The sequence below is a fragment of the Aulonocara sp. 'chitande type north' Nkhata Bay genome, linkage group LG23, assembly GCF_057382095.1.
Source record: "Aulonocara sp. 'chitande type north' Nkhata Bay isolate Kocher_YH1m ecotype deep benthic linkage group LG23, A_spYH_male_GT1.1, whole genome shotgun sequence".
NCBI classification, from domain to species: Eukaryota; Metazoa; Chordata; class Actinopteri; order Cichliformes; family Cichlidae; genus Aulonocara; species Aulonocara sp. 'chitande type north' Nkhata Bay.
In genome coordinates this window covers 21,867,318-21,994,127 of record NC_141365.1, presented here as the reverse complement: position 1 = coordinate 21,994,127, position 126,810 = coordinate 21,867,318, and the positions used below count along the sequence as shown (strand labels likewise).

At 40.6% G+C, this 126,810-nt stretch overlaps 5 protein-coding genes and 1 long non-coding RNA gene across 12 annotated transcripts; 2 read left to right on the top strand and 4 right to left on the bottom strand.

Moving 5' to 3' along the window:
* Positions 1-10,056: 10,056 nt before the first annotated feature.
* LOC147301702 (NLR family CARD domain-containing protein 3-like) lies at positions 10,057-23,953 on the bottom strand. Of its 3 annotated transcripts, XM_086284175.1 has the most exons (14): positions 23,754-23,953; positions 22,539-22,676; positions 22,356-22,454; positions 21,548-21,649; positions 19,655-19,736; positions 17,586-17,620; positions 16,255-16,333; positions 15,898-16,111; positions 13,951-15,760; positions 13,695-13,868; positions 13,170-13,343; positions 12,497-12,652; positions 11,097-11,146; positions 10,057-10,921 (listed from the first exon to the last, which is right to left on the bottom strand). In XM_086284175.1, exons 2-14 carry the CDS (start codon positions 22,625-22,627, stop codon positions 10,392-10,394), a joined length of 3,594 nt encoding a protein of 1,197 aa, XP_086140301.1. In that variant the 5' UTR covers positions 22,628-22,676; positions 23,754-23,953; the 3' UTR covers positions 10,057-10,391. The 3 variants fall into 3 exon arrangements, 2 of the variants coding, with proteins under 2 accessions (XP_086140301.1, XP_086140299.1); XM_086284173.1 differs by lacking the exons at positions 17,586-17,620; positions 19,655-19,736; XR_015127302.1 differs by lacking the exons at positions 17,586-17,620; positions 19,655-19,736 and having other exon boundaries at positions 10,823-10,921; positions 11,097-11,226.
* A 6,423-nt stretch (positions 23,954-30,376) lies between these two features.
* LOC147301701 (pro-opiomelanocortin-like) lies at positions 30,377-32,012 on the top strand. Its single transcript, XM_086284240.1, has 3 exons — positions 30,377-30,466; positions 31,083-31,203; positions 31,304-32,012. The coding sequence occupies exons 2-3, from the start codon at positions 31,087-31,089 to the stop codon at positions 31,811-31,813; spliced, it is 627 nt and encodes a 208-aa protein (XP_086140366.1). The 5' UTR covers positions 30,377-30,466; positions 31,083-31,086; the 3' UTR covers positions 31,814-32,012.
* LOC147301700 (protein EFR3 homolog B-like) lies at positions 31,871-48,930 on the bottom strand. Of its 2 annotated transcripts, XM_086284216.1 has the most exons (23): positions 48,789-48,930; positions 47,950-48,279; positions 44,246-44,322; positions 43,959-44,086; positions 43,498-43,648; positions 42,864-42,985; positions 42,353-42,502; positions 41,922-42,017; positions 41,422-41,500; positions 40,534-40,669; positions 40,304-40,456; positions 40,079-40,190; positions 39,907-39,958; positions 38,126-38,298; positions 37,501-37,576; positions 37,148-37,309; positions 36,862-36,993; positions 36,638-36,705; positions 35,784-35,917; positions 34,176-34,267; positions 34,052-34,100; positions 33,676-33,782; positions 31,871-33,485 (listed from the first exon to the last, which is right to left on the bottom strand). In XM_086284216.1, exons 2-23 carry the CDS (start codon positions 48,233-48,235, stop codon positions 33,351-33,353), a joined length of 2,670 nt encoding a protein of 889 aa, XP_086140342.1. In that variant the 5' UTR covers positions 48,236-48,279; positions 48,789-48,930; the 3' UTR covers positions 31,871-33,350. The 2 variants fall into 2 exon arrangements, with proteins under 2 accessions (XP_086140342.1, XP_086140343.1); XM_086284217.1 differs by lacking the exons at positions 47,950-48,279; positions 48,789-48,930 and adding an exon at positions 46,560-47,111 and having other exon boundaries at positions 31,873-33,485.
* A 3,461-nt stretch (positions 48,931-52,391) lies between these two features.
* Positions 52,392-62,240, bottom strand: iqcb1 (IQ motif containing B1). The gene is made up of 15 exons (XM_086284220.1): positions 62,029-62,240; positions 59,714-59,850; positions 59,452-59,620; positions 59,250-59,367; positions 59,091-59,166; positions 58,900-58,999; positions 56,645-56,817; positions 55,526-55,635; positions 54,724-54,842; positions 54,339-54,405; positions 54,121-54,196; positions 53,342-53,493; positions 53,122-53,259; positions 52,866-53,022; positions 52,392-52,753 (listed from the first exon to the last, which is right to left on the bottom strand). The coding sequence occupies exons 2-15, from the start codon at positions 59,835-59,837 to the stop codon at positions 52,479-52,481; spliced, it is 1,854 nt and encodes a 617-aa protein (XP_086140346.1). The 5' UTR covers positions 59,838-59,850; positions 62,029-62,240; the 3' UTR covers positions 52,392-52,478.
* Positions 62,241-64,298: 2,058 nt separating this feature from the next.
* On the top strand, positions 64,299-122,387 carry LOC147301698 (kalirin-like). 4 transcript variants are annotated; one of them, XM_086284160.1, is made up of 57 exons: positions 64,299-64,680; positions 74,617-74,691; positions 74,803-74,917; positions 76,374-76,566; positions 77,413-77,636; positions 77,874-78,198; positions 78,856-78,978; positions 79,068-79,259; positions 79,371-79,502; positions 79,587-79,721; positions 79,815-79,907; positions 80,179-80,301; positions 80,379-80,495; positions 80,585-80,659; positions 80,748-80,870; positions 80,994-81,046; positions 82,918-83,065; positions 83,150-83,346; positions 83,440-83,537; positions 85,552-85,715; positions 85,807-85,926; positions 86,517-86,596; positions 89,329-89,467; positions 89,713-89,847; positions 90,419-90,581; positions 90,734-90,849; positions 91,279-91,401; positions 92,049-92,231; positions 92,600-92,724; positions 92,815-92,881; positions 92,987-93,096; positions 93,296-93,365; positions 93,454-93,543; positions 95,273-95,365; positions 96,553-96,664; positions 97,668-97,858; positions 97,968-98,069; positions 98,160-98,314; positions 99,043-99,145; positions 101,263-101,424; positions 102,474-102,666; positions 108,348-108,404; positions 108,500-108,606; positions 109,700-109,831; positions 109,917-110,030; positions 111,258-111,328; positions 111,412-111,478; positions 111,588-111,691; positions 111,773-111,842; positions 113,039-113,125; positions 113,493-113,585; positions 114,835-114,885; positions 115,415-115,492; positions 115,790-115,975; positions 116,057-116,228; positions 116,812-116,957; positions 117,046-122,387. In XM_086284160.1, exons 1-57 carry the CDS (start codon positions 64,626-64,628, stop codon positions 117,229-117,231), a joined length of 7,113 nt encoding a protein of 2,370 aa, XP_086140286.1. In that variant the 5' UTR covers positions 64,299-64,625; the 3' UTR covers positions 117,232-122,387. The 4 variants fall into 4 exon arrangements, with proteins under 4 accessions (XP_086140286.1, XP_086140285.1, XP_086140284.1 ...); XM_086284159.1 differs by having other exon boundaries at positions 92,588-92,724; positions 109,920-110,030; XM_086284158.1 differs by having other exon boundaries at positions 92,588-92,724.
* Positions 122,388-125,777: 3,390 nt separating this feature from the next.
* LOC147301697 (uncharacterized) lies at positions 125,778-126,466 on the bottom strand. Its single transcript, XR_015127303.1, has 2 exons — positions 126,292-126,466; positions 125,778-126,211 (listed from the first exon to the last, which is right to left on the bottom strand). It is a non-coding gene; the product is annotated as an uncharacterized LOC147301697 (long non-coding RNA).
* Positions 126,467-126,810: the final 344 nt, after the last annotated feature.

Genomic DNA, 126,810 nt, shown 5'->3' with positions numbered 1-126,810 from the left:
TCTGCAAAGCTCTCTCAAAGAGACTGGAGAAAATAACCCCCCTCTTAATTCATCCTGACCAAACTGGTTTCATAAAAGGTAGGCACTCATCAACAAATACACGTAGATTACTTAATTTGATAGACTACTCATACAGTAAAAACCTAGAAACTACAATATTCTCTTTAGACGCAGAAAAAGCATTTGACAGAGTTAACTGGAAATTTCTATTTGCAACTTTACACAAATTTGGTTTTGGATCCTCTTTCATAAACTGGTTAAAAATATTATATAATTCCCCAACAGCTTGTGTTAGAACAAATGACCAGACATCCTCCAGCTTCTGTCTCTTGAGGGGCACCAGGCAGGGATGCCCACTCTCCCCTTCACTATTTGCAATTTTTATTGAACCACTAGCAGCAGCAATTAGACAGAATTCAGTAATTAAGGGCATAAAATGCAAGAACGTGGAACATAAAATCAGCCTTTATGCGGATGATGTGTTACTCTTTCTCCAAAATTCACAAACCAATATCTCTGGGGTGATTGAATTGATAAACTCTTTTGCAAGAATATCAGATTACTCAATTAACTGGTCAAAATCTACAGTCCTACCGATTAATTGCTCCTTCCATAATTCCTCTTCTACACCACTGCAATCGGGAAATATAAAATATTTAGGTATTAATGTTTCTCCCAAGCTTGCAGATCTAACTAAATTAAACCATATCCCACTTTTAAAGAAGGTAGAAGATGATCTGGCTAGATGGAAATGTCTACCCATATCACTCATGGGAAGGGTTGCCGCTATAAAAATGATGGTCTTACCAAAAATAAATTATTTATTCTCAATGATCCCAACTAAACCGCCACAAGATTGGTTCAGATCTCTAGATTCATGTATGTCCAAATTCCTTTGGAAAAATAAACCCCCACGTATAAGCTTAAAAACACTACAAAAGACCAAGGATAAAGGAGGACTAGAACTGCCTAACTTTCAGCACTACTTCTTAGCCAACAGGCTTCAATTTATCTCAGGATGGCTAAAACACACCCTCTTAGATGAACCTTGGCTAGATGTAGAACAAGCACTCTGCACTAATCTAGAGATCTCAGACCTACCATTTATCAGCTCAAACATCCAACAACATGAATGCTTTAAAAGCATCAACATCAGCTCTTCTCTGACAGCATGGTGGGAGTTTCTAAAATTGACGGCGTCTTCATTAATCCCATGCAAACGTACACCTATCTGGAACAACCCTGACATATTACAAAACAATAATATGATAAACTTTTCAGATTGGAGTGATAAAGGAATCAAATATTTAGAACATATACTAGAAGGAACAGAATTTATTTCATTTGACGGACTAGTTACACAATATGGGATCAACAAGAAAAGATTTTTAGAATATCAACAAATTAAATCCATAGTAAAAAAGAAATTTAAACCGGGTCAAGTTGAACTACAAACACCACCAAGTGTGGTTCAATTTCTTACTCTTAAACCCCCCAAATTACTATCCAAAATATACAGAATGCTTTCTAAAACAGATGAATCAATATCACTTCCTATTGCAAAACGGGAAGCGGATTTATCAGTTAACTTAGACCTAAACTTCTGGTCTCAGATTTGCTTAAAAACCTTTCATCTAATTAGAAATCCCAGTCTTCAATTAATTCAATACAAAATATTACATAGAGTGCACTATACAGGTCATCGGATGTTCAAGATGGGCTTTACGTCTACCAACAACTGCTCACACTGCCAAACCAATTCACCGGACAATTATATCCACGCTCTTTGGTTCTGTCCACCAGTTCAGAAGTTTTGGCGCGAGATATGTGAAGACTTATCGAAGTGTCTGAAATGTAACATTCCAAATTCCCCCTTAGTGTGTTTGTTGGGCAGCTTAGATAATGTCACTTCAGAAAAGAATATCGCCCATATGGTTTTCACTGCCCTATGCATAGCCAAGAAAACAGTCCTCATGAACTGGAAAAATAAAAATAATCTTAATTCTAACCAATATAGAAATTATCTATTAGATTACATTAGTCTTGATACAGCCTCTGCCACCACATCAGATCAATTGCTCTGGGCTCCTTTGATCAGCTCCATCACCTAGTGGGGGTGGGGGGTCATAGTTTGGTCCCGCCTTCACTGTTGTGATTGGTGTGGGGGTAGGGACAGGCTTAGGGCGTCGGGGGGTTCCCCGGAGGCATCTTCCTTGGGGGGCTCAACCCGGGGTAGCGGTCATGTCCGGTTAGGGGCTCTGTTGGCTCTCCGGTGACTGTTTCCTCGCGGCTGCGTGCAGCGGGGCTAGGGGAGGGTCTGTGTTGACGGACGTGGGTTACTGACCTGGTAGCCTGGCTGCCCCAGGGTGGGTCCGGGATGGGCGTGAGGTTCTGGGGGCGCTCCGTCTCTGGGCTGGGACTCGGACCGGGCCTCGGGGGCTTGGGTCCTGGTTGGTGTGTTGCCGGGGTTGTGGGCGGGTGGGTGCATGGGGGCCCAGCCCTGGAGCAGGGTGCCGCCGGTGCGTCGAGCCACCTGGGGGGCTCTTCAACTGGTGGGGGAGATTGTCACATCTTGCAGGAGCTTTCCTCTCCTCAGGAGCTCCCTCTGCAGGAGGGGGAGATACAGGAGAGGTGGAGGAAGATCTCAGCCTGGGTGTTTATTGTCTTATGTAGTCTGGATGGTGGGGTGGGTGCAGTTTTCTCTGTGGTGGGGTTTGGTGGACTGTCCCGGGCTCTGTGGGGCCGGGCGGCGCTGCTGCACTGGGCCCGGTCTGGATGGGCCTGGGCCCCCTTTCCCTGGCGGGTCGCGGAGTATGGGGGTGCCTACTGGGGTCAGCGGGGGAGCTGGCCCCAGGGAGGGGTCACTTGCCCCTCCCTTCCTTCCCTCCCCATCTCCAGCTGCCTCCCTCTTCCCGCTCCACCACAACCACCCACACATGCAGGGCCTTGCAGTAGGGGTATGTCACCAGGGTGCAGAGGAGGCTACCCCCCCCCGTCCCCCCCCCCCCCCGTCCCCTTCTGGCTGCCTCTGCCTCAATTTTATCCCACAACTTAGACATTCACATTACTCACACTCTCATTACACATACATATAGGATCTTGGGGGTGGGCACGATACACGGAGTCCAAAGTACCATCAGGGTGTACACCCCACCCCTGGCATCGTTGCCCACCTCTCAATTTTAAATACACGTAGACATTGAGGGCTAGCAGGAGGGACCATGCGCTTACCTGCTGCTCTCTGGCAGGTAGCTCCAAGCCCTCCTGGGTTTTAAATGCACCTTAGAACACACATGCATCAACATTACAATGAGCGGGTGGAGGGAGGTTCGGAGTCTTCTCTCACCCCCTTCTCTGCGACCTGCTGGAGCAGGGGGGCTAGGACTAGGAAGAGGAGTTGGCCGTCCGACTGTGGTCTGGAGTGTGGAGCCTTCCTGCTGCTGCGGAGTCGGGGCGGTCTTCCTCCCCCCACCGCAGGGAAAAGGGAAACACCACCTGGGTCTGGGTGCAGTTCCCCCCTCCAGGGGCGGGGGCACCTAGACCCGGTTTGTAGAGTACGCTTGGGGAGTGTGATCGTGTGTACAACGTCTCTTTATGTCTGTCTCCACGTTGGTTGAGTGTGGAGTAAGTGCATATGAGAGCATGAGGGTGGGAATGGATGTTTGTATCTGTGTGTGCCTGTATGTCTGTGTCTATATGTCAGGTTGGGTGTCAGGCGCCACCTCTCTGGGGACATCTCAGGCCCTCCAAGGTTTGGAGGCCTATCTCCCCCTACCACCACTTCCCCTGCCAGTGGCGGACTCCCTCAGACATCGGTGCGTTGGTGGTTCTTTGTGTCCGGGGATGGGCGTCCAGGTACACACCGGCTCACTCCTTGGCGGCCGCTTATCGGGGCCTGGAGCCTGGGGCTCGCTCGGGCCACTTCGGAGGTGGGGTGCCCCCGGCCTCTCGGCCTGGGGCTCGGTCACTCAGGTGCAGCTGGCTGCCGGCGGAGCTCACGGGCGCGTCACTGCAACTCCCCCTGGCTTCTGCTCCGCGGCTGCTGAGTGAGCCCTCATCTGGGACTCTCCTCAGCTCTTTCCGGGACAGTGGCGCAGCTGCCCCTCTGTTGGTCTTCCTTGATCTCTTGTGTTCTGGGGGCCTCTGGATGTCTGGAGTTTTGATCTCCTCCACACCTGCTTCACGCCCTGGAGGACGGGGCTGTGGCCCCCCCACACCCTCTAGCAGATTATTACATGAAGGAACCTTTTAAAAAAACAAAAAACAAGCGCGTCCATGCTCACAGGTGTACACACGGGTGATCACACCCACAAACTACACCCTTTTTGGCTCCTACCTCAAAGCACACTGTGTTCTGTTGATCTTATGTGCCGCACAATAATGTTTAACATTTAGTATTTACTGTCATATTCCCATATATCATTGTGATGTTGTTTATTCTATTACTCTTGTTCTCTTCTGCTTGCTTTCTTTTTTCTTTCTCAGCAGGTGATCCAGGTGATTGATATATGCATTTTTTTTTTCTCTGCCCGTTCTGTTGGTTTTTGTCTTTTGCCCTTCTCCCCCGTCCCTCTTCTCAGCTGTTTCTCTTTCCCTCTTTCTTTCTCCCCTTCTTTCCCCCAGTCAAAAAAAAAAAAAAGAAAAAAAGAAAAAAAGATGCAAGTACAACTCCTCCGGTTTCATATGCAAAAAAAAATTATTGCGCTAGCTTACGTGGTTGCAGTGCTACCGGGATTTAAAAATAGTTACGCAAAATGGAGCGAGTCCGCTCCGACCGGCTTTAAAGGGTTAATGTGTTCTGATATGAGGCTTGACAACAGCTATATGAATGAGGAAATGAGTAACAGACAGCTGCTTCAGGCTCACATGACAGAGGAGTCAGAGAACAAAATGAGAGTGAGGCAAAGAAAACCTTCAGCAGGTCAGATATGGTATCAATAACAGATCCATGCTTTCTCTTTGTTTAATAGAACACTGGAAGCTTTTTCCCTAAACCTCAGATGTAATTGCCATGGTCTGCGGTGGGTGGGTGGAATTTCCATAAGGCCCCTGAACTTACCTGGGATCTGCCCCTGGGCAGGGCCAACTCCTCCAGCTCCTGCACACCTGGAGCCTATTGCAGGCAATCAAGCCAGAGGGATTTAAGCCACACCTTGATGTTCATTCACTGCCAGTTTGTCATGTTGGTAACAGGCCTTATGCTTCAAGTTCTTGCTGTGATTTAGCTTACTAACGAGACTTTCTTGTGCTGCAGTTGCTGAATTCACTTTGGCTCACACTCTACCTCTGGACTCAGGATACCAAGCAACCATTTTGAAAATCACTCTGTGCCTCACCTTCCTGCCCTCCTGCCATCACACTGCATCTGAAGACCCCGGATCTCAGGTCAGCCTTGTCACGCCACTCAGCTCCCCTGGATTGTCATCACCCCCCTCTCAACACTCTATGTCCCCAACTGCAAGTAAGAATTGCTACTCTTACAACTTACCACTTCAGAGCTGCCTCCACTACCTCCCTAACTCCACTGTCTTCTCTCTTCAGTGTGACTGTTCCCTGCTCAGCTCCACTTTGCATCTCAGGCCCCTTTCCCTCGCCCTAGCCACGTTTCCCAGGCCACGCCATGTCAAACTCCACGTCTTACTGGGGTTTTTTTTGTCCTTACTACGTTTCTTGCACTTAAGCCTAATAAATTATTGTTACATCATCTGCTGTCTCTGCTCTGGGGTTCTGCATCTGAGTCCTGTTCAGTACAGACCACTCGGTCCCGTGACAGTAATGCTTTGTGGTTTCACAGTCACACTGATGTATGTTTGTAGACTTACTGAAATAGCCCAGAGTGTCAGTCTGTTTGTGTCACACTTCCCTGTGCTCAAGTGACTGTCAGTGTCATGCAGTTTGATTAAGCACTGAACAGTCTTCCAGTCTAGAAGGGAAGGTCTCAGGAGTAAAATTTCACAGTTAGGTTACATTTAGGTATTTGCTTTGATTTGTTCCCAAATAATGAAAACTACATTGTGGGCGGTGCTATATGACTGTTTTACTGTACACCCAATGTATAATAAATATTAATGACATTCAGCCTCACATGTTCCTTTAATTTTTTTTTAAAAAAATAGCTTGTTTTTAAAATTGATATAATAAAAGAAACATGAAGTTCCATATTAATCAGATCAGTATGTACAGCACTAACGTCACCAATGTCTCTTTTATCTCTGGCGAGATGTTGAGTTATGTCCCTCTGCCGGTGAGAAGATGAACTGCATGGAGTCAGTTTAATGAACGTAGATGACATGAAGCGTTTTTAAATCAACCTTTGATAATTGTACAGATGACTGCTGATAACCATACTCACACCATGACACAAACAGCGATATCAATTAAAGTCATATGTCAAAGTCATAATATGATCCTGGGTGTACACCCAAACACATTACCACAGGGTAACACACAGAGAAATAATCATTCATACCTGTTTTTCACTTAAAAGAGCACTTTCTCAGCAGTTTTACTTTGTGATACTGTATTTATTTTGACCTAGGTTGAATTCAATGTTTATGAAGGTAGATAGATCTATATATATCAATCATAATAATCTGACAATACTATAATATTGGCCATATTATATTTTCATTACCACAGTGAGAGGACTTTAGTCTCATGAACAACATTAACTAATTGTTATTTACTAACTAATCTTGGAATGACTGTTCAGCACAGAAATGAAGCCCAGCAATCATGTTTTACAGTCCCGTGGTCTCAGCCTCAGATACTCAACTAATCAAAGTGATGTCATGACAAAAATGAATGACCAACAAAACATTTTTCTCTTTCATTTCTGTCAAACAATGCTGTATGTAACGTGTCTCACGGAGTTAAAATGGCTGTGTCCCTGAATTGGGACAATGCCATTGGCTGTATCCCAATTCAGGGTCTGCAGCCTTAAAGGCCGCATTTTAATTACGTCACAGCGACGCGACGAAGGCTGTCCCAATTCAAAGGCTGCTCGAAATGCGGCCCTCAAATGCGTCCTTCATTTCACTGAATTTTAAGGATGTGGCGGTGTAGACTTGGTGGCCCAACATATCCCAGAATGCATAGCGCGGCTGTGGGTGTGGATAATTTTGCCGGGGAAAAAAAACGGCAGAAGAGGGGTGGCCGAAGAGCAAACTTTTAAAAGTAAGAACTGAATATTATGTTACTTATGTGCGAATGCTTAATAACGAAGAACATTAAAACATTACTGTTGGCCACATGTCGGGAAAGTTATGTGACATTAGCGATGTTTGTACTAACTTGGTTTTAAAGCCTTTACTTTAATATATACGCCGTTCAATAGTTGACGTTAATCTTACAGAGAATGTGATGATTTTATGGATATTTAAAGTCAGCACTGAGACAAATTTAGTAATGCCAACATATTAATATGTCATTTTGGCAACCGTGGCTCAGGGGGTTGGGAAGCGTATCTGTAACCGGAAGGTCGCTGGTTCGATCCCCGGGTTCTCTGTCCTGGTCGTTGTGTCCTTGGGCAAGACACTTCACCCTACCGCCTACTGGTTGATTGATTGATTGAATGCTTTATTGGTCATATGCAGGTTGCCCCGCAGAGGAATAGGACCCCCCCCCCCCCCCGGACTTACACACACACAACAAAGACATCACATGGGAATACAGTCGGAGATCGGTGCAGAGAAAACACTGAAAAGTTACACAACAATGGGAAAAAGTACAAGAGGAAAAAAAGAGACCTCTTCTCAGGCTGGGCACCTATGGGAGGACAGCATGAGAACAGGAAACAAAAAAAACCTCCTCTGCACAGAGAGCACATTAATGTCCACATCACAACATTAGAGCACGTGACTAGCCACAGGAGTGGATAGGGGGGTGGGGGGTAATCCGAAGGAAGACAGCAGTCGTCCTATACAGCGCTACCATTTCAGCGCGGCACGCAGACCCGCCGTCTTCCCCCGCAGGAAACAAGCATCGAAGGCGTTTGGAAAGGGAGGGGGATGAGTGCGTGCTTATCAGTGTAAGTGTATGTGTGTGCGTGTCCAGAGTTCAGCTGAGACAGTGTCCTTCGCCCTATCAGGCTAAGTAAACAGTATCCAGCCAACCCAGGTGGCCTTGCATGGGAAGAATAGTCATCACACAGTCGTTATCAGGGAGTTGTTTTGGTGGGCTCCAGCCTTGGGCCTGAGCAGCTGGCGCCGTGATGTCCATATGTTGAATATTGTTGATTTCTCCTTTATGCGAGCAGCGAATTTAGCACTCTGACACTGGTCTCTCGATCTCCCGTTGGAGAGCCGCGAGCCTCCCCATGATGGTGTTGGCCAGAGGGGCTGATGGCACGATATGGCAGCCTCACTTCTGTCAGTCTGCCCCAGGGCAGCTGTGGCTACAACTGTAGCTGCCTCCACCAGTGTGTGAATGCGAGAGTGAATGAATAGTGGCATTGTAAAGCGCTTTGGGTGCCTTGAAAAGCGCTATATAAATTCAATCCATTACTATTATTGTTATTATTAAAAGAAAAATATTTCTCTCATATATATAACACAGTTATATATACAGTGTCAAAGAAACCTGTCTTTGAGTGAAGATTTAAGGTGACAGGAAATATAAATAATATAAATAAATGCAGCTTGAATCTTTACTGAAGCTCAGTATTTGAAACAGACTTCATTCAATGCTGTAATAACTAATAATGATTGAAATTATAACTTTAATATTGCCCATATTATATTTACATTACCAAAGTGATATGACTTTAGTCTCATGAACAACATCAGCTAATTGTTATTTACTAGCTAATCTTAAATGACTGTTCAGTACAGAAGTGAAGCCCAATAATCATGATTTCACAGTCCTGTGGTCTCAGCCTCAGATACTTATCAAATCAAAGCTCATGTAGAAAGAAACAAATAAATGAACAAAACATTTTCTCCTTCATTTCTGTCAAACAAAGCTGTACGAAGTGTTTCCAGCTGTCGGTGTCACGGTTGCTAGGCAACCTGGGCAGCGTGACGGAGGTTAGACCGTCCCATTTCACAAGCCTCTCACTTCCGACCTTAGCGGCCCTTGTGGACCGTTAAGGCTGTGTACTTTAAGGCTGCAGAGCCTGAATTGGGATATAGTGGTTGAGAAGGTAATTTATCCATTTAAATCAGCTGTGATGGATCAAGGACACATCTAAAACCTGCAGGGACACCGGCCCTCGTGGACTGGGATTGGGGACCCCTGCTTTACAGTCACAGGACGCTGTAGGAGGGACAGCAGTCCCAACAACAGAGTGAGGAAGAGATGGAGGAAGGTGAAATTATCGCAGTAAGAAAATTGATGGGGGGACATAATAAGCAAGGGAGAGATTCAAGGGTTCAGGTAAAATGATTGACTACTTTGACCATGAGCCACTGCTACTGTGTGTTGCTTATAATTGCCACATGCAGTGCAACTATCCTAACCCAGTAATTGTACCGACCTGATCAGACCTGTTTCAATATCAATAATTAAACAAAATGACATATACACATGTGTATGTATGTAATGTACACACATCAGGTCCTCAGGGTGGGCAAGTTTCAATAAAATTTGACCAATACTTTAGCAGGAGTAGAGAGTCTTGTGAATAGTGGCAAGATGGACTGACAGAGGATCCTTTACAATGGCATGAGCTCACCAGTGCTGATGATCAGTTCTACTCTCTTGCCAGTGGAGGGCGCTGCTCACTTAATGCATTATTATTGCACCTTTACTTACATTCACTTCTGTTAAACATCAACACTTTGGTTGCTTTTTCTTTTGGTAATGTGTCTCCTTGCATGCTTCACTTGAACCTCATCCTCTCATTTGAGCCTCTCCCAGTTATGATGACAGAGAAATTTGAGGGCCAGGGAGCCAAAAGAAGAGCACAACTTAGATATAATATTCTGTAAAGCTGGACCATGTGACCAGATACATGGTATGGATAAATAGAGCACATCTTCTTATATTATAACACAAGAGGTCATCTGGACAGGTAAATGAATGATTTACAGTCACAGTTACAGTCTTTTTGTCACTGTTTTATTTGAGTCTATACCACAACAGAGTAAAACAATGTTCAGTATTGGTAACTGACTATCTGTATATCTAGGTTCTAAAGGACCATTTAATTCTCCAAATTTGACCACAGACACGTTAAAATCTAGTTATGATTTCATCACACTAACAAAAGTAAAAATAAATATCAAGATGAACCCTGACTGCTCAACAAACTTACAAAGCCAGGAAAGAAGTTTACAAAAATCATTTAGAACAGTTTAAAACATCAGCTGAATCCATAAATCTGAAAACATGTTTCAAAATGAAAGAGACCGACATGTACGGACTAAACTATCTGTTAGGACACTATTATGCTAAACTACACATAGAGTCACTGAGGAACCAGAGGACCAGATTCCAAACCCAGGATAAAGAGGTTCAGTGAATGTGGTGTTGAAGGTGTGGAGGTGGATCAAAGTGTCAGAGGAGACTCTGTAGAAGGACAGAGTGCCAGCAGGACAGTCCACATACACTGCTACTCTGTTAGAGACAGAGGAGGAGGAGGAGGAGATGGATGTTGATTTCTTATTGTGCCAGGCAGAGTAGCGGCCATCATCACAGCAGCTCAGACTCCAGGACTGATCACTCCATCCAAACAAACAGTCATTGTCTCGTCTCCTTGTGATTCCTCTGTAACTCACTGATATCTCAACTTTTCCATTCCACTCGACCTCCCAATAACAACAGCCAGTCAGACCATCTTTACACAGCAGCTGAGGCCGTTCAAATCTGTCTGGATGATCAGGATATGATTGAACTTCCTTTGCTTTTCTCACCTTCATGTTGTCAGAAAGTTTGAGTTTTCTGTGTACTGTGTTTGTGTCGATTGTGAGTTGACAGGAATCTGATGGAGAGAACAAACACAATACAGCTGCAATTATTTATCCATCATCTGTTCATTGATTGACACTTTGATGATGACTCCTGACATCAGAGATGTGAATGAGTGATGTGACAGTTTGAAGATGGTTGAATGTGTGCTGCTTTGTTTTCATGAATCACATTAAAAACACACTTACACTTCCTCAGACTTCCTAGTTTCAGCCATCGGACTCCAGCAGGCTCCACTCTGAAAGGAGGAGGGGGGTCAGACCACCACAGTCTCTTTCAGCATGCACACATGGACATTACATCGCTCTCACACACATGCTGTTAGACAATGATAAAGGAACAGTCCAATATTTTCACAAATACACTTGAAGAAAATGCTTCTGAAGTCTTGTCCAGTGGTTGTCATGATCTAGTTAGTCTGTTTTATTATAGCAGAATTCATAATTTAAATTATGTGGATCATCATTGTAATCTCTTTGTCAAAATGATCATTCATTAACTTAAACATCACTCAGTTATGTAGTTTAAAAAAATTTCTTTTCACAGGAGACTTCCTAATTAAAAAGACAATGAAGCTAAGGTTAAAAGGGGTTCACCGGTGCACTTGTATGCCTCCACAGGTGCGCAGAGAACCAAACCTTACAGCTACATGTAAAAAAAAACCCCAAAAAAAACAGTGTAGTCCAACAAAAAGATTGAAAGCATGCAGACAGGAGCAGCCGGGGATCAAATCACCTACTCTTCTTATCAGTAGTTGGCCTGTGCTACCTCTTGAGCTACAGTCACCTTAAGTCACAGCATATTAAAAGCTATTTCATCAATACTCCCAAATGAGTGAGAATGAAGCATGCATGTTTTTACACAATTTCAATGGAGTTTAATTTTACTAATTACTAAGCAATTAAACTAATTACTTTAGTTATTTTGTTCAGTTTTTTGGTTCTTTTTTCTTTTTCAGTGAGAGAAGTCTAGTTTGTTTGTCCATTAAAGTCAGGTCCAATATCTGAGGTGGAAATGTGAAGGACAGCAGACAGATGATCATCACTGACAGAGAATCTGTACTTGGATTTGTTAAATATCATTCCTGTGTTTGTTTGTTGACATATAAATGTAGATCCATAGAGAACCAACATCTTCTGAGCAGGTCTACCCAGCAGTGATACTAGTTGAATCAGACTGACAGTATTGAATCAGACTGCATATCAATTAGTTCAATCTGAACATCATTGGAGCCTTTCCCTATAATGCAAGTTAAGGGAAATGAAATCATGTGCATTTCATTCTAAACTGTTTTGGAATTGCTCTCATCATGCAGGGCTCAGAACACATACCAGCTCAGGGCATATTATCATGGCAGAACCTACTGAACACTGTGTTAAATTCCCCATCAGAGAATGGCTTACTGTGTTTTTGTGATTATGTTGAAAATCAAAAATCTTGTCTTAACACAGCAATCTGCTCTCCACAAACTAAACACATAACTTTACTTTTTGATTACAATACATAAAAGCTCCTGCATCACATACTCTTTCTTCTGATAAGTCGTCTGTGTTCAAATGTGTGTGATGCTATGAGACGTTCTCTTTACCTGAGATTGTCAAGTCTCAGCTGCTTCAACAGATTCATGCCTGTCTCTCCTGGATGATTGTAGCTCAGGTCCAGCTCTCTGAGACAGGAGGGATTAGACATCAGATCTGAGGCCAGAAGAGTACAACCTTCTTCTGTTATCAGACAGCCCGATAGCCTGCACATAATAATCATTACAGATACTATTAGAGAACAGCAGATAATTAGCACAAAAAAGTACAGGACAAACTACAATAATAATTCATTCTGGTTATAATACGAACCAATTTAATTTCTAGTCTGTGTTGAAATCCAAGGTTGATTCTGTTCATCGTTACATCCAGATCAACAGAATCGACCTTTTGGGATTTAGTTAGCTTGATGACTGAGCCTGAATCACGATATCTGTGTTGAAATATTTCAGTGGAAAGTGACCATTACATTCCATAAACTGTACGTTTGTATGTTATTCGCTTTTTGATCATAAACATTTAGTCCAGATTTAAAACTCAAAGTTCAAAAATCAAACGAAGGAGAAATCTTAATTTTATCAGTGGGCAAGAATTAAAGAAGAAAAAAATGGAAATGTTAAAGAAAACCCCTCAAACTTGCATAAGTAACTAACCCCGGCTTGGGTTACTTATGCAATCCAGATTTCAAAATGTTCATCAACTAAACAATTGATTATTTCTGACCTGAGTGTTTCCAATTTACAGTGTGGACTTCTTAGTCCATCCGACAAAGCTTTTACTCCAGTATCCCTCAGGTTGTTGTTGCTCAGGTCCATCTCTCTCAGACTAGAGAACTGGAGACTGAGAACTGACGACATAGTTCCACAGCTTTTCTCTGAAAGGTTACAAGTGCTCAGCCTGAAGAGACAGTAATTTAGAAGAAAAAAAAACATTTTTAAAATGTCTAATTTAAACTTTTAATCACACGTGATATATATAACATATAATCCCTACACCTGCTAAAGCCTAAAAAAGATTCTTGATACTTATTGAAGATAAACAAATTGTTAAATAAAAACAAAAAAAATTGCTAATTTAGACAATTCCAAAGTTTTCCACAAAGTACTAAATAAATGTGTAAATCTCAATATGAAACTGGAAAACTTTAAATGCTTAAGGAAATTCAGGAGTGCATGTTATTGTTTACATTCAATGAAGGTTCGAATTAGCAAACAGCTCTCACATTAAACCACAAACAATGTATCTGACCTGAGTTTCTCTAATTTACAGTGCATACTCTCCATTCCAGCTATCAAGAGATTTACGCCTGAATCCTGCAGATTGTTATTGCTCAGGTCCAGCGTTCTCAGCTCACAGCCTTCTACTTTGAGAGACAGAGAAAGAGCTTCACAGCTTCTCTCTGTCAAGTTACAGTTATTCAGCCTAAGAGAAAATACACAGAAAGCAGCAAATTCAGTCTTTATCTTCCTTGTGAATAGATCTTAAAAACTTTATGGTAACATACAGAGCTTTCTTAGATGCTTTGAGCACAGGCAGCAGCCTCAGAAGAGCATCCTCTGAAGCAGAATATTTCTTCAGATCAAGAACATCCAGATCTTTTTCTGATGTCAATAAGATGAAGACCAGAGCTGACCACTGAGCAGGAGACAGTTTCTCTGTGGAAAGACTTCCCATACTCAGGGACTGTTGGAGCTCCCCAACTAGAGCACGATCATGTAGTTCATTCAGACAGTGGAACAGGTTGATGCTTTGCTCTACAGACAGATTCTCACTGATCTTTTTCTTGATGTACTGGACTGTCTGTTGATTGGTCTCTGAGCTCATTCCTGTCTGTGTCAGTAGACCTCGTAGAAGGGCTTGATTGGACTGCAGTGAAAGACCCAGGAGGAAACGAAGGAACAAATCCAGGTGTCCATTTGGACTCTCTAAGGCCTTGTCCACAGCACTCTTGTGAAGAAATTGTCCACCACAGTTTTGGAGTTTGAGTTTATTAAATGCTTTAGACCCTGCAGAGGTTTCTCCTTCTAGCAGATTGACACAGAAGTTGAAGAACGTCAGATGGACATGAAGAGCAGCCAGAAACTCCTGAATGCTCAGATGGACAAAGCAGAACACCTTGTCCTGGTACAGTCCTCTCTCCTCTTTAAAGATCTGTGTGAACACTCCTGAGTACACTGATGCTGCTCTGACATCGATGCCACACTCTGTCAGGTCTGTTTCATAGAAGATCAGGTTTCCTTTCTGCAGCTGTTCAAAAGCTAGTTTTCCTAGACACTCAACCATCTTCCTGCTCTCTGGACTCCAGTGTGGATCTGTCTCAGATCCTCCATCATACTTGACCTTCTTCACTTTGGCCTGAACCACCAGGAAGTGGATGTACAACTCAGTCAAGGTTTTGGGCATGTCTCTCTGTTCTTTTGTTTTCAGCACATCCTCCAGAACCGTAGCATTGATCCAGCAGAAGACCGGGATGTGGCACATGATGTGGAGGCTTTGTGATGTTTTGATGTGAGAGATGATCCTAGAAGCCTGCTTCTTGTCTCTGAATCTCTTCCTGAAGTACTCCTCCTTCTGTGGGTCAGTGAACCCTCTGACCTCTGTCACCATGTCAACACACTCAGGAGGGATCTGATTGGCAGCTGCAGGTCGCGTGGTTATCCAGATGTGAGCAGAGGAAAGCAGGTTCCCCCTGATGAGGTTTGTCAGCAGCACATCCACTGAGGTGGATTTTCTGGAGTCAGTTAGTATTTTAGTTTTGTGGAAGTCCAGAGGAAGTCGACATTCATCCAGACCATCAAAGATGAACAAAACCTGGAAGTCTTCAAAGCTGCAGATTCCTGCTTCTTTGGTTTCAGTAAAGAAGTGATGAACAAGTTCCACCAAGCTGAACTTTTCCTCTTTCAGCACATTCAACTCCTTGAAAGTAAATGGAAATATGAACTGGATGTCCTGGTTGGATTTTTCTTCAGCCCAGTCAAGAGTGAACTTCTGTGTTAAGACTGTTTTCCCAATGCCAGCCACTCCCTTTGTCAGCACTGTTCTGATTGGTTCATGTATTCCAGGTAAAGTTTTAAAGATGTCTTCTAGTCTGATTGTTGTGTTTGGTTTGTCTGCTTTCCTGGATGTTGTTTCAATCTGTCTGACCTCATGTTCATCATTGACCTCTGCAGTCCCTCCCTCTGTCATGTAGAGCTCTGTGTAGATCTGATTCAGAAGTGTTGAGTTTCCTGCTTTAGTGATCCCCTCAAACACACACTGGAACTTTTTGTTCAAAGTAGATTTAAGTTTACATTGACAAAGTGGAGCAAACATTTCTGAAAACACAAAAATAAATACATTACATTAATTTGGTTTTCAGAAAATATCCCAAAATTTCAATTCAGTAAGTATTGAGACATTTTTCAATTTTAAATTCATGCTGCAGCTTAAATGTTTTGAGAAATCCCCTTACTGCTCTGCAGACGGTCAGCCAGCTCTTCCTGCTTTATTCTCTTCAAAAAGTGTAACACAATTGTCACAAATGCCTCTCTGCTTTTACTCCTCTGCTTTTTATTGTCATCCTTCGACATATTATCTTCTTCCATCTCTAAATAATCTGGACTCAAAATCTCGTGCATCTTCTTCAGTTCATTCTTTACAAACGTGATGATGTTGTCCTCTAACAGCTGGAACAAAATATTATAAGAACATTATGTCAATGACAAAATAGTGCTGACATCATGTCCTTCCACTGGTCTACAAAGAGCAACATGAAGATGAATGAACATAATAGATGTAAGAGTGGTTGTTATATACTGTATGTACGCACCATGAATATGGAGTCCAGCTGTTTTTGATCCTGCTGGACAAAATGACCACTAGAAACCTCTGAATTTTCCTGGTCCAGTCTGTGGAGGACTCATGAATATTAGTTCATGCACAGGGGAAAGACAATGTAAGTGACATCTGAAGAAAAAAAAACTAAGGTGTTTAGATTATATATGACTCCATGTAGTTGTAAAAGTTTGCCACTCTTGACGATCTCATTGATACTCAGCTACTCAGCTTAGCATTTTTTCAACATTGTACATCTGATAAACAGTTATGTGTTAATTCCATGAAAGATCATTGTGTAAATTCAACCTGACACTTTCTATTATGTTTGTCAAATAACTTTAGCATATGTGTGCAAATTTAATGCAGGCACTTTTTTGTTGTGAGGTTTTTTTTTATTCAGAATGTTTTCTTTCTAAACCCAACCAGCATCTGTATCAATGGATTTTCCATACACTTAATAGACTGCATCGATTTATTGTCTATCAGGGACAATAAGTAAAGTAAAGTGTGCAAGTTAGTCCGCATAGGGAAATAGTTCCTCTGCATTTAACCCATTCACCCAGTGAAGCAGTGGGCAGCCCGGGGAGCAGTGTGTAGGGACGGTACCTTGCTCAGGGGTACCTCAGGGTAGCTGTTCAGTGGAGTCGAACCCCCGACCTTCCGATCATGGGGCCACCACTCTACCTGCTGAGCTATCCCTGCTATCCATGCCAACAGTATTATATTTTCACAGCAGATCCTCCTTTCATTTGATATTTCTTATTTCTTATATTCTAATAATTTCAAAAATATTCACACATTCAGAGGATTCAGTAACTGTTTGAGATTCTTTCAAAATCTCCTTTGATAGTGTTAAGATCCTTCTCTTCTACTATTGTCCTGTTTTCACTGTCAGATTGTGAACACTGGTGATGATGTAATCTTGGTATTTCCAGGTAAAATGAGTGCTTGAGTTCATTGTGTCTGAATGGATACGTACATTCTTCAACATAAAGAGCTGTTGCACAATTATCTGCCATTGTTTTCTGTAAATCTAGATTTGAAAGAATGTGAATCAACTTTAGTTTAAGGTGCAATCAGTGAGGTAAATATGATTTGGATTTAAATGGTAATTAGGTATTTCGTGGTCCTCATGATGTGACCCTCAGCCATTTACACTATGCAGGACTATGGATGGTCCTACAATAAGCTGCAGACGTTTAAATATACATCTGTGTATATATTATATAATAAAGGAATTCCTTAATACCTTAGTATTTCAGTTAATTTAAGTCAAACACCAAACTGATGGCTAAAATAGCATCAGTGTTAGTAACAGCTCACCTTTCTGTAGGAGATAATTTTTGTCCTTTAAAATACAGGGAGTGCAGAATTATTAGGCAAGTTGTATTTTTGAGGAATAATTTTATTATTGAACAACAACCATGTTCTCAATGAACCCAAAAAACTCATTAATATCAAAGCTGAATGTTTTTGGAAGTAGTTTTTAGTTTTAGCTATTTTAGGGGGATATCTGTGTGTGCAGGTGACTATTACTGTGCATAATTATTAGGCAACTTAACAAAAAACAAATATATACCCATTTCAATTATTTATTTTTACCAGTGACACCAATATAACATCTCCACATTCACAAATATACATTTCTGACATTCAAAAACAATACAAAAACAAATCAGCGACCAATATAGCCACCTTTCTTTGCAAGGACACTCAAAAGCCTGCCATCCATGGATTCTGTCAGTGTTTTGATCTGTTCACCATCAACATTGCGTGCAGCAGCAACCACAGCCTCCCAGACACTGTTCAGAGAGGTGTACTGTTTTCCCTCCTTGTAAATCTCACATTTGATGATGGACCACAGGTTCTCAATGGGGTTCAGATCAGGTGAACAAGGAGGCCATGTCATTAGTTTTTCTTCTTTTATACCCTTTCTTGCCAGCCACGCTGTGGAGTACTTGGACGCGTGTGATGGAGCATTGTCCTGCATGAAAATCATGTTTTTCTTGAAGGATGCAGACTTTTTCCTGTACCACTGCTTGAAGAAGGTGTCTTCCAGAAACTGGCAGTAGGACTGGGAGTTGAGCTTGACTCCATCCTCAACCCGAAAAGGCCCCACAAGCTCATCTTTGATGATACCAGCCCAAACCAGTACTCCACCTCCACCTTGCTGGCATCTGATTCGGACTGGAGCTCTCTGCCCTTTACCAATCCAGCCACGGGCCCATCCATCTGGCCCATCAAGACTTACTCTCATTTCATCAGTCCATAAAACCTTAGAGAAATCAGTCTTGAGATATTTCTTGGCCCAGTCTTGACGTTTCAGCTTGTGTGTCTTGTTCAGTGGTGGTCGTCTTTCAGCCTTTCTTACCTTGGCCATGTCTCTGAGTATTGCACACCTTGTGCTTTTGGGCACTCCAGTGATGTTGCAGCTCTGAAATATGGCCAAACTGGTGGCAAGTGGCATCTTGGCAGCTGCACCCTTCTAAATTTTCACATATAACACCGTTGCTTATGCAGTTACATTGGCTTCCTGTCGAATTTAGAGTCCATTTTAAGATTTTGGTTTTAACTTTTAAGGCTCTTCAACAACAAGCACCACCATATATTATTGAACTTTTACAGCCCTATGCCCCTAGTAGGTCTCTGAGGTCGAGTAGTCAGGGCCTACTTGTCACTCACTATACGAGACTGAAAACTAGGGGTGATAGAGCTTTTGATATTGTGGCCACCAGACTGTGGAGTTCCCTTCCTCAGGACTTACGATCCGCTGTTTCATTGATTACTTTTAAAAAACAGCTAAAAACACATCTTTTTAAAATTGCTTTTTGCTAACTTTGTTTGTATCTTGTTTGTTTTTTTTTATAATCTGTTATATCTTGTAAAGCACTTTGTGATTTATATCTAGAAATGTGCTATATAAATAAAATTTTACTTACTTACTTACTTACTTACTTACACGCTTGACTTTTCTCAGTTCATGGGCAGTTATTTTGCGCCTTGGTTTTTCCACACGCTTCTTGCGACCCTGTTGACTATTTTGAATGAAACGCTTGATTGTTCGATGATCACGCTTCAGAAGCTTTGCAATTTTGAGACTGCTGCATCCCTCTGCAAGATATCTCACTATTTTTGACTTTTCTGAGCCTGTCAAGTCCTTCTTTTGACCCATTTTGCCAAAGGGGAGGACGTTGCCTAATAATTATGCACACCTGATATAGGGTGTTGATGTCATTAGACCACACCCCTTCTCATTACAGAGATGCACATCACCTCATATGCTTAATTGGTAGTAGGCTTTCGAGCCTATACAGCTTGGAGTAAGACAACATGCATGAAGAGGATGATGTGGACAAAATACTAATTTGCCTAATAATTCTGCACTCCCTGTAAATAAAGCAATCTTTAGACTCATCACTTTTTAAAGATACCCTGCTTGTGTCAGATCTAAGTTCTCCAGGTTTCCCATAGATCCTGTTAGACAGAAGAAAATTGTTTTTTCATTTCCAGCAAAAGAATTTGATGAAGACTTAGAATACTTTTGTCATCCATAAGAGAACCTGGTTTGCAGGCCATGCCTGAGCAGAAGGAAACTAGTGTTTGTGATTTACCACCCAAAGTAAAACAGTCATTTACACTATGCAGGACTATTGATGGTCCCACAATAAGCTGAAGAAGGTTAAATGTACAGGGTGGGCCATTTATATGGATACACCATAATAAAATGGTAATGTCACAAGAAAAACAATGGTGTGCTTGGTTTCAACGTAACTTTATTCTTTCATGAGTTATTTACAAGTTTCTCTTCGTTCACAGCCATTGACGTGTCGAAGAGGTTAACACGTGAGGAGCGGATCGAAATTGTGTTGATAACTGGTGAACGCAGTAACCGAGTCATTGCAGCAGATTTCAATGCAAGACACCCTACGAGACCACCCATCTCCCATGCTACAGTTAGCAAACTGCTTGCTAAGTTTCGTGAAACTGGTTCAGTGTTGGATTTGCCAAAATGTGGACGTAACAAAACTGTCACTAATGAAGAAACATCAGTGGCTGTCCTAGCTTCATTCAGCAAGAGCCCACAGCGTAGCACTCGCCGCATGTCACTGGAGAGTGGCATTAGTCGAACATGCCTTCGGCGGATATTAGCTACTCACAAATGGCACCCTTACAAACTCCAGCTACTGCAGCATCTCAACGAGGATGACCCAGATCGCCGCACAGAATTTGCAGAATGGGCAAAACAAAAATTGGAACAGGACCCTCAGTTCACGCAGAAGATTTTGTTCAGTGATGAGGCAAACTTTTATGTGAATGGTGAAGTTAACAAACAAAACCACCGCTATTGGTCTGACACTAACCCACATTGGATGGATCCCTCCAAGACTGTTGGAACAACAAAAGTGATGGTTTGGTGTGGTATATGGGCTACAACGGTAGTGGGTCCATTCTTCATCAATGGAAACCTCAAGGCCACTGGATATTTGAAATTGCTACATAATGATGTGTTTCCCTCTTTATGCACTGAAGCTGGCACGTTCCCTGAGTTTTTCCAGCAAGATGGTCACCACCACATTATGGGTGCCAGGTCCGAGCATTCCTAGATGAACAGTTTCCTGGAAAATGGATTCGTCGTCGTGGGCCACTTGAATGGCCCCCAAGGCCTCCCGATCTCACCCCCTTAGACTTTTATCTTTGGGGTCATCTGAAGGCAATTGTCTATGGTGTGAAGATACGAGATGTGCAGCACCTGAAACTATGGATACTGGATGCCTGTGCTGGCATTTCTCCTGCGGTGTTGCTATCAGTGTGTGAAGAGTGGGAGAAGAGGGTTGCATTGACAATCCAACACAATGGACAGCACATTGAACATATTTTATAAGTGGTCAGAAACTTGTAAATAACTCATGAAAGAATACATTTACGTTGAAACCAAGCACACCATTGTTTTTCTTGTGACATTACCAATAAGTTTGATGTGTCACATGGCCCTCGTTCTATTGAAAGAACAAAAGTTGTATCCAAAATGGCCGACTTCTAAATGGCCACCATGGTCACCACCCATCTTGAGGAGTTTGCCCCCTCGCATATACTAATGTGCCACAAACAGGACTTTAATATCACCAACCATTCCCATGTTATTACGGTGTATCCATATAAATGGCCCACCCTGTGGAATAAAGGTATTCCTTGCTCAGTTCCTTATTTTTTTTTAATGCTGTTTAGGGCCATGAAACAACAAAAAGCAGTTCATTTAAAACACATCATTGTTACTAACAGCTCACCTCTCTGCAGGAGATGATTTTTGTCCTTTGAAATAAATGAGGCGATTTTTTGACCCGTCACTCTTTAAAGATACACTGCTTGGTTCAGGTCTCCCATAGGTCCTGTTAGACAGAGAAGAATTTTTTTTCATTTCCAGCAACAAAAACAGATGAAGACCTCACCATCATCCCAAATACAACCTTGTTTTTCCAGACTGTAAATCAGCATAAAGAAACTCCAAACAGTCACTGTAAGAACAGAGCACCACTCAGACAAACGTTCTCATCCCAAAGCATAATATGTTTAATGTGACAAATCATCGGTATGTTATGCTTTTGGCCACCCAACACATCTCTATGTTACCTGTTCAGAAAGGGATGAAGCACGAGAACTGTTTGGACTGAATCTACACATGTACATTTATTTTACTTTCTCATTATGAATCGCTTTGGAAAACACTATCTAATATGATTAAGGTTGTGGTTAATAGTAGGGATAAGGTTATGGTTAGGATTAGGATTAGGATTAAGTTTAGGGTTAGGGCTGGAATACACGTCTGGAACGTGTGTTACCACCGGGAGAGTCATTCTATTGGATCCTATCCACAACCCGGCACGCATCATAGGGGCGCGGAAGGTTACATTTCTGGTTCCTATGTGACACCTCAGGACATGACAAATCATCGGTATGTTACGTATCGGGAAGGGGAACGGTCTCACCCAGACGTAAACACTTTACTTTGGCCTTTACAGGACTACCCATGTTCCTACTTTCAACAGGCACCAAAATGATAACTATCAAAAAGTTCATATTACTAACACAGCTCACCTCTCTGCAGATGATTTTTGTCCTTTAAAATAAATGAGGCGATTTTTTGACCAGTCACTCTTTAAGGACACACAGCTGGGTTCAGCTCCAGGTTGGTTCCTGTGAATAATGATGGAGCAGTGATGTGAGAGCTGAGCTGTGACATGGAGAAGAGTCGTGGACAGTTAGAGATGGTCATCTCACCTCTGAGCTTTGGTCTGGCTCTCATGTTCCCCACACAGAGTGGTTTTAGAGGGAGGGACTCCCTCCTGTCTGTTCTCACACTGATCCATGCTGCTGAATTCACATCCACATCAGCTCACACACACTTTCTACCTTCACCTGCAGAGGAAACACAAAACATTCATGTGGCAGTCAGACGGCAGTGTGACGCAGAAGAAGCTGCCATCAGCTGATGTATTTCAGGATGGCTGCCAAACTGCTAGACTTACTTTTAGAAGAACTAATAAGCTTACACCTGCCACTGGCTTATTGCTGAACAGAACACATCAGTGACAAGTTTGTGTTGGCATCCTTACTACTATTAAAACACACTGATGGTGGTTAGTTAGAGGATAAGTGCTTAACTCTATTTTAGGTTATTTTGGTACTCACAATCTCTCTGTGCTTCTCCACTTGTCACACATGACATTTGAAATATTATTAGCATTAACTGAAAAAATCTATCGTGTCGACTCTGTCTTGGTGCAGATTTAGATACAAATATTGAACTTAAGCAGTGTGACTCTGTGTTTTGAAGGAAAAGTCATGCTGCGATTTCAGTGTTTACTGCTTCTATTTTATTACATCTGGAAATAGAAGGTTAAATATAATTGATAAAGGAAGAAATGTATTTGAATTTCTGAAGCGATAACACTGAACTCAAAATTTAAACATTAACTGTGGTTACACAGGTGTGAGGGATTAACTACAATTGAATTGCTGTGAATTCCACAGATCCTCCATAAATCCATCCCAACAATGGCACTTACAGGAACCCAGCAGGAAGAACTCACCCATTCCAGTAATGCACTTTGTTCCTTCATAAAACAACAATAAAACAGCCTCAGAGTCAAACTAGAGCTTAGCAACAGCACTTCAGTTTTATAGTTTGATTATGAAACCGTTCAGGGTGCACTTCAAGAACACCTGAGTCTTAGTAAATATAACACAGTCAGGCTTTCTGTGTTTAAAATGATCTGATGAACAAATTTCTACCTGCTCATTCTGTTTGAAAGGCTCTGAGCCGAATGTTGGAGACTTCGTTGTTGGGGGTTTGGAGTCTTTAGCCAATTCAAGACCTCAGAGATTAGAGTCTTCAAATGTTCACCACATAAGCTAACAAACAAAGATAAAAGCAGCTGCTTTGTGATGGAGAGAAAAACCTGGGAGGCTCAAATAAATCAAAGTTCTACTCACTCTGCGTTTCTCCCACTAGCTTCTTCGCTATTCAGCTCTCTGGTGTCTTCACGACGTCTGTGTCAAGAAAAAAAGAAAATCCCCCAAATCATCTCTGTTATCACTCAGGCTCATTAAACTCTTCAAACAAGTCTTAAGCTGTAGCTCATAGGTTGAAAATCAGCTGATACATTGTAATATGGCTTCAATAATTAACTTGCAACAACGCTCTGACTGGAACACCCTAAACAAAGCTGAGAACAAATAAATCTCCTCATTCCTGACAACTATTAACATTTACACATCAAATGTTGAGCAATCTGTACCTCAGTCTACTACAAACAAAGAACGGTACAGCAGCTGGAAACGTTCCTCCTTCACCTCTACAGGAAACATTGAGGGCAAAGTTGAAACCCTCAGGCCAATAACTGATCTCAATATTGTTGTTTTTAGTATTTTGAATTCATCGTTAAATGAAAGTTTGTTTATATCTACAATTTACAAAGCATCACAGGAAGTTACGAAAGTTCAGGGAAATGTTGCTCCGGCGGACGAGGAAATGAGCTGACTGGGAGTAATGGGAAAAAAACTGAACAAACTGGATTTTAGTGACCGAGGAGTTTTTGAAAAGATGGCTTCAAACGATAAACAGATGAAAGGCACTTATGTGTTCGTGTTCACTCTCATGATTTTTCACAGTATTTTATTCTTAAGTTTCCGTCCACGTTATTTCAGGTCACTTTGGGCTTTTTAGGTTTAATGTATTTTCAGATTTCTATTTTCTTCTCCTGTTTCCAATTCCCAGTCAGCCCTCAGTCTGTGCATATACTGCTCCTTCTTTGTCTTAGCATTTGCTTTGCTGACATAGTGTCCTCTGGGTTTTCTAAATTACCTCTAAGATGTAGTTTTCACCCACTGACTTGGATTTGGCCTTTTACCACTTGACCTGAATAAAGATTTTATTTTTTGCTTTGAGTCCTGACCTGATATGATGAGTGCTTTGTTAATATATATATTTTCTGTATTATTACTGGATGTTTAATCAAACAATAGTTTAACATTTAAAATTACAAATTAGTTTGAAGAATGAGAGTTTGTTTCAAACACAATTTAATACAGTAGATAGTGAAAAAACAGGAAACTTTTTATCTGTTACTTAATTTTTACTTAATTTCTGTTGTAAAATGAATAATGGGGGTTCTTTATTAATAGGAAAGGCTTAAAATATGTGAAAATACAGTGAAAAATTCAAAATCTATGCATTTTCAGGGCGTTCTAGTGGGCCTGACTGGAGTCTTTGTCGCGGGGACGCGGGGTACTCCTTGGACAGGTCTCCAGTCTGTTGCATGGCTAACACAGGGAGATAGACAACCATTCACATTTACATTCACACCCATAGGCAATTTAGAATCCCTACACCCACTAACTGCGAGTCTTTGGGCTGTGGGAAGATAAAATACAAATTAAGTATTAAAATAAAAGCCTCTAGACTGGCAACAGCAAAATGTGCTGTAAAAACTAAAAGAAAAACTGTGAAGTTGTGATAGTCATGAATGCATTTCTTTTTAAAGTAACTGAATACCAAGGGGCATAGATTTAAAAAAATGAAGACTGAAAGACACTATATAAAAAAATAAAACAAAGTAATAACAAAATCTTACCTTCCAAATATAACTCTGTATTTGCACGTGGGGATGAAAGGGAATCATAATTTAATTTCAGGAACTGTTTTTGAATTCCATGTGCTGACTTTGAAACTGTCCCATTAATATGATTTAATTAATATTTCTTTTTTTCCTGCCTTGCAGTTTGACAGTTTTTGTCAAAGATCACTGAGCTACATTCTCACATCTACCTGCTGAACAGGAGAATGGCTGCAGTTTGCGTCTCGATGCCTGAGATTGTCCAGTTGGCAATGTGCATCTACCAGTTTTGCAGACAGGTGCTTCACTTGTGCCTCTCCAAAATGATTGTAGGTTAAGTGTAGCTTTCTCAGATGGTAGGAGTTGGAGCTTAGAGCTGAGAACAAACAGCTATTAGAGAACAGTGCTACTATAGTAAGTTTAAGTGTTAAATTCAAACCTTTATTCATTATTGTCTTTATATTTCATATTGAAATAAAATATAGTCATTTGACTGTAAGGTTGACTCTGGGGAATTGTCTCCCCCTGGTGGCCAAAAGAAGAAGCGTTTGGCATCAGTTTGCTGACCACAGTGTTTGTTTTAATTCTCTTAGTCCCAAAAATATGATGCTTGGGTTCAACGTGCAGGTTATATTAAAAGGGAAATTGCACAGATTTTATTCAGTAAAGGTCAGTTTATTATTAGTGGTAGTATAAGTAGTGTAATGTTGTGTAATGTTTGGGTACAACCACAGAGTCTAAATAGTCTTCAGATGTACACTCAGTTGTATCACTGTAGCTTTTCTACCTGCTGCTGACATTATTTTCCTTTACTCTCCCAAAGGTTTTATTTTGAAATGATTTCCATACTTATTAATATAATTCATTGGACTGTGGCTAATTCACATGCCAATCCTCACTGGGGTACTATAAACATTTGCTCTTTTTGTGAACTCTGCTTCCAATTTTCTTAATTTCTTTTTATTTATAGCTCTTTACCTTTCACATTTTAAACAAAGGCTTTGATATTATTATTATTATATTAATGAAAAGTCAGGACATAGAAAATGATAAATGCTTTGAGAAAATATTTATTAGACGCATGGACAGAAATGTCATGACTGTGGCAGGTGAGCAGAGAGCTTCCTCTTCCAATGATGTGTCATTAAAAGGGTATTTTCTTTCAGTTCAGCTCATCTGACTTTTGCCATTACCTCTTTCTTCCTGAATATACCTGTGTGTTTGTGTTTGTGTGTAATGGCTTGAATGGATGTTCAAGGCTGTGGCAGCCGTCTAATGGGTTTATATTTACCTGCCTGCCTCCAAACGTAGCTCAATCAGTCCATTAGAAAAACAAAATGAATAGCTCCTTGCACAAGTGACCATCTGAATCACCTGAAGTAGAATTCCCTATAGCTCCGGAAGAAGTTCTAACAAAAAATAGGATAAAATAAAATATATGAGCTACAAATGTAAAGTCCTCATTTTCACATGTGAAATTTACAAAAAAATATCAGAAATACAAAATTATCACCAGCAGAATTTGGCCTATTTTCTATTTTCTATGCTTTATAAATGTGAAAGAAGTAAAAAGTAAAAATTGTACCAAAACTATTTTAATAATAAATATAAGCATTGCAATGATGTGTGAGTTTCCAAATGACTGACAAAATATGACTATGTAGCTCTAAAGTGAGGCTCACTTAATTAGGTGTATCTGTTCAACTTCTCATTAATGCAAATATCTAATCAGCCAATCACATTTCAGCAACTGAATTTGTTTAGGCACGTAGACATGGTCAAGAAAACGTGCTGAAGCTCAAATCAGAATGTAGAATAAAGGTGATTTAAGCGATTTTGAATGTGGCATGGTTGTTGATCTGAATATTTTAGAAACTTGGATTTTCCCACACAACCATCTCTCAGGTTTACAGAGAACAATAAAGAGAAAATATCCAGTTCTGTGGGTGAAAATGGCTTGTTGATGTCAGAGGTCAGAGGAGAATGGCCAGACTGCTCCCAATTTATAGCAAGACAACAGTAACTCAAATAACCACTCGTTACTTGTAATTGTGCAGAAGAGCATCTCTGAATGCATGTCAAACTTTGAAGCAGGTAGACTACACCAGGTGTCAGCTGAGGTCCCAGTAGGCACAAGATCATAACAGCTGGACAACAAAAAATTGGAAAAATGTTGTCTGGTCTGATGAGTGTCGAGTTGTGCTGTGACATTCAGATGGTAGAGTCAGAATTTGGTGTGAACATGAAAGCATAGATCAATCCCGCCATCTATCAACAGTTCAGGCTGCTGGTGGTGTGATGCATGGGGGTATTTTCTTCCTTCGAATTATTTTGTTTTTATTTTCTTTAGTACCAACTGAGCATTGGTTATAAACCAAGTTTCAAAATTCAAAGCTTAGGTTTGTTTAGAAGATGCTTCCTTTGAAGTTACAGCTTTGTAGAAAAGTATTAAGTGGATATATATAACTTTACATCAGGGCTTTTATCTAACAGAAACCTCTTATAGAGGCTCCAAAAGGCCTCCAAAAAGTAAAACATCCCCAGTCTACACATAACCCTAAAAGGCCTTGAATAAAACTGTTCAGGGGAAAGATAGCATCAAAGAGCAGGTGCAAGTAGAAGAACAGCCCTTATAAGACATTGCATGAAGTTAAAATTAGCCTTTAGATGGGCAGAGCCTTAACCCCAAAAAGAGGCTTTTGCTGGTTCTTGAGGAAAACTAGACCATCAGTGCAGATCTCTTAATGACACGAAGAAAGGCGACTTCTACATGACATTTCTACTTTCTTCAAGGCTACTACATGTACATCTTTTCAGAAAACTTCTAAACAGATGCGGAGAAAACAAAAAAATGAAATAAAAAGGTGAAATCAACTTCCTCACAGACAGACCCCAATCAGTGAGGGTGGGAAAACAAGTCTCCCCCTCCATCTCACTCAGCACTGGAGTGCCTCAGGGCAGTGTTTTAAGCCCCCTGCTGTACTCACTGTACACTTATGACTGTGTAACCACATCCGACACCACCTCCATTGTCAAGTTTGCTGACGACACTGCTGTTGTGGGCCTGATCTCTGACAACATCGAGACGGCCTACCTGGAGGAGATTAGGAACCTGGAGACCTGGTGCCAGGAGAATAACCTCCTCCTAAACATCAGCAAGACTAAGGAGCTGATCGTGGACTTCACTACAAAGCAGGCGAGGAATTACAAACCCCTCATCATCAGTGGCACGCCAGTGGAGAGAGTGGACAGTTTCCGATACCTGGGTGTCCACATCACTCAGGACCTGTCATGGTCCTGTCACATCAACACCCTGGTTAAGAAAGCCCGTCAGCGTCTCTTCTTCCTCAGAAGACTTAGAGACTTCCATCTGCCACTGAAGGTGCTCAAGAACTTCTACTCCTGCACCATCGAGAGCGTCCTGACGGCAAACATCTGCACCTGGTTTGGGAACAGCACCAAGCAGGACAGACGAGATCTGCAAAGGGTGGTGCGCTCGGCAGAACGCATCATTCAATCAGAGCTCCCTGACCTGCTGTCCATCTACACCAAGTGGTGCAAGTCCAAAGCCAGGAAGATTATGATGGACCTCTCCCATCCCAACAATGGACTCTTCTCACTGTTGAGGTCTGGGAAGCGCTTCCGCTCCCTTAAGGCCAAAACAGAGAGAATGAGGAGGAGCTTCTTCCCCCAGGCTATTCGGGCCCTGAACCAGGTGTAGGACTGGACTCTCCCAAACACGTCACTATAAGACTGGACTCTCACACTCGTCACCACACGCACCACCACACATTTCCTATAATCCTATAATTCCTATAATTTATAATCCTTATCTTTATAATCTCTTCTGCTATTTGCACATTCTTTACTGTAAATTCCTAAGTTAATTTGTAAATTTTTGTAGTAAACTGTAAATTGTAAATATTGTAAAACTTTTCTCCTGTCATTTAATGGTCGGGCATTGTACAGCTACAAGCATTTCACCCCCATGTCATACTGTGTATGGTTGTGTGTGTGTGACAAATAAAATTTGAATTTGAATTTGAATTTGAAATAGAGTCTAAAAGGGAGGCCTGTCCAGGCTTCTTCTTTAAAAGAAGATCTTCAGAAGTTTGTTTTTGTTCTTTATATGTAGTCTTTATGTATAGTCTATGCTGAGCTTAAAAACCACTCCAAGTTCTAGACATTGAAATGAAACTTCCTGAGGCCTTAGGTAGAGGCTTTAATGCTCACGTCTGTTTCCCAGCTGTCGGTGAAAACCTTCTGTAGAATCATCATTAGTGCCGCTGAGGGCTCAGATAAAGGGGTGATGCTGCAGCAGCTGCCCGAGTTTGAAACTGTACACCCTGACCTGCAGGTTTGACTCCCGTCTTCCCTCCAATGATGACATGGCACCTCAATGTTAATCTGCCAAACCTGCCATCTGACATTTAGCACACGACAGTGGCAGTGAGGTGCTAAGCCAATATTTACGCGGTTGGTCTTCCTCTTCCCCCAAAGTCTTTATTAGATTTAATGTGTGTTTTGTTTTTGCAAAGTTTAAGCTCAATTTAAGGGTGAATTTGTCTATATTTTATCCAATTTTCTCAAGAAAAATTCAAGAATCTTGAATCTTAAGATATATAAAAAATAATAAACAACCAGAAATCATAAAACCCTGCCATTAAAAAATACAGGCTGTTGAAGTTTGTGAATATAAAACTGAACTTTGCTGGAAATCTTTTTAGAAATGCTCACAAAAGGAAGATTTAAACCTGAAAAAGAATGAAGAGCTGAGGTTATGAAGTTAAAACAGTTTCTCCATATAAAATGTGAATATTTGAGGGGCAGGAGAGGTTGATGTGGAGGAAGGAGGAGGCGGGAAAACATGGAATTGTCCGTTTTCTAGAAACAGTCCACGTTTGCGAGCAGGAGCAAATGCTGGTGATGACGTTATCTGCATGCACGTGTCCTTGGCTGGCAGGATATAAAAATCAGTCGGCTGGTCAAAGCGACAGAAGAGGAGAGAGCAACAGCTAAAAACCTCCATCCAGCGGCCGAGTGACGGGAAAACACCAGCAATAAGAGGACGAAGAGGTGCAGAAAAGTGTGGTGAGAATCATCATTTTCTTTAATAACTTTTTATAATGATATTAAAATTAATAAGTGCTTAAAATGCTTGAAAATCACTTATTGTTACATTTTTTAACTTTTACTTTTTAGTTCTTCACAGATGATGAATTTCTAATGATTGACTCAATTCTATTAGACTTGGATCTAAAAAAAAATAAATTAAAACAAATACTGAGTAATATATTTTAAGATAAATTGTGAGAAAAAGACATTTGCTTCATCTCAGAACTGACAACAAGGATTTGGCATCAACAAAATATAAACTTAATGTAACTTTGCATAAGTTTATATAAAGTCAATGGTAATGTGTTGTTTAACCCAATATAATGTATTTTGCTAAAGAGATTACAGGTACTTTCATGCCCTTTATTATGATTTTTTTTTATGTACATGGGATGTATTTATTTATTTGATCAATTTCACAGTGATATCTGTTTTGTATACCTACTCTGTAAGTCACATTATGGTTATATATGTAGTGTTAATGTAACATAAATTAAATAAAAATATGTCAAATCAAAAATGAAACAAAAAAAATGTATACATGAGGGTTTTTTTAACATTCTGTCTGTGCTTTTCTCTGATTGGTCAACAGGAGGATGTGTCCTATGTGGCTTTTGGTGGCATTAGTGGTAGTGGGCAGGGCCAGAGAAGTAGTCAGCCAGTGCTGGGAGCATCCGAGCTGCCAGGAGCTCAGCTCTGAGAGCAACATGATGGTAAACGCACAAACACACTGTTCACTCAGACCTGATTTAATGGGAGGTTCTTCTTTTTTTTACCCAGAAGCTCACGTTTTCTTCTCTTTCTCTCCTGCAGGAGTGCATCCAGCTCTGTCACTCTGACCTCACCGCCGAGACCCCTGTCATCCCCGGCAACGCCCACCTCCAGCCCGCTGTCCCATCAGACGCCTCCTCACTTTCTTCTCAGGCCAAGCGCTCCTACTCAATGGAGCACTTCCGCTGGGGGAAGCCCGTTGGCCGAAAACGCCGCCCCGTCAAAGTGTACACCTCCAACGGCGTGGCGGAGGAGTCTGCTGAAGTTTTCCCCGAAGAGATGAGGAGACGAGAGCTCACCAATCAGCTGCTGGCAGAGGAAGGAGAGAAGGCTCAGGAGATGGTCGAGGAGGCGGAGGAGGAGCAGCAGCTCCTGAACGGGGTGCAGGAGAAGAAAGACGGCTCGTATAAGATGAAGCACTTCCGCTGGAGCGGCCCGCCAACCAGCAAACGCTACGGTGGCTTCATGAAGAGCTGGGACGAGCGCAGCCAGAGGCCACTGCTGACGCTCTTCAAGAACGTCATCAACAAAGAAGGACAGCAGCAGAAGTGAGACCAGACGAGAAGAGGATGAGGCAGTGGAGAGAGGAGTGACAGGAGGAGGAAACGTTTTCCAAGGCAATTAGACACCAAAGAGTTCCCATTAACAGAGTGACCAATAAAAAAGCTCTGAAACTGCCATCTGTTACATGATCCTGATTGAGTGATGGAGAGGGGAAGAGTCTGAGAAAGATGTTTTGATATGTATTGATATATGTAAATAACTTTAATTATTAAATGAGTTATAAAAAGTTATTTGCAAGCAAAACAAGATACATCTTTTCTCTACACAAATGCACGAATCCAGAACACATGCACATCTACACCAGACACCTGCTACCTGTGATCCACATCCACATTAACAAACTTCACTTTGAGTTCCTCAAAGAAGGAGTAACAACAGCGATAAATCTTAATAGAAGTCAGCTCCTGAAATAGGTGAAAATGCTCTACGTGAAAAGTCTTTACATGTCAGTCTTGAAAAGGAGGAGTGTCCATCAAGCAGAATAAAGTGAGCTCATAAAATAAGCAGGAACTTACAATGGTGGCACTAACCCTTTATGATCAGTGGGATTTTTTCCCCCCAAAATAACAAAATCAATTAAACATTTTTAAGCAATATATTGTAAAAAATAAAAATGCCAGAGCAAATATGTAGCAGCTTTAGACCTGTGAGACACTGGCAACCTGTACAGGGTATACCCCAGCCCGCCCTATGGTAACTGCATTTTCTGTCAATTACTACATGGTTTAAGCTCTAAAGGGCTAATAATAAGAAGAAGAAGAAGAAGGAGAAGAAGAAGAAGAAGACTAGGTAAGAAAGAAAGTGAAATCATAAAAAAATAAAAGGTTGCTAAGAAAAAATCCACATTAAACAAAACTCCTAAACTAATACGTAATGACCAATATAAAGTATTGGGCCAGAAAAAAGTAAAGAAAAGGTAAGTGCTAAAAAAAAGAGCATGTAGCGTCATGGAAGAAATACGAATCACTGAACTAATCTAAAAAAAAAACCAAACAGCTATTGTCCTCAGAACAACCTGTACGTACATTTTTAGGTAAAGTATAACATTTATAACTACATAAACAAGTCTATGACTCAATACTGCTACAGTAGAAGCCTTGGTTCACAGAAAAAAACAAATCAATTGTGTGTGAACCTTCAAAATAAGGCAGGGCTGCACAAATGAAAATGAAAATGAAAACAAACTGTTGCTTGTCACAGCGAGAGGTCTGCTGTGTGTGAATAAGATGAGACGATAAAATTAACATGTACTATTTATTTAGTGCAGCATCATTTAACCATTAACAATACTTGTGTACAGATGCACCTCATGACTGGAGGATCAAACAGTAGGGCAGACTGGGAAATATGAAGTCAAACACTGAGTCAGTCCATTTCTAATACAAAAAGATCAAATCTGACAGCTATAAAGGAAACAGCCACACTAAATCACTAAAATGTAAAACTCTTTCCCTCACAGCCACTGATTCGTTTCTTTACCAAACAAAGTGCTTCAACATCATCACGAGGTTGCTGCTGAATGTCTTTAATAGACACAGAGGTCAGGAAACTTCATCTCATAGACCGGAGTCGATCGAGGTGCCGAATGTCCAGAGGGAGAAGGAGGAGGACGTATGATGAGTTCAAAGACCTGATTGAGTTTGGACTGAAGCAACGATGTCTGGAGAGACAAATAAAGGCATTATTTTAAAAAACAGTTTTAATCACATCAAGACAGATCATTTCATCTAGATGAAAATTTTTTTAACAACTTTACTAAACTAAAGTGAGCTCTTATTGGCTGAGAATCACATCGATGGCGTGGGTGTGGTGCTTTCAGCTGCTTTGTTAGAGTACAATAAGCTGCTCACCCTGGCTCCACACTGGGCAGCAATTTCCTCAAAGGGAGCTGTCTGAAACCTCTCCACCACCTCCATCCGCTTCCTCCTCTCCTCTTCCTCGACCACGCCTCTGTCCTCTGACAGAAAGAAAAACCAGATCAAAGACAGATCTTCTTTGTTGACGCTAACCCAGTGCTTCACTTTGAATTTCGCTGTTAATAGTTTCACTTACGTGGCTTAAATTAAATGGGCGTTTTTTTATTGTTAAAATTCTAATTTTAATGAAAATAAAATTATACAAAATAAGTCATTGTCACTATACGCTGAAGGGGACAATTTGAAGAATATTTCCTAGATGTTCACAAGTAAATCATGTGAAACTATTGATTTGAAATCGATGGCCTACCGATGGCGTTCTTCAGCGTCTCAAAGGTGATCTGCTCAGTCTGAGGTTTCTGCACACAGAGATATGATCAGACACAAAAACAGCGCGATGGACAAAAGGACAGGTACATTCAGCAGATGGGTACCTGTGGTGTATCAGGACAGAACGGAAGGTCCATGTCCACCTGCAGAGAGACGGCGTCTCCAATGCTCTTCCTCTTAGACAGACGATCCTCTTCTACAATAAAACAGTAATTCAGTCTGAATTCTACGAGACTGGGGCCTCTATCAGTGCACTCATACTGCTGCTAAAGTGGACCCTCAAACCCACTGCTATTAAATATTTACCTGCAGTTTTTGAGAAACATTACCATCAGCTTCTCAACAATGCTTTAGATCGTTTGTTCTTATTTACAGTCCATACTTGAACAATCATTGTTAAGTACTGTGTAACTACTATTGTTCAAGACAGTTCTACTTAAACTTTACTTACTTGCTTTTACTTTCTACTTACTTTTATATATTATTACACTGAGTATGGTATATACTACTTACTACCAAACACAAAGTCTAAATTACATAAAATGACATAAATAAAAACCCAGTGTGAAGCTTTGGGTCTTTGATAAATTGATTTAATATTAAGGGTGTGTTTGAGTTAGGGTGACCATATTTTGATTTCCAAAAAAGAGGACACTTGGCCCAGTCATGAAGAATTTTAATAATACTGTTTGTTTAAAGTATTTTTTAACATATTTAAAAGATGCCTTCTCTGTTAATAAATGTTGAAATCAAAAATGTTTTATAGGCTTTTACAAGTCAACAAGCGCAAAAGAAAATAACTTAAAAACCTCTGGAATTAAATAATGTTACAGAAATAATGCCTCATCTGTATAAGAAAAATTACCAGTGAGGTACCAGTAAGGTGTTGTGCAGTGGTTTCTGCTGTCTCATTTGACATTTCTAACTTCAATTAATTTTGTTTGCACGCCACCATTCTTCCAGTCGAAGTATGATTGGGAATATTTTCTCTGTTCCTTGGTTACTTAAGTCTGAGAAAGAGCTTCAAGAGTGACTTCCACTGAATCCAGCACTATCACACCATTGACAATAGCTGGCAGGCACTGCTGAACTTTTTAGCTGTGTTAAAGTCTGGAAATGCTTTTTTTTTTTTTTTTTTTTTTTTAAGCAACACACTAGTGCAATCCATGGATCTGTAACTACTGTGATGCTTCATAGTATGAAATGCCAGTGCACCTTCTGCTGCAGATACAACAGCATCCTCGTTTTTCCCAGGTGTAACAAAGAACTCAGTCAACTTACTAGATGAATTTTCGCCTCGCACAGCCTTTTTATGTTTTTCTGTGTCCATGTAAGCAACAAGATCTCCGGCACCTTTGTTAGACACACAAACGTAAGTGCCAGCTCTGCACACAGTGCACTACGCCTCCCATTTATGATACGAGGGAAATTTCTTTTGCAGTTTGTCTGAAAATATGCACTTGCACTTTGGCATCTTTTGGCATCTTTTCAACACGCCGCTCTGCGCTCTGTCCCGTCTGTGAGCACGGAACAACCACTTACAACATTCAGCAGTTCGGGGATGACGTTGCACATATGGGTCCTCTATAGGCCTATAGGAAAACCCAGACATTTTCATCCATCTTGAAAATCCCCCCGGATGCCCCGAACAGAACGTGAAAAGTTCACATGTCTGGGGAAAAGAGGATGGTTGGTCACCCTAGTTTGAGTACCTGTTAACTGAGGTGTGTACGGTGTGTTGAAACGTTCACAGTGTGCGCTGTAGCTGCTTCCTGCCAGGGCCTCGCAGATCTTTGATTGGATGAACAGCAAAGCTTCATCCACCTTCAGCTCACCTTCTGGGAGTCTGATACACACACACAAAGTTATAACACCAAGACTTTAAAAATCCTGGTGCTAGACAAACAAAGCTGAGGTACAACCAAGCTAAGCAATTGAATCTGTATAAATGTACATTGGACAGAAGAACTGGGCCACCTGCACACTACACCTACAGGAGCCGCTTGACAACAGAAACCTGTGCTATGAAGCCCTTGGTGTACACTTTTGTGGTGATGCTAATGCTAGGAGCCCTGCAGTTACTGAGTGAGCAGAGTGATGTTTACATACTGTTTGCCTCAGCACTTGGCAACCCCACGGCTTGCAGCGGATCAGAGAATATGTAGGAGGAACAGTTGCCACAGTCGTGAGCTGACTAGTTGCATGATTGATTGGATTGATTTTGTCTATACTGCGAGTTACCAGAATCAACCATAACAAGTATATTATTAAGAATATTGAGAACAATATAAGGTCAGCATGGTACTGTTTAATAGTTGATGTTTTTATGCTTTTTCTACTAGAGTTTCAACACTTTAGTAAAGTGTAATTACATAACTCAATAACATAAAATACTATATTTTATTTGTTTTTTAACTTTAAAATGGGGCTAACCTGGCAATATTTATTCTGCTTTTCGATTATGTAAATATGTGGGTGTCTGGTTGAATTTCTACTCTTATTTCTAACTAAAGTTTTAAATTTTATAATGTTTTAATACAATCAATTAGTGCGCCTCTCGCTCTACCTGGGTTTGTCACAAAACATGACTTCGGGCAGCAGGTGAGGAGCATCCTTCTGTCGACTTTCTATCACCTGAAGATCCAAAACAAACACACAGTCTGTGATGTTGTGCTAACAAACACCTTTGTTTCTCATGTTCTCTCTCACACACACACACACACACACACACACACACACACACACACACACACACACACACACACACACACACTCTTACACCGACTTCACCTGAGTGATGTGCTGGTGGAGTGTTGGAGGCGGGCCAAGTTGTGACAGCAGGTTGAGGAAGGCGGCGCAGAGGGCGTGGATCCCACAGCGATTAAACACTGACAAACACTCCTGATTGGAAAGAGTCATCTCCTGTGCAGCCAATCACAGGAAAGTTAAAGGGAGAGGAAGAAGCAATGTGCTATTTTATTTATTGTTTATTGTAAACACCACACACTGCAACATTAATAAACTAAGCTTTGCCCCTACACGGGCCTTTAAATCATATCACAGAGGTTCTGCCTACCTGCAGAGCCAGGATCAGTCGAATTAGATCCACCACAACCTCCTCATTGGCCAGTTCCACACTTAGAACAGCCAATAGGGTGAAGAGGGCTTGGTAGTGGCTGCGTCCACTGTTCTCCTCCCTAGAGGCCAGGTAGACGTGTCTGTAGAGACGCTGAGCATGCTGCATGAACACAAACACATCATGCTGAAATGTGCAAATATCATGATGTACACTTAAGACCACCCGTTTTATCCCTGCCTTTAAAAGCCATCTGATCAAATCTTGGTGTAAATCTCTGAAATAAATTCTTCCAACCTCGAACCTCCGAACTAGTGACATCATTCGTGGTGTCTCTGATGATGTGAGCTTACCTTCCTCATGAACAGGTTGTCCTGTCGAGAGCATCTGTCCTCTTTCATTTCCAAGGATGAGACATCAAATGCCACACTGTAGACACATAACCAATAACTTATCGATCCTCAACAGGTCAGTTAACGCCTTTAGACAAATGCTATTTTTCAGTTTTCTGCTATAATAAATCCACAATGGTAGGATCAAAATGAACAGCCATGCGGGCTCTATGGATGAGGGAACCATAGGAGCACTTTAAATAAAATGCATCTGGCCATGACTTTAATTTTGAATTTAAGGTAGAGACTGAACAACAGTCTTATAAGGCAGATTCACAGATTCTTTCAAGCCTGTTGTAAAAATGTGTGTAAAGCAGTATCTTTGTTTAAATAATCTGAAACGCCTCCAACCTTTTTAGAATGACCAACAATGCTATGTGATCCTCCTTTAAAATGATTATTGCAGATCATCTTTTAATGAGAGAAAAGTGGAAGTATTTACATTATGTTCATCACAAGCTAAAGACAATCAGCAGGTCTGCAGTGACATCCCCCTGCCACAGGGTGGAGCTCTTTACAACTCATTATTCTCCACATGGGTCATTAGTCTCTGGTAGTAGTGGTGTTGTCTCTGTGGAAGTGTGACCTGGCTGTGGTGAGCCGGGAGGCGTTGTGGCGTCTGTCAATGAGCGAGGTGAGGATGGACAGAACAAGCAGGCGGATCTCCGGATCCTCCATCAGCGTGAAGGACAGCAGAGGCTCCAGGAAAGACGAGGGCAGCGCCGTCAGCAGGTTGCTACTTTCGTAATGCTCTGACACCTGAGGCACAGAGGAGGGACAGCGAGCATGTCAGACTGACAGGAAAATGTTATTTAAGCTTGCATGAATACAGCTTCAAAGATTACAAAGATGAGCCTCAAGTGCTGTAAATTCTGATTTATTTGAACCATACGTTATTCATCTTGATGCATGCTCAATCATCCAGGTAAGTAAATCTCCAAAAGTTGATTCTGTTCATCTGGACGTAGCGTTTTGTGGGAGGACCACTCTCAGCATCGACCAAGTGTGTTTGCTTTTGGAACTGTGTCTTCATTCCACCTACTTCACATACAAGGGTCAGTTCCACAGGCAGAAACATGGGTGTGCCATGGGCTCCCCAGTTTCACCTATCATGGCCAATTTGTACATGGAAGAAGTGGAAAAGAGGGCTTTGCGATCCTACCCTGGAACACCACCAAGCCATTGGTTCAGATATGTGGATGACACCTGGGTGAAAATCAAATCTCACCATCCCCACAGACACAGTGTCCAGGGAGGCAGAAGAACAGCACATCAAGAAGGCCCTGAGTAAATGTGGTTATCCCATCTGGACTTTTGTCAAAGCTGGGAAGGCGCCAAAAGAAAGCTCCAGCCGATCTAGGAGAGAAGGACAACCGCTGCCTAAGCGAAAACATGTAGTGATCCCATAAGTGTCAGGAGTATCAGAACAGCTGAGACGCATTTTTTCTAAACACCGGGTGTCTGTGGCTTTTAAACCCCAAAACACGCTGTGCTAAAAATTGGTCCATCCCAAGGATTGAGTCCCTGACACAAACAGAGTAACATAGTGCACGCTGTTAAGTGCCAGGAGGATTGCCAGGATTTATACATCAGGGAAACCAAACAACCTCTGGCGAAGCGGATGGCACAACACAGAAGAGCTACCTTGTCAGGCCAGGACTCTGCAGTCTGTTCACACCTACAGGCCAGTGGACACTCTTTCAATGATGAGGATGTACACATCCTGGACAGGGAGGAACGCTGGTTTGAGTGCGGAGTCAAGGAGGCCATTTACGTGAAAAGGGAAAGACCATCTCTGAATCGAGGAGGGGGCCTAAGGGTACATCTTTCACCATCTTACAATGCTGTGATTGTAGCCATTCCCCAACTCTCTGTGAATGGTACTCATGGCCATTGATCAGTGGGTTTTGGTCAGTGGTCAATTGATCAATGGTCATGAGAATTTGCATAGTTAAGATTAAGGAACTGACCTTCCAGCCCATTGTTCCTTCAGTGGGCTGGTTTCAGTCATTATGCAAATGTACTGTTTATAAGATTAGAGAAACCTGCAGTCAGCTGAGACTGAAGAAGTCACTTGGATGAGTGACGAAACGTTTCTCCCACAAAACACTACGTCCAGATGAACAGAATCAACTGTTGGAGACATACGTTATTCAGCTTTATTCAGTCATACGACTTTAATCAGCGAGTGTAGAATCAACTGCTGTTTATCTGATAAACCAATAAACAAAACACCATTTCATTTTGATTATCTCAAAATCCACTGTAAATTTGCACTTCACCGACTCTCCAGGTTTTCCTTTATCATTTTAACTGTGTGCTTTCAAAAGGTAAGAGCAGAGCTGGAGGGTTTTAAAGAGACCTCACCTGTAGGAGAGACTTCAGCAGCATCACCTGTATCATCCTGCTGCCTTCAAACCTGAGTCAAGAATATTATTTCACAAAATTAAGGTGTTTTACAAGTATTTTGTCAAATACTAGGTGAGTACAGTGTTAACTACAAGCAATAGAGAGCACAGAAAGTTAATGTGAATGGTACCCGGAGTTGGGTGAACCCAAGGCTGGGTAGATACCAGGAACAGGAATCTTCCCCATGATGAACAGCATGACCTCTGACCTCTGGTAAATAGGCAGTGTGTTGGCAAAGGATCCTGAAATGTCATGAGGTAACATCAGCTCAAATGAAGTAAATAAAATGAAAAGTACAAAGAAAAGTTTGTCACCTTTAATGCAAAAAAGTGCTAAAATACCACCATGAACACACCAATAGTTTTAATGACGGCGTCCTGCAGTTTTTTCTCTTCAATCGAGCTGGTTTTATGTTTACCACCATTGTCATAGTAACCAGTCAGCTGGTAGTCCACGCTCTGCCTGAGCTGTCGCAGTAACGTGTTGAACACCTCCAACACTGTGGGACCTGCAGAGTACAGTATAAGTAACATTAAGCATTTCTGTGTATATATAAACAGATGTGTGTGTGAGCTGGAGGCTCACCGACAGATCCAGTCGCTTCTATAACGGCTGCTTCAGACAGGACCTCCACAATCCCAGCTCTGACTGAAGCTGGACTCCTGCTGTTGGCATCCAGGTGACCCAACAGCTGCTGGATGACCAGATGTGAGTGCTGGGACTGACCAAGAGTTCAATTCAGTTACAGAATAACAGGTGGAGTGACACGTAATATAGCCAGTACAGCTGGGGACAGTTAAGTGCTTTAGAGGTAAATGTAGGATGAGTAAAAGGAATGTACCATTAGCAGTGTTTATTATTATTTATTTCCCACATTTTGTACTTAAAATAATAATTATTAGTTCAACTTTGTAGATTTAACTATGTTGAAAATACATTTAAATTAACTTTCAGTTACTCTACAGTAAGATTAAGATTAAGTAATTGTGCTTAAATGCTTAAACAAATGCATTTTGTTAAGTTAATCTTAGGTTAAACTTGTTATTCTTATTTTTCAATACTTAAACTATAATATTAAATACTACAATACTTTCTAATAATTAAGAAAGAAATTAAGATAATTAAGTTGACATTATTGTTACATAAATATAACAGCAGTTAAATTTTATTTAAAATTATGTTATCATACATTTACAAAACTAAACTGAATAAAGTAATTATGTTTAAGCTAAAGCACGTCCTAAAGTACTCAAATTAAGTACACACAGTTAAAATAAGTAAGTTCATTCTTTCTACAGATACATATTTAAATTTACAGTCAAAGAGTATTTCCTTTAAGTTCCTTTGAAGGGCATTTAAATATATGTTACTTTCAAGCTGAGGTAATTTAAATGTATTAATTTAACTTGCTGTATGAAATGACAACTATTACTATAGTGCAGTATATACAGGATTATCAGTGTAATAACAAACCTGAATAGAGTACATGATGATCTGAAAACACTGAACAGCAAACCCTCGTCCCTGCCAAAGACTGTGACTGTCCAGGTGCCTGAAAGACAGTCCAGCAATCTGTATGTAATGATTTATTATTATAGCATATCATATATACTAGAAACTAAATAAATACTGCTGCTACTACTGATTTTGACCTCTATTAGTACAGCTACTCAGAATAAACAATAAACAGAGGTTGAGCATGAAGGTATGTGCAAGATAAATAAGCATCATTTTGAACTTCAAAGAGTCCAACAGTATTATATATGAATATGTGTAAATATCAGCAGATAGAGTCGAAGGAAGTTAGATACTTTCTTTCTATCTATTTTGATTGAGTGTTTGATGTTTTGACTCCATACTTCAAAGAAATTATTAAATCTTTGTTAATCTGTTTCTGTGTACTTAATATAAAGCACTCTGCTTTCGTAAGGAGTAATACTACTATTGTGCTATAAATATAGTGTATATCTTACATGAGTACTGGTTTGATAGCGTTGTTAATGTGTCCATAAGCAGCTCGGCACAGCAGCTCCCTGAAACAAACCTCTGTCTGCTCTGCTGGAGATCCGCTGAACAAAGAGGGAAATGCTGAAAACAAGCCACTAACCAAATCTCATACAATATTCTGAGTAATTTAACTGTTTAAATGTACTTTCAGTGACTTTTGGCTTTGTTTTATTTGACCACATGATTTAACAGCACCATAAACAGCATAGCAAACGTATTAAATTTCTTATCAATTTTACAAAAAATTAGCTGATGTTTAGAACAGAATGTCACCAGCTGAATGTGGGAACCAACGGCAGTGCTTTTAAATATAATCCTAAACACAGATGTCACTTTATTTATCTAGCAGTAAAACGTGTAGGTGTACGAGAGTGTTAACATTAATACATGTCTATACCTGTCGTTTTGTGAGTGTTGCTGCAGATTGACCAGCAGGGCAGGGACAATCTGCTCCATGTGACGCGGCTCCCAGATGTTCACCTGCAACTCATCGTCTACCGTCTTCCTCACCACGCCCTGCAGCCCGCGGATCCCCGACACACGGATCCTAAACACACACAAACTTCATAAGTTTACCCACAAACACACTAAGTACACGTTCATCTCCAGACTCTGGAGCTGAGTTTTGTTTTGATGTTTGTTTTATGTTCATAATTTTGGATTATTCCACAATATTCCTCTTATACAGAGAGAAACGTGCATGAATCATCAATACTATTCAATAATTTGCTGATATAAAAAAAAATTTAACATATGAAAAGGCATAACCTGAGGATGCTTACATATCTAATCAAATGGTTGATTACTAAAATTGTTGATTATTTGTGTTCTGGCACTCACAATTGTATACCCTTCTTAAATAGTGTCTGTGAGTTCGTATCAAGTCAAAGTTAAACCTCAGAACTGACTTGTTTCTGGTGTCAAGGTCTTCGTGATCAGAGTGACACATCTCACTGAAGCGAGACACGAAGAAATCGTAGCTCCGGTGATATGACGGTGTGTCCTCCTCGATGTTTGCAAACTTTACAAACTACGCAACACACAAAATGAGCCTCTTAATCCATCAAAACACACTGAAAAGCAACTACACATGACAAATTTAGAAGCAGAAGTAAAACTGCTCAATTTTGAGTATTAAAAGAAATTTCAAATGTAAATTTTACTTATAGTTTGCCCTTTAATTTGAACTTAGATCTACTTAAAAAACAAATAAATTAATTAAACTTATGGATAATTAATTAACCTTTTAATTGACAGTTCCGAGAAACATTCCTACTGTGATACAACTTCTACTTTGTAAAATTCATTAAGAGATTTTACATTCCTTCATTAGATGAAATGCTTGCAGTTCCTCATAATACATGAAACTTAATGAATGTTAAAAGACTGGTGAATGGTCAAATGAACAAATAACCATTAACAAATTAACATCACTACTGCAGCTTGTGATTAGTAAATGTTTCCTTTACTGCAAACCCATAAACACTTTACCAAGATCTCAAAGCTTTTAAATGCTGTCCACTGTTGCAGGGTGTTACATACAGAGTTGGTGGCGAGTATGTGGAGGTGTGGTTTGTCAGCCTCCAGCAGTAGACGCAGTGTGCTGAGAAAACTCTCCACCAGCAGGTTGATGCTCTGACAGTGACATGCAAGCAACAGCTGCTCCATTGCCTCCATCGCTATGCACACATACCTGAGAGGGGCGGGAAAAAAAATCCCATTGCTGTTAAACATGTGTGTCATATTTTAAACCCCTGAGATCAGTCACTCCTCTAGAGATGGTGGGCTGATTTCAGAGAAGTGTGAAGCTTGTAATACTTAAAAGATCTTAAATACTTAAAAGACCTGAACTGCTGATTGCTTTACAGGGATACTCTAGATCCTGACTTCTGAATGTCTTTTTTCAATGATTTTTAAGTAGAATTTTATTCATTTAAGCTGCCAGTTAGCATAATGATTTTAAGACCATCTGTGTGGGCTTTAGTGTGTTTGTGTGTACTGACCCGTAGCGGTGGCGGTTCAGCTCTCTGGTCAGACGCTCTGACAGGTACGCAGCAATGCGGTCGAGCTTCTCCGGAGCAGACAGAGCGAAGAAGGTCAACTTCTCCATGTTGGCTTTCACCAGCCCTTCCTGATCGCACACACACAAATACACACAGAGATGTTGTTACTTATTGAAACTTCATGAATATGTGAAATAAAGATGACATTTTTGGATTTTGATTACATTTGATACTGAAGCACTAAAATAAATGTAAAGACTGTGCGGTGTAGATGTACAGGTGTTTACCTCAGGGTCTTCTGGGAAAATGTTGTCGACCAGCCGCTTGTAGCGTGGCCGAAGGGCCCAGCAGCAACCACACAGCCCTGAACACAGAGACACGTTTCAATTTCCCCCTTCAGTTACAATGTATTTGAAACAAAGTCTGAAACACAGCAGGCTTCAGAGAAACATTTCCATATTTAAAATGTCCTCTAATAATTTTAATAAATTAAAATGTTGATCTCTGATTTAAAATAGTCACAATTTTTAGGAGTTATTAAGGAATGGACTTTTTTTAGGAATTCTGAAATTGAGAATTTTTTCTTTTCCATTGTTTTTGATAGTTAATAATAATAACATTCAGCCTCTGTTGGAGCTAGAAAACTGTGGAGTAATTTTTGTAATTTCATTAGTTTGTAAATATATAATATACTAAATACAGAAAGACACAAAAACTCTTTAAAATGTTATAAAGCAGGTTGAATTATAATAAAAACCTGTTTTCAGTAGTGAGTTTTTAAAAAATGTTTGTAACAGCCTAAAGTGGGCAGTCGAGTTTATGGATTGTACTGGACGTTTATAGATTTTCTTTGATTTTCATCTCTCTCCATGTTCGGCGTCACGGCTTTTGGGGGATTAAAGGAGACAAGAGATCTGCCACTGGTCAGCTGCCAGCACAACACACAAACGCTCGTCTTCCTGACTTTACGAGGCCCCTGAATGACAAACTGAACATAAACCTGATTCAAACCTGAATCTGTAAACCAAACTGTCCTAAAGTGAAGACTCTGCAAAAAGATGTGGTTCTCACAACAACAGGCCTACGAGTGCACGCACACACCACACACACACACACACACAATGCAGCAGTGAGAACACATCTTAATCCTGCAGTGGTTTGTTATGTAATGTGTTTATATTGTTTGTGTTTTTTAGTTAGCAGAGCTTAAAGAATCCGCACTGTCACTGCGAGTATGCTGTTCTGTCTCAAAAACCAGGACAGGTGGCATGCTTGGACCTTCAGACCCTGCAGAACCAGCAGATCATACTTTTCTGAGAGCTTTTTCATGAGTTGGTTTTAAATTGTATTTTTTTTACTGTTTATTTTGTTGTTCAGATGAATTATTAGTTACAATATATGATATGATAAATCCCATGAGAGTGGTATGTTTGGTTTTTATTTGTTTTGTTAATAAGAATAATAAGAATAATGGTCATTGTCAGATCATTGAGAGATGATTACGGATCCTCACATAATTAAGTAAAGTAACAAAGACTCTTTTCTTGAACTATTTGATATTATAAACACAAATATATTTTAGGCTTCAGTAAATTAAACACTACAGCCAGCAAAACCTGACTGATAAATTGACAAACAGTTGACGTATTAGGGATAATTAAATAAAAGAAACACACACACAATTAAAATGAACCAACTTTTAATGACTCAAATCAGTAGTTCATTCATTCAACTTAAAATAAGAAAAAACTCTATCTGCATTGAAGAAAAGGAGTCTACTGGCTTAACATGCTCAGAATTTTGCACTTTGTGATTTGTGAAAATGTCTCTATTTTATTATACAACACAGGGGCCCTGCTGCCGTGTTTCAGGTACATGTATGAAATTTGGTCATACTTCCAACCTGTTAAAGACACTCTTCTGAGAGCCATCACCATGGCAATCAAGAAACCTTTAAAAGAAGTGGTAGCTAGTGTATGTTAACACTTTTTCTAAACAGAATTGTTTTAATGACATCGAATACTATTTTAAAAAGTAATTTTTCAAAAATTTGCTCAAATCGGGGTCTCAGTTTGTGAGGGGCGTGTCCAAAAACATCAATCAATACATTAAAGGCTGTGACTCTATCAGGTACTGCTGTGACACTATGTTAACATTATTCACAGCAACACAATGAACAACTAGCAGGCTTTCCTTTAATGTCACACAGTTTTTGTAATAAACATTACGTTTCTGCAACAGCCAATCAGAAATCCGCATGCCTACAGGAAACACTTTAATCCCAGCGTGCCTTGATACGCCCAATTATCACTGCTTGCAGCTGTAATTAATTTTATTATTATTAATGTTATTATTATTGCCTTCATAACATTTGTTTGAAACTGTTAAACTAGAAAAAAACACATCCAGTAAGTTGTCCCTTTAAAATACATTGACATCATGACTAACAGGTAGATTTGAGGAGAGAAGCTGATGCAGAGGTGAACTGTCGCACATCTTTTCAGGACTAAGTGAAGCTTCATTTATGCCTCTGTTTGATCTTTAAATCTATTTCTATTTATTTTGAGATAAGGCTTAATAAATAAAAAGAATTGTTCTTACCGTACATAAGGATGACTCGTTCAGCTCACATCTACACTGTCACATACACCACACACACACACACACACACTTGTGGTTAATCCTCCACACACATACACACTGATGTGGCCCCGCCTCCTTTCATTCACCGTCAGTTATAAAGCTCGTATCTCGATGGTCAGATTAAGTGTCAGAGGACAATGTTGAAAACGCTTTTGCATGTTAGCTGTTTAACTCCAGATTAAAGATTTAAAATAAAACAAAAAGATGCTGTTTGTTAACGAGTTTGTTAAAATGAAATAAGACAGATTTAACAGTGTAGTATTTATACTCCCACAGGCTCTTAACCCTGAAAGACTTTTCTGTGTGTGTGTGTGTGTGTGTGTGTGTGTGTGTGTGTGTGTGTGTGTGTGTGTGTGTGTGTGTGTGAGTGAGAGAGAGAGATCCGGGCCATGTGCAGCAGCTCAGCGCTCTGTAATCTGCTCTGGATTTATTCATCATTCCAACCGAAAATGAAAAAAATAAATATCAGAAACCTGCAGAACTGAAAACATTCATCTGCTCTGTTTTCACTGCAGAAAGGGAACAAAACTGAAACTGACATTCATTTGTCTTCTTCTCTTAAATTATCGCTCACTTTCTGGCTGTTTAATATAATGTTGCTTACATGTTTTAGACTTAATAAGTGAGCCCATGTGGGGGAAAAAGACAGTATTAGGACAGAAAGTATTTGATGTTTTTCTCTTTTGAAAAAGACAATCGGTCTGATGGTAGTTTTATTGGGTTGTGTTGAGATCTAGTGTGATAAAAAAAAATCCACATATATTCAGTAAAAATATGAAAAGATAATTAAGTGTTAGATGCTCATTCAAAATGTCGAAGTCGAGTCGGAGCAGGAGTTGGGCTGATCTTGTATATTATATGATCTAATTTCCAGAACTTTGGACCATGAAAGTAATGCTATCAACAGACTGTTGGTCCACAGTGGGATGTAATTTAAAAGCTCTGTTTATCAACAATAACTTGCACTAAACCTAATATTATATGTTATTCTTGTTAGGCTTGGCTGCATCTATTTATCCCAGTTAAGTCTCCTGCATAAGTCTTAAGTTGTTAGCCAGTTATTCCTCTTTCCTGATTCTATTGAGATCAAAGTTTACACAGTGGACTTCATTTTTTTTATTTAGTTAGACCCAAAACTAAGGACTGAGTGTATAAACACATCAGGAAAGTGTTTACCAAGGTCATGGGGAATATTAATAAGAAAATTAAAGGTACTTCTGCTTTGGCTTCTGTTTTAAGAATTTAAAAGTACACCCATCCTTTATCTGTTTGATTCAAAGACGTCTTCCTCACAAACATTGTTGGAGTCGTAATGTGAAGCAGCCAGTGTATTCGCTGTATCCGTTACCTCCGGGTGTCTGGTGGTCCAGCACAGAGCAGCAGTCCTGCAGCAGCCGCCTTGGAGCCTCAGTTACGGCCGGCATGGCAGCCCTCGGCAGCGACATCCCCCTGGGCAAGCTGGGTATGGTCACGCCACGGGGCATACTGGGTAAACTGGGCAGAGTGGGCATACTGGGCATGGTGATTCCTCTGGGTAAATTGGGAGGGTTGATGCCTCGGGGCAAAGAGTTCAGCAGTGCTGGCATGGTGACCCCCCGTGGCAAGCTGGGGAACCTGGGAAGAGTCCCTGGCATCTCTGGAGAAAAAAGAAGAGGTCCTGAGGAAGAGGAGAGGAGACCTGTGGATGGGGAGAGGTGGAGAAGGGAAATAAGAACACGGATTGAAATGAAAAGCCTGCCTCTTAAAATTCTTCTGAATTTAACCCCTTCAGATCTGCAGCTCTGATACACCAACTTCCTCAGCAGAGCCCAACATGAGGGAACCAATCAAAGTTTGCGTCCCTGAAAATCTTGACCCCAATTATTTTCCATTTATTCCCCACAAACGTTTGGTTTGGTAATTAAGTAAAAAATACAAAGAAAAGAAATTAAAGATGTACTAACTAGTATTTACAGCATTACCTATATATGTATTATATTATAACACATGGGTCAAAAAGTCCTGTTTTTAAACTTATTATTAATAAAAGTCCTGCTTTGATTGAGGATTTCATGATAAATGCTGATTTATTAACTGTACTTTAGCTTCACATTACTGTAGATGAGTGTAAAAGAAGTGTTTTCACATGTGAGTTTTACTGAAGATGATGATGAAGACAGCAGTGTAAAATAAAAAGCGATGTCCTACCTGCTCGTCTGCAGCGTCGCTCTCTTGCAGCTGTTTCCCTCCAACACGCTCAACAACTGTTTATGTAACATCTGTTGAGCCCCTGCTCCCCGTCAGGCTCGGTCAATAATCAATGAGAGCGATCGATACCCGGCTCTGCATGCTGGAGCGCCTCTGACATCACAGCACATCAGGAAGAGGAGGAGGAGGAGAAAGATAAGGAGGAGGAGTTTCCTGAAACCTCCAGCTGTTTGAGGAACTTTAATGACTTCAATCATTTTAAACTTTAAAAAGTGAAACAAACGCCGTTCTTCGATTGCTGTGCAGGGAAGAAAAAACAAGCGCCTCTCACCCTCCTCTTCTTCATCCTTCTTTCAGCCAGGAGAGAAATCCTCTTCCCAGCATGCTGCTGGGCTGTAGGAGTGGCTCCCTCTGGTGTCTGATTAAGATTAATGCAATAAAAGCAGCAATAAAAAAAATCTGAGTGGATGTTTTCCACCAACCTGTCAGGGTGCATTCTGGGTTGTGTAGGAAAATGGTTTACAAGGACTTTTAAACAGAGAGTTTATTATCTGCGTCTTTGATGTCTAAAGCTAATTTCCTCCTTCAGAACAGCTGTACACGAGGTGAGTTTATTTATAACCCCTGTTTAAATTGTATTAAGGCTAATAAATTAGCATTTTATTGTTGGGGTTTTCTCTGTTTTCCTTGTATTACTACTACTATTAATAATAATACATTTTATTTATAGGCGCCTTTCACACTCTCAAGGTCACCTTACAGTAACACGTAAACAATACCATAAAAACATAAGAAAAATGTATATATAGCAAACATGGTAAGATAAAAGACATAAAGAGTCATAAAAGTATAAAAACAAATATAAAAACAAATATAAAAACTGAGCAAGGTAAAAATGGCCTAAGACAGATCAGGTGTATGCAATTCTAAATAGATGAGTTTTGAGACGTGATTTAAAAGTGGTGAGACGGTCCGGAGAGCAAGTGGAAGTCCATTCCAAAGTCTCGGGGCAGAACAACTAAAGGCTCTGAGTCTAATGGTAGTCAGGCGAGCAGGTGGAACAGACAGAAGGGAAGCTGAAGAAGAGCGGAGTGTAGGAAGGGGCGAGTATGTATGAAGAAGATCGGATAGATATGGGGGAACAAGGTTATGAAGCGCTTTGAAAGTGAGAAGCAGGATCTTGAAATTGGCACGGAGGTGAATTGGGAGCCAATGGAGCTGTTTAAGAACAGGTGTTATATGTTCAGTGGATCTAGTTCTGGAAATAATACAAGCAGCTGTATTTTGAACTAACTGCCATTTATGGAGGGATTTATGAGGTAGACCATAGAGAAGAGAATTACAGTAATCCAGACAAGATGTGACAAGAGCATTGACAAGTATGGCGGTACTGTGTGGTGTGAGTGAGGGACGAAGACGGTTAATATTACGAAGATGAAAGTAGGAAGACCAAGTGGTATTATTTATATGTGCTGTGAAGGACAGAGTGCTATCGAGGATGACACCAAGACTTTTAACCTGAGGGGAGGGTGTGACAACAGAGTTATCAATGGATAACAAAAGACTGGTTGGAACTGTAGTCAGTTTTGATCTGGTGCCTATTAAAATGAATTCTGTTTTATTGCCATTAAGTTTAAGAAAGTTGTGAGTAAACCAGACCTTGATTTCACAGTCAGAAATGGATGTGGGTGGGAGAGTAGCTGTGGGTTTGGAGGATAGGTAGAGCTGGGTGTCATCTTGGTAGCAGTGAAACTGGATGTTATGCTTCCTAAAAATATTACCTAGGGGTAGGAGATAGATGATTACTGTCTCACTGGCCGCTCACAAACTGTGAGCGGCCAGAGATATAAGAAGTAAACCAGGCGAGTACTGTACCATCGATGCCAATAGATGCTAATCTGTGAAGGAGGATGCGGTGGGAGATAGTATCGAAAGCTGCTGTAAGGTCAAGGAGAATGAGGATGGATATAAGTCCAGAATCAGCTGCAAGCAGAAGATCATTGGTGATTTTTACTAGGGCTGTTTCTGTACTGTGACATGAACGGAAGCCGGACTGAAACTGTTTGTGCAAGTTATTTCCAGTGAGATGATGATGAACCTGTGCAGCCACTATCTTTTCAACAATTTTTGCTAGGAAAGGGAGATTCAAAATTGGCCTATAATTTTTTTGATTGGAGGGATCTGAACCATTCTTCTTCAGTATTGGGGTTATTATTGCAGTTTTAAGAGAAGAAGGAACAGAACCAGATATAAGAGAGGAGTGTACGATATTAGCAATCAGTGGGGCAAGAGACGGGAATGAGAGTTTAACAAGATTTGTCGGGAGTGGATCAAGTATACACGATGATGACTTTAAGTTAGTAATTATGGAAGATAGCTGAGTTATTGTGGGAAGTTCAAAATTGGATAGAGAGAATGACAGCTGAGAAGGACAAAAAATGCAGAACAATTGACCATTTCACAGGACGAGGGCAATTGTTGGTAAAGATTCTCAATCTTGGTGAAAAAAAAATCCATAAATTTGTTGCAAACTGCAGCAGAGTGTGTATGTATGGCAAAGGTATCTGGGGGTTTAACAATATTATGCAATGTAGAAAACAAAGTGCAAGTGTTTCCTTCAGTGGATTCAATAACAGAGGTGTAGTAAGCAGATTTAGCATGATGAATAGCTTCTTTATAATGTTATATATGACTGAGATACATGTCCTTGTGAATAGCAAGTCCTGTTTTCCTGGAGAGATGTTCCAGGCGGCGTCCAGTAGCTTTAAGTTGGCGAATTTCAGATGAGTAGGCTACCATGGCGCATAGCGAGAGAAAGAAACAGAGTTGGTAGGTAAATTATTAATGCCATGGGAAAGAGCTGATAGATCAATGCCCCTAATATTTCTAAAAGTAATTGAGCGGTTTTGTTAATTTTTGTATAGTGGGTGACTAGCATTGAATAAAACTAATTTATGGTCTGAAAAAGGCATGTCCAATACAGCACAATTCTTAGGGGTGACACCAATACAGCAAACAAGATCCAAAATGTGTCCTTTGGAGTGTGTGGGAACGTCCATATATTGGTGTAAGCCAAAATTGTCCAGACAGGATATAAAATCTCTTGTGACTGAATTTGATGTGTTGTCCATGTGGATGTTAAAATCGCCCAGCAGTAGTATATTTGGAGATAAGAGTAGGATTACTGTCTTTACCTTACAATATAAAGCTCCTTGTGGCAGCTGTTGCTGTGATTTGGCGCAATATAAATAAAACAGAATTTAATTGAATTAGGGGTGTGGGCTGTTTGACTGATAGGCAGCTTCTAGCTGTTTGCTAGGTTTCACCTTAGCTAACTGGAAACCCTGTACCGGACCTTCAAACATATTTGTGCTGTCTGAGCCGTTTTGAAGCATTTCTGATAGACTAACATGGCTGCTTAGTGGTTAACAACAATACCAAATATTCCAGTTTTGGAGAGTGGAATTCTAGGATTTCATTTGGATGTTACTGACCACTAATTAGCAGGCATCAGGTCTGTGTGATGCTCCTATACAGTGTAGGCTGAGTTAATAGCTTAGCATTCCATTCTCTCATCCAAACACAGACACTTACAATGGGTAATGTCCAACCTTTATTTACAGTCTATGTTTATAAGAACATTTCCTCGTCAGCAGATGCGCGAGTCCATATTTCACCTGAGAGATCACGTTACAGTTTGACTTCGTCCACCTGAGTCTGTTTCTTGTCCGCCACTGTCCCTCCTATGTACAGTCCTCCCAGCTCTTCCTCCAGCTCAGGCAGGTGGGTGGAGCCCAATGGATCCACAGGACCTGCGTCCGTGTCTCCCAGCATCCTCCACCAGGGTAGCCGGCTCGCCTGGAGCATGGCGTTGTGGGCGTCACGGGCACGAGCAGCGACGGGACCCGACGGGCTCAGGAAGGTGTCAGCATCTGTCTCTGTGACAACAGAGAGGGGCGGAGCATCTGTAGAGCCAACATGTTTACTGGTTACTAATTGATCAACTGTTATTAACTGATCCGACTGATCTCAGTTTAACTCCAGATGTGTGAAGCTGTGTGTGAGTGTGTGAGGGACCTCGGAGCAGCTCCAGCTGTGTGTGCACGTGAGCCAGCAGTGCCTCTACCCGCTGCTCCTCCATCCTCTGCTGAGCTCCTGTCTGCAGCACTGACAGCAGCAGCAGCTGCACCTCCTCATGGAGGCAGGAACACTCCTCAGGAGAGACACGGAACGACTGAGGGCGCACGCACAGACACAAACACACACACACAAATCAGTAGCGTGCAAAACATCATGGGTAACAGTTGAGGACTTTTTGAAATCAATCTCGTACCTGATGTGTAGCGATGTACTCATCCACCTGCTGCTTTAGCTCCGCCCTCCGGCTGTCTGTCAAACCTTTCTGACCAATCCAGAAAGGAGGGAGGGGCGGGACTTTTGCTGCTCGTCGTTTGTGTAGAAAGCGACGCACCTGAAAGAAACGTAAGATAAGACGGAGTAAAGAGTAACCAGCTCCAGAGAATACAACTTAACAGATGTGTGTGTGTGTGTACCCCTCTCTGCAGCATCCTGACAGCTCGCTCTCGTCTGAGCATGTGCCGCTGCGTGCTGCTGTAGTGTCGTCTCTCTCTGAAGCCTCGCCAGAAGCTCTGGATCACCACAGCGGCTCGATTCTCGCACTCCTGCAGGTATGACTGCACCTGGTCTGAACAAACAAACACAGAGTCAGGTGTTTGAAACCAACCACGATCCCACCAGTTAAAAGCAGAACCCTAAATCAAACTTCTGTTCAGCCTTCACTGAACAAAATTAGAAAAAAAAAATTTCATTATTTTGAAACAAATCTTCCACATGAGAACACAAAAATGTCCCCAGACTCTCTTTCATTATGATTTCCATCCATCCATCCGCTTATCTTTTTCAGGTTTGCGCTGGAAACCTGAGCCTATCCCTATCCCAGCTGCCTTAATGCAAAAGGCAGGGTACATCCTGGACTGGTCCCCAGTCTGTCGCAGGGCATTGATGATTCATTTCATTTAGATGAATCATCGTAGCGGTTTAGCTGAAAAACGAACACTAAACTTCATGACAGAAATATTGGGCTGTGCAGGAAAGTTGGAGATTATAAACCCTGTGAGGTACAGGCGTCTCCTTTATAAGATTTTAAAATCTGCTCTCAGGAATTCTTTCTTTCTAAAACGCAGACTTCATGAGTTTAACAGAAACTAAAGACAAACCCAGAGAGATGGCGCTCTGAGTCTGAACAGGAGGGATTTTAAGGTTTAGTGATTTCTACATTGCCTCGTGGTTTCAGGTGCTTTGTGTCTCTCACCTGCTGGAAGCAGCTGCAGCAGCTGTCTCTGTTTCTGGTGGAACCTCCTCCTTGCCTGCTGACGTCTCACACACACCTGAAAACAGCACGGCGAACAAGCTTTAGTAAATATAACACACACAGCCTTCAAATTAAAAATGTAACTCTGGGAATAGCTAAGGGGGATTTAGAAGAATAGAAGAATTAACAGTTTTGTCATATGAATCAGAAAGGTTCACCTGATACTTGAGCTCCTCCTCCCACAGCTGCGCCTCCTTCTGCTGCTGCTGCTCCCTTCTCCGAGCCCTGACACACAAACACACACAGGTTGAACTATAGGCATCTGTGAGGTTGCTTTGATCCAAGCTCCTGCTTGTTTCCAGCTCTTTTGTTTTTTAATCCTCTGACTCTTTTAATGTAGCTTTGCATGATTAACAGTTTAAAATAATCCCTATTTATTATATATTCATCTTATACTGGGCCCCATCAGTTCTGTCTGATAAATTAAATTCTAGATTAGTTTGCCATGAAGTCTTACAGTTTGAAACCTCCAGTTTGATAATTGGTTTAAGGTAGGCGGGGCTTCTGTGCTCTCATGTTGGCTAAACAACAGGAAGTAGTCACCTGTACTTCCTCTGCAGGACACTGACGGCTCTGTTGAGACTCTTCACTCTGCGTCTGGTCTTATACGACCTCCAGGCTGCTTGGATCACACATGCCGCCCGCACATGCTCACTACTCCCCTGCACATAGACAGCAGGGGTCAGAGGTCAAGCCAAGTATTCTCTCTCATGCTATTTTAAATTTATTTATATGGCAGGAAATAATCTGTCCTACATCCAGGAGACAAATAAAAGAATAAGTAAATAAAATAATTATTTCAATAAAATAGGTAAACAATGTAATCCATATTCAGCTTTACAGTGTCAAATGTTTTAAAATAATGAGAGAGAAAAATTTAAGCTACCAAAGTATATTTTGTTAATGAAATTAAAAATAATTATTTTAATATCCCAAATAAGGCACTTAAATATAAAAATATAGTTTTAATTAAATAACTAATAATAAAATTAATATATTTTATTTAATTGAAAACTTGTTTAAATTTGTATTTGAAAAACAATTAAATACTACATTTTTTTGTTAACATAAAAACATTTAAAATGAAAGAATACTAAAAATATATATTTTTAAAAATCGGTTTTATTTTTGACAATATTTTTACATATAATGTTAGAAAAAATGTAAATAATAAAAAAACATTTAAAAATATATTTTTGTTTAAGAAATAAATAAAAATATTAAATAAACCAATAAAATATTTTGAATACACTTAAAATTTAGCAGAGAATTATTTTTTTCCTTTAAAAACAATGTCAGAACAAAAATATTTTTATGACTTTAATAATTAACAAAGCGAACCCACCTGTGTTTGACTAACGACATCCTTCTCTGATTGGATAAGAGCGATCAGCTGATCAATGCCCCGGTCGAAGCCCCGCCCCCTCCAGTCTTTGTGCAGCAGGCTGTCCAGACCTGCAGACGCACAAACACACAGTGACCTCTGACCTTTCGGCTGCTGTGACACACTTACACATGTGCTATGTCCCAATTCAGCTGCATCCTTCGGAGGCTGCATTGGGAGGCCGATTACATCACAGCCAGGCGACAAATGCTGTCCCAGTTCGAAGGCTGCTCCAAATGCAGCCAACAAATGCATCCTTCATTTCCCCGAATTTGAAGGATGGGTCGGGTGTATCCTTCGTGGCCCAGAATTCATAGCGCAGCCCAACCAATTCCAGTTTCCAACAATGGTGGGAGCTACTTAGTTGTAATATTGCTCTTATTAACCTTTATTAATTAAATTATTATTTATAATATTTTTATAATAATATAGAAATACTTTTCAAACACCGCAATGGCAGAGGAGCGAGGCTAAAGAGTTTGAAATATTACTCTTTCTGGGTCACAAAATAAACTTTTAACATTTTTTCAGGCAAAAATGTAGCTGTGTAAAGTTCAAATATCTGCTTGGTTTATCGAGACATCACATATTTGCAAAATTGCTGTGACATTTTTGGAGACCTCTGTTACCCACCAGCTTGATAGCTGACCAGGTGGTCAAGGCTCACTAGAGCCGGCCAGAATACTGGACTCCCATCACATCGTTTTCTGACCCTGCGCAGTCTTTCGCTACTCAGGTTAAACATGATATAGAAGTAATATGCTATTGTTTAATAAATCGGTTTGGCTGAGATTAAAGTTATAGTTTTCACACAGCTGAATAAACGTTAAACAGAAAACTGATTAAACAGAAGTGTGAGATGGTCTAGAATTTACTCCAATGTCCTGTTATATTTTAGATAGCCAAAAGCAGACAGCTGAGTTTATTAAAGTCCGCTGAGACAGCGGTGACGCAACAGCCTTGCACTTCCGGCCTTCTCGGTCTTTGGACCTGGCCTTCGTGGTCTACGTGGGCTGGGTCCTCCGATGCATTCAGGATGCTGCCCCTGGATTGGCACACAGCCCTCAAGAGACTACTGACCTCTGAAGCTGAGGAGGAGGGGCCGGAGGCAGCGGCCCAGCTGACTGGCCATAAGAAGGATCAATCTGAGGGAGGCCCCTCCCACCGTAGAGTCAGAACTGAGAGCTAATTGGCCAATGGCCTCGTTGAGCAGCAGAAGTATGGAATCGTCACTCAACCCAGACAGGAAGTCGCTGCAGGGAGAAGAACAAGCTCAGTAGTGGTCAAAGGAGCTTGCAAAGAAAAGCGTCTGGACTTGTTTAAGTTACTTGAAGACGTTTCACCTCTCATCCGAGAAGCTTCTTCAGTTCTAAGGTCAAAGGACAACTGTTTGCCTTTCCTGGAACACAGGAAAGGCACATTGTGCACATTGAAGAGAATGGCAACCTCAACATCGAAGTTTACTGGAAGCCCACACACATGGACCAGTACCTCCTCTTTGACTCCCATCACCCTCTGGAACACAAACTTGGAGTAATTAGGACCCTACACCACCGGGCAAAACATGTTCCCTCCAAGCCTGAAGGAAAAAAGAAGGAACACACACTGTCATGGTCCGTGGTCCTGTGTCTGTGGAATGCGTGATGCTCGGGTAGCCACACCCCCGGGCTGGGCCATCACCAGCACACCTGCTCTCCATCACGGTGATTACACAGAGATCCACTTAATCCGGCACTGACGGATGCTCCACGCCAGTCCGTTAGTCATCCCCACAGTGGTAACCAGACTTCCACGAAAAGTGTGCATTCTCTTCTGCTTGGAACTTTGTTTAACCTGCCTACTTCTGTCCAGGTTTCTACTCGGCGTCTGCTACCTGCCTGTCCTCCGGCTCAACTGGATCTCGCGGTGCTCACCTGGCCCACTCGCCATTCCCACGGACTTCCTGCCCCCACGGACTGCCACACTTCCCTCCCGAGCTCCCACGGTCCCGTTCTATCGTAAGCCCCTACTCTAACTCAGTCCTGATATGTTTTCCCCGCTTCCTGGCTCCCTAGTAATCATCTCCCCTTTCTATTGCAGCCCCCCGCCGTCCCGATCCCGGCTTCCTCGTGTCATTGTTTCCCCGGGTTTTTAGTTTCTGTTTTGCTCTCTAATTTCCACGGGTCGCCTTTCGTTGTTTCAATAAAGTGTCTTTCTGTTAGCTCGGAGTCTGCGCCTGGATCCTTTCGTGCCCGCGCACCACGGCCCATGACACACACATAAAGGAAGCACTCAAAACGTGCGGCTATCCTAAATGGGCGTTCTTAAAGTCAGCAAAAAGGCACAGAAAAGAAGATCAGACACCAGCGAGGGAGGATAAGAAAGACAGACGCAAAAACATTGTCATCCCCTATGTAGCCGGTGTATCAGAAAAACTCAGGAGAGTTTTCTCCAAGCACAACATCCCGGTGTATTTCAGACCCAGCAACACGCTCAGACAAAAACTGGTTCACCCGAAAGACAAAACGCCAAAACACAGACTTAACAATGTGGCGTATGCTGTACAGTGCAGCGAGGAATGCCCAGACCTCTACATTAGAGAGACCAAACAGCCACTTCACAAGCGTATGGCACAACACAGAAGAGCCACCTCCACAGGACAAGACTCAGCAGTCCATCTGCATCTTAAGGATAAAGGACAGTCTTTCGAGGATGCCAATGTTCACATTTTGGACAGAGAGGACAGATGGTTTGAAAGAGGAGTGAAAGAAGCCATCTATGTCCACTGTGAGCGACCATCTTTGAACAGAGGCGGTGGTTTACAACACCAACTCTCTGCCATCTATTATCCAGTTTTGAGATCCCTTCCCAGACGCCTTAACGCCCACTCACATCCTGGGCCATCTGACCTCAGGAATTCGCATGATAAGGTGGGGCCAGGTTTCACAATGAACTCACCCGAAACTCTGGCTGATTGGGACCCACGCCCAGTTTCACACCTTGGCTCAGGCGATTAGAGGATCATCAGGGGGTCCTTTTGTCCCTCTGTGGGGGGATACTCCCACTAGGTTTAAATCTGGGACTCCCCACCATTTGACCTTAGAACTGAAGAAGCTTCTCAAATGAGAGGTGAAACGTCTTCAAGTAACTTAAAGAAGTCCAGATGCTTTTCTTTGCAAGCTCCTTTGACTACGATGACCTGGATGACTGAGAACCTTCACAGACAAGCTCAGTAGTGACAACATTTTAATCTAAAGTTTTCAGATGCTTCTTTCTTACAGGTCAGTGATGTGACAGACGGGGTCCGTCTGAATAAACTTTATCGACACAGTCACAGACAGGAGGTGGTGTGTTACCTGTTGGCCGTGCAGGTTTGAATCCACATCTGGACACAGAGCAGAGACACAGTGACATCATCACACACCTGGATCTGCTCATAGTGGATGGAGCTGAGGACTAGACACACACACACAAACACAGTAAGGTTAAACACAGTTCCCGTGGGTCTTTTTAGTACTGAAAGCTGCAGGTTTAGTAGTCAACTGACCTTTCTCTGTGAGGTGAGTGTGAGCGGCGAGCAGCCAGCCGACAGAGTCCATCACCTTCCTGAGGAGAGACACATTCTGACACACACACACACAGAAAGATTTACATCCTCAATCTGACTGCAGCTCAGCTCAAACATCCACCAAATCAAGCTTCTCACCTCCGTTCGGTTCACCAGCTGAGCAGCCAATGACAGCAGAGCATCCACGACTGACGGCAGGAAGAGCCGATGAAAGGTCTCAGAGTGTGGGCCAGGCTCCACCCCCACACAGCAGGAGCTGCAGACAGACAGACAGGTGTGGGATCGCCATCCTCCTTCAAATAAATCCTCAGTTTAAAGTGAAGCTGTGATCTCAGGTTACCTGGTGAGGTGGGCCAGTGTAGCAGCGGCACTCAGGTTGCCCCACAGGCTGCTGGGATGCAGAGACAGAACACGGACGCAGTGGATCAGCACGCCGCTCAGATACAGCTGAGACTTCAGCCGAGTCAGCTCGCCACTGTTCACGTGGACAGCTGCCGAGTTCAGAGCATCTAACACAGGAAATGTAAGATAAAAAGAGTTGTACATGCTCTTATTCTGAAATTTTGTTTGACAGAGGAACTGACAGGAAGTGAGCCTCTCACTGTTTAAGCTATCATTCAGCAGTCTGAGTTTTTCCACCGGGGTCAGGTGTTCATTCTCCAGCTGCCCCTTCAGCTCCAACACCAGCTCATTCTCCTCTTCCTCGGGCTTCTTCTTCACCTCCATCACCTCCAACTTCCTGTAAACACAAAACAATAATTTCCAAAATATCTGATACAAAACATAAATACCATAATTTTGTTTTTAAAAAGAATGATAAATAATAAAAACATTAAAATAGCAATTTGATAGCATTTCAATTATATTTTAAAAAATACAGTAATTTTATTTGAAACATTAAGTCTGTATTAAATTTTTCAAAACATTAGATGTTAAATTAAGCTAAAAATAAAAGGGAGTTCTTTACCTTTTATTGCAGATAGAAATGGTAAAATAAACTATAACCGTTTAAAAGATTACAATCATTTCTGTTCATTTAAATTTGTTAGCATTTTTATTAACTTATATTTCATTTATATATACAGCACATTGAATTTGTCACTTTTTTGGGGGGAGGGGGCGCTCTAGCAGCTAAATTGATTAAAGTGATTACAGTTTTTTCTGAATGCTTAAACCCTAACTGTGATTCCTGTAGCACAATCTCTAAAACTATCCAGACTTATAGCAAAACCACTCACTGAGTTTGCAAAACTAAAAGCACAAAAACTGCTTTGCACTCAGTTTGCAATTTTGTAACACACACTTTGCAAAACTGTAGGCACAATTCACTGCACAACACTCAATTACCAAATTTCCAACACACTCCTAGCAAAAGTATACACATGTATGGCTATCATTAACACTAATTTGCCAACTGTCTGGCACACTTTCACATGTGAAAACTTTTTTAGATAATTAGTTCACTTTGCAATCAGCCTAAGCACTATAATACAGGTAAGCTGTGTGTGCGGAGTACAATGGAGGGAGCAAAAAGAGTGAGAAGTAGAGGAGGCCGAGGAAGAGGATGTGGAGGTGAAGAAGTAGGATGAAGAGGACGACAAGGACAAGGAGGAGCAAGAGGAAGACGAGGAGGGGGGAGAGGAAGATGAGAAGGGGGGAGAGGAAGGGTAGGAAGAGTAAGAAATAGAATTGCTGATGACATCAGAGCTACGATAGTGGACCATGTAATCAACCGTGGAATGACCCTGAGGGAAGCTGGCCAACGGGTCCAGCCTAACTCGAGCCGCTACACTGTAGCAAGTACCATAAGGACATCTTGAAATGAGAATCGGTTAGTACAGTCACAAAGATTTGTAGCACTGCCATATGCCAATGAGAAACACACCGATACCATTGATGTAAAAATACTGAAATTGTTACTTTACAGAATTGCTAGATGACCAGATGCTGGGGGCAGAAGAAGCATGTTCACTGCAGACCAAGTAACCCATATAGTCATTATGGCGATTGCAAATAATCCTAGACTTGGAAATAAACACTTGTGTTTGTTTTGATGTGTTTGAATAAACACCAGAACTTGAAGTTTGGATCCCTCTATGCTTATGGATCTATGACAGAAGTATGAGCTCAAACTGACATAGCCTACCTTGTGCACAGAGAAAGCAAAAGCCAGATGTGTTTTGTATTCATACCATCAGTGTGCAGTTGGCGCATTGTGTGCTTAGTAGATGATGGCTTGTGTGTACTGTTTGATACAGAAACACAATTTTTACGAAGGTGTGAAGAGTTAATCTAGCTGTGTTTGCTTTTGCAAGAGAACTACAATATTTTGATTATTGGGTGACAGGTTTTCTTATTTGTGTGAAGAGTTTTGCAAAATTAGCCAATAGTTACAAAAAATGTGCTTAAGCAATCAGAAAAAACTGTAAAATAGAATTAAAACTTCTAATTACAAGAATTAACATACCTAAATCTTAGACACCAAAAATAGTTTTTTAATATATTAGTTCAACTATTCCTAATGTGTTTAAATATTTCCAAACCGTTAAACCTTTTAAAAGTTCCACAAATTACAAAATAATATTAAAAATGTTGACAGAAGCACTTGGGTTAAACTTTTAAGAGTTAAAAAAGTCCCAAAGTGTGAAAAAAATCTATTTAGGAGTTCATATAAAGGGTATAAATATTATAGTCTTAGAACGTCTCGAAATGACCCTCTTCGGTCTCTGTAGAGAGAAAATTCATAATGCAGGAAATCAGTGCACTATAAAAAAGTGCTCTCATTTCCATCTGAAATTCTGTGTGATGGTGCAACACGCTCTCAGGTAAAGTGGCTTTAAAGTACAGGTACACAAAGTAAAGCCCCGCTAAAGCTAATACAGACAGAAGTGTTTCCGGTGTGTCTGCAGAGCCTCACCTGACTCGTGTTTGTCGTCTCAGCTAACAGTTTGATACCACTGAGTGACTCAAGCGGTTACATTAGCCGTCTACATAGCACTTATGGTCACTCGCTGAGTTACAAACCTTCACTTAAAAACTCAAGAAACGGCGACTATTATCTAACGAGCTAGTTCTGTTAGCTGTTAGCACAGAGTAAGCAAACGACTCCTCTGTTACTACGGTAACATGACGTCATGACGCAGCGACGGCACACACCCCTCTGCAGTAAAGTTTCATTCAGGAAAAAAACAACTTTAATGAAAATCTTTATTTAAACGTTTAAACATGTTAAAATAACAAAAATATAAATAGAAAATTAAAGTGAAAATATTTTTTTTTCATGTCTTAAAAATAATTTTAAATATTGCAAGTGGCATTTGGTGAAATTAGTGAAATATTTTAACACAATTTATGTGTTGTAAAAATCAAGTAATCATCAAAAACTTCTGCTATACTTTCAAGATATATAATTATTAGTATTTTAATATATGTGAAAAATTAAAAAAAATTATATTATAATATAAGATATATAATTATAATATTGTGGAAAAAATAAAGCACAGTTAAAAATACAAAAATTTATTAAATGAGTAGAAAAATATTAGAAGTGCATGAAATATATTCTAAAAATTTCACAAAGATGGTCAGATATTAAAATAAGAAAGTACTTGTGCAGCTTAATGAATAGAATAACAATTTATTTTCCGAGTAAAAGGAGATTAAAAATGTGAAACTAAACTGATTTAAAGGTGAAACCCTGTTGCTGTTAATCACAGCTCTTTTATCCTGTTTGGTTTTAATCCCGCAGTTTGAGGTCAGTCTGCTGTTTGCTTCTCTCTCCTGCAGGTGGCGCTGCAGCTTTATTCATTCAGCTGTGTAGGTTCCTCTGCTGCTCAGCTTCACTTCAAACATATTATTGTACATTTCTTCGCACTTTATTTTCTCTTCATTTCTGAGGAGGTTTGCTATCTTTTCCCTTCAGACGTTTGCAGCTGTGTGTGACTTCTTTGCGTTTTCTGAGTCATGTGAAATAAATCTTTAACTTTCTGATTTGTTGGAGAACATCTCACAAGTGTGTTATTATCATTATTATAATTGCTTATGTTAATTCATTTATGATTTAACGATGTATTATTTGCACATTAATAAAGGGATTTCATTGCTAACAGCATTCAGTATGACAAGAATATAATCTAAAGAATGAAAACAGCAGAGCAGTACAGTGTTTAGCATTGTTGGCCCACATCAAGAAAGTTTTGGGTTTGAGTCCAGGACCGACTGTGTTTTGTCTGTGTGGAGTGTTGTCCCACTGTGGGTTCTCTCCAGGGTATATACCAGTTCTATGGCTGCTGGGAACGGCTTCAGTCTCCCCTGGACCCTGAATTTATAAATAAGAATATGGATGGATAAAAAATATATGTTAATATAATATAAAATAATATATAAGAAAGTATATGATGGAAAACGTCTATAATATGAGAATAATACATAATCTAGAAAAATCTAGAAAATATTAAATATGCCTACAATAATAAATTGATATTAGCATATAATATATGTTTTAAAATTAAATTCTAATATAATTAAAAAATGCGATAAAAGTTATACGATTAATTTAATGTAAACATAACGTAATTTAAAAAGTAATACACACAAAACAATATATATTTTTTAATTATGATATAAAAATTTTAACCTAAATCTAAAATAATCTGCAATAATAAAAAGTATCTAGAAAATATAAACAAGAAAAAACAATTAATCTAATACGACATATTATAAAGTGAAAATAAAAAAATTAATATAATTAAAAAATAAAAATGTGTGCTAAAATTATTATATATTTAAAATAATGTTAAAAATGATATGAAATACTCTAAATATAATAGAGTTTAAAATAAATATGTTAAATAAGAGGATAATATAATAAATATATTATAATTAATATAATTTAATATAATATAATAAAGTGGAGGCTGAGTAAGCCGATGGCGTCAGCCTCCGTCACGTTAACGGGAGCCGCGCTCGTAGTACCGACGGCAGCCTTAACGTTATAGTAACGGGGGGTGAGCAGGGGGTGGGGAGCGGTGCAGCAGATGCTGCAGCCCTCGTGCATAGCGCCCCCCTCCATCTCTCCGGTGCGCCTGCGTGCTGAGACACACACCGACACAGAACGTCCGTCCGCCTGGACCGACAGGAGGAGAGAGAGAGAGAGAGACTGAGGGGGGGATACCGGGGGCAGTAACGGTAACGGAGGCAGTAACGGTGACGTGATGTGATGCGATGCCGCGCGGGATCACGGTAACGTAAGAACAGCAGCAGCAGCAAGAGGAGGAGGAAGAGGAGGAGGAGGACAGTCGAGGCTGAGCCGGGGAGGATGCAGTAGTGATCGGTACCGGGAGGAGGGGAACACATCCGACCGAGCCTGCACCGACCCGATCTGATGTAAAGCAGCAGGGATGGACGGGTAGGCAGGGAGGAGGCGCGAGGAGCGGAGCGAGCGACGGTACATAACGGAGGAGAGAGCGCGAGGAGGAGGAGGGCGGCGGAGCAGCGCGAGGAGGAGGAGGGAGGATGAATCCGGTGGATGGAGGAGGAGAAGCGGGCCCGGACGGCCTGGCGACGGCAGGTAGGGTGTGTGTGTGTGTGTGTGAGTGAGTGTGTGTGAGAGAGAGAGCTGCTGTCGCCATGATGCCTCCACATCCGCCCATTGACTCAGTGTGTGTGTGCCCTATATGCTACATACCATGAATGTGTGTGTGTGTCAGCATCTCTCTGTCCTGTCGCTCAGATGTGTGTGTGTAGGGGGTCCCACCAAGGAGGATTATGGGAAGGCCTCCTTGCTTATTGAACATGTGTGTGATGTAATGTAGTGTGTGTGTATTTTATATTCTAACACTGAAACACTGTATCTAGAGGTGGAGGCAGCAGGAGCTGTGCAGGAGCCCCCGAAACCTCCAGCCCCCCCAACCGACCCCACGAACACACTGAGGTCTATATGTTGGAGGCAAGCTGCTCCTCCAGCTCGTTTTGATCTCTCTCTGTCTCTTTTTTTCTTTCTTTCTTTCTTTTTTTTTTTTTTACAAAGTTTGCTCAAACAATCGTCTTTCCAGGCAAATGCAGATAGAGCACCAAAAACTGCAGTTCCCCAAATGTCCACTGGAGGCAGGCTCCAGCAGTGAGTCAGTCCTCATAGACTCCCATGTTAAAATATCTACCTGTACAACAGAAATACACATGGTTGCAGCTGCTGTAGAGGCTTAAAGTTTGCATTGTGAGGGGTGTGGCCTCTTTGACTGACAGGTAGATGGCGACCCAGGCAGCCCAGCTCAGCAAAGCAGCTAAATGGAGTCCCCGAACAGGACATCTGGACCATGTTTGTGCTTTTGGCTGCTGTGCAATCAGGCTGTAAATTTTTATATAAACCTGCAGACAGAAAACATCGAAGGACATATTTGAGAGGCTCCAACCAGTGGTAACTACTACCAGCCCATCTGGGAATCTGGGAATAATCAACTATTTTAGTGTATATATCTGGACATACAGTAAAACAGAGGCTGTTATCACCCAGCAGTCATAACAGTTATTATGACTGTTGGGTCACCTTTCACCCCTCCAACTTCCATCTCCTTAAGCTGGATAAGCTGTTAAAAACAAAAAAACCCAAATTTGACATAATATCACAGAAATTGGAGAATGTTCAACATCCACATTTAAGAAGCTGCTGCCTGAAAATGTTTAATTAAAAATGACACAAAAAATGATCCATCACTTAGCAAATGTAATGGATTTTCTGTCTTTCCTGAAGCTTTTCTGAGATGAACGTGTGATTGTTTCTTATTTATTTTAATGATCAGGACTGCAGCTAATTATTTTCCCCGCTGATCAATCCGCTGATGATTTCCTCTTCGGCTGTGTGAAGTGGCTGAGAAAAAGCAAAAAGGGAAAAAGGAGAAGCAGCGAATCCTCGTACTACAGAGGATGAAAATGTGCTTGATCTAAATAAAGCTGCAGTAGAGGGACGAGTTAACATGAAAAGGAAATACTTGAAGTACAAGTACCACAAATCTGCACTACAGCACGGTGTCCATCTGAACTATGTATAGTAGGTGGATGGGTTTAATACAGCACATATTAGTCTTAATTTTTCTTAATATAATGAAAAAGTGATATTAAGGCAAATGAAGCCCGGAAGACTTATTGTCATTTTGAAAGATTTACTGCTTTTCTCTGCAACTGGTTTGGTTTCTTGTTGCTTTATGGGCTAAATAATGAAATAAAACCAGAGTTAACAGATTCATTTATAGTGAAACCAGACATTAAGTTCTCTAGTGTCATCTTTTAGGGTTTTGGGGGGTAGGGATAGCTCAGTAGGTAAAGTGGTCGCCCCATGATCGGAAGGTCGGCGGTTCGAATCCACTTAACGGCTACCCTGAGGTACCCCTGAGCAAGGTACCGTCCCTACACACTGCTCCCCGGGCGCCTGCTTAGTGGGCTGCCCACTGCTTCACTGAGTGAATGGGTCAAATGCAGAGAAAAAACAAGTAATTTCCCCATGGGGATCAATAAAGTATCCATTATTATTATTATTATTATTATAATTGGTGAATTGGTTGCGCTTCCTAAAAATGGTCCACCAGTTAAAGCTGGTTACGATAGTGTAATGTCTTGCTGTGATATGACCCTTTGATTGTCTGTGATTGACTGGTGCTTTTGATATCCCAAATCCATCTGATAACTTCTGTCAGGATTGGTCTGAAGATCATCTGTGCCAAATTTAGTGCCAGCTGGAAAAAAAAATTGTGGCCTCAGGAAAAGTTTGAACTTTTTCTTTGAACTCACCTTGATCTAAGGAATTCAGCATACCCCATGACGAAAATGGATAGATGATTCAGAAGTTACTTGTCTAAACACACCTCCAGCTTTAATCCTAGAGATCGGCTAAAGACCCAATAAACACTGGTCATTAGAGAACTAGTTGGTGGTTGCTGGCAATTGGTTGGTTGCAAAGCGGTATATGGTGGTGCATCAAAAACCTTTTTGTGATTGTTTTAGGTGCTCTAAGATTACTGCAGTTGCCCATTGTTTGTCATTGAACACCATCTTGTTTGCAAACACTTGCCAACTACTTGCCAAGAAGCACTGAAGCTGTGAAATGTTTGACTGTGATTGAGAATGTTCACCTTTTTGAAACATGTTGGTTGCGACAGTAAGACTTTTACTTTGAAGATACGATTTGTACTTCACTTTGTACAGTTTTAAAAGCACTCAGAGAGTAAATGGTGAGTTTTTGCAGACAAGTCAGTGTTTTCCATGCAAATTGTAGGCCACCATCTCAATCTATTAGCGACCAAATCAATCACAATCAGTGTTTTTAGTGTAGCACCGTATACCTTTTGAGAGGTACCGTAAACCAACAACCACTTGCCCACCAGTGATGGAATAAACTCTGTGTTTATCGACTGGTCTCTATTTTTCTGAGTAGGTACTAGTGGATAAAGGCTACACATGGCTGTCTGACTGAGGCTTATACGCCAAAATTTAGCACGCTTTACGTCTCCACAAACATTTCTGTGAGCTGGCGCCGTAGATTTTGTTTAATTCTTCAGAGGACTTAACCTTGGCGGAGGTAATTTCAGAATGTGTACTGAATAATGAAAGTAATCAGAAGCTTTTTTTGATGATCAGTTAATCAGCTTCTCATATTTGAACATACAACTATTTTCATGACCTTGGCAGAGGTAATTAGGAGCTGCATAATGACACTTAAAAAAAAAAAATTAATAAAAGCTTCTCGGATATACTTGCAGCTTTCCTTTATTGAATCTCAGACTGTTGGTCTGAGAAAACAGGACATCACAGTGAACTTGAAAAAAATATTTTCTAAACGTTTACTTACCGAAAGATTGAAGAGATAGTTGAAAAACCAATCCGAAGATTATTTAATATAGTGAAATGCGACCTTAGTCTACAGTTCACAAACTGTGGTATGATATGACTATGAATAAGCATAATAAAGCCTAAGGCTAGTGGACCAAACAGCCTTATTAGCTTCACAAATTTCACTGCTGCCCTTCAGTAGTGGTTGGGATTCATTTTGGTGAATCAAACATAGCATAGTAAGAGCCAAATATTGTTCAGCTACAAGAGTGAAACTTGTTTCTTCACGAAATCTCTTCAAAAGAGCAAAATTAGGCCAGCAAGGAATCTAGGAAGAAGTAGAATTCCTGAAATCAGTGCCTCAAAGGAATAAAACATATAATAATTTCTAATGGCAGCTAATGATAATAAACACAACCAATAAAACTAGAAACCAGAAGAAAATAAAACAGAACTGCAAAAAGTGGCTGTTGCACAGAGGCATGCATTAACCAAGCAGACCATCCATGAGACAAACCAGACTGTGTTTTTAGAACCACACAAATGTCAAAAGGCATTAAAGGCTTTGTTGTTCCAATTAAATATGCTGGGATGTACAGAATATAAGGAACACTGAGGAGGCTTTACAAGGATATAGCTCGACAACCTTGCTAATGTTTTGCTGATAGTAGCAAGAAAATCTATGTGAAGATGTAAAGAGCAGCACCAGTCAGATATGGTTCAGGACATGTGCTCAGCAGGCAAACTGACCTGAATTTTGAGGGTTATGGGAAACATTTCTGACAGAAAGCAGAATTAGAAATTTCTTCTGATTTCTTCCGTTGCATATTAAAAACCTAAAAATAAAGTGTTGGATAAATAAAAAAATAAAATAACCCAGCCATGGGTTAAAATGACTACAAACCTAACATATGGATATAGGAAAAGCTGGATTACCAGCAGGGAAAAGTGGGACACAGCCCCACGGGTCCCCAAAGGGACCTGTGGTGTCTGTTTGGCAAGCTCCCTGTGGTAATTTAAATATTTGCCACAGCTGTAGCTCAGTGGTTTAGAGCAGGTTGGCCATCGTTCACAGGGTTGGTTGCTCAGTCCCAGCAGCCTCTTCATGTTTTGGACAAAAGCGCTGCTAAATGGATGTGATGTACTTATCTTTTCTGCTAGACTGTTATCAGGCAATTGACCATGAAGGAAAACTGCATCTCATCAGCGTCATTATGAATTACAGCATCTCTGCTTTCAGTTACATACAAACAATCCAGATGATCTTTAATGATCTCAGGGCTCTCTATCAGTTGATTTTATGCTTTTACGCTGTGTTCAGTCACACATTATCACATTTTAACTGGCAAGCAACCAACGTGGGGCTGTGTCGTGTTCCAGGAAGGTTATAGCTGTAAGACAAAGTAGGAATAATAATAACTTGCAGAAGTCAAATAGCTTACAGTAACAAGAAATCAGCTAAATGGTGTTTGAGTAGAACAAGTGTAGGTTTAAATGTACAGTAATCAGCTGCTGTGAACATTATGGAAGAAGATATTTTAGCAAAACCACTGACAGCACTGTCAGTAACAGCAAGTTACACAATGCAACTAATGGAAAGTAGAAACACTGAGGCTAAAAGAATTTCATTATTTCACATAGGAGCATGAAGCAGTATACAGACTTTTAATGTGAAGTATTGATGGCATTTCATTGGGAAGCAGCTGACAGACTTTTATTGTGAAGTATTTGACACATTTTTATTGTAAAGCATCTTACAGACTTTTATTGTGAAGCAGCTGACAGACCTTTATTGTAAAGTCTTTGACAGATTTGGATTGTGAAACAGCTGGGAGACTTTTATTGTGAAGTATTTGACAGATTTTTATTGTGAAGCAGCGGAAAGACTTACTTTAAAGTACTTGATTAATTTTGATTGTGAAACAGCTGACAGATTTTTTTGTAAAGCATCTTACAGACTTTTATTGTGAAGAAGCTGACAGACTTTTATTGTGAAGTATTTGGCAGACTTTTATTGTGGAGCAGCTGATGGTTAAACTGTAAAGCAGTTTGTGTGATTTTTCTGTGAATGAAGCTGCATTCACGATGGAACGGCTGTGAGTAACACTGTTTGTAGCTCTTTCTCAGATCAGGCTATATGTCAGTGTAGTTCATTTTGGGCAACATAAAAACTGGATGTCTCGAGGCTGTTTTTACAAGCAGAGAAATGGCACCAAGGTCACTCAGAAAAAGAAAGTAATGTTGTATTTTTGGCCTCGGACTGCGATGTCTTCAAATCCACGAGGCTGACATTTTAGAGATTCAGAGGACACTGCGGGGAAATATATTCATTAGTTTTTGTTGTGTAATCAGTGTGATGAGTCCTGACAGACTGACAGCAAGTTCCTCTGAAGGCTTTTCATGTGCTCTGCACAGCCGCTATTTTCAGCTTGTGACTGACTCAGAGAGTGAGTGTTTTATTGGTGTCAGACAGCTTTATCAGAGTGGAAATCCCTCCTCCAAATCTCGATGGTGTCACCTTGATTGACAACCGATCGAGGATCAATCAGATGTGGCGGAACGTGCCAGGTTCAGTTGTATTTACACTCGAACAGACCTCAAACACCCACCAGCGACTCATTAGCGTCTGCAGGCTGTTAGCTTCTGCTCTCAGAGCTGCCATATATTAACAACAGGTCCACCCACTCCAACACATTCATCATCTTTTTTTTCAAATTCGGCTAATTCACGACAAACAGCAGCAAGTGAAGAGCAGGAGTGTGGAGTTTAACTCGGTAGCGATAAAGAACTGCCTGCTCTCAGTGTTCTTATTGATGATTTATCACAGAAAAAAACCCATCAGTTGCAGCACATTGGGAAGCTCATCTCAGGCTAAAGAAATCAGAGCAGGAACTGGAGTTTAGGTTTTTTTAATGGGATGCAACTAAATTCAAATTGAATGATTTTGCATTTTAATTTAAACATTGGACACTGATTCCCAAATGTATTTGATCCACAGCTTGAAGCCCACCACTGCAACTAACCATGATTTTCAGCGCAGATTAATTTACTAATCGACTGATTGATTAACCATACAGAGATTCTCACAGAGCTCAAAATCACATCAACAAATATCTGCTTTCTGAGTTTAACACTCAAAAGTAATTTGCTATCATGTCAGCTGAGGAACAGTGGCCAGTTCTCCTGTATGGGAAGCACAAACTATGAAATCTTTGGAAAACTACTTATCAGAATGTTAAACTAGATGCTGATTGATTTTCTGTCCATTAGCTGGTTCCAGTAATCATTAACCAAGCGTAATTGCTGCAGATCTATTGAAGGCTGAAGTCTTTTGTGCCCAACATCAGCTGAGACAGTCTCAAGCCCACCACTGCCCTCTGTAGGATACAGTGGATATAGTCAATTAATGTTTAAATGGACTTTTATATCTTATTTTATTATTCAATAGGTGGGGTTTCCTTAAAATATTAATACTATTGATTGATTCAGTGAAGATGGCTCACCACCGCTTGCTTTTACTGAGCTGCAACTATACCCCTGATCTCAATCTCAAGTTTCTTTCTTGAGCAAATGACCTTTAGCTACTTTGACCAAAGAACAGTGGAAAGTTGTCTTCATAGCGCATTATAGCCTTTGATGTCCGGTCCAATCCATTCAAACTCTCAGATGAGAGCAAACACCTACTTGAAAGACTGATTGTTAGCCTGGACACCAGGCAGCTTTGTTTTAGCATGTTGCTTGTTTAGGTTCTTCGTTTTTGCCGGATCATGAAGTGCAGACCATTTTCTTGTAAAGATGATGGTTTGTGTTAACTATTCTAGTTTGCTTTGGTAACCTTGCACGTTGAACAGTTACACTGCAGAGGTACAATGTGGCACCAAGGGCTCCTGACTGAAGGTGAGAAGCTAGCCCTTATTATACTCTGTCGAGAACACGGACAGCTGGAGATGCCACAGTTGAGTAGTCACTCCTGTTATATTTCTTTTGAAGTCCACTTGAAGTCTGCTGCCTGGGGCACAAGCATAGTCGGTGCATAGTAATTCAAAGTTTCTGCAGATGAGTTTGTACAGTCACAAAAACTGGCAGGCATGTGGGCGTCCACATGGACCCTTCCACTCAGCATCTAATTATAAAATTTACAGTTACTCAGACCCAAGCAGAACCTAGCATTCTTTCAAATATGGAGAAAACAATCAAGTTCTTTTGACTTTCTATTATAAGACTCGACTTATGGAACAGAAGAAGTCTGGGTATTTTGCCACATGGGAAAAGGATTAAAACAGTGTAGCTCAGCAGTCATCTGAAAGCAGCAAGGCTGAGTTTAATCACCAAGAGAAACAGTTATTCTAAACCCAATTGTCATTAAACATGCATCTTCCCATTTCCAAAAGACAGTTAGTAAAGTCTTCAGTAATTCACTGCAAGTCTACAAATTACTCCTGCAGGGTCTAAGCACTGGGAAATTTTATATTTTCCAAGATGTTTTTCTTCATGGTTATTCACATATAAAAAGAGTCTTAAAGGGATTGTTTAATGATAAAGCAAGACTTTAAGTACTTGAACTGAAGGAAACTGTAACTTGTTTTTAGATTCATCAAAATATTTCATTTCTCATCCAAGTGTTTTGTTTTTGTTTTTTTTCAGCTCTAACAGCTGGTGAGGAATCCCAGGTATAATTAACTGATAAGCAGTTAATTAACATCACAAAAATTAAATCAGCGCTGGACCCAGTAAAGCAGCCCTATGCCTCACCACACATTCAAGTACAAAGTAATAAAAAAAAAAAAGAATTGAAAAGAAAAAAAACCCAGTAGAACAGTAGTGGAGTTGTGACCCTGGAGGTGGTCCTAATAACCGTTCACCCACCCTGTCTTTAGCTTAGTTGTTTAATAAATATATGAGCAAAGTTGTGAAGCAAAGTATATAGGTAATTAGGGACTTTTCTAATCCCACTAGAGCTTAAATACCTAGGACTCGCCGTGAGCCTTTCGAACTGAAGAAGCCCTCTGAATGAGAATCAAGAATCAAAAAATATGTCTAGTTGCTGTCAACTCAAGAGCATAAGACTTCCATGACCTGGATGACCAAAAACCTACACAGGCCATGTAGGGCTCATGGATGCAAACATGGAAATCAGCAGATATACTACAGGTACCCCGCACCGTTAGGTGAAGATTAGGGAGTTCTAACCATAAAGGAAGAGAAAGGAGGTACAGTGCTGTTGATGTTTGTCCTTCCTTTGGTAAAAAATAGCTGTTGGTGAAAGCTAAAATGAAGAGGCCTGCTTACAGATTCATTGACCAAATCAGGGTATTTTTCCACATGGGGACCGGATGCAAAACAGTGCAGCTCATTAGTCATCTGAAGGTAGAACACAGTTTGACTTCTGTTATTGTTGTTGGTTGATTTTTTTGCAGAAAATATTGAAAATGAACTCCATAATTTGGATGGTTTATTTTTGTAACAGCCTATGGTTTAAATCACATTTAGTCTTCAGTCATTCCCATAGTCTTTTGGGGCTTTTCTACTTTCTGTTTGAAGTAAATATTCTTATCACAGTGAATTTATGTGTAGGTTATTTGGGTTATTATCACACATGGGTGTGGCCTGACTAAAACCCTTGATGGATTATCAGGGGTCTGAAGCTGATTAGTTAATAAGTCAGTCTGGGTCAGTCTGACAGACACGGATGGAGAAGGAGAAATAGGGTGCTGCAAGCAGGGAGCTTAAGTTGCAGAAGTGTTTCTCTTCTCCTTCCTGTTTTTAGGTTTTCTCTCTGAGGGTTATTGCTGCTCGTTGAGCTGCTAATGTGAGACGTTTAATGCCTTCATTGTGTGTGTGTGTGTGTGTGTGTGTATGTGTGTGTGTGTGTGTGTGTGTGTGTGTTGGATTAGCTTTCTCCCCGCTGTGGAGGATGATCTGACGCACATGGGAGGCCGTCTGCAACACACACTTATGTTTGTACTCCTAGCTTTGTGGGGACCGCCAATGACAAAATGTGTTTTCAGGCTCCTAAACCATGACAAACCTAAACCTGATCAAATGTTAAAAGCACATCTCAACCCCTGAAAACAGACCTTTGTGGGGGTTTTTTAGAGATAATGTCCTCACAGGGTCTTAAATTCAGCACAGTCCTCACAAATATAGGCATACAAGTACACAAAGACATGCTCCCTGAGCTGCAGGAGCTTTTTAATTGAAATGTCTGTCAGCTCCTCGTGCTGAAGCCTGATTTTGGTAGATGAGAGGAAGTAGTTTGATGTTTCCTTGTCCTTTATTTCCTAACTTTCAGCCTGTAGGTGTTTTTCACCACACTGGTCCCACTCAAATATCTTGAGCTGGAACGATAAGTCAGTGTGGAGTTTTTGACCACTCTTAGTAATATTTTTACATGACGGCATCCCAGTGTGGTCGGTAGTGTGGGTGACACAGTATTCATGCCAGTTTCACAATGCCCCACTGATAGAAAGTTGGTGGTGAAGTGAAGAAAGCTGCTGAAAATAATGTGATTAGAAATATTTCAACAATAGACATGTTGGCCAATCAGAAAAAAAGTAGGCCGTTGATAAAGGGGGCTTGAAGAGTGTTTGTGTTTCACCTTTGATTTGGGGTTCCTATGGTGGTAGATCTCTAGCTGGACTAGACAAAAGCCAGCAGCTCAAGATTTCCTCTATCTGTCTTTCAGGTTCTGGTAAAGCCGAGTGTGTCCGGGCAGTCGATGTCCTGACGGTGCTCAGAGAGAAAGTGGCCTTCGTATCGGGTAAAAACAAACAAGCAAAGAAAATAGAAAAACACTAATACTGCTGCAGGTTTTATCCCAGCTTGGTCTTCATGTAACTCAGTTTGAGTAACTGCTCTATGTGTTTTCCAGGTGGACGGGACAAACGAGGTGGACCAATCCTGACCTTCCCTGCGAGGACCAATCATGATCGAATAAAACAGGAGGACCTCAGTCGGCTGGTCACTTACCTGTCCACGATACCCAGGTAGAGCTGTTTTGCAGAGCTTACCTAGATATTAGTTAGCCTGGGGTACGTAGTATATATACTTTGTCAAAATGTTATGAATAGACACAGTTTTGTGAATTGGGATTGTTAATTTTACCATTATAGATCATAAAAACATTGATTTCTGTAATGACTCACTGCCTTCACTGTTTTGAAGGCCAAAAGGCTCTTAGGGGCTTAAGCAAGTGTTGGCTGCTTTCAGTCTTATAGAAAAACCCTTTTATGTCAACATAGTCAACTAAAGGTCATCTACAGGTTACAATTACTGTGGAGTAACACAAGGTTCCATTTTAGGTGCTATTTTATTTTGTATTTATAAGCTTCTATTCAGCTAAATTTCATTGCTATGTAGACAACACACAGGTGAACTGTGCAAAAGCCTAGCTGTAGTTTAAAACTGTTGGATGATACAAAGTTTTCTTTAGCTGAATAATTGAAAATCAGATAGTTCAGTCTTATTGTTTAATCCTACAAACTGTAGTGCTCAAATGAAAGTTTCTTTGAAACCATGTTTACAAATACCAGAAATTTACGAGCTCGGTTTGACCCGACCCACGGTTGTCGAATTAAGACCTGTTTTCAAAATTAAACTAAGGCTTTTAAATCCACACCTGGAAAAACACATCCAAGCCTTTATAGTGTTACAGGCTTGACCGTGGCAGTTCTGTCCTCTCTAGTTTGAAATGCAGCAGCTTGGCATGTATTAGCAGATGGCATCACGTCTCCCGGATCCTGGCTTCTCTCTTTTGTCTTCCCACATGTTATAGATTTGATTTCAAGATTTTCCTCATCACTTTTAAAGCATGTCTAGCCCCGAGCCTTATAGCAGAAACGCTGAGACTAAATGAGCCAGCTTGTGGCCTGATAGCCTCGGGTGGGTCCTTTTAAAATTGTGCTTTTGCAGGACCCCTCCACCTAGAATGGCCTCACAGAAACAGTCAACGACTTTAATTTGCTTAAAACTTTTATAGAGTTGGTTTTTGTCATTGAAAATGATATTGTCTTTTATGTCCCTTGTCTGGTTGTCATCTTTCAGATGTGCTGTTTATTACATATGTTCCCTCAGTCGTCACTGGCGTTTGTTTATTCTCCTTTTCTTTTTGTTTGAGTATTTTGTTTTTTGATTGTTTGTTGAAGCACTGTGTAAAACCTTTTGTATTTTGTATTTTTTTAAATTTTAATGCACTATCAGGAAAAAATCCAGTAAAATGCCAAAAAATAACAGTGTAAATTCCTGTTCAGGAAATTCCAGTTATCAAGTCATATCCTCAAATAGTATTTAGCATCTTTGACTTAAGCTATCTTTAAAGAAATGTCTTAACCAGCCAAGACTTGGAGGAGCTACTACTACTAACTAACATGGGTCAAATCTTTGTAGAAAAAATAGTACCTGGATCGTATTACCAGCTTTTGCATCTGTGTGTCTTTCTGTCAGTGAGGATGTGCGTGCTCGTGGCTTCACCGTGGTGGTGGACATGCGCGGCAGTAAGTGGGACAGTGTGAAGCCAGTACTGCGAACGCTGCAGGAGTCATTTTCCTCCAACATCCACACAGCGCTGCTCATCAAACCTGACACCTTCTGGCAGAAACACAAGACCAACCTGGGCAGTGCCAAGCTCAGCTTCGAGGTGCGTTACTGCACAGTGAAGATCAGCTGTCATTACCTTAAGTGCCAGTTCTCCTGCTGATGCCACCTGAAGCGCTTCTACAGGCAGTACTGTTAAACTGAGTGTACTGACTTTTAAATGAAGTATTACTACAGCTAAGAAGAGTACTGCTCCACTGACTACTGTGCCCAAGTGAAAAACCACTAATGTTAGATGTTCTTCTAAAATTACCCCTTTATCACATACTAACACTACACCTAAATGAAGTGCTCATGTTACAGAAGTTACTGCTACTACTTACAACCTGTGTGTACTATAAGATAAGATAAGATTACCTTTATCAGTCCCACACGTGGGAAATTTTTTTTGTCACAGCAGGAAGTGGACAGTGCAAAAGTTATATAGCAAAAATTTGAAAATAATAAGAATAAAATACTGTACACAACTGTACAGAATAGAATAAAATAAAATACTATATACCGTTGAATAAATAGAATAAAATATACAATAGCATAAAAATAGAATACAAATGCTTTATACAACTGAGTAAAAATACAACTTTGTCAGAAAAAGAGTATTGCACTTAGTGTCATTGCACACGTGTGGATGTGTGTGTTTGATCAGTTGGAGTCTTTGTTGTGGAGTCTAACAGCAGTGGGGAGGAAAGACCTGCGAAATCTCTCCGTCCCACACCGTGGGTGCCGCAGCCACTGAAGGAGCTGCTCAGTGCTGTCAGAGTCTCCTGCATGGGGTGGGAGATGTTGTCCATCAGGGATGACAGCTTAGCCACCGTTCTCCTGTCTATAGTACAACTACTCAGTTCTTGACATTCCCCTGCAGTATGCAGTAACCTGTTTCTGTCTCCAGACAAGCCTGGTGTCCGTGGAGGGTCTGTCCCGGCTTGTCGACCCCTCCCAGTTGACCTCTGACCTCGGCGGCTCATTGGAGTATGACCATGTAGAGTGGACTGAGCTACGCCTGGGCCTGGAGGAGTTCTCAGGGGCCGCCACACAGCTGCTGGCCCAGCTGGAACAGCTAGAGGCCGGACTGAACCGCATACCAGAGCCGCAGGATGTTGATGAGGCCCGCAAGTGAGTGTTTTTTTTTCTCTCGTGTTTACCATATAATCTTAACCGCTTACCTACAAAATTACACACAATTCCAGTGAGATTTCATGAATCTTCCGAGTTGGCGCACAGGCAAAGAAAGCACCCGTTAGATTTTGGTGTGGATCTGGAACACTTCCTTTAAAACTGCAAACCTTCTTGGCAAATTAGCTCTTTCAAAGGTCATTAAAGCCAAGTCTCCCTCCATGTTTCTCTCTCTAGACTTCTTGAGGAACATGGTCGTCTCCGTAATACTATTGCCACAGCACCAGTTGATGCACTTGACCGAGAAGGCCGGTGTTTACTCCAACGTATGCGCCTTGGCCCTTCACACGGTGACACCTCTAATGAAGGTGGTGGGGGTGGCGGCAGCCATGGCAGCTGGCTCTCAGGTGGGGCGGACTTCCAGAGCGTGGCTCCAAAGGTTTCGTCCCTGCTGGACCGACTGCAGGCGGCTCGCACCCACCTCCTGCAGAGCTGGAGTGACAAGAAGCTGCACCTGGACCAGGCGCTGCAGCTACACCTCTTTGAGCAGGACGCCACCAAGGTGAGGTTTATGTTGTGATAAGCAAGTATGAAACCTAACGGGTTGGAAGCAGAATGAAAAAAAAAATTTGTTTGCTCTGTTAATGTACGTGCTGTCACATTTCTCGAAAGACTGACTTAAGTTCTGGGGGGTTCTCCCATGTGTCGACAAACATCATGTTTGTTTTCATGAGAACAAAGCTGCAAATCACAGTTGACAGGTTGCAAATTAGGTGACATGTGTTTCAGGCAGGAGAAGATGTCAGCCCTTAGAGTAAAGTACAAAAATGAATAAAGATTTTATAACGATCCTTCTCGCAGAGTTAATGTCTGTTGAGCCTCTGGATGGTAACACTGGAAATGGTTTTTTGAGCTACTTTTGCATTGCCTAACCTCGCTTTTTCACACATTGTTTGGCATCCTTTACATTAAGTTTGTAATGAGTTTCATGGTGCTTAAATTAAATGCAATAACTTTTGCACCAAGTTTGCCATCTTTTATGATGCTCTGCATTTCATTGTATTATGTATTGTGTCCATCAAATTTAAGTTTTCAATCTCTCACTTTCAGTTTGATGTCCCTTACATTAACGCTTCTTAATCTTTTGTTTTATTCACATCAACCTTAGCATCCTGGACAGATAGCTTGATGCTAACCTTTCTGTCTCCCTCTATCTTAGATGTCCGAGTGGATCGGTCACAGTAAAGAGCTGTTCATGCAGAGCCTGGTGGAGGTCGGTCAGAACCACCAGCACGCTGTAGACCTCCAGACACAACACCAGCACTTCACCGCCAACTGCATGGTCAGTCAGCGAGTGCACATGTATTTGTGTGTGTGTTTATGTACAGAGTGATTTTAATGAGCTGAATCAACATGTTTGTGTTTGTGCAGAATGGCAGCGTGAACGTGGACAGTGTTGTCACTGTGGCGGCGAGGCTCGCAGAGGCTGGTCATTATGGTGCAGAACGGATCGCCATGGTTTCATCAAAATTACAGGAAGACTGGAAGTCCCTGACCACGGCACTGGAAGAGCGCAGCAACACGCTCGCCATGGCAACCGGCTTCCACCAGGGGGCAGAACAGGTGACCCATATTGATTTATATTACCATACTTGTCTCCTCTTATATGACACTGCAACAGTCAGGTGATGTTCTCATGTCAAAAAACCTACTTGTCTGTCTCTCCCTGTTTAGTTCCTGCATCGGGTGGAGGGCTGGGTTCAAGTGTGCTCTGAAGGGTCACTGCCATCGGCGACAGCAGAGCTGGAAGCTGCTGTAAAAAAACACCAGGAGCTCAATGAAGAGATCTCTGCAAACTACACACAGGTACATGCCTGTCTGTGCTCTCAAATCCTGTGTGTGCTAGACAGCTGTCTGTCTCATTGTTTATCAACACCTGTCCTTCTTCAGGTCAGCGAGAGCGGTAAAGCATTACTGGATGTCCTCCAGCGCTGCCCAGCATCAGATTCTGACGAATCAGTGCCCAAACCTGACTTCACTGCCGCCACACACAGCATCATGGGAGTTCTCCACCAAGTGATGCAGGTATGTCCCTCCGTGACCTGTCTCACATCCTCCACATCCAATGTGCAGACAGCAAGATACGTGGAGTGATACAGACTGTCTTCTGTTTTGCAGGGTCACCATGAAGTGGAGAGGGCATGGCAACACCGCAAGCTCCGCCTCCATCAGCGCCTGCAGCTGTGTGTGTTTCAGCAGGATGTTAAACAGGTATGACCAAAAAATGTAGATGCTGATCCAGTTTGAAATATGGATGTATATTCAGAGCCAGATTCTGAAGAATCCACTTCAATGTCCAAACTAAAATTCTTATAGCCACACATTATATTAAATGTTAGGGTTTCTTTGTTTTATAAATTATCTAAAATCTTAGATATTTTTGTGCATTTGTATAATCAAAGTTGTGTACCATTCAAAAATTCTGAGCTCAGGAGAAAAAAGATCTGAGATTCAGGTTAACCTCCACATGTCTGTCTCCCAGGTGTTGGACTGGGTGGAGCAGCATGGTGAGGTTTTCCTGAACAAACACACTGGCGTGGGGAAATCTCTGCACCGAGCACGAGCGTTGCAGAAACGCCACGACGACTTCCAGCAGGTCGCACAGGTACCATAGGCTCAAGACCCACATATAGTTGATCTTTAAGTGCAGCTGCAGCATCCTAATTTCTTCCTCTTTCTTAGAACACATACACCAACGCGGAGAAGCTTCTGGAGGCAGCAGACCAGCTGGCTCAGTCTGGAGAGTGTGAAGAGGAGGAGATTTACCAGGCGGCCCGAGACCTGGAGCTCCGCATGCAGGTGTGTCTGTTGAAGGGAGGGGAGAAGGCGGGGCTGTGTTGTAGTTTATATGCTGTGAATGTGTGGTTTACACTTTTTACATATCACAGGCCTTTATCCAGCGTGTTGAACAGAGGAAGCTGCTGCTGGATCTCGCTGTGTCTTTCTACACGCATACAAAGGAGGTAATACACATTGACACACACTTTGTAACCACTCGTCAGAGGTAATATTATTAACAGTAGCTGGTCTTCCTCTCTTCTTCTCCTCCAGCTCTCAGCGTGGATGGATGGACTCCAGAAACAGCTCTCCTCAGATGTCCTCGTCTGCCCAGACACTGTGGAGGCTCTTCAGACTCTCATAAGCCAGCAGCAGCAGCAACAGGCCAACACACAGGTAACAGCCCAGCTGTGACCTCTGACCTTAAGTCTAACCCTGTCATAACAACCTAACACCCGCACCTGACCCCTGATCACCTCTAACCCTCACACTAACCCGAGCTCTAACCCTGACCTACAGGAAGCTGCGATGAGTGTCATCCGAGAGGGAGAAGACCTCATCCTGCAACTGAGGTACACACACACATACACAGTGGGTGTGTTTGTTTTAAGCCACAGTGCTGCACTGCTTACTAGTGCATGTCATTATTGAAGATCTAGATGTGTTCTGCAAACAGCTCTCTGAGCCTGTCTGGTCTGGTCTGTGTGGCTTTGTTTGTTTTACTTGATTATTTAGAAAGTCCATATGCACCAACTTTGTGAACCAAATGTTGTGTTTTTCGGGTCACGTAGAACGTGTGTGGGTTTTCTCTGGATTATGGGGAACGTGTGTGTGTTTGTTTTTCGAGTTTTGTGAAATGTATGGGTTTGTTTGTTTTCTCTTCTATGTGGATTACGCAGGTGCTTTTATTTTCTGGATTATAAAGAATGTTAATGTGCACCTTAGGAATTTGTATCAAACAAAGTGATTACCGTATCTGTACAAGAAGTGATGCATGAAAATGAAGACTGTATTAGTATATCAAAGGCCCCAATTGATAGTGAGAAGAACTATTTTCTGATGAGGTAAAACACAATATTGTGCTTAAAATCACAAGAACAGCCTTCACCCAAAGTGGATTATTTGCTGGGAGGTGTTAACAAATGCCGACATGGTGCTGAGTGAGCCTAAGAGGCAACTGGAAACCAAACATTCTTCAAAGAGAAACTTTACCCACTTCTAAAGTTCGCTGTATCAAAACCTGAGGCAGTAAGACTGCTTGTTTGTTGCTTTATCTGAAGCTGTGTGATAAGGATGTGTATGCACGCTTGTAGAGTTCACTACAAAATATGTATCATGCCCAAGACTGTTTTGATTAAATAGTGAAGTCAGAAGAATTGATCATATGGATCAGTTGTTTATGGGTATAAGTACATCTTAGCTTTGAAATTTCGCTTGCCCCTTGGTGTGCATTGAAAACAAAAAGTCTGAAAACCACGGAGGTAGATTATGTTAAGTTTGTGTAGAATTGATTGCAAGACAAATTCTGTGTTTGGGAGAAATTAAGAAATTCATGAATTGAAAATGAACTGGTCTCTGTGGTAAAAACACAGTTGACCATAAAGGTAAAGCTGTTGATTTACTGTTTGATCTGCATTCCTACGCTCACCTGTGACCACCAGCTGTGGGCAGTGATCGAAATAATGAGATGAGAATGAGTGTGTCTGGGCTCTCCCTTTGAAATAGGGTGAGGTAATTAGAGAGGAGCTCAGAAGAGACTCACTACTCCTTTTTATTAAAAGAACCAGTTGAAATGGTTCAGGTACTTCACTAGGACACCTCCTGGATGCCTTTAAGGTGCATGTCCAATTAGGAGCAGACCCTGGGGCAGAATCTAGGTGCTGGAGGAGGTAGCTGGGTTTTTGAGTCTCTGCTTAAATTGATGTCCTAACTAGCCAGTCCTGCGTGACTGGGTAAAAAACGTATGGATGAAAATGTTTATTACTACACACAGAACTAATAAACAATAATAAAGAGTCCAAATGTTCCATGAGTACAGTATATAATGATCTATATATGACCCTTACACTCTTGTGTTTGTTTGTGGATTTAATTGTTGTGTTGGCATTTGTTTTCACTAGACAGGGCAGTTAAGAGGCCTGTGTCATGCTGATTTCTATTATAATTATAGTTGTGTTTGTTTTCAGGTTTACATAGACTTTGTGTTTGTTCTTTATGGCGTTTTGCAGCCTGTGTATTTGTTTCAGTGTTCATGCAAACTCAGAGGCCTGCACTGGGTGTTGGTGGGTGCCTTTGTGTAAGATTTGACTAATGTGTGTAGGTGCATTTGTTTTTTGATTTGTATATCCTGCAAGAATGTATTTATTTTCAGGTCAGGGCATTTTTATTTGTAGCTTTTTGAATGTTTACATATTCCTATAACGAGTGGGTGGGTTTGTTTCAGGCCCCAGGGCAGCTCGGTGGCCCATGTGGAGTCAGTGCTGCAACAGCTGGAGGAGTCTCACGTTCAGTTGGAGGAACTTTTCCATCAGAGGAAGATCCGACTTGATGTTTACTTACAGCTGCGCATATTGCAGCAGTGCACGCTGGAGGTTCATTTACATTCTACTTTTCCATACAAATTTTCCCTCCTTGCGTGAGGTTGGAAAGGTGAACTTCATGATTGTGTTTTCCAGGTTACTGGGGAAATGGACGCCTGGAAACAAGACCTGCAGAAACAGTCCCAGGACTTCTCCACCGAGAAAATAGCATCAACAAGGCTAGCAGATGCAAACCAGGACAAGCTGGCCCAGGATAAGTTAGCACTGGGTCAGTCACGTCTAGTGGAGACGACCCCCGAGGCACTAACATTAGCACAGCAGCGCATTCACAGGTAAGCGGGCCAAGATGATGTCATCGCCCTCACTCGACACAATGATAACTCTTGACGCAGGCTTTGATTCATAGATTGGTGATTGAATTGCAGGCACATGGAACGAAGGCTGGCTATGAACAACATGATTTATGAGGTCATCCAGCAAGGCCATGACCTTCAACAGTACATCACAGAGGTTGTGGCATCAGGTAAGAAATTCACTCTCATGTAGTTTACTTTTGCTGGCTGAGGCAGTCAATTAAACTGAAACATATCGACAGAAACATACATCATGTTCTTCAGTGACGTAATGTCGGCTTTGAAAAGGGGACCCAAGATTGAGTCCTGTGGTAAGGCACAAGAAATGAAAGGTGACATGAATTTTGAATTTAAGAGGTTATTAATGGGCTGCAGTAAATACTTTAGTTTAGGGGCTCTTCAGTCATTAGTGGGGTTTTATTGTTAGCAGCTGAGAGGTTTTCTCTATAGTTTCCAGAGATAGGGTTTGGGGACATAAAGGTATTTAATAAAATCCGGGTAATGTGGTTTACAATACCTAAGAGATTCTAAGATCTGTGTATGGACACCATGAATAATGCCACGGTAGACCAAAGCCCTCATGAGCTCCCCATAGTTATTAGTAAGTGGTACTGATTTCTGATAGTGTATCACTGATGTGCTCCAGGTGTCTTAAAGTGTTTTCTAGTGATCCTTGAGTGTGTTTAGAAGTTACTTAGGGGATTGTGGAAATCCCTTAATTGGATTTTGCTTATTTATTTAATTATTCTTTAAGGGATTTCTAAAGAAGATTGCTAGTGGCTGGGGATATTCCCTCAAAGAAAGGACCTTGAGACATTTCTGTTAATCATGCCCTCAGTGTTTTAGTTAGTGTCACCCTGTGGGGCTCAGTGGTTTCTGAAGTAATTGTGGTTAACATTTCCATGGGGGGCTCCAGATATCTTGGGCGTCTGGTGATCATTTGAAGGTACTCGAGGTTCCAGAGATCCTTGACAGTTATGTACCCGAATAGGTTTCCAAGTACAAGTATTAATTTTTGAAATGTGCCAGTTCAGAGGTTGCTTTATGATTTATTATGATAATTCTAATATTTGACCTGGATTATAATTTCTTTAACCAGCAAGGTGGATATTATATTTGTTTACACGAGCTTTATATATTAACTTAACCAGCTCAGTACTGACCTGTCTAGGGTCAGGGTTGGGGTTGGTTTTAGCCAAATAGATGTTACATTTCAATTGTTTTATAACATTTCAGACATTTCAAATGTTTTATAGTTTGTGTGGACGTTCACCAAACCCAAACAATAAGCCTAACTCTATATGGGTCGCTGTTCACTGCGAGAATATTAAGTGGTTAAAAAAAACTTTAGCATGTTCTGTAATGTCTGCAATAAAGTACTGCTGCTGCTGAGTATGAAATGCAGTGTGACTGAATTAAATTTAGGTATTTCATTTTTCATTTAGTCAAGGACCGAAGAAGTTGTTTCCAGTCACACTTTGAGAATCTTGTCTTTAAAAGGTTCTGTTGGACTGGTTGGTTTGCAGAGACAACCGAAGGGGTAGTGATGATACTGAAACAGGCTATGTGGTCCTTGAAGTGCTTCCAGGTTTTCTGGTTTCAATCCAGGGCTTGTAGCTGTACTTGAGGGGGTTTTGGCTTTCCTTGAGGGGCTAATGAGGGCTTTGATGGCGTCAAACAGCAAAGCTGGCAAAAGGCCGAACGGGCACGAAGCAGAATAGTGCAGGACAGTTGCAATACAATGGCATGTTGATTATGTTTAACCTCCACAGAATAGAAGAGAATTGAATGCAGCAGAATAAAATAGAAATCAGTCAGCACATTTCATGCTCCTGCGTAGCCTCCGTCTGACCACTTCAGTAACACAGTGATGATATTAGGAGGGAGAAAGGGGGGGGGGGGGGGGGGGGGGCACCGAGGATAATGGGGGAGGGGGGAAAGGGGGATGGGGTTGCCATGGAAACTGTTCTCTGAAGCACACAGCTGGTCCCCATAGAAACCAGCGTATTGAATTTGCCATGGAGACACACAGACAAAACCTTGCATCGGTTCATGCATCCATACACATATGAACAGAGATATACACAAACAGCTGTCTTAATGTACTTGTGGGGATGTTAGCAGCCAAAACGCCGTCTAGGTCTAAAATGTGTATCTCTATGTATGTGTGTGTGTGTGTGTCAGGTATCGAGCTGTCCGAGGCAGAAGGAGGAATCTCCTCTCAGGTGGAGGAGCTGCAGCACCTCCTGCAGGACAAACAGAAGGAGCTGCAGCAGATTGCAGATCTCATACACACACATCTGGAACAGAATCTGCAGCTGAGACACCTGCAGAGCCAGGTTAAACAGGTAACACACACAGATGAACATGTGCCAGCTGCCAAGTGGGGACTAAAGGTGATGATGCTGACCTGTATCCGTCCCTGTGTATCTGTCTCAGGTGCTGGGTTGGATCTCTGAGGGGGAGGTCATGTTATCTTCCTGCATGTTGAATTCCAGCTGTTTGTCTGAAGCTGAGCAACTGCAAAGGGAGCATGAGCGCCTCCAACAGGCCATAGAGGTTATTGCACACACAATGCAAACTGTACACTCCAATTAGAAGAAGTAATAAAAAGGAGAATTATTAAATGGCTTCTACATCAAAACTATGCTAAGATATCAGGTTTCTAAACAGCATATAAATATGGATTTTCTCCACTCTACAGAAAAAAATATAGAAACATCTCTTAACAGTTTTTCTAAAAAAAAAACACAAGACAGTAACAAACACTAAAAAAACATCTGTTCAGTATTTTAAGAAGAAAGTATTTATAGCCTTACCATAACATTGCCCTTTCTGAGTAATTTACATATAGATGTATAGATGTAAATATGTGTGACTGTTCTTCAGACTTCAGGTTATCACAACATGAAATGCATCAAAATCTGAGCAGCTTACCAGCTCAGCTAAATGGATTCCTGTGGGAAACCCTGCATGACAGCGAATAAATGACCCTGCCCTCATGCAGAGGATGAGTCTGATGTGTTTGCAGTCCATCACAGCAGTCAGCTTTAGAGGTTACCACAACAACAGGGACTCTCACACACAAAGTCCTCCCGACGGATTAACGGAAATGAAGTGAATGTGCTGTGCCTTGTCTTTTTCTCCAGTCTCTCCTTCATGCTGACTCCCTGCAGAGGACCCACCAGGTGGCCCTGGCTCTGCAGCAGAGAGCAGAGCTCTTGGTCAGGTTAGTTAATCTATTATTATTAATGCTAATTAGCTGCAAATATCAAATTATTAACCACTGGTCTCATTAATTTCCAGTAAAATCTGGCTTAAAAACATTTTTATAAAGTCTTAAATACAGACATAGCAATGCTTTATCAAGTACATAGTAACCCTTTGTACAAATAATAATAATAATAATAATAATAATAATAATACATTTTATTTGAGGGCGCCTTTCAGAAACCCAAGGTCACCTTACAAAAAACACAATTAATAAAAGGAACAATAGTCATAAAATACATAAAATAAGTTAAAATTACAAAACAGAGCGTGACAACAGATAAAATCAGCATTAAAGCGAGTAAGCCAGTTTAAACAGATGTGTTTTGAGCTGTGTCTTAAATACGGAGAGGGAGTCAATATTTCTTAGTGCAGGAGGAAGAGAGTTCCAGAGCCGAGGAGCAGAGCGACTGAAAGCTCTGTTCCCCATAGTAATAAGGTGTGAGGACGGAACAGTAAGATGAATAGCAGATGATGATCTGAGAGTGCGGGAAACAGTGGTGATATGGAGCAGGTCACACAAATATGAAGGAGCAGATTTATGGATACACTTGTATGCAAGAAGTAAGATTTTAAAATTTATCCTGGCTTCTATGGGCAACCAGTGAAGCTGCTGAAGAACTGGGGTAATATGAGCACTTAACGGAGTGCAAGTTATGACCCGAGCTGCAGAATTTTGAAGAAGTTGGAGTTTATGAAGGGACCTTTTAGGGAGACCAAATAGGAGGGAATTACAGTAATCAATACGGGATGTAATAAGACTATGGACAAGGATGGCAGCAGCATGGGGAGTAAGGAAGGGACGGAGTCGGTGAATATTACGTAAATGGAAGTAAGCAGACCGTGTTATGTAATTAATGTGAGACTGGAATGAAAGAGTATTATCAAGTATGACACCCAAACTCTTAACCTGAGGGGAGGGAAGGGTGGGAGAATTTTCAACGTTAATGGAAAAGCTGTGGGATTTGGTTAAGACAGATGGTGTACCAACAAGTAAAACTTCAGTTTTATTACTGTTAAGTTTGAGGAAATTGGAGGAGAACCAGGATCTAATCTCAATAAGACAGTCTGAGAGGGAGGTAGGTGGGAGGGATGAATTGGGTTTAGAAGAAAGGTAGAGCTGGGTGTCATCGGCATAACAGTGAAAATTTATATTATATTTTCGGAATATATAACCAAGAGGAAGCATATAAATAATGAATAAAAGAGGCCCCAATACTGAACCCTGGGGCACACCAGCAGAAACAGGATAGAGAGCTGAAGAATGGGATTTAGGTTGGATAAACTGAGTGCGGTCTGAGAGATAGGAGGTAAACCAGGTAAGTGGGGTATGACTAATACCAATGGAAGCTAACCGGTTCAGGAGAATATTGTGAGAAATGGTATCAAACGCCGCACTAAGATCAAGAAGGATGAGAATGGATAGGAGACCAGAATCAGCTGCCATCAGAAGGTCATTGGTAATCCTTAACAGAGCAGTTTCTGTGCTATGATTGGGGCGGAAACCAGATTGAAATTGTTCATAGAGATTATGGTCATTGAGATGTGAATGAAGCTGGGCGGCGACAACTTTTTCAAGAATTTTTGAAATAAAGGGGAGATTTGATATAGGGCGAAGATTATCAAAGTTATTGGGGTCTGCACCAGGCTTTTTGAGAGTTGGAATAACAGAAGCCTTTTTCAGTGCTTCAGGAACAATCCCAGTGTTCAGGGAGGAATGAATAATATTGGTTATGAGAGGTGCTAAAGAGGGAAGACAGGCTTTAACTAACACAGTAGGGAGAGGGTCAAGTTGACAGGTGGATGGCTTAGATTTTTTAATGAGATTAGATACATCAGTTATGGAGGGAAGAGTAAAGCTTGAAAATAGCTGACAGGAAGACAGTGGGGTAACCAGGAAGTCTACTTCAGAGTCAGGAGCTCCTAAAGAGTTAAGTTGACGGTGAATGTCTGAGATTTTACAAGTGAAAAAAGAGATAAGAGAATTGCAAAAATCAACAGAATACATCTGGGAGGGGAATGTGTCTGGAGGTTTTGTAATTTTACTGAACAATGAATAGAGGGACCTGGAGTTACCTTCATTAGAACTAATTAAACCAGAGTAGTAAGCAGATTTGGCTGAGGCAATGCAGTCCTTATAGAACAAAACATGATCATTGTGCATTTCTTTATGTACAGTAAGTCCGGTTTTCTTGAATAGACGTTCGAGTTGGCGTCCTTTAGCTTTAAGGTGACGCAGGTCGGAGGTAAACCATGGAGCTGAACGGGAAAATGAGACAGTTCGATGTTTAAGGGGAGCAAATATGTTAAGAAGGTTATGAAGGTTGACATTATAATGACAAACGAGTTCATGAGGGGTTGAGGAGCAGTGGATAGATGGAAGGTCATGGACGGCAGATGAAAAAGTTACATAACCCCATGTATGTACTGCTAACTGTTATTGTAATTCATAAAATTATATTATACTTCACAATATTTCCGGAAATGAATCAATCAAAGCAAAAGCTTTGATCATCTGTCACCTTCTGGTGTTCTGTGTTAGAGAGAGCTCACATTTCCCAAACTGTAAAAGAATCATTTTTATAATATTCATTTTCATTATTTAACGTTAAATGATGAAAATGTTACATTTCTTCAGGAAGGCCAGCCATTAGTCTGTTTAACAACTGACATCTGCGCTTTCCTCCTTAGGTCAGGTCATTATGACCCAGATGCAGTGAGGTCTTGTGCCCAGACGGTGGCGCTACACTGGCAGACTCTGATGCTGAGGATTGAAGACAGACTTAAATTAGTTAACGCATCTGCTGCCTTCTACAGGACGTCACAGCAGGTAACGAGAGACTGTAACTGCGTCTGATAAATAAACGGTGCCAAGCACTTAACTGAGTGGTTAGCAAACTCGTAATATATTATAATTATCTTAAATGAAAAATAATTGTAATACTTTAACTATAGAACACATTGTTTTTACAAACTTACTTTTTAGGTTGTGCAAATATTTAAAATTTAAACTACAGTCAGCCGGAAATTCGTAGTATACTGTGTTTTTTCAAGTGTGTACCTGCCTGTTTCCAGGTGTGTGGTGTCCTGGAGAGTCTGGAGCAGGAGTACCGCAGGGAGGAGGACTGGTGTGCAGGAGGAGAAAGACAGCCAGAGCAACTGGTGCCACTCATCAGCAAACACATGGAACAGAAGGAGGCGTTTCTGAAGGTGAGGAGCTCTGGAAAACCACCACAAACTCCAAAATAGAAGCTGAGCATTGCTAATATTTTACGCTGAAAACGAGTCCAATCAGCTGCTGTAATCGGTCATGGTCAGGCTTTAGTGACATATCCTATTAATAGGATACTTGAATAAAGTTGAATACATTTATTTATTTTGAACAGTTTTCTTGTTCAATGGTCATGGAAAGTTCTCATTGTATTAAATTTAGCAGTCCCAAAACATCCAGCATGAGTTTGTTTATTTTGACCAGAGCATTTATGAAAGTTGTACGATCTGGGCCAATCGTACAAGTGTTATCAAAGTACTTCCCTAATCAAGTCTTTCTACTTGGCATGCATCTTGGTAACTATTTGAGCAATTATTTGTAAGTGCTTGTGGAGAAAATGGCAAGTTAAACTTTACTAAACCTGGTAATAAAGTTTGATTTTGGATGGAGTGAGCCAAGCCTCCCACAATGCTGAAACTGTCGGCAGTAATGATCGATCATAGATATATTCGGGCTTATTCGAGTGCCATGTCTTTTTCTCATAATGTCTGTGGTGTTGGTCATCGACAGGCCTGCACTCTGGCCAGACGGAACGCCGAAGTTTTCCTCAAGTACATTCACCGTAACAGTGTCACCATGGCGACCATCTCTGGCCACAGTGTCACCGTCTCCGGGGTAACAGGGGTTGCAGAGGTCACTGGGCACTCCAGGGTGCCCGAGCAACAGGTCAAAGGTGAACAAAAATATATACATGAGAAATATTCAAGCATTTGTTGGTGTAAATACAGAATTACAGTGGAGCTGGGATCACTTCTTGAGGAACACCACACTTAATGGCAAACTATAGTGGTAATTTGACTTACTCAGATGTGTCTGTGCACTCAGGTATCCTCAGTGAGCTCCTCCAGAGAGAAAACAGAGTTCTTCATTTCTGGACTTTAAAGAAACGTAGACTGGATCAATGCCAGCAGTATCTGATGTTCCAGAGTCACGCTCAGCAGGTAGATGCGGTCTGCTAAATTATTAGCACTGTTATTCATGCTCATTAACAACAAAATCAGCAAATCATATACACTGATCGGGTGTAACATAACATTATGACCACTGACAGCTGGCTCATGTGGTCTGTTCCAACAGACAAGCTACTGTATCAAACAACTTGGATTCTCAAGCATACAAAGTTGCTTCCTTTTTCAATCTTACATGATAGTAAATTAAATATTTTGTCATTTGAAACATTGTGCTGTTGTTTTGTCCAGCATGATACATTTTTCAGTTTTCTGTTGAGTAGGTCAAAATACTAATCAGTTAACACAGTAATTGTGTTGCATGAAAAGTCTCGCATACTCTCTGGGTGTTCGCATCATATTTTGGAAATGCTGACTTTGAGTTATTAACGGACATCTGTCTAATGTGTCCTTTTGTTGTAGGCTCTGGATTGGCTACAACAGTCAGGGGACCACTACCTGGCCACACACACATCACCTGGGGCGACAGTGGCTGAGACGCAAGAACTGCAGATCCAACACAGGGAGTTCTGCATTTCTGCCAAGGTGTGTTTTTTTCCATAGTTTATTGAAATGTATATCATATTTTATCACTTTCTATGAACAGTACTTCCAAGTAAGATAATTAATTAGTTAATGTAGTCTGAGCTCATGTTTGGATTGCTCAGCAGCCTTATGATGCACACGCTGAGGGGCCAATGACCCTCTAGCCAAAGCATCTGTTTGAAAAGACTGTTAATATTTTGTTTGATACTCACAAAAGCAGAGCAGCAAACAGCTATGAACTAAGGCCATCTGTGTACCAGTCCACCTGTCAGTCAAAGAAACCATATGCTCTCATAATGCAGACTAAGTCTTAATAGGTGAGCACTTTACTCTTCAGTGTTGATTGTTTGTGCACAGAGAAAGATGCCAGAAAATCCCTTAAAGAGAAACAAAAGGCCATTATGAGATGCAAAACAAACGCTAAGAGACGTATTGTGATCAAGGAGATACTGAACAGCTACAAAGAGACCACGAGAGATGTAGAACAACCCAACAAAATTCAGAAAATCAAACCATTTTTATGGATATTAAAGTATTTCCCAGCTCCATTTTGTGTCCTGAATATGATTAAAATCAGGAAAAGTGCTAGCAAGCCACATGTTGTTGTGAGGTTGAATTTAACTAAACTATGACCTTGTTTCTGTCAGCATACGCAGGAAAAGGTTCACCTGCTAATACAGCTGGCCGAGAGCATGCTGGCTAAAGGCCACGCCCACCGCACTGAGCTCCGTCGTTGTGTTTCTACGGTTGACAAACGCTACCGGGACTTCACCGTCAGGATGGGGCAGTACCGGCACCTGCTGGAGACGGCACTGGGAGGCTGCTCGCAGGTAAACGACACAAGTACTGACTGTGGAGCAGGAACTCTCCACATTTGAAAGCGAAAACATGTGAGTGAGTGAGATGTGATTCTTAGTGTTTTTGCAATAAACACATCAACATTTACTTATGTGTGAACCTTTGCATTTAAAGTTTATTTCCATGTAAAACAGGTTATGATTGAATAATTTGAAGGACTATATGATACAAATGCAGCTTTTTGAATTATTAGCAACATACAAGCTGCAAATGTGTGAAATTAGAAGGCAGATCTGTTGCTGTACTTCTATGATTATTCAGATTTAGAAAATGTATATTAAAAATAAATATAAATGTATGTGTGTTTTAGTGAGTTTACTTTGTATAGTTTTCCTCTCAGGATAATAAGGACTTGGAGCTCGAGCTGATCCCCAACAGTCTGTCAGACTCCGACCCCGAAGTCAACCTGTCCGATCCGAGCCACCAAGTCAGTGATGAGAAGAGACGTTCCGCCCGCAAGAAAGAGTGAGTACTCTGATATTACTGATATTAGTATAGATATTACTGGTAGCAGTACTACTGCAGTACTCTGATAACACCTGTGTGTGTCCTCAGGTACATCATGGCTGAGCTCCTTCAGACAGAAAGAGTCTATGTCAGAGATCTGCAGGAGTGTATTGAGGTATATTTTCAGAATTCGTGGGTTCTGATTACTGGATGTGACGCAACACAGTACTACATAATACTAAATTGTACTTTCTGCTGTTAATACGATTACCTGCTGCAGACATACCTGTGGGAGATGACGAGCGGCTCAGAGGACGTCCCGCCTGGCCTTGTAAACAAGGACGATATTGTGTTTGGAAACATCCAGGATATCTACGAGTTCCACAACAGGTACCACTAAATATCCTGCTAAATGTGCGATAACACTGCAATATTCTAATGGATGTATTACATTAGGAAACATCCAGGACATCTATGAGTTTTAAACATCTCCAAACTACATGTTTAGATATTATAGGTCCATAACTGTGATTAAAAGAATATTAAAATGCATTTAGAGAAAATTAATATTTTCTCTGTGTTTTTGCAGTATTTTCCTGAAGGAGCTGGAAAACTATGAACAGCTTCCTGAGGATGTTGGACACTGCTTTGTCACCTGGGTATAATTCTTTTTTTTTAGATGTCAGGTTGATTATTTATTTTAAACCTACAGAGCTAATGATTAATCTGTGTTTATTTCCCTATCAGGCTGATAAGTTCCACATGTACGTGACGTACTGCAGGAACAAACCAGACTCCAGTTTACTCATCCAACAACATGGCGTGGCGTTCTTTGAGGTCTTTTTCAAACACCACAAACATCAACTTAACAACTTAATATTAGCCAGTAGTTTAGTTGGGTAGCACTTTATTTATCTTCATTCCAAATATTATTTTTTAAATATATAAGAGTTTCATCAATGAAAGTTTGGATTTCACTAAAACACAGCTATGTTTACGGCTTTCCTGTGTTTTCTGGACTCATGTCAAGCAAAACCTGGCAGCTTCATCTTCTTCAGCAGACTTTGAAACTTTGAGGTTGGAAATTTGTGAATGTGACACCTAATGCCACAGAAATGTAAACTAAGCTGGCGAAACCAAGGTCCCTCAATTCACTGTGGAAAAAAATAAGATCTACCTGGGATCAGTTGTCTCATTTAGAGCCCAACATTCAGATATCTGTGATTCTAGCAGTTTTGTCATTACCGTTCCCCAAGAGACAAAACAAAGTATCAACCAACCCAGAGATTAGTTCCATCACACCAGAAGTACACTCCATCAGTCAGTCACCATGTTTGACTATGAGGTTTAGACACTGAGCCAACAGAAAGAAGAAAAGCTAAATGGTCTAGATTTCCCTAGATACAGTTTCCCGTGAAAAGTCGGATCACAGAAAAAGATCTTGGAAAAATGTTGGTAAAAGCATTTGTTAACCTCCTAATATTATCCAGGCGGTGTCTTTAGAGTTAGTTTCACATCTACCCTTCTTTATGAAGAATTCCTTCTTGCTGAATGGAAATCTTACAATAGAAGAACTCCAAGGCCAAAATGCCTGTAAGAGACTTGATTTGACATTTAACACCTTCGAGCATGTTTCTAAAACACAACCCAGCACTACTGCTAAAATGTTCACCAGCAAGCTGGTGGAAGTTAATAGATTAACACAGATGGAAGGACACGCAAATTATCCAAGATTTTCACCATCCAGAGAACCATCTCGACAGCCTGACATGAATTCAGTTTATGGACATCCAGTCTCCAGTGACTAATTAGAGGCTTAAATTAAGTAACGAATAAACAAGGAACTGGAAATTTGGTTTAGCATATCTGGGTTTCCACCACAAAAGTCATCAACCTCAGCATCTTTGAGTGATCTAGCCTACTGTAAACTGTAAGAGTTGAACAAATAAAACAGCATTACAACTTTTGTCTGGTTCTTTATTCTGATATTGATGGATGAACATAGGCCACATCTGTAACACACTGTTAGAAACCATGTTTAAATCACAGATAGCATACACATTGGGCTATTTGTGGCTAAATTACAGCACTGCTAAATGTTTTTTAGCCATCTATCGTCCAAATGCCACAACACATGTGACTTCTGGCCCAAATAACATGGACCTGTGGTTGAACTGAGACAACCAGACTCACCTTGAACTGGTCACCAGTCAAGGCTAACTGTGGTCCAAAGAAAACTGCAAAAATAGGCCAAGTTTGTGCTATTTCATGATGTGTTTGGAATTTAACAAATCCACTTTTCAAGCTCCCAAAACATCAGTTCTTGAGTTTACAGTACAGTTTCCTATTTACTAGGTTCAGTTTCCCCTGTAATACTAATATAAGAGAAATAAATAAAAATAAGTGCAACCATAGGAAACATAACCAAGAAGATAAAAAAGAGCTTATGGGACCATAAAACAAAGTGTGAGTCACCAACAAATGTGGTTTGAATTTTATTGGACTGCTTTAAAGCTTGATTAATGATCTTTTATATGATCTCTAACATTTTATTTTGTGTGTACAGGAGGTCCAGAGAAGACACGGTCTAGCAAACTCCATCTCTTCGGCTCTCATCAAGCCTGTTCAGAGGATCACCAAATACCAGCTGCTGCTCAAGGTACGCCCTGAATTTCTTTTACGTTTCCCCCACATTCAAAACACACGAGAACGAAGTGTTTCCCACAGAGCTCCAAACTGTTTTTGTTTAGAAGGCTGTTAAATTTAGAGGAAGCCTCGGAAATGTTTCATCCCTCTGGCTGTTTGGAAAACACGGCGCCTCAGAGGATTTTTTCTGAGCACAGCTTTCAATCCCGAATACTTTATATGGAGCCCAGAGGACACAGCATGTGTGCCTGGAATAATGAATGAAAAGCGCTTCGTGTCAGTTTGAAAACTTTGTTGTAACTCAGCAGCAGCAGGAGGCTGAAGGTGCCGAACACGTAACCCCCTTTAGACTGAGCTTCATTTCTTTATGTTGCCACTTTGTCTGTTCAGGGTGATGTTTTAACTGTTTTTCAAACTCTTTAATACTTCAAACCAGAGCAGTGAAGAAATATACAAAGTGAAGCTTCTGCAGGGTTGCCCTATTTTTTTGCTGATGGCCATGAGGGAGGTGACTTCTGTTGTAAAACTAAGGCTGATTCTATGGAAGTCTATGAGGAAATGACTCCTCACTTGACCTCTAATTGTCTCAGTGTGTGTGTGTGTGTGTGTTTGGGGGGGGGGGAGGGGGGGGGGGATTATGGGGACATTGTGTTTTTCTTTTTGAACAGGTTTATTGAGATATTTGGCTTGTTTGTTTGGTGGGTTTATGGCAACATCTTGCTTGTTTTTTGGTGAGCTTTGGAGAACATCTTGCTGGTGGGTTTCTGGGGATATTTGGCCTGTTTTTGGTGCCTTTATTGGGACATATGACTGTTTCTGGCAGGCATATGAGGACATCTTGGTTGTTTGTTTGTTTTTTGGCAGTTATAAGGAGATATTTTGTTTATTTCTTAGCGTATTTATGGCGACATGCTCTTTGTTTTTTGGCAGGTTTGTGGGAATATCTGGCTTTTTTGGGGGGCAGGTTTGGGCTTAATTCTCTAAAATATCTGCAATCATATATTTTAAACATGGAGAAATGCGCTACTCTTTTATACAACTTCCTTTGCAGCTTTTTAAAAAATATTAAAATCACCCACAAACCATTATAATATAAAACTCAAACATCTTTTTATCACTGTGAAGATTTCTCACAGAGTTCAGCACTTCATTTTCCAGGGAAAACACTGATGAACCTGTATATGTGTTAATGTGATGCAGGAGCTGCTAGCGTGCTGTGAGGAGGGAAAAGGCGAGATAAAGGAAGGCCTGGATGTGATGCTGAGCGTCCCAAAGAGAGCAAACGATGCTATGCACGTTAGCATGCTGGAAGGTGACACAGAATATTTTTCACATGAAGTCAGGACATATTATGAATTGTTCCGGTCGTTATCTAATGAAGAACTTCATACAGTACTGTCAAGGAGCCACCCCTCATTTCTTTATATTCTGCTTCCAGGAAGTGAAGCTTTCTTGTGTTATTTTTAAGTGGTCTTAATCAATAGTTTTCCAGGCTTTCTGAAGGTCTCACCTGGCTTTTCAGAAGAATTTCTTCTTTGCTAAGACACTTAACAGTGACCTTTGAATCATTCAAGCATAAAATGCACCAAACTCATGTGACAACTTAGCAGAGAGCTAATTTTAAATTATGTCTTTAAACACTTTGTTAAAAAACCACATCTGCTCTCATTTCTTTAGCTGAATCTGTGAAAAACACCAAAAGATAACACGGTTTGGCAGCAGAGAGGTAAAACAGTTTACAGTCATCTGTAAAACACGGTAGAGGCTCTGTCATGGTTTGGAGCCAGTGGTGTTGGAGATAGTGCTAAAATTGATAAATTATCAACACAGAAAATACCATCAGATTCTGACCCAGATAGGAAATTAATTAATAATTAATTAATAGATTGGCCTCCCCAGAGCCTGGACTTCAACATTATTGAAGTAGTGTGGGATCATGTTGACAGAGAACAGAACGAAAGGCTGAAACATCCAAAGAAGAGCTTTGAATGTCCTTCAAGAAGCCTATTCCTGAAGACGACTTAAAGAAATGACAAGAAAGCTGCCTAAGAGAGTTCAGTCTGTGCTGGAGAATAAAGGTGGTCACACCAAATATTGACTTTCAAGCTCGTTAAAATAGTAAAAGCTGTATTTGCATGTGTGTTTCGACATGTTCAAATAAATCACTGCACCTATTTCACATTTTAGTAAGTAAAAAGCAACGGGGAGTCGCTCAAGACTTTTGTAAAGTAATGTATAAACTTTAAAAGGTTAAAACTAAAAGCAAAACTTGACAGAAATGTCTTGGAGGCTCCTCACTGTCTTGTATCTTGCAGGTGTGGAGGATGGTCTGGATGTTCAGGGCGAGCTCCTGCTGCAGGACTCCTTCCTGGTTTGGGAGCCGAAGTCTTTGATCAGAAAGGGGCGGGACCGACACCTCTTCCTGTTCGAGTTGTCACTCATCTTCAGCAAGGAGATCAAAGACTCATCTGGACGGACCAAATACATCTACAAGAGCAGGCTGAGGGTAAGGACAACGTCCAGCTTTGCTCCGTTCAAATCAAAAAAGTACAAATGGAACTAATTTGGCTGAAGATATTGTACAAAGTTTCTCTTACTTCTTGTCTCTGTCTCAGACCTCTGAGCTCGGTGTAACAGAGCACATAGAGGGCGACCCCTGTAAGTTTGCACTGTGGGTTGGACGAACGCCAACCTCAGACAACAAGACAGTCCTAAAGGTGTGTGCTCCTGTCAATGAATGAGTGAGTAAACATTCATACAGTGATGGTTCGATCTAAGGAATAATCCTTCTTTTTGTTTACTTTTAGGCATCATCTTTGGAGCTGAAGCAGGAGTGGGTTCGTAGCATTCGGCAGGTGATCCAGGAGAGGCGGGGTCACTTGCGGGGGGCACTTAGGGAGCCCATCCCCCTCCCCAAGACCCCCAACCCCACGCTGGGGCGACAGCGCAGCATCAACCGCAGGTCAGCTCACACAGATGGCCTTTAAACAGTAATACTGACTCCTGACCTGTTATATCGACAGCCCTAATTCTCAGTGCTGCTAATATTTGAACTCCAAACTCCAGTGAGAAAGCACTTATTTTATTTCTGCTATTAAGATTTATGTGCTTAATATATAAAAACTGTTTGTGTCAGACTTAAGTTTACTTCCACTTGGAGTACACCTGGTCTCTGAAACCATTACAGGTTTCCAATCAATCGAATGTGGCATCCACGAAGTCCCAGCTCATGAAGGATATTCATAAGTTTCTCATGTTGGATCGGGTCAAAGGTTTTTTCCAATTGTGTTTATGAATGTCCTTATTACTTTAAAATTACAGGAGCCCTTACATAAAAGTGACCGAACGTTTTAAACATAGCCAGTTAAATCTGAAACCTTTATTACTCCTGGGTTTGAGCTGTTGGTTGGATAAATCAGGAAAGTTATGGACAACCTCTTAAGCTTTTAGAAATGTTAACAGACCTTTTATATCATTTCCTGACTTTTCCTACCCAAGAGGAAGAAAATAGTTGATGTCTTAGTCAATAAAGGAAAAAGTGCTTCAGACTTATAGTAGAAGAAATAAGAAGCGCAGACTGACGAGGAAAACAAACTAGATTAAAAGATCGCACGTAGCGTCCACATACTTTTGACCTGTGAGAGTATTTTGAACCCTAGAACACAACCCGAATGTTTTTGTTTGTTTCAGGGAGACGAGCGAGGACGCAGACAGTCTGGGTGATGCCAGCAGTCAACCCGACACCGTCTCCATCGCCTCCCGAACGTCACAAAACACCGCAGACAGCGACAAGGTAACACACACACACACACAGTCGCACGCACACTCACAGACACGCTGTGAGAGGGTGTGTCGAGCAGTCGTATGACCTCACTGCTGCTGCAGCTGGCTGGGTGTGTGTTTTTGGTGTGCTTGAGGGAGTTTCCACTATTCATGGTCGGACTCCTTCAAGAAACTTTCACTGCTCTGCTCTCCTGATGAGGTACGTTTCATTTATTTTACCCGCTTCTCATTAGTGGGGCCAGTGGCAGTGACCTCTGACCTTGGAAACTCTGACCCTGCTGGCTTGTGCTCTGATTTGTCAGACAGTTAAGAGAGGAAGGTGGACGACTTTATTTTTTACTGCGTTGGTGACTATAACACGGTGAAAAAGAAAAAATACACTTTTTTTGTCACTGTGAGGAGTTAAAGGGACAGCATGTAAGTGGCGACAATAATAACGAGTCTAAATTGATCCATCAGAGCAAGAAAACATTTAAATAAGGAACATTTCTGCATTTTCATGAATTTATCCTTACAATGTTCAGCACGATATGATATATCGTGCTGAATATGAGTATTCAGAAGATTACTAGAAAAAAATTAAATGTTTATGAAAAATAAAATCCACCAAAAAGGTAAATCTTAATAAGATGTCAGAAAAAAAATGCAAAATAAACATTTTAGATATATTAAAACAATTATATACAACTATTTCAATAAAGATAAAAAATGTAAATTATAATCAAAATATTATGTTATACACAAAGTTAACATTGAAAACACTACTTTTAAATTAGTATTTTAAATAAACCTTTTATTTTAAAATAAATCTTTGGATAAAAAATACAATTTTACAGTTTTAGAAAAGATAAAATTAAAAATTAAATTTTTACAAAATAAAAATTAAATATAAAAATTAATTATCTGAAAAGTTTTTTTTCATGTTTAAAGATAAAATAACATAAAAGTATTTAGAAAATTTCTGAAAAATCCCTGTTTTATAGCTAATTAAATGAATGTAAATTAATTAATTAATAAATAAATACCAGTATACGTGTGAATAAAATAATATGAGTACTGCAACCTAGTTCCTTATTGGAAATATATCCGTCTGTCCTGTCCAACTTTTTGGGCTCTCTGTCAGTCTTTGAGATCACTGTGACAGTTGACACAGCGACCTCTGACCTTTCTGACAGACCTTTGCTTCCTCCCTGAACGCACACATCTATTCACATCTGTGTTGGATTTTTTGGGGAACACCCGTCTCATTCCCTGCGGACGCTACAAGTGTTTTCTCTTCCAGCTGCAGCCCACGTGTTGGAGCTCACAGTCAGCGGTAACCACGGTGACCAGATCACATGATGTTTTATGCTGCTCTCTGGGCCAATCAGAGAAAGGCTGTTTTTGGATGATATGAGAGGCTTTCATGGTTTGTGGTTTGGTCATGTTTCTGCTGAATTGAAGTGACTTTCACTCATCAGCTCTCAGTTCGAGTCATTTAAACCCAACAGACGGCTTTTTGGTTGGCTGAGAAGCCAGAAAAGCTTGATCCATGTTTCTATATGTTTGCATATTGACCATAGATTACGTAGATATAGAAGCAGCTTATTAGCTCTCAGGAGAAAAGAAAGTTGACCCTTTTTCAGATGAACAGAATCAGCATTCTGGGATTTCCTCACCTGGATGTTTGAGCATGCATCAAGACAAACATCTCCACACTGTTGAACTTTATAGGCATAGCTCATAGTCTTGAAGTTATCTGAGACTTTGTTCTTTATTAATAGTTTATATTGTATTTAGTGTCTTTGTAATCTGGAACTCATTCCTGCCTTGCAGCTTGAAACACGTTAAGTCTTATTTTTAGCCGTCTGCAGGGAATAAAGTCATATCTCAGACTGCTCCCTCACTTTATTCTGAATTTTCCTGGTTTTATCATTTGGAGAAATAGAGGTTGTACGCTCCCAGTGAGCTGCATGGGAGTGAGGTCATGGACTCCAGGAGACACCTCTCTGCATACTGAGTGCGAATGAATGTCTGCTTCTCTCAGAGCTTGGAGCACTGATGCTAATGATGCTGTTATTATCGTTTAACAACACGGCGGTGACACCTTCCGCCTGTAAATAATCTGTCCTACCTGTCTGCGTGCAGCTGTCAGGAGGCTGCGAGTTAGTCGTGGTGTTGTTGGATTTCTCTGCCGGAGGACCGGGAGAGATCAGTGTTCGCTGCGGTCAGACGGTGGAGCTGGTGGAGCGCTCAGCAGATCGGCCCGGGTGGTGTCTGGTCAGAACCACAGATCAAACACCTCAACAGGTAATTAGCATCTAGAAGACAAAACAAAACATCCCAGCAAATAATAAACAAACTAAATGTCCCCACATGTAGCAAAACTTCCTGTCTTGCCCCATCAACCCCCACCAGTTGTGACAGATGGCCACCCCTCCCTGAGCCTCGTTCTGCTGGAGGTTTCTTCCTGTTAAAACAGAGTTTTTCCTTCCCACTGTTGCCAAGTGCGTACTCATAGGGAGTTGTCTGATTATTGGGATTTTCCCTGTATTATTGTCTTTGCCTTGCAATATTAAGCACCTTGAGGCAACTGTTGCTGTGATTTGGTGCTATATAAATAAAACAGAATTAAAATATTTATCTCTGCAGAATTATATTCATACTTTTTTCTTACACATTGTTTCACAGCGTTTGGAAAACTTGACTTCCTGATAGAAGATATCTGTTTCTATGATGCCAATTTATCTTTAAACATATTAACTTTGACTGTCCTTGTGGTCTGAAACATTTTTCTTTTCTTTTTTTAAAAAAATTCTTTCTACTTCAAGTTATACATTAAGAAGTTCTGATCTTTTTAATGTCCCTTTTGGATTAAAGGAAGTTGGTAAGAAAGCTTTAAAGTTTCCGGATTAAGTTCCCTGCTGTGGTCCAGAGCAGCTGAGGGAATGAGAAAAGCACTAAAGGGTCTACTAATAGATCCAAAGTATCGTGTGCCAGTAAAAGTCAGATTTTTACTGAGGGACTTTAGATGAAAGAAACAAACCGGTTGAGCTTAGAAAATTAGCAGATTATTTTATATGATGGGTTGGACAACTGATGTAATGAATGATCTCAGACACAAGAACCTCAGATTTCTATCTAACCATTAAAACCAGTGACACACTCACTGAGTCAAAGGGGGCTGTTAAGCAGATTAGCAACAAATATCCCCATAAGTGACAAATACAATGAAGGTCCCCACGTGTAACAAAGGCAAGAACTTATAGCCATAAGTACCGTTAAAGTGTGTGAGAGGGTTTCCTTGTTTTTCTGATGCTCAACCATCCCTCTAACATCGCTGCTGTGTTTCCTCACAGGAGGGTCTACTGCCCATGAGCACCCTCTGCCTGTCGCACTCCCACAGTGCAGCCGATATGGAGGGACTGCTCCCAGCCTCCACCACATCCTCCAGCACCTCTTCTACAAGCACCACCACCTCCTCCTCCTGCAACTCATCCTCTACCACCATCACCTCCACCTCTAACTCCTCCACTGTGAGCGCCGGGAGGGGTGAGTACCCAGAGAACTTATTGCCTGTGTTCCCATCAGCCCCAAAGGGACCTGACTGTAATCACAGATATTAATGATGCTCTAACTGCTATTTGCAGGAAAAAAATCTAAAAAAGTGATTCCTGAGAAAACATACCTTCTAAAACAACAGCGTGGTCATTTTTAAACTGCTGCAACACATCCCTTGTTTGCTCGATGTCACTTCCTGTTTAGCCAGAGGCAATTTTAAACATCCTCACGCTGTATGTGTCCCACATCCTCGCTCTCTCTCTGTGCCACCTAAATATTTAAATCCATGTTTGTAAAGTTGTAAACACACTTGAGTCCTTGAGTGCTTGTCCCATAGCTGAGCATGAAAAATTAAATGCGCTTTGTGTCTGTCAGACTCTGCCGCTTCACATTAACATCACAGCTTTATGAGCTTCAAGGAGATGGTCCACAGTAATGAGGAAACATCTCAAAATGCAGCTTTGGCTATAAGCTTCTGGGAAACTGAACTGTTAATCATAACTCTGATCATCACACAAGTCTGCAATGAAATATTTCCATCTTTTTGATCTAAATAAGACAAATTTAGGATGTTTGATTAGCCCCTTTTTCTTTTAAATGTAAATATTTAAAGAACATTTTTACCTAAATTGCAAATATGAACATTAACCTGACTATGAAATATTTTGGGTGCAGTGTATTTTTTGCATACAGGTATAACAGAATAACTTTAGTGTTTTGTTTTTTTTAACTTGAGTATGAACCTATACAAAAAGCTGAAAGATATTAAAAAAAACTGTTTTATTGATTAAAAAAATACACTGTATCGGATTCATATCGGAATCGGCAGATATCCAAATTTATGATATCGGTATCGGTATCGGACATACAAAAGTGGTATCGTGCCATCTCTAGTTCATAGTAATTAAAAACAAATGAAACAAACAACAGTTTTCACATTACCTTTCTTATAAAGCGTGGTTGTTCTATCCTTGCTGGTGTTTTCTGCCGGTATCCAACTCCATGTGTTTGCAACAAACTTGCCTTTTTTTTGCAAAACTCCAAAACACTGCCCCTAGCGTCCTGGAGCACTTCCGTTGTGTTTTGGAGTTTGTACGTGTTTTGGAGTTTGTACGTGCTTTGGAGTTTATACGTGCTTTGGAGTTTGTACGTGTTTTGGAGTTTATACGTGCTTTGTCTCAAGGGGACACTGTACTGAACATTTTATTTTGAAAATTCACTGTATTCTCTAATAAGTGTGTTATAATTTCGTGAATTTTGTCATCAGACAACAAACACAGGCTGTGTAGATTTTTTACGATTAGCCAACACACAGACTTCATTGTAACAGGAGTGACTAGTCATCTATTGTAGCTTTATTGATGGAGTCTACAATGAATAAAAATAAAAGTACCACAGATGCATAGTGGGGCCTTTTACTGTTTTACAGATACCAAAAAAAAAAAAAAAAAACCCCAAAGAAAACAACAAAATAAAATTAGTTTAAGTTAAAAATTAATAAAAAGTAAAACTGTCATTGTGCCAGAGAGCAGTGCAAATTGCATTAATATGTAATTTGCACACTATAAATCTAATAAACAGCTGGAAGAAGGTGTAATACAGAAATATGTGTGTCTTCAACTCTCTCAACATAAGTAGTACTCCACAGAAGGAAAATAAATGAATCCAAGCAGCTATCATACTTCACACAAGTTTCAATACATAACAAAACAAGAAACAGACTTGTCATGTCGAGTAACACGTATTGCCTTTTTAATCGTTTTTACTATGAGTAACATGACACAGAACAAAAATGCCTATGTAGTTTCAGTGGAAACAGAAAAGTGACCACAGCACTGAGTGTGGCCTCGACCTGTGTGGCAACTTTTTCCCAACTTTAATCTGTAATCTGGTTTGGCAAGGTGTTTGAAATGCGCACACACACACACACACACACACACACCCACACACACACCCACACACACACACACACACACACACACACACACACACACACACACACACACGGTTAAACATTGACCTGAAGGAGTTTCACACAGACAGGAATCTACAGTTTATCATCCTGACTGTGTATGTGTGTGTGTGTGTGTGTGTGTGTGTGGCGACCCGCTGGGTGTTCTTCCTCGTTACAAACAATAGAAGCTTTAGTTAAAAATAAACTCCTTTTTAGCAGTCGTGTTTATTTTTATTCATGCTTTGTTTTGTGTTTTATGGAGTTTTATTTTATATTTTGTTCCAAATAAACTTGTTTTATTTTTCATATCATTTTACCTATTGTAAAAAAACATTTTTTATAATTTTTTAATTTGGTTTTATTATTATTATATTTTATTCATTTTATGTAGTGTTTTTTCTCACTTTGTTTATACTTCACTTGATTTTATGTAGTACTTTTATTACTCTACCATTTTATTATTACTTCGCTTATTATTTTAAATTATTTTAAGGTTTTTTCTTTTCATTCATAGGTTATTTATTTTATTACATTTATCATTGTAATTGACTTGTGTTAGTTTATTATTACTATTACTCTATAAGCCACTCCCCCACAGCATCTAAACCCACAGAGGGTGGGTTTAGATGCTGTGGCTCCACCCCCCAGACCTCTGACTCTTGTTTAGTGTCATTCAGCTGAGAGCAGAGAAACACCTCTGTCAGTCAGTCTGCCTCTTTCTTAATATCTCTCTGAATGGACTGATGTGGAAGCATGCGGCGGGGCAGAGGTGCATGCTGGGATTGTTCGGGCATTTGGGAATGGATTGTGCACGAGCGAGAGGACGAGCGAGGTGGGTTCACACTGAGAGAGTGAGAGAGAGACAGAAAGAGAGAGAGAGTGACGGGTGTTGGAGAAAATATATGGGTGTGCAATGGTTAATAAGTAATAGGTGTGTGTGTGTGTGTGTGTGTGTGTGTGTGTGCGCGCCTTTACAGCAAACAGCGCTGCAAGAATGTGAACGATGTGTGAATATGCATGTGTGTGTGTGTGTTGTGAACAGGACACGCAGGTTTTCCTTTTTTGTATGAAAGACCTCACACACACACAAAGTAACACAGTGCAGACAGTAGGTGTGCGTGTGTGTGTGTCCTTCAGTGATTATTTTACAATAATCAGACTGACTAACTGGTGGATTTGTTTGAGTTTTAAGCAGCCATATTCATATCCACAATAATCAGCAGAGGTCTGTCCGTAATAAGAATCTCTTGCTGTTGTTTTCAGCTGGCAAACAACAAAAATGTCAGACAGTCACAGTTTGTAAAGCATGATTTTACACTGAGACTAAATCCACATGAATGTTAGGAAATCAGCAGAGTTTCATCAACATAAAACCAAATTTGAGAGAAAAAGCAAATGAATGCCTGTTTCCATCCACACCTGCCAGGTTAATATAATTTTGACTGAGCAAAGTTTCCTAATGTATGGTCAAAACTGTTGATCAGGATGTGCCAGAACAAGATGTTTCTGTTCCTATATCTTTGATGTCGCCCTTCCACACTTTCTTCTGATTGGTGGACTTCTGGAAGCTTGCCGAGGGGCAACATTCAACCATTTGTCAGATTCAAGTCTTTTATTTTGTGTGCATGGAGACGATTGTCACCTTTCAATAAGAAACCTAGTTTAATGTCAAAAGCGTGGATTTTGTCCAGAAAGAGCGGGTAAGCATCACCACGGCAACAAAGAAATAAAGCTTTAAAGATCTGGAAGTTGTATTTTAGCCCAAACAAGCGGGGTTTTTTTGTAAATCCAACACAGGAGTTTGTAATGCCTAATCCTGACTGAAAGTCATATTTTTAAGTAATAACACCTTTAAAAAAAATAATTCTGGGTAAAACACAACTGAAATACACAAAATCAGTCAAATATTTATTTATTCAAATGCTCACTCTTTAAGGAAAATGTACTCAGCGTAACCTGAATGTATTTCATTTGACCAGATTCCATTAAAAAGTAACATTTTACATTTTGTTACATGTAACAAAATAACATTCTTGCAAAAATACAAATTATTTGTAAAAATCTGTTGTGTGTATGATTCGAACTCGGGTCTCTGAAAATCTGAAATGATTTGCCCCGACACCACCAACCTCCTGACGTGGGCTGCTGTTATTATCTGATACACGTGCATGAATCAGAACATGGAAACACTGACGGGAAGTCTTGAAAAATGTCATCAGAAGGTTGTCTGCTCTCAGTGACGGCCATAAAAAAGAAATAATTAACTATTGACTTTAGTTTGGGGTACAGTAAATGTAGTGAACATTGTCCCATTACGTAAGAATTAAATAAACTTTAGTCTTAGACACAATGCAAGATAACTACATGAAGCTGCTTCTTAGTTATGAAAGGAAAATTCCACCAGGGTCGTTTTGAATATTTAATTATTCTCATTCAAACATAAACTAAAGGAAAAACTTCAAACAACACCCTCAAAGAAGTCTTTGTGCCCAAACTCTTCTTTCTACAGTAAAATATTGATTCCAGTAGATCTCATGTGTCAGAACTACTTGCACTAAATACTGTTATTTAGTGGTTCACCGAAGCGGAGGCAGCAGGAGTTCAATTGTTCTGAGGTAAAACGCTGCCGTCAGTGGGCTCTGCTGGCTGCAAAGTGTTGTAACAACTTGTCTGAGGTCAAATAAGGCAGCGTATATCTAAATATACCACACACCTACTCTACGGCTGATTTTAAGTCATTAAAATAAATATCAGTTCTAATCTATCATAATCAGTGTGTCTGCATGTATTAATTGTTATTAATGGAGTTATCTTTAATCACTTTTATTCATTATTTCATGTGTGCTGAACATACTGGATTCTTTTAATCTCAGTTTGTATATTTATTTATTGTTTATTTTGCAGGTTTTTGTACTTTCACAAGTTAAGCATTAACTTTTAAGTCATAGATGCTCACATATATTTACATGTAATATTATTTTATTGATCTGTTTTCAAAATCATATTGTAATGCACTTGATTTTTTTTACAGCCTGTAGTTGTAATTTTTGAGATTTTTTTGTTTGTGTTTGTAGTTTTATGCTAATAGTTTATTCATTCATTCGTCAGGTTCTTTGTGAGTCCTGTCTCTGTGCCTTTTTGTTATTTTGCTCACTTTTCTGTGTGGTTTAGGGTTTTACTTGTGAATCACTTTAAACTTCAGGTTTAAACGAAAGATTCTATTAAAATTAAATTAAGCTAGGGTAACTAGCTATCAGTAAGTCCCTCATACCTCCTTACTTCAAAGAAACCAACTATCTTTCATGACTGGTGTGCATGCTTTTTTGCTGAGTTAACAGTCTGATAATTAGGGCTGGGCTATAGCACACCGTTCACGGTAATACTGGTATAATGTTGGGCTACGATAAGAAAATGAAATATTGCGATAGAATATGGGTAAAACGCCTTTTGGTTAAACTGTCAGCAAGGAATTTGCATTTTCACTGATTGTTTTTTATATATAACTTTAATGCACATAAAAAACAGCTGCTTGGTTTAGTGAAAATACATTGATTTTTTTTTCCACTAATAAAGTTGTGGAGTTGTAAAGTATTTTGTCTAGTGTCAATTATATCGTCAGTTATATCATTATCACAAATTTTCAAATGTATATCGTGATAAATATTTTTGGTCATATCGCCCTGCTCGACTGATAATCTGTTTTTCTTTGTGTCTGCAGAGTCGAGTTTGTACAGCTCTGAAAGTTCAGGCCTCCAGACTCAGACTACTAGCCAAAGTGAGACCACAGTAATAACTCTGAGCACCCATTGCACTCAGAAAAGACAGCACTAAAACTCACCTCTGACCCCTCCCTGCCTTTTCTTCTCTCAGGTGCCACCTCTCCCACAGTGTTTGGAGTGGGAGGGGCTCCAGCAGGAGGCGCTGTGGGCTCACCGGGGGCGAAGCGGAGCGGCTCTGGAACCGGGAACACTCTAAAGGTAACAGCTCGCTGTGAACTGAAATGGGAGAATTTGGGTCAAATGTGTTAACATAAAGCGGCTTGAGGAGGGCTTTAGTTATCTTAATTGTGGGTTCTCTGGTATTCTCAAAGGGAAATGCAGATATGCACTTTGTGTGTTTGTTGTGATTTGTTAATGCTGTGGTTTATGGTCAAAAATACTAAAGAGGAGTTATTGTGTTTGTTTTTATTCTAGGACTCCACTCCAGTGGCTTTGCATTATTCACAGCTAAAAATAATCCTTCTTTGTCTTAGAAAAGCAGTTCATTTGTGTCTCAGACAGTCTGCTTTAGCTTCTGTCTCCCATCAGTCCACAAACTTTTTTACTTCTACTTGGGCGTCTTTCTGAAAACTTGCTGAGGGGGCAGCATCCAGAGCTGCCAAGGTGTCATTTTGGAAACACAGCATTCAGAGCAGTCATAAGAATTGAGCTCTGGGTTCATAATATTTACTTTTGCATATGTTCACATCATTACATGAAATCTGAAACTTTGGTTAAAATGAGCATTTGATACTGTAACTTTAAATAGCTCCCCTTTAAATGTAATGGATTATTAAAGTTGGAAGCATTAGCTCACAGGAAATGTTTCCTCAGTTTTTATCATTGTGTCTAAATTGTATGAGTGTTGATATGTAATCATAGCTGAATCTTGTTTTGTGCATAAATGAGTGTTAAAAAATATATAAAAGAAAAGTAAAATTGTTGGTGAAGAGCCAAAATTTATTTTAAGGTTGTGTTTTAAATAGTTAAGAGAAGCTCTTTTAAAAAACAGATAGTGGAAAACCTTCTGTAGATCAAGAAAATCTCCACAAATTGCTCTTCATATTTTAAACTTGGACTGGATTCATGCAGTTCTCAGCACATCCTATCAGCACACTATGAACTAAAATGTAGTTTAAAACCAGATGACCACATTTGTAACGTGCTGGGTGACATTGATGAAGCTCGTATCACAGGTAACTCTGGACTCCTGAGTTTTTAGTCCCATTTGTACCAGCTGTATGAACCGTAGCCTTGGTGATACAATACTCAGTGGCATCAATAACGGTAACTACATTAACTGTTGCTGCAGCGCTGGTTGACTAGTCCGGTGCGGAGGCTGAGTCAGGGAAAAGCCGATGGACAGAAGAAACCGCCAATCAGGACGAGGAGGCGGGACAACAGGACAGAGATGACCACACCCCTCACAGGAAATGCGCAAATGGTGTGTAGACACCCATCCAAATGATGGGTTAAAGACAAAATAGTAATAATGATAACATAAACTAATTGCTTCTTAAATTATGTAGAAGGCGAGGAAGGAGGAGGCAGGGCATAGTGGTGGGGAGGAGGAGCCAGAGGAAGAAAGCCACACCCCTCTACCACCCCCAATGCAGATCATCAAAGACCCTAACAATCCTGAGGTAAGAGTGGCTCTGTTTAAAGCTAGAAATGTTTAATGGCTGAAGATGAATGTGGCATAAATTTCTTAATATTGTATTTGCTGCTTTAGTCACGAGGTAAAAAAAACTCTTCAGAAAACTTTTTGAATAACTACAAAAATAAACTAAATGTTTTTATACAGAAGAGTGGTTTATTTGAAGAGTTTTCAGTCCTGATTCAGAGTTGCATGCAGCACAGATAGAGCACTAGTGGAAGATACTAGTGATCCTCATATGTCTCCTGCCAGTGGACCTCATAGTTACATAAATACCCTACACTGGTTTGAGTCATATCTATCTGGTACATTTCAGTTTCTTCGTGTTACTAAAGAGAGTTACTCATGGAGTTCTGTAGGTTCTTGTGTTGGGATCAGTACTTTTCATTGTATACATACAGGTAATATTATTAGGAAGCAGCATACATTTTCGTTGTTGGAGTTGATACCCAGCTGTAGGTACCTATGAAACTAGTTGACACAAATCAATTAATTAAACTACAGGCATGTCTTCAAGGCCTGAAAGCCTCCATGGCATATAATTCCTTTATCCAAATTTGGAAAAATGGAGGTTACTGAACTTGGTCTTAAAAACCTTGGAAGCATGGTGTCTAAGCAGATACTGACTCTGGATGGCATTACCATGGCTTCCTGTTAGGAATCTTGACCCGATATGTCCGTAAAGGCACACTGTAAGAGATGTCGGACTGTTTTTTTCTTGCTGTATTTCTACATTTCTAAACATCCTGTCTCAGAGTGATGCTGAACAACTAGTTCAATATGTGTTACCTCTATGATGGACTATTGCAATTATTATCAGGCTGTCCTAAAAGATCCCTGAAAAGACTTCATTTTATCCACAATGTTGCAGCAAGAAAACTGTGAGACCATATTTCTCCTGTAATGGCTTCTCTTCATTGGCTCTCTGTTGTATCCACAATTATATTTAAAAATCTTTCTCGTCACATATAAGGTCTTGACTGATCAGGCCGCATCTTATCTGAAAGATCTCATAGTAACGTATCGCCTCAATAGAACACTATCAGATTACTGGCTTGCTTGTGATTCCTAGTGTATTTAAAAGTACAAGGCGGTGCCTTCAGCTTTCAAACTGTGTACAGTATTCACGCTGTTTTCTTGTCATCAATAAAAGATTACAGTTTTCTGAGGTTACACAGAACTCTTTTAATTTCAGCCTTTTCTATTTCTTCAGGCTCTAGACTCAGATCAGGGATCAAATGAATCAGACACGGAGCAGAGAAACAAAGCACTAAGAGGACGCATGTAAGACAAACCCAAATTTATTACAAAGTCCAAGTTTTGAATGCATTTTTAAGGAGACATGAATTTTGTGGTTCTGTGTGCAGGTTTGTCGTTAATGAGATGGTCCAATCAGAGAAGGACTATGTAAAAGATCTGGGAGTGATAGTTGAGGTGAGACACAAACATCACACTGAAAGAAAGGACCTACTGACGCTCCACCCAAAAGACTCTACAAATGTCAATCTAAACGTACGACATGTTCTCTGCTGACGTTTCTCAGGGCTTCATGTCCCGGCTGGAGGTCAGAGGGATTCCAGAGGAGATGAGAGGAAAAGACAAGATTGTCTTCGGCAATATCCAGCAGATCTACGACTGGCACCGCGAGTCCGTGCCACAAATGCACACGTGAACAAACACACTTCATTATATACACAAAGATGCTCACTGGGTGTTTTTCTGTTTCAGCTTCTTCCTGGTGGAGTTAGAGCGTTGTATTCAGAATCATGACCTGCTCGCAGACCTCTTCATCAGACATGTGAGTTCTACAAACAAAATGACTTGTTCAAAACAGAATATATAGCATGGCTCTGACCTGAGACCTCAGGGACTCAACTCAGAACTCATTTGTCTTGACTTTGGGCTTCATTTAGAACTAGATTCAGGGCTCAATTTATTTATTTTTGTCTCAAGATATAGGAATCAGGATTCAAATAGGACTTGGCTCATTACTTTTTATGGCTTAGCTTAGAACTTTGTTCAAAGTTTCACTCAATTGTCAACTTAAGACTCAGCTTGTCCCTGCATTAGGACTTGACTTGTTTGTCCTGGCTTAGACCCACAATTGATTATTTGAATATTCACATGATCTAAGATGTGAACAAAGATGTGGATCATTACCATGATCTGGGGTTACCACTGAAACCACTGTGAGACCTTGCCTCAAACCATCAGTGACCTACTGAAGTGAGCGGGGGGTTGACGTGCCTGGGAACATGTCTTCCTAGTCCAAAGTGGTTTCCTGGAAAGAGTGACCAATGTTTTATAAATGCAGGTGAGTCTTTTCCTGTTGAGATGACTCCTCCATGTTGTACCATACATTTATAGAGTGGCTGTTTGGTTTCTTCTATAAAAGGGTCCAGGCCCTCCTCGCTGCACTGCACTGCATACCATGATGTTCATCTTGCTTTTAGGAGTTTTGTCCTTGCAATGAGCCAGTTTTTGTCTGCTAGATTTACTACGTCTGAAGTGCACTGGGATGCCATGCTTGGAGAAAATTTCCAATAAACATGATACAGGAACAGAAAAAGTTGTTGTCATTCTGTTTCTCCCTAGTTGGTGTCTGGCATTCTTTCCTCTGCATTTTCACTGATTTGATGAAGGCCCAGTTAGGATAACCACATGTTCTAAGAGCTTTGTTTACGTCTGTGTGTTCCTGTTCCCTTCTGCCTTAGAGGGAACCTCCTCGCTGGTCCCAAACAAGTTTGTGTTCCAGTACCTGGTGAGAGTCAAGGTCTAGCATGAGCTGAATAACTCAGAAGCTACAACAACATGGGGCTCAATTCTAAATTCATGACTTGCTCCTGAGGTTGAACTTGGCTCGAGTTGTTGTCTGCACATAGGATTTGAGTTATCACAGAACTCAGGACTTCTTGTTATTTGCTTGGGACTTGACTCAGGATGTGTTGAAGACCTAATACAACTATTTCTTTTTTACTTTCTTGTTTTTTACAGGAGCGTCGTCTACACATGTATGTGGTTTACTGTCAGAATAAGCCGAGGTCAGAGTTCATCGTCATTGAGTACGAGACCTATTTCGAGGTAATGCGTCGCTTTTCTTTTTTTTTCTCATTTCTATACTTGGCTATTCTTTTCTGTTGTTTTTTTTTTAATGATTATCTTATAGAATAGAATCGAATAACTTTATTATCCACATCAATGGAAAGTTGTTTTCAGTTCACCAACCCATAAACAAATAATCAAATCAACCCGTAATAGTTTCTTTTATTTTTCCTTTCCTGATTTTTTTAAACATTACTATCTTAAAAGTTAAAAAAGGGGGAAAAAATCGAAAGAGCAGGCTTTCCTAAAATGCACGTTCTTGAATGGACCTTACAATAGTAAAAATCAGCCAAAAACTGAAACTGAACCAGACCTTCTATCTCTGTCTCTGCCTGTCTGTCTGTAGGAAATCCAGCATGAGATCAGCTGCAGGATGTCCATCAGTGATTATCTGATCAAACCAATCCAGAGAATCACCAAATACCAGCTGCTGCTCAAGGTCTGTGAAGAACCTGTCAACATGATTTGTGTTTACACTAACTGCTTAAATGAAACATTGATTTTAAAATATATTTAATGCATTTTTGGTGGAACCTGAATGTTACAATGGAATTGCTGGTATCTGTGGAGTAAGTTTGGGTATTTTATATCCTGCTTAAAAATGCATCTGCCCAGAGACCATAGAAGACAATTACCCAGTAGCTAAATGTGGTACAGAGGTTCTTTTATTATTAGGGTTATTAGGGTTTGTGTATTTTCCCTGACAAATATGGCATAAAACTAAAAACCAAGCTAAATTTGGAATTTGACCGGAGGTGCTGATCTTGATTATAGACTGGTTGGCTCTCAGGGCAAAATATATCAGATGAAGAAATTAAATTTCACTAGTGTGAATTTTTTCTTCTACCAGTGCAAGAATTACATGAAAAAGTATGAAGAGAGTTTACAGATGAGAAGCAAAAAAGAGCCGTCAGGTGCTCAAAATAAACCTTAGATTCAAACGTTAGAAAAGGCTTTTCCTCGCAACATGTCATGTAATACAACTTATACAACTTAAAATACAACTAAAAATAAATATAGTTTCATGCATCGGTCAAAACACTCCACTCCAGGTACAGGACGCCCAGCTGAAAATGCGTCGAGTGCCAGAGATTCACAGAATTTACAGAAAATGCACTATTTTGTGAATTATATCGTTATCGGGATGAGAAATGTCTTCTATCGGGATATGAGATTTTGATCATATCGCACAGACCTATTGGCTCTTGCTCCAGGCTTGGATTAGAACTTCGGTCAGGTGGAGTTTTTAACTTTTATTGAGGGACTTGATTCAGGACACAACTCGGGATGCAACTTGGGATTTGTTGTTTTTGAGTTGGAGCTGACCTCAAGACTTGAATTGACTCATTCTAATGTTGTCTTTGAAATTAGCCACGATTTGACATGGTTTAGTATTAGACTCAGAAATTATTTCGGACTCAACTCAGGCAAGAAATGTGTGGGTTGTTTTATTAACTCCCTTAACAGTTATTACCTGTGCGCTCTGATTGGTTTACAATGACAGCCTTCCTTGTAATGGCATAAATTTTGTACTTTTGGGTAGAGCTTTTTGTGAGAAATCAGAGATAAACTCATCAGTTCATCATACCAGCGTGTATTTTAAGATATTTTCTGATGTTACACTTTAAGGACACACTATGACTTTGGCTGAAATTCAAACATTTATATTTTTTCTGTTTGTTCATCAGGATTTCCTCAAGTATACGTCGAAGGCAGGGCTGGACTGTGAGGAGATTGAGGTAAGTTTTTTCTTTGCTTTCCTTTTCTGTAAATCATCTCATAAACTTTCAAAAACATCAAACAACTGAACCACAGCTTTGTTCGTGTTTTTTGTTATTGATCAGTTTTAGTTTGATAATATAAAAACAGTTGTGTTGTGCCACAAACTGTTCTGATAATACACAAAGGCACAAAGGATCTGCATTCTGGGAAACAGTTTATTTACTGAATTTATTATATTTTCATTCAAATTCTTGTGACCTTTAAACTTTGTTAAATTTTTTGTAAAAAATAGATATTTATTTTTTAAGCTTTGCTAAGAGTTGTAAAAAAAAAACTCTAAAAGACAACAAACACATGAGTTTTGTTCTTCAGCAGACAGCTGTTTCTGTCTCATAACCAACTAGCAGGAGACAGCAAAGAGCTGCTGCTGCTTCTGGCATAGTGAAGATCGTTATAAATGATTTACACGAGATGGTGAATCATCGCCCTGAGGACTAACACAAACTTTTGTAATATTTAGTAACTGTGTGTGTGGTCTGTGTACAGAAAGCGGTGGAGCTGATGTCATTGGTTCCAAAACGCTGCAATGACATGATGAACCTGGGACGCCTGCAGGGATACGAGGTACACCTGTCTGTCCACCTGTCCGGCTGATTTGTTTTGTTAGCAATTTGTTGTCACTAGGACAACATAGTAACAAACAGTAGTTTGTGTGCAATTTACCTGTTTCAGGCACATATTAATTCAAAAAAATTAGAAATGTGTGTAGAAAGCACAATACAAACAATTAACAATGACATATATGAGGCATGTACACAATTTACTTTTGCTGATTTCCTGGAAATGTAAAGTTTGCTGCAGGGTACCTGGACTCTTATCCATCGGTCTTTCTTTCTTCACTCACCTCCTCGTGCTTTCCAGGGAAAGCTAACGTCTCAGGGGAAGCTGCTGCAGCAGGAGACTTTCTGTGTTTGGGAGCAGGACGGAGGCGTTCTGTCTCGCAGCAAAGAGCGCAGAGTTTTTCTGTTCGAGCAGATCATCATCTTTAGCGAACTGCTGCGCAAAGGCTCCAACAACCCAGGATACCAGTTCAAGAACAGCATAAAGGTCAGACTGGTCAGCACTGTTTAGACTCGACACCGTCTTGAGGTCTGAATTAGGAGTAATTGTGTTATTGTTTGTGTTCAGGTGAGTTATCTGGCAATGCAGGACAGCGTGGACGGTGATCCCTGTAAGTTTGTGTTGTGGTCTCGTGGGTCGGCGGAGCGCTTCACGCTCCAAGCATCTTCTGCCAGCATAAAGATGACCTGGGTAGAGACCATTGCTTCCCTGCTGGATGCCCAGAACAACTTCCTGTCAGGTAAAAACCTTGTCAAAAACATTCCTGAAATATCTGAAATATCCATTATGTTACCTGTCCTAAAATATCCTTAATTCTCCTTGGAAAATTCCCTTTCATTGTCATTGGATCACCACTGATTTTGAAATCTCTTATTCAACTGAAATGCTACTGAATCTCAATGGAACATCTTTTATTATCTTTCTCATATTCCTCAAATACTTTTTGTTTTACCCTAAATATCTTTAAACCATATTTAAATAGCCTTAATTTCCCCAAACCACCCTTAAACATCTCTGTTATGTTAGTAACGTTGGGCTTGTGTTAACGTAAACCCCCCTTAAGTCACCCTTGAAATCTTAGAATACCTTTCGAAGTCTCAAATCCTCTGCAAGCTGTTCAATCTTTGTTTAATGCCAAATGAATCCAATTTCCAAATTTCCCAAAAATGTCTTCCTTACAACCTCCTTGAAAACTCCTTGAATCAATCAAAAGTATCATTTTTGTGAACAACCCTCCAACATTCCTAGATCTCTATGAATCACCTTAAATCTCACTGAAACAGCTCATGCATATCCATGCTGCATCTAATCTGTGCCCACAGCTCTCCAGTCTCCTATTGAGTATCAGAGGAAGGAGGGCGTGATCTCTGTGACACGGCCACTGTCATCAGGAAGGCCGCCATCTGCACCGCCAACTCCCAACGGTCACGCAACTCAGCCCCCTCCTGACAGTGAACAGGAAGATCAGGTTTGAATCCCTCCTTTCACTTTCCTTGTGTACCATAAGTTCTTGAAAAACTTTCTTACATCAGACCATATGACCTTTGACCCTTCAGGAACTGGTTCTGGTGCTGCAGGACTTCGTGGCGGTGCGGGAGGATGAGATCTCTGTGTTTCGGGGGGAGAAGGTTCAGATTCTGGCGTCCAACCAGCAGGGTCAGAGTCTGGTCTATCGGCCGGCCAACAGCGATTCGCCAGCCGCCGAGGGCTGGGTGCCACGCAGCGTGCTCAACACACACTGACATTTACACATGAACAAACACACACTGGCAGCAGGGTCAGAATCTGGTTTACTATTAGTACATACACAAACACAATGACAGCACTCCAAATACTAAATGCAAAATGGGTCAAAAGCATGTTGGGAAATATTTGTGCAGCAAAAAGGTAAACATGACGATGGCAATGTCTGCGTGTCTGACACTTTGGACAAAAATATGTCTCCTCCACTTTCTCATTTTCTCACCTGATGAGATTTTTCAGAAACAATCATTAGGAATTATGTGAAAGTTTTAAGCATTGCAGAATATCCTTAATATTACATCTGGGTCCAAGGGGCAACCCTCCATAGCAACTTCATGGATCCTCAAAGTGTGTAACAGTGGAGCTGGAGCATACTTGCCTGACATCAACAAATTAAAGTGTAATTAGTGTTCTAGTTGGTTGTTTGGTTTTAACTCAAAATTTCTAACAATCTTTGTAAAAAGTTGATTGCAGCTTATTTGAAGTCCAGAATGGTGTGATTATGCCTAAAGATTGTTCTCAGTCAATAGCAGTAGACTAAGCAGAATAAACTAGACCTTAATATCCTCAGGCATCACCTCCAGAGAGGTAGCAAGGTTGAACTTGCTAAACACCTCACCTAGAAGGTGTTTAACAGGGATCCTAGTTGGATGTATGAACCACAAGTGGATCCTTTCATTGTGGAATAGATGCTCTACTTTGAGCCTGTCCCAAAAGACCAAGATCCTGATCCAGTCCAGACCCTTCGGGCTATTATAATTTCTTCTGCTTGAATCCTCGTATCCAATATTGGTCCTTGGTCTCTCTTTGGTCACTATTCACAGTTGGCTATGAATAGAAAAGGACAGATAGTGTTTGAGTTGTAGTTGATTGATGTAGAATCTCAGGATCTTGTTAACATGTGGGGGATATAAGTGGGTCTTTGTGGTGAACTCAATCCAAATGGAAAGCAAAGATTTGCCTTGTGTTTCTCATGCAAATACAGTGAGTGGATTGCGGTGTTTGAAACTATAAAGAAAACTGTTTCCTTCCAAAGCATAACCGACTCCATCACTTTCTTCAGTAATAAAGTTGAACCATATCGATTCAGCAAAACAGCACAAATAGCAGTAGTAACATTTCCCTCCATTTTGACTGTCAATGGTGTCAAGAGACTCCAGAGTCAATGGACTAATCTCGGCTGGTCCAGTTCTTATTGGGGGCCTCCTGAGGTTTTCCTACGACAGACAACAAATCTCTCCAGAGAGTTTGGTGTCCATCCTCAGTTAGGCTTAAAAAAAAACCCAAAGGTGAGGAGTTCAACAGGCATCCTGCTCAGATTTCAGGACCAGCTCAGAGTTTTCTCTTTCACAAAGTAATCTCTACCTTAACATTTTTTTCCATTGTTGTCTCTTTATGTAACAGTGCTATGACCCATCAGAGGGTTAGGAACTGGAGAGGTAGACACTGCCATCATTTATGCTCTGAAGGTTTCCTGACATGTTTCAGACCCTGATTACTGTTCAGCATTTTAGACTTTAAACACACACACACATACACTCTCCCAGCAGCAGGTACTGTTAGTATCCTCCCTCATTCCTGGTGCTTTAACATTCAGCCAGAACACAGCTCTTCACCTCGTTCTATCAGACGCTGCCGTCAGGGTCCAAGCAACCAATAACCCACTCTTATGACTTCACAAACTGTTCTCCGTGGGTCAGTGGAAGGGAGGTCATATGACCATCATTACAGTCATCATCACCACCATCCAGACGGGGACTCCAGGAAGAAAAGACAGTCAAAAAAATAAATAAATGAAAGCCTCCTGGACGAGAAGAGGCAAAAAGACCTATCAGCCAATCAGAACTGAGTTCTCTACGCGTCGTTCTGTTAATAGTGTGTATAAAGAGACTGAGGACACACACACACACACACTTCATACACACACCAATGCTATGATGAAGATGCAGATGAAGATTACTATGAAGATAATTAAGAATAATAGAATCTGTTTTTCACCTTAATAGAGAGAAAAAAAATGAGAGAAAATGTTTGTCATATTAATAACTGCGTGCGTGTGCATGAGAGCGAGGGAGAGCGTGTGTGTGCGTGTGTTAGTAACGCCGTCCTATGTGTGTGTGTGTTTTTCCACCGACAGTTAGGTGGTGTCCCGGTGTAGCGTTGCCATGACGAATCGTTGTGTTTGCGGTGACACCATTTTTTGTTTGTTTATTCGTTTGGTTGGTTTTTATAGCAAACCAGAGCTGCTGCCGCCCTCCTCCTGCCCCGCCCCTTCTCTGTCTTTCTCCAGTCAACAAGGTGGCCTCAGCTTTGGTTAGTTTGATATTCTGATTATGCATTTCTCGTTCCTGTATATAGACCAGACGTCCAACTGCTACTCTATGTACTGTGGACACTGAACCGGTCTGTCTCTCAGCAGCCCAACCTACTGTGACTGTCTGTTTCTACTAAAACCGAAGCTGTAACCTTCAGCACGCTCTCTACCTGTCTCTCTCTATCTGTCTCTCTCTCTCTCTACCTCTCTCTCTCTCTCTGTTTCTCTGGTGCCATTCTCAGACAACACCCCGGTCCTTAAGGAGCTGCGCAGCCTGTCAGGTGCACTAAAGAGCGGTTAGGGTGGAGGATAGTGAGCTATGAAGCAAACTATGAATGATTTAACTGGTGTTAAAGGAAAAGTTTGAGTTCTTTCAAGTCTATCTTAATATAACTTCTTTAAACTGATCTAAAAATGTACAACCTGTTGGCAACAGCTTTCTGGTTTCTGTTAGCAGAATTATAATAACACTAACAAAACTTTCAGTTCCTCTAATGTCCACTTGATGCTGCAAAAATGAGTCCCTATACTTAGTCTCCCATGTTAAAATGTCCAACTTCAGCCTGCTACAGAAAACAGTTTTGGTCTAGTTTCCCCCTTTGTAACAACTGTATGGGGCTGAATTTAGTTCATAACTCACATGTTTAAACTGCATTAAGGCTTAATGTTTGCGTTATTAGGGGTGGGGCCTTGTTGAGTGACAGGTGACTATAGTGTAGCTGTCTGCAAGGTTTCACCTTAGTTATTTTGAAGTCACTTAGCTGGACCTTTAGGGTGGGTTTGAAGTGATTTGTGTAATTTGGTAATAAAACAGAATCACATCATCAACATATGGTGATATACGCATATAGCTTAAGCTCAGTCTGTCCTTTCTGGATCATTTTTTAAGGATCAAGAAATCAAATACAGAATACAAATCTCAAAACTATTAACCATCTATGATTTAGCTGTTTAAACTGTATTTGCATTTGTAAACAATAAATGCCCAATGAAATAGGTAGCTTGTAGCATTTCCAGATTATTAAATTTGTTTGGGAACTTTTTTGGTTTTAAAAAAAAAAAAAAAAAAAAAAAAAGCTACAACAGAAACCAAGAAACACCTGATTCCTGTGCAGGTTTCAAAGGAAAATATGTTACTAAAGCTTCTCTTAATGTGCATATGGAATGTGATTGGGACTAGTATATTAAGACAGACTTGAAGGAAACCTAATGTTTTCTTAAAGGGCAACACACACCGATGGCACTTGACTATGACATTCATTAGACTTTTTGTCCCAGCTACTGCAAACCTGGCTTTCTACTAAATGTCAAACTATGTTTGGCAGCATAGCTTTGATTCAGTCTGTTTCAAATATTTTTCTAAGCTGAATGGTGGACATCAGATTGTCCATAACTTTCTGGTTCAAGATGGTACTTTGGGTTAAATATTACGCTGTTTGGCAACATTTACTTTACTGGGTAATTTTGTGTTAAATCTCTTAAATATTATATTAAAAATCTAACGTTTAGCTGCAAATTACACAACATTTTATCACATTTGTTGAACAGTTTGTAATTCGTGGCTGTAATTATGAGGGGAAGCGTTCCTGTCTGCTTGTTGTATACTGGCTGAAAAATAGTTAATAAACTGTTTATTAATAAATAGTTAATAAACTGTTCTCTAAAAAAAACAAACATCCTTGCTAGCGGTTATCCCTGCTGTATCTGAGCTTCCGTTCAGCAGTGTAAATTCTTTTCTTTAGTATTTTAGACTGATAAAACACTATAGTGCTGATTTCTCACAAGAGAAACAGTAAAACAAAACAGTATAGTGTGACCAATCTACTGTTTCTCATCTTTTTAAGGAAACAGATGTCAGTATACAAACTATTTCTCATACTCCCTGATACTGAATTTTCTTTTACTATTATTATTATTAAAATGTTGAATATGATGATTAGTTACTCTTTTTCCTTTATAATTGGGGATAAACTGGTTTCTTCAAAATCCTTGTTAATTTGCAGCTAAACAGCAGCAGGCCTTTTCAGGAAACTGGAAACAAATTACACAAATGTCCAAGTTTGTAGTGAAAAAGCAGAAAAAGACAGTGTTAATGTCTTGTAATAGTCATTATAAATACCAACATCCACTTCTTCACATAAACATGCAAATACAAATTATGACTGTCTAAAATATAAGTTAATATCGAGTCCTTAAAGACCTTCAAGCTACTTAACATCAACATGACATTCGTCAGGTGAATGACCCTTAAAAACAGATGCCACTTTGGTCCTTTTACAGAGCTGGCAAAGGATTTTGTGTCAGTGTGATAACTGTCAATGCAAAAAAAAAAAAAAATTATTATAGTGTTCAAAATGCTTAAAACATGAGCAAGGTCACAACTTTGGAACTCGGAGTGCACCAGAAGGGTTTCGATTTGATTGCCGAGCATTTCAAAAGGAACTCCAACAGGTGGAAAGCTGTGCATTATGAAGAGTTTGAAAGTTAAAAGTATTTCACAATGAAGGTGCTACAAAGTAAAGCTTAAAATAAAATGTGGACCATGATTAAAGGTTTAAGATGGATAACTGTGCACTATAGAGGTGTTATAAGTTTGGAAATAGCACACAGCTTAGAAATCAGTGCACTATGAATGGTTTGAGGTGAAAGGTAGTGTACTAAGGTTTAGGATGAAAAATAGTACACTACAAAGGCATAGGGTGCTGTTTGAGACCCAGCCTTGTTGCCGACTGGCAAACTCAACTAACCAATCAACCAGTGTTATTTGTACAGAACTAACAGCTGCTAACTGACTGCTAACAGCTCTCTGTGTTTGTAATAAATGTCATTTTTCATCCAAAACAGTCTGTATGTGGCTTCTTCATCTGGACTTCTTTTTTTTTTTTTAATACATGGATCAATTACTACATTTATACATTATAACCATTTATATTTTGCATATAAAAAATGGATGTAGCCCAGGGGTGTCCAAACTCCGGCCGCGGTCCATTTTTAATTGGCCCGCAAGCAAGGGCGTAGATTTGGCATAGACGGAAGGGACGTGTCCCCATCAATATCCAGCGATTATTGAATTGTCCCCACCAATAATTTGATCTCTGCGAGTAAAGAAAAACAACTGTCAACGTCTCATTCACCCAGCGGTGCAGAAAGAGTTAAATTACGTTCTCTACTGGAGTCCTACGTCATGTGACAAATCTGGCCAATGTGATTGGCTGTGCCTTTCAGGGAGCTCTGTTTAGTTTTAGCAGCGGCAAACCTGCGCTGCGAGGAGGAGAGGAGGATGGCAGCAAAAAGGAAGATCCTGGATATAAGAAAGTTTTTTTCAAAGAAACCTGTCAGTCGCTTAAAGTCAAGTTCACTCATAAAATGTGTCCGTCACAATAACGTTACAGGCTATGCTAGGCTTTGGCCCACATCAGTCTAAAACTGTATGCAACCATGAATAACGTGTTTTGGAAACTAACTGCACAACAGGCAGCACTATTAGTTATCTCAGTCTCCCAGAGTAGCATTTCTAATTTTGATTGAAACTATCAGAGAAAACGGCAACCTCGAGCAAGCCAGGTTATTAGTTTACAGAGGCTGTTAAAATTATATGTCTAACGTTAAAATGTTAGTGACACAATAATTTCATCCTAGTGGTACTGACCATTGACTGTTTTCTACAGTCAGCGAAAGACAGCGGTGGGTTTGAAAATGATTTGCCGGGAGTCCGGTGTTCTCACGGGCTCTAGTGAGCCTTGCCTCTGGCTCGCTATAGGGCTTTGGAGCGTGATGTCACGGGGGTGGGCGTGGAAAGGATTTTGGCCCGATCCGCCATTTTGGGGGTCTAGCGCAAGTGAAAAGGGAGCGAAGTCACACACAACAGCCATGGTTCGTATTTGCTGTGTGGTCGGCTGCAATGTTCGATCACACGACCGGCAAGAGAATAAGCTTGAAAATGGTTTATCTTTTCATTCTTTCCCAACCTGGAAGCAACATGAGCAGCTCGTGTATCGATGTTACCAAACAAAGGCGTCTAGGCAAGGCAAGGCAAGTTTATTTGTATAGCACAATTCAACAACAAGGTGGTTCAAAGTGGTTTACAGAGACATTGGAAACAAAAACAAATAAAAAGCATGATTTAAAATTGATTAAAACAAGCAAACAAACAAACAAACTAAATAACAAACAAGCAAACAAACAAACATAACAGTATGTAAAAAAAAAAAAATCAAAACAGATAAAATCAGAACAATAGATAAAATCAGTAGTTAAAATGTAAGTTTTGAAGTTTAAGCTTAAAAGTGTGGATTTGGTGCTTTATTCAAATGCAGCTGAGAACAGGTGAGTCTTCAACCTGGATTTAAATAAACTGAGTGTTTCAGCTGATCTGAGGCTTTCTGGGAGTTTGTTCCAGATATAAGGAGCATAAAAGCTGAATGCAGCTTCTCCGTGTCTGGTTCTGACTCTGGGAACTGATAAAAGACCGGATCCAGATGACCTGAGGGATCTGGAAGGTTCATACTGGGTCAGGAGGTCACTGATGTATTTTGGTCCTAAACCATTCAGAGCTTTATACACCAGCATCAGAACTTTAAAGTCTATCCTCTGACGGACAGGCAGCCAGTGTAAAGACCTCAGAGCTGGACTGATGTGGTCCACTTTTTTGATCTTAGTGAGGACTCGAGCAGCAGAGTTCTGAATGAGCTGTAGTTGTCTGACTGATTTTTTTTTTAGGTAGACCTGTAAAGATGCTGTTACAGTAATCAAGCCTACTAAAGATGAATGCATGGACTAGTTTTTCCAGGTCCTGTTGAGACATCAGGGCCCTGTTTCAGGAAGCCGGTTTAGAAAACTCAGAGTGAAAAACGATACGCAGGGTTGAGTAACCCCGAACTGTCCAACTCGGAATATTCGGTTTCAGAAAGGCTGATAACAAGTAGTTCAGTCAACGCGGAGTTGCTTTAACCCCAAGTGAAGCGCGCGGACGAGGATACATAAAGCCCTGATCAGTGGAGCACAGATTAAGCGAGTCACCATGGAGACGGAGGGAAAGAAGGCGCGGTCAATGTATTTCACAGCGCTTGAGGCCGAAATTCTGATGGCAGCATATGCCGATAACATGCAAATTCCGCGGAAAAAAGTAACACAGCCACAGCTGCGAAAGAAAGGGAGCATGCATGGCAAAACATAGCCGACAGAGTCAATGCGTGAGTGTTAATTTAAACATTGATCTAGGGATTTCCACCCATTTAACACGTTATTTTATCATGTTATTTTATTTGTTATTTTATACATTTTATTTTGTGACGTGATGTGAGCGCAGGTGCAACCCAACAGGCCCCAAACGTTCCTGGCAGCAAGTAAAAATGAAATATAAAAATATAGTCCAAACAGGTAAGGTGTAATTGTATTATGAGCCATAGTGCTTGGTCTGTTTGTAAATCAATTGCAGTTAGAGGCTACATTAATTTTCTTTCTGTAAGCACTTATTGAAATTATCTGAGCACATTACAAGTACATATTTGCTTACTCTGTATGCTCAAATGTGACCCGTTATAGCCAACAGAAAAAAAGCGGAGGCCCGAAAAACAGGTGGGGGTCCTCCACCACCACCACCACTCACAGAGGCTGAGCAGTTGGCCCTCAGCCAAAACAGTGGGCGCCCTGTGGCTGAAGGCATCTCTGTGGGGACATCCTCTGAGTCAATAACCCCGCAAGACACAAGTGCCTACATAGGGGGTAAATTCAAAATAATACATGATGTGCATACATCCTTTCTTCACAGTCACCTTTGCAGTGCGACTCATTCATTTGATAAACTCTTTACCATAATGGATTATTTTGTAGTGAAGTTATTTTCCTACTGATTTTGCCTTGCCTCAGTCTTGGTTGTCTTTGAGAGCATAATGACAATGAAGTGTAAGGTGATTGGTATGTTTGTTAATTGCCATTTGGTCCCTTGTAAGTTATAAGTGACCTGTATAAACCTCATATTCTATCAGTTGATGGTGATGGTGTACTGCATCTGGTGCAGCCTCCTGTTGAGCCAGACCAACATGCAGTTGTGAGTAATACTCCACAGATTATATGAGTTTACAGTAGAACAGCAATGTTGTTTATTTCTTTACTACAGGAAAATAATGAAGAAACATTGACAGCTGTTACAGAGGAGGAAGCAACAGAGACACTTTATGAGGTTTACATCTTTTAATACTTTGTGTACAGGAAATACAGGCGACCAATAAAGCCAGTTGAACAAAAAATCTGTTTATTCTTCTTTCAACATGTTGAGGTGATGGGTCAAAAGAAATGATTGTGACATATGGTGTCTCTGACTGCGCTTCCATCTTGTATGTCCGTGGGAGGGTCAGGATGTTCATGGTTTGGATCACTGCTGTTTGGTTCAGAAGGACAGTGTTCTCCTCTAATTGTGGCAATGTTGTGAAGAATCACACATGCCACAATAATGTCACATGCCCTTTCTGGGGTGACCCTGAGTCTTTGCAGGCACTGGAACCGGGCCTTAAGCATTCCGATAGTCATTTCAACTCTGGCTCTTGTCCTGCAATTAGCCAGATTATATCGCTGCTGTGGGCCCGGTTCAGGGTCAGAGTAAGGGGTAAGCAAATAGGGTAAACATGGATACCCCCTATCACCAAGCAAGTAGCCAGTGAACTCTCCTAAGACAGAAGGATACACTTCAGTTCAAATGTCCCTGAAGCAATTGGTCTTTATATATTTTAAAGTATTTTCAACTCACCATGTCCAAATTTTGTGCTCAGTGTACATTCACGGAATATTTGTGAGTCATGGACAGAGCCTGGCCACTTGGCTTCCACATTTGTGATAATGTTGGCAGCATCACATATGATCTTCACAGTGCAGAGAACACAAATTAGCATCCATTACTATGATGAAATAATTTGTTAGTTTGAAATGCTACAGGGAACTATGTACCTGTACGTTAATGCTGTGGAAAGACTTCCTGTTCACATAGTCTCCTTCATTTACTGAAGGAGCAATGATTGGAATGTGAGTACCATCTATACAGCCAATCACGCCTGGGAACCCTGAAAATAAATGTAAAATTTAAGTAGTAGTTCAAGTATCACCACATCATAAATTAAGTTTTGGTCATCCTGATACCTGCAATTTTGTGGCATCCCTCTTTGATGAATCTTGTGGGTCTATGACCGGGGAACACAAACGAGTACAGGAGACGTTTCAGTGCAACTGTAACATTCCTGACTGCCCGACAGACGGTATAGCCTTGGAAACG

Bases quoted from the DNA above. Each gene is read 5' to 3' on its own strand.
- LOC147301698 (XM_086284157.1), top strand. From the start codon at position 64,626: ATGAATCCGGTGGATGGAGGAGGAGAAGCGGGCCCGGACGGCCTGGCG. The intron at 76,567-77,412 runs GTGCGTTACTGC...TTCTGTCTCCAG, and splicing joins GTGCCAAGCTCAGCTTCGAG to ACAAGCCTGGTGTCCGTGGA. The intron at 79,908-80,178 runs GTATGACCAAAA...TCTGTCTCCCAG, and splicing joins TTCAGCAGGATGTTAAACAG to GTGTTGGACTGGGTGGAGCA.
- LOC147301702 (XM_086284175.1), bottom strand. From the start codon at position 22,627: ATGGATCAGTGTGAGAACAGACAGGAGGGAGTCCCTCCCTCTAAAACC. The intron at 16,334-17,585 runs GTGAGCTGTTAC...AGTCCTCCACAG, and splicing joins AAATTATCTCCTACAGAAAG to ACTGGACCAGGAAAATTCAG. The intron at 10,922-11,096 runs GTAAGTGTGTTT...TCTCTCCATCAG, and splicing joins ACTAGGAAGTCTGAGGAAGT to ATTCCTGTCAACTCACAATC.
- iqcb1 (XM_086284220.1), bottom strand. From the start codon at position 59,837: ATGGAGGTGAAGAAGAAGCCCGAGGAAGAGGAGAATGAGCTGGTGTTG. The intron at 59,368-59,451 runs GTAACCTGAGAT...GTCTGTCTGCAG, and splicing joins ACACTGGCCCACCTCACCAG to CTCCTGCTGTGTGGGGGTGG. The intron at 54,843-55,525 runs GTGGGTTCGCTT...GTCTATGTGCAG, and splicing joins ATGTCGTTAGTCAAACACAG to GGGAGTAGTGAGCATGTGCG.
- LOC147301701 (XM_086284240.1), top strand. From the start codon at position 31,087: ATGTGTCCTATGTGGCTTTTGGTGGCATTAGTGGTAGTGGGCAGGGCC. The intron at 31,204-31,303 runs GTAAACGCACAA...TCTCTCCTGCAG, and splicing joins GCTCTGAGAGCAACATGATG to GAGTGCATCCAGCTCTGTCA.
- LOC147301700 (XM_086284216.1), bottom strand. From the start codon at position 48,235: ATGCCAGGGACTCTTCCCAGGTTCCCCAGCTTGCCACGGGGGGTCACC. The intron at 40,670-41,421 runs GTTTGTTATTAC...ACTCTTGGTCAG, and splicing joins TCATCATGTACTCTATTCAG to TCCCAGCACTCACATCTGGT. The intron at 35,918-36,637 runs GTAGAGCGAGAG...TGTGTGTATCAG, and splicing joins ATGTTTTGTGACAAACCCAG to ACTCCCAGAAGGTGAGCTGA.